General features: G+C 39.2%; 8 protein-coding genes across 11 annotated transcripts in view; 5 read left to right on the top strand and 3 right to left on the bottom strand.

Moving 5' to 3' along the window:
* Positions 1–4,269: 4,269 nt before the first annotated feature.
* On the top strand, positions 4,270–10,912 carry glp2r (glucagon-like peptide 2 receptor). Its single transcript, XM_030775755.1, has 13 exons — positions 4,270–4,323; positions 6,511–6,607; positions 6,792–6,896; positions 7,464–7,585; positions 7,714–7,820; positions 8,218–8,374; positions 8,640–8,799; positions 8,949–9,009; positions 9,161–9,227; positions 9,675–9,763; positions 10,154–10,292; positions 10,376–10,417; positions 10,565–10,912. Exons 2-13 carry the CDS (start codon positions 6,514–6,516, stop codon positions 10,895–10,897), a joined length of 1,476 nt encoding a protein of 491 aa, XP_030631615.1. The 5' UTR covers positions 4,270–4,323; positions 6,511–6,513; the 3' UTR covers positions 10,898–10,912.
* A 1,651-nt stretch (positions 10,913–12,563) lies between these two features.
* Positions 12,564–13,539, bottom strand: rcvrnb (recoverin b). The gene is made up of 3 exons (XM_030775643.1): positions 13,159–13,539; positions 12,786–12,897; positions 12,564–12,682 (listed from the first exon to the last, which is right to left on the bottom strand). Exons 1-3 carry the CDS (start codon positions 13,537–13,539, stop codon positions 12,564–12,566), a joined length of 612 nt encoding a protein of 203 aa, XP_030631503.1.
* Positions 13,540–14,605: 1,066 nt separating this feature from the next.
* On the top strand, positions 14,606–17,457 carry pts (6-pyruvoyltetrahydropterin synthase). Its single transcript, XM_030773937.1, has 6 exons — positions 14,606–14,798; positions 15,284–15,363; positions 15,505–15,527; positions 15,735–15,791; positions 16,020–16,090; positions 16,235–17,457. The coding sequence occupies exons 1-6, from the start codon at positions 14,704–14,706 to the stop codon at positions 16,356–16,358; spliced, it is 450 nt and encodes a 149-aa protein (XP_030629797.1). The 5' UTR covers positions 14,606–14,703; the 3' UTR covers positions 16,359–17,457.
* A 2,882-nt stretch (positions 17,458–20,339) lies between these two features.
* LOC115812612 (myosin-16) lies at positions 20,340–54,606 on the top strand. The gene is made up of 24 exons (XM_030775095.1): positions 20,340–20,423; positions 25,020–25,184; positions 33,540–33,767; positions 35,087–35,195; positions 36,513–36,595; positions 36,885–37,030; positions 37,915–38,005; positions 42,428–42,484; positions 45,789–45,875; positions 45,967–46,212; positions 46,674–46,791; positions 47,214–47,341; positions 47,542–47,738; positions 47,916–48,048; positions 48,393–48,609; positions 48,778–48,914; positions 50,122–50,225; positions 50,584–50,776; positions 51,190–51,393; positions 51,644–51,769; positions 53,008–53,178; positions 53,413–53,613; positions 53,882–54,028; positions 54,454–54,606. The coding sequence occupies exons 1-24, from the start codon at positions 20,340–20,342 to the stop codon at positions 54,604–54,606; spliced, it is 3,525 nt and encodes a 1,174-aa protein (XP_030630955.1).
* A 2,746-nt stretch (positions 54,607–57,352) lies between these two features.
* Positions 57,353–84,165, bottom strand: gas7b (growth arrest-specific 7b). The gene is made up of 14 exons (XM_030775672.1): positions 83,986–84,165; positions 76,661–76,781; positions 73,324–73,401; positions 70,952–71,040; positions 69,853–69,906; positions 65,335–65,424; positions 64,696–64,811; positions 63,712–63,786; positions 61,284–61,362; positions 60,114–60,242; positions 59,419–59,542; positions 58,305–58,384; positions 57,802–57,900; positions 57,353–57,466 (listed from the first exon to the last, which is right to left on the bottom strand). The coding sequence occupies exons 1-14, from the start codon at positions 84,163–84,165 to the stop codon at positions 57,353–57,355; spliced, it is 1,428 nt and encodes a 475-aa protein (XP_030631532.1).
* Positions 84,166–86,568: 2,403 nt separating this feature from the next.
* adprm (ADP-ribose/CDP-alcohol diphosphatase, manganese-dependent) lies at positions 86,569–88,081 on the top strand. Its single transcript, XM_030775604.1, has 3 exons — positions 86,569–87,342; positions 87,531–87,653; positions 87,775–88,081. Exons 1-3 carry the CDS (start codon positions 86,781–86,783, stop codon positions 88,062–88,064), a joined length of 975 nt encoding a protein of 324 aa, XP_030631464.1. The 5' UTR covers positions 86,569–86,780; the 3' UTR covers positions 88,065–88,081.
* An 894-nt stretch (positions 88,082–88,975) lies between these two features.
* Positions 88,976–95,136, top strand: map2k4b (mitogen-activated protein kinase kinase 4b). Of its 4 annotated transcripts, XM_030773679.1 has the most exons (13): positions 88,976–89,187; positions 89,901–89,936; positions 90,689–90,721; positions 91,833–91,935; positions 92,064–92,238; positions 92,483–92,602; positions 92,951–93,070; positions 93,174–93,225; positions 93,333–93,460; positions 94,073–94,150; positions 94,289–94,437; positions 94,669–94,714; positions 94,984–95,136. In XM_030773679.1, exons 1-13 carry the CDS (start codon positions 89,070–89,072, stop codon positions 95,095–95,097), a joined length of 1,272 nt encoding a protein of 423 aa, XP_030629539.1. In that variant the 5' UTR covers positions 88,976–89,069; the 3' UTR covers positions 95,098–95,136. The 4 variants fall into 4 exon arrangements, with proteins under 4 accessions (XP_030629539.1, XP_030629541.1, XP_030629540.1 ...); XM_030773681.1 differs by lacking the exon at positions 89,901–89,936; XM_030773680.1 differs by lacking the exon at positions 90,689–90,721.
* Positions 95,137–100,551: 5,415 nt separating this feature from the next.
* myocd (myocardin) overlaps positions 100,552–115,000 on the bottom strand; it is a 17,866-nt gene continuing 3,417 nt past the window's right edge. Inside the window, exons 2-14 of the mRNA XM_030775764.1 lie at positions 113,787–113,852; positions 110,393–110,448; positions 109,976–110,051; positions 109,333–109,497; positions 106,482–106,657; positions 105,308–105,409; positions 104,838–105,109; positions 104,230–104,386; positions 103,100–104,113; positions 102,779–102,925; positions 101,992–102,120; positions 101,471–101,528; positions 100,552–101,123 (exon numbers count right to left, since the gene is read on the bottom strand). Coding sequence (XP_030631624.1) covers positions 100,552–101,123; positions 101,471–101,528; positions 101,992–102,120; positions 102,779–102,925; positions 103,100–104,113; positions 104,230–104,386; positions 104,838–105,109; positions 105,308–105,409; positions 106,482–106,657; positions 109,333–109,497; positions 109,976–110,051; positions 110,393–110,448; positions 113,787–113,852 — 2,990 coding nt within the window. The remainder of the gene's footprint in view (positions 101,124–101,470; positions 101,529–101,991; positions 102,121–102,778; positions 102,926–103,099; positions 104,114–104,229; positions 104,387–104,837; positions 105,110–105,307; positions 105,410–106,481; positions 106,658–109,332; positions 109,498–109,975; positions 110,052–110,392; positions 110,449–113,786; positions 113,853–115,000) is intronic.

Raw genomic sequence — 115,000 nt, 5'->3', positions numbered from 1 at the left:
GAATGGAAGTCAGTGCATAATCCATCTGCCCTTTAATGGTTACAATCTCACCTTTTTTTTTTTTTACCTTTGACTGTTTCTTTTCAATGCACTCCTCCTTGCATTTACATCTCAATGTGAGATGTTTCCATAGCTCCCTGGTGCAGTCCTTGGACGGGTAAATTAAGATGGACTGCCTTGACCTGCTTCCTACATAGTCTCCTAATTCATTCGGAAAAACTGAATCACGAAGCGGTCATGACAGTGTTGTGGTGTGGGTTAAGACAGCACATAAAAAGACAGCACATAAAACAGCACATAAAATCACCCACTGGAGAGACTCACTTAAGGCTGGTATACACTGTGCGATTTTGGGCTGTCCCAGACGAAAGAAGACAAAATGTGGTGATATCTCTGGTCGTGGCTTCAAAATGGTGGTCCTATGTTGCGCCATGAGAGAGTTTCAAAGATGTCAGTTGTCACTGTCTTCTGACCAAAGATAGCCTGGGACAAAATTCTGACAGTGTCAGAAATTAAGGATGACCATCTCACAATGTGACTGCTGCTATGACATACGTCGACTAACCAACTAACTACTGACGCTATGTCTACTAATGCTTATGACGTTTTATTCTTGTATATTGACTTGCATCGTAGCCTACGATTCAGTAGGTGTTATCATCATACAGTCTACGTACATCAAACTTAATGTTGTACCCAGATTTATAAGATCCATGTTGTTCAGTGTGGTCTGCAATAAACTGAAATCTCACAGTCTGTAGGTGCATTTAGACGAATTATGATGAATTGCAATGATACTTTTCAAATAATACTATTACAAAACATCTATAAATCAATACTGACATACAGAAACATGAGTGTCTTTTAGGAGTGGTGCAGCATTGTTGGAGTGGAGGGGTAGAAAAGGACATTGTGGACTTGGTAGTTGTATTATAATGATTAGCTATGAAAACTGTTAGGAAATTGTTTGGAAATGTATCTTAAATGCTGCATTTAGTCAATAAGTGGACCATCCATGATACTCCAACATCTTCTCAACCTTTTACCTAAACCGATTCTACCAAATGTTTCTATTTGTGTAGTCTGTGTTACAAACACAATTAGCGAAAGTTTAATCCGGACAAGTGTTTTTAATAATCCGAAATTCAATTTCACTGAAATGGCAAATAATAGCCTAGCAAATCCTCTCTTTTTTTTCTCCACTGTTTGCTGTGCTCAGTATCCTATCCCTCCTCTCTGCTAATGCACCCATCTATCTTTGTTATGTCCTGTTGATGAGCTGAGAGCTTATGGACTGTTAGGTAGCTTCAGGCACTCTGAAGAGTACACACAACCACAGTATGTGCATAGCCGTCCTAAATCATGCTCTGTCGAGAAAAACCTAATGTTTAATGCATGGGAAAATAATGACTCTATATTTGGACCATTTTGGCCCTAAACATTTCTTAATGTTAATAATATTATTACTTTGTACATGCAGTAGTATTGGCTAGCTTGTTTTTGTGTGAGATACTTGGGGTTTGTGATTTTTTTGCTTTTTGTTTGTTCTGTGTATCTCTGCTTTGTGTATCTGTTGCACTTCCTGCCCCCAAGTAAAGAGCCTGGGAACTCTTCATTTCAGATACTTCAACTTTGATTTTGTTTACATCTTCAGAATACATGTAATTAACAGTCAATTGGGGGAGAAAGTTTGATTGAGCAACTCGAATCATTTTGGAGGGTCATTGGGCAACCTTCACAAAATTCAAATGAAACGCACATGTTTTGAATACATTTTTTACGTTTATGATGTTTTTTTTAAAACACGTGTTCGTATAAAGGGATATCCAAGCTTTTTTTTTTTTTTTTTCTTTCCTCACATGCTTGGGCAACAGTGTTGAAAATGATTATTAGGTGATTACGTTAATTTCTAGAACTTCACCAAGAGATAAGGCAGAAACCTGAAGGTTTGACTGTAAGAGAGGTCTGGGTATCATGAGACAGACAAAAGTCTTTTGAAATCATAACCACTGCTGAATACAATACGCTCTAGAACACGAACATCAGGATCTCTCAGCTACTCATCTACTGTAACAATAGCTTCTCTCACTGCCAACTCAGTGCAGTGTGTTTATAATAAATGTAATGGTTCCCATTTCATTGACTTGAATTGCTCTCTGACTGAGTTAAATTGGCACCTTCAAATCTGTGTCATCGTAACCAGTGTACTCTATTGAATCACTGGAACGGATGTGTTGCTGGGCTTTATTCTGTGTGCCTTCAGCCCCCCAATCACTTTTTAAATAAAATAACAGCTATTCTGACTGATGAATTACTGAATGTGATGCTCCTTCCCTTGTGCATATCGTTAGATGTAATATGCACAGTGCTCTAAATTCCATATGAAGACTGACTGAATTACTTATCTCTGATGTTGTTTGAAGACCTGATAGCAAAGTAAAAGTGTGGAATGAGTCCTATAGTGTGATATGATTTTCAATGAACATCTGTTGATCAGTGTGTCTTTATTCATTTCTTCACTTCAGTAAAACACTGAACGCATAGATTTGAAAGACAGACGAAAGTTTCCATGCGCTAATTGTGAAAAGCAAATTCAAAAAGAAAACGATAAACAGATAAACATTTTTTTCTTTTTGACGTGATGGTTTGCTTTTCCCGTTCCCGGGTTTGTTCTGTCAAGCTTCCAGTTTAAATTTGTAGTTAATTAATGATTAAGGTGAGGTAATTACCAATTCGACAGAAAAATAATTTAACGTTATTAAACATAGATTTTCAAAATGTTCCCATGATATATTCAGCATAATATCTTTGGAAGTTTATCTTCAATAAATGTCCTAATACAGCACTGAGCTGAAAGACAAACAGTTGTCTCCACTGATGCGGAGAGGAGGCATCTGTTGTTTTCTATTTGTTTTATTTGGAGCGTCGTCTACATCGATACCGATGCAGTCATGCCAGTGTGACTCTGAGTTAAGTACTGAGCAAGTTTACTGAAAGTTCAAATCTTCCATCGCTGTCATCAGTCTATGGAATCTTTTAAGAGACGAGGGGCTCGCTCTTGGAAAGTAACGTAAACTGGAGTCAGGTTACCCAAATGCAATTCCTTTGGCTCTTCAAATTGTTTTAAAACCTCCTTTTGCAAATCAAGTGTCCATTATTGGCCCCTCTTTGGGCTCTTTATTCCTTTCCTTTATACTGACTGATCCATCTCAACAATCTCAATAATACTCTCAAAATATATTTCACTTATGTTATTTACTCTCTTATGCATTTCATTTTTGTTCTCGACCATTGTGTATTCTCATCACTGTGAAATATGAAAAATCTAAACCTAACACTCTCAAACTTGTCTTTTCAGTTTAACTAAGAGGAGTTATTGTAAACATCCAGCAGGGGATGAGAGAGCTATTACTCACAAATCAGTTCTATAGTCATATATATGCAAAGATCTAAAAGTGTTAAAAAGTTCAGTGATGTGTTCTTGTCATATTTCATGAAACTGTTGTTATTACGTTAGTTCAAAATAACATTATTGTTTATGATCATTTCATTAAAATGTGGAAATCAGCGATTCTGTCATAATGTATGCTTATCTATAACGCTATATACTAACTTATAATACTGATGTCATTTAGATATAGAGCGTTCATGTCATTCACCGCATACATTTAAGGCAAGAGTGTTTAACGAGTCACCTTTTAAAAAAAAACAAACAAACAAACAAACAAACAAACAAAAAAACCCTGTGTACAATCATTAAAGTGTCATTTAGATTTTTATACTAGGGCTTCGGGCCAGTTGTACGTTTTATGGTCTGTATCCGCTTTTTTTTTTTTTTCGAGTATACTTTTTCATACACTAGAAAGTACCAGTCAGAGGTTGGCCTCTCGCCTTATCTTGATTGGCTGAGGAGAGTGAGGAAGGGAGCAGACTGGGAGTGAGGCAGTACAGACCTTCTCATTTGTGGACTGAGCTGCTGAGGAGAGCAGAGTTCTTGGACCCCCACCCCCACCCCACCCCACAAGTGTCACCCAAGAGAACCCCTTCAATCAACAACAGTTTAAGAAGAGATTATCCATATCAAGAGCAATTATAGTTCTTTGGCCTAGGACCAAGAGGAAGCACCAAGCGAATTCAAAGGAACCACAATGACAAGGCAACGGGCAGATGGCCCCAGGGATGTGGTGTGAAGTTACAAGGCAGCTTTAGCCTTGCTTACCCATAACCATGTCACCAGGGTTTTGTCCCTGGCATGGGGGAACACTGGCACCTAGTAGTGCCACACAAGCCGTGGTTTTCCTCTTCACAGTTTGTAGTGCACAGGTAAGGGTGTGCCCCTTTTGGACACACAACAACCTCTTTTTTTCTACTGCTGCTTCTGATTTCTAATGTTCTAGCTGCTTTACAAGCTAAAGATTTCTCAAAAATGTTTTTCAAATGTTTTTCACGGTTATAAGTAAACTTTTCAGTGGAAAATCACTTAAGAAATATGGTTACTGTCGGAAAGGAAGCAGTTTTGCGTTGCGGTGTGATACAGAAGTTAAAGGAAACGGAGGAGTAGATTCTCTTGATGTAATAATATTTTCTTTTAGATTCTATCTATTGCGATTAAAATTTAACAAAACATTGTGTCTGACAAAGCATTGTGATGTGACATTTCATTGTACAGTTAATGCTGCTTCAGTGCTGTTGACTTACATTGATTTCTTTTTCCATGTGTCGTATCAGATATTGTAATCGCTTGATTAAAATTTCATGGAAAACTTTCCTCATAGATCCAAAGGACTTCTGTATGGCACATATTGTAGATATGACTACCTGTCTTTTGATTTACGTGTGAAAATACCATGATTCAGAGACTCGTGGCAAAAAAAAAAAAAAAAAAAAGGTTTGAGAGCCTATGTTTCATCTAAAAGAATTGGAGAGAAATCATGAAAACAATTAAATAACTAATTCGGACAGTGTTTTTATTTCTTCATTTAATAAACAAAACCAAAGAAACCAAGTCTAGATGTGATCTTTGAGGGTTTGTTAATCAGTAGACAACATCTGAACTCAAGTGAAATTACTCTTTTCCAACACTGCTTTAATGGAGAACTACAGCCAATATAAGCTAATGTCTGATGCCATATAGAGGATAAGAGGCTTGTTGCATGAACTGCATGTTGAGTTATGTTTTTCCAACAGTGATGTGTACTACTAAAGCAAGCAGAAGTTAAGTTTGGAAAACTGCATCTGCCTATAATTAGTTAACAGACAAAACCAGTAACATCTCTACACATGTCCTGTTTAAGATCTCTCATAATGACTTGATGGTGACTCAGCTGAATCAATGATATATTCCAGAGAGGAAGTTCTGAAAATGAGGAAAAGTCACTTTGAAATAACAGATGTCATAAGTTGATAGAATGTGTGCTGGCTGTTGGAATGATACGAGAGTACAGGTTGCTCTAGGAACATTTCCAAACAGTTTTCGCTATACAGAACAAATGGCATCATTTAGATTTTGTGTAACTAATCAGTCACTTTGTAATTATTGCTCTCTTTGTATGATATATTGAGGATTAATACTCCATCAGTGTTGTGTACAGATAACATGGAATATTTACATGTATGGAAAATGACAAATGACAAATGACTCCATTATCAGTTACTGAAAAAGGAGTATTGTTATTTGAAACAGAAATCCTGCATGTGTAATGTGTATATAAGCTGAGTAATGGTGTATGCCATACTATGACAGCCTAAAATGAAAATTAAAATCAAATGCGCATTAAGCTACAGCCCTGTCTCCCATTAATGGTTAGTTTTCTTAATTTAGCGAGCTAGGGAGAGTAGAACGTTACCTTAAATGACCTTGCTTAAATTCTTTGTTTAATGTTATCAAGATTTTTTTCATCTGTATAGATGTGTTATATGAGATAAATTCACTTCACTTTTTACTTTCAGAAACAAACGCTGATCATTTCAATGTAGCACATATTAATGGTTTCATTTTCAAAAATTATATGCCATTATTTTCATTTTTTTGTTTATAAACATGTGATTTCAATTAAGGATGGGTTCAATATCACCTAATTATTACCTAATTTTCATTTCACCATAAAATAGACGTGTAATTTTTGTTTAGATGCTGTTTGAAGCTGAAACCACAGTACAAAATTTGACTGTTGGAATTACAATTGTATTTTTACCCTGCTTGTAACTTAATCATGATTCATGCTGAATTCATGGAAATTATGTAAGCATCAGTGGAAAAGTTGATAATAACATTGTGCAGTCTCCCTCAGAGAAACCTGTTTGTGGCGTAATAGCAATTTGTATCAACTCCTTGATGACTGCCATCTTGTGGACAAATACAGGATTGTATTTACAGTTCAAAATGCAGAGCTCCATCAGAGTTGTCACAATAATGTCCATGCACAGCTTTTGACAAGATCATTACAAAAGATGCTATTGAAAAAAAAAAAGATTTCTGGATTATGTGATTTTTTAAAATGTATTTGAAAGGTCATGGGCTCCGTTCTTGATGAAGTAATCTATAAGCGTGTTGAATATCAAGAAAATTGCACCAGAATTTCAGAGGCCACTTCCCACACCAGAACTGGTGAGTTTCAGAGTTTTTCGTGAAAAGTTACACGTAACACCATCGTTTATGAGTCGGTTTCTTGCTTCTCTATGCGTCACCAAAATTCTTGTTTTTTTTTCCTTGAATGCCAATTACCCATTTCTGTTTAAATATCTGCCGTGGTAATATGTAATCAAGTACTTTGACACTCCTGTCTTCAAAGGAACATACTGCAATGGGACTTTTGACAATTTTGTCTGTTGGCCTCATTCTTCTCCTGGACTCGTATCTGTGCCTTGCCCCCCATATTTACCGTGGATCAAAGAAGGTAAAGTTTCTACATACCCTATACATTAAGTCATCCCAATAATATTCCATTATAATAAACAAACAAACAAACAAACAAAGATCCATAATCAGATATAACAATCTTTCATTTATCCTTTACCGGGTAGCCATCGTGTTACTGTTTCTCTTGTGTCTCTGCTGGGTGCACTAATATGCTACAGATTTTTGTTTTGTTATTTTGTCCTTGTGGATGGGTGAGGCCATGAGTAATGACTGTTAAACTGGCTCCGGTCTCACAGGCCTGCTAGGGTCAAAGTCAGTCATGTGACCAGGCAACAACCTCAGCTATGTTTGTGCTCTGATATTGCACAGACCATACAACCTCTGCTGGTATGGATGCAGAGACTAATAATGTTTACATGTGCTATACAAAGCTGTTTTATTTTTTAAATAAACTGACAAAAGAAAAAAGGGTTCTCTGTGCAGCGTTTCATAAGATGGGAGACTGATTGACAGACTTATTCTATGGGAGTCAGACGATTAGCTAAAGCTGTTCAAAAGCCAAAGTTCTGGCCATGATTTTTTTTTTCTACCCCTTTCTAATTAGGTGCTGCGAGATATGTATACAGGGAGTGTACAATCAATGGCACGTGGCGCACTGAGGAAAATTCCACGAAGGTGTGGAGGGATCTGTCCGAGTGTGAGGACAATAAGTTTTTCAACAAAGACGTGAGTTCCGCACCGTGCGTCAAACCGCATCTGTCGCCTTTTTTTTTTTCCTTTTCTTTTCTTCTCTTTTTCTTTTTCTTTTTTTTTAAAATCACTTTGCTCATGGTGTAACTTGCTTTGCCATGTAGGAGGAGGAGATATTTCGCCAGTGGGTGTTGAGGGTCATCTCCATTGTGGGATATTCGTTGTCTTTCTTCTCCCTTTCTCTCGCGGTCCTCATTATGGGCCTACTGAGGTGAGAAGACTTCTCCAAAGGGTTATTTCCAAAATTGTCCAACTCGGTGCAGGCACTTACCGTCTCTGGCACTATATTGGCTATTCCAGTCACAGACCAATTATTTAATTATTAAATTTGCCCACTAAGATTTTGGCATAGCTTTGGGCATCATACCCATTGTTCTCTGTTTTCCTCAATGATTACATCTGTTATGCTGTTTATATTTTCCAGCTGCTTCCTAATAAATAATGTTGTGGCTCCTCATTTATCAAATACTAGACACTCATCCAATCAGTTTTTCAGCCTTGGTTCAGCATTGTCTCCAACTAATATTGTTTTCCAGTATAATGATATTGATCAAAGACCTGTGCATGCAAGAGATCCTATCTTTTAATCTTTATTTTCTCATTTTCAGGAAGCTTCACTGTACAAGGAATTACATCCACATGAACCTCTTTGTGTCATTTATATTTAGAGCCATGGCAGTAATTACAAAAGAAATTATACTCAAAGTCATGTACTCTAATCTACCCACTGATGGAAATGGATGGAATGACTACACCAACTCACGGGTATTGCATTGTTCGTTAAATTCATTTATTTATCTGTTCATGACACCTTTATATTACAACTAAAATGATATTGTTCCTCACACATAAAATTGCTGCACAGATAATTGTTGAATTCATCACACTGTACGTGTTCAGTCAGTATAGCATGAGTAATTTTGCTTGCCTCAGAACTGAACATAATATACTGAAACTAACTAACATTATGTAAATTACTAACATTTATTTGGACTGTGGATAATTCATGGCTATTATGACTGCTTCCCAGATGACTGTGATCTGCAGAGCTTCAAAGGTGTCCATGGAATATTTCGTGGGGTGTAGTTATCTGTGGCTTTTAGTGGAGGCAATCTTTCTCCATACTCTCCTATTTACCGCAGTGCTTACCAAGAGGAGTCTACTAAAACAATACATGCTTCTTGGATGGGGTAAGTCTCTTTTATAGACCTTACTGCCCAAAACTCTTCATGCACATCTGTTGATCAATACTCAGCAATAACCTTGGCTTTCTTTGTGAAAATCATATCAATCATAAACTAGTTTTAAAAATGCATTTTTTTGGGGTCATTTCTTTCAGGAACTCCATTGTTGTGGACGGTAACTTGGACAGTAGTTAAAGCTCTTTACGAAAATAAAAGGTAAAACTAAGCATTATACCCCTTTGAATAATTCAGCATTTTCATCAAAGGTCACAACACTTGAGGATAGAAAAGTTGACTGTGATCCGTACTTCTATTTAGCTTTATACAATTAAAATGCTAACTCCAGTCTTCTCCTCTCTTAACAAAGCTGTTGGTCCCATAACAACACGTGGATTTGGTGGATTATTCGAGCTCCAATAACATTAGCAGTGATTGTGAGTACAATATTACACACTGTTGTATGAAAGGACTACAGCAGGAGTACTGCTTACACTCTCACCATTTTTTACACTGATGCGTTTAACCGAATGGACATAAAGAAACAGTGACATTAACGCGTTTGCAGAGAGGAAAAAAAGAGAACTTGTAAAGGTTCTCACATGCATGACAATGATTTCATGGATATTTCTGCTGATTTGTGGAATCCAGCCTCGTGCCATCACATGTCATACACCCTCAGCGTTTGTGAAAGTCACAAGCAGCCATCCAAATCCTCCATAAAATAAACTAGTCATGACCCCTAAGAAAAATGAGGACGTTGAAAAAAAAGAGCACATAGATGCAGTTTAGCAGACTACAGGGATTCCATTAACTTTTAGATGAAACAAGTGTATCTTGGTGAACTTCATTTAATCACTGAAACGGTTGGTTTTTCCTTTCAGATTATTTTCTGCATATTTCTCAAAATCATGAAACTTCTGCTGTCAAAGCTGAAAGCTGATCAGGTGAAATTTAAAGACTACAGATACAGGTATCGTTACAGCTACACTGCATGAATGCTGTGAGGTAAATTGGTTTTGGCTGGTAATAGCCTAGATGCAAGGGAATAGATGTAGGAGCTAGATGATTGTGGGTTTGAATCTAAAGCGTGGTGCTAATCTGTCACTACTGCAAGCACTTTTCACCAAAGTAGCTCCAGATGCACGCAACCTCTGACAAAACAAACAAACAAACAAAAAAACCCAGCTCTGGACAAATGAATTCTAGACAACAATGTTGCCTAAATGAGTGAATGTATGATGGTTCATGGCCAGTATGCCTAGAGTAAAGCATGTAACTCCAAATTTATTCTTGTGGTATGGAACCTGTGAAAGAGAAATACTGGGTTCTCTCATCTGATTAACCTTTCTTCTTCATGCAGTTTAGCCAGAGCAACAGTAGTTTTGATTCCATTACTTGGAATTCATGAAGTGGTGTTCTCCATGATCATAGATGAGTCTGTTGAGGGAAGCAGCCGGTATGTTCGCAACTTCATCCACCTGACAATGAGCTCTTTCCAGGTATGACTAAAATATTTCATTCATCTGTTTTAATGATTTCCTTCAACACCATTCTGATTTAACTGATACTGTGTATTTCTCAGGGCTTTCTGATTGCTGTGTTGTATTGTTTTGCAAATGGAGAGGTGAGTTGCTTAGACTGAAGCTTTTGTAAGTGTCGCTTTTTTTCTGCATTTCGATAAATATATTATAATTATTATGTAGCTAATAATAGCAGTTGTGATTTGTGATACACAAAGGTACACAGTTTTATTTATCTTTCTAATTTCTAGGTTCAAGCTGAGCTGAAGAAGCGATGGCAAGTCTTTCTTTTTGCCAACCATTTTGAGGTTCACAACTGCTTTGCAGACATAAATCCAAAATATTTATGGAAATGCCCAAAGAAGCAACCCAGACACCCCTCAGAACAGAGTGAGTCATTCGAGGAGGGCAGCGCACCCAAACAAACGCAGCTGTTGCAAGTGGCCGTCCAATCAGGGGGAGAAGTTAGACGTGGACGAGCCACAGGGCCGGAGTTTCACCCAAGGAAGAGTCTCTCCAGCAGTGATGGAGAAATGACGATGGGAGAAACTATGGAAGAGATCTTAGAAGAGAGCGAGTTTTAACTTCTTCCACATCTTTCAAATCTTAAAAAGACTCCTGCTTAAGAGTTTTTGTACAAATTTGTAACTCAAGATGTATATTTGTGTATATTTATCACTTTACATCTGTGAAATGAACTGTGTATTCTTCTGCGTTTTTGCTGTACAAAATACATAAATACATGAATTCCAGAATTCTAAAGAGATCTTTACATTTACACTTCACCAGTTGAACTCATGTTTGGTACTTTTCCAAGTTTTTAGATTTCCTATGGATCAAATGTGAATTTTTTTCAGTGTGCATTGTTTTATCTTACGGGGCAAAAGCATTTTCGCACAGTTCTATATTAGCATCGACAGATAACAAGATTTTGCAAGTACAAACTGGAGAGCATGTAGGGAGAAGACAACGGTAGTTACACGTCATGGATGTAGGTTTGAATTAAAAAAAAAATACTCTGTGACTTATTAATCCAAACACATCACATTTTATACAATATCAAATACATTTTGAATGTAAATTGAATAATTTTGTGCTCCAGACTCCTCAAGACTTGTCCTCCACAGACACACTAAACCAGTTGGTTATTTTGTAGAATACAGAGACCATTTACAGGGCATAGTCTTAGTGTGCAATCTTCCAAGCTTAGAGACTACATGCACATTAAAGATCCACTCTCACACTGATACAATATTTCCAGTGCAGTTTCAGACAGTTCTGAGGACAAAGAATCCTTGCTGTGCAGGTGTGCCCTGCCACTGGAATGAGAACACTTACCACAAAAGCATATAAACAATTGACAGGACAATTAAACATTGTGCAGATGTTGGTACTGCAGTCATACGGTTAAAAGAAATGCTAATGTTTACAGAGCATTTAAACTTGGCCTTCCGTTAACTTCCACTCTAAGCTTTTTTGACTTCTCAGTTTTCTTTACTGTGAAATCGGGAAGAGATCTTTTTCTACAAAGTAATAGCATTCCACTAAAAAGCTAACTATAATTTTCGTCTCACAGTTGTACATAGTTGTTTTGTGATGATATTAATGACATTTTCGGAAAGAGTTCCTTTGTAAACTCTTATATCAGTGATTTAGATACATTGATTTACATATATTTGTGAAGTGGTTACTATTTGGGTGATTGAAAAGAATTCAGAATATGCTTTGGAAAGAACTGAATATACTGTATATTAAGTGGACTTTTTCTTCCTGCAGACTGACCAGTAGTAACTGAATGTTGTGTATGTTGTGGACATAAGACTGTTTTCATGAATGAACCTCCAGGAGATGTCCAACTTTGGTAAAATGACCAATGATGCAACTTACATATATATATATAATATATATATATATTTATATTTAATGGTTTAATCATCGTGCATATTGCTAGGGAAACTTTTATAATCTTTTTGCGGATTATTGCTATTAGCAATTGCTATTAGAGGTAAATGAGAATATATGTCTTTCCTGTTTGTGCTGATGGATGGTCATCTGTTCATTTCATTTGTTGTAAATTATTTTACTACTCATTTCAAGCTGTAAAATATTCCAGATGATTTGATTTTTCTTTTCTAACATGTAATCAGATATGATTGTTCTGTGTGGTGTAAAAGTATACACAGAAATGTAAATAACAACAGTTTAAAAGAACCTTATTAAAGCTGATGAAAAAAACTGTAACCTCAAAAGTTACTGCTTCTTCTCTTTTAGCCTCTCTTGGACCTTCTGTGGTTCGTCAAATTGGATCAGTCTGAGAATATTCTTATTGTCCATCACTCCTTGAATGAACTCTCCTTCTGTTATTTTATCTGTAAAAGGAAATGAAGAACAATGCTGAGAATAGACATCAGTAACTGTAGCAGCTTTCAAATAACTTTAAACCTTAGTCAGTGAATTGAAACAAGCTCTTACCATTTTCTTTCTTCCCAAAAAAATTCCAGATTTTATCTGTTCTTTTTTCAGGGGTGTTTTCATCATCAGGGAGATTTTTCTGGTCTTCTTTGGAGATCATGTTGAATATTGACTGCAATATTGACCATACACAAACAGATATAGTACTATTGTTAATACTAGTAAAAAAAAGAAATACTGATACAGTTTACTATAGCAGGTTAGCAAACAATCATTTGCAAAATTAACAGGGTTCAATTTATTTATTTATTTTTTGTGTTGACACCTTAGATCTTTCGAGATGTGACATAAACTGTTGGTAAGTGAGTGGATGATACAGGATTACAAGGTTACCACATTTTAATGAACAGCAATGTTTTTCTTAAAATATCACCTTGACGATTTCGTGAATTTCGTTCTTGGTTATGGTACCGTTCCGGTCGACGTCATACAAGGCGAAGGCCCACTCAAGCTTTTGCATGGTCTTCCCAGATGAAGTGAGATGCAGAGCCACAATGTACTCCTTAAAGTCCAGGGTGCCATCGCTGTCCGTATCAAAGCTTCGGAAAACATGCTGGGCGTATGCTTTTGGGTCAGCGTCTGGGAAGAAACTGGCATAGATGTTCTCAAATTGCTCCTTGCTGATCCGACCGCTTGGGCACTCTCTCAAGAAGGTCTGGTACCAGGTATACAGCTGCTCCTCACTGTATTTTGTGTTTAATTTCAAGTCCTCCAGGAGCTCTTTAGAGAGCGAACCACTTTTACTGTTCCCCATTGTGCACGGTATGGTCTTGGAGGTGAAGGCCTCAGTCACTTCTTCACCGATAGTTCTGTGCAATTAAGTGGTCAGCTATTTAAACGCAAATTCGTATTGTTCTGGATTAAGAGGGATGGATTTCTCACACTGGTTAGGCCATTTTTTGATTTGATTGAAGAGCACAGTTAGACTTTTTCCTGGAACATATCATATTAGATAAGGAGTTAGCCATAAGAGATTAACCTTCTGGGCTTATCTGACAGCAGGAGACCTCCTGATCTTATTTAATACATTTTGATTAAATTGCCATACGGTTCCACACAGTTGCATAACTCACCTCTTGTGGTTGAAACCTATCGCATGCAGCAAAGTACTCCATTTCACATTGCTTCTTTTGTTTATTGGTAATACATATTAAGTCTAACTGAAAGACTTTAAAAGACTGACATAAACTTCTGTGTGTCATACAGGGATAAGACTGTTCACGGTTGGTTAAAGGCCCAAACAAGTATGACTGCATCACGAGCCAGTAAATGAGCAAGAAATAATTTATTATTCACCTGATTTTAATGTGCTGTGTGAAAAGACATCTAATATGGCAAAGTAAGAATATAAGACATGAATAATTCAGACAATATGAATTGAAATATAGAGATATCCTGAAGTTATGAAAATCTCACACAAGATCATAAAAAACAAATACTATCGTGGTATAATAGAATAGTATGTATAAGCTACTACTATGATAGTTGAATTGTTCCTGATTCCGTTCTCGAACATTTGCTCATTAAAAATAAATAAATAAATAAATAAGTGAATGAATGAATGAATGAATAAATAAAGGCTTAAAACTCCGGCAAACAAGATGAAACATGTATTTTAATACGATTAGTAAAATTAAATTGAATGATACACTGCTTATTTATTTAAGCTCTTTTTTTAGTCATTTACCCTCTGTTTTAACATGCTTTGAAAATGTTAATGTCACACTTTAATCGGTTAAATGCTTGCGTATGCTTATACTAACGTTCCCGGATGAAGGCGGCACCCTGTCTGTCCCAATCAGACTGCTGCTTTTTAATAAGTGTAGTTCCATAGTACCCTGCTAGCTTACGATCTTTCAAAAGAAACATTACTAATAAAACAGTGTCACAAACAATAGTGCAGTCTCTTGAGGGTACAATGGAGGGTGAAACAAATAATGGAAGCGGTGTTGCTGAGCGTATATGTTACATTACACGAGTGGAGAGTTTTAGTGCTTGCCATCGCTTGCACAGGTAAATACTGATGCTTTATTTTCCTGTCAAATAATGGGTATTTGCCTGTTTTTAGAGCGTAGAGGTGATCTGAATTAGTATCTTACGTGAGCACAATATATCGCTTAGCTCTGTAAAGGTTGCGTTTTCCGTAACTGCAGGAGTAACCAACATTATATGCATCGAATTGCACGTCATCTATAGTTTTACAGTGCACAGATCTTACGGACATCAGTTCTACAAACGGTGTACAGAACATATGTGTACGTGAAGCTGCATGTGTTGTTAAGCTGTGACAATTTAGAACGAGATTCTTGAACGTTGCTTTGTGTGATCCCTCATAGTCTTAACAGCTTGCTACGACTGAAACCTGTTGCGTTGACCCAAGAGAACTATGGGAGTTGTATTTTTATGCAAATCTGATGTCAACGAGAAAGGTCTTTTTTGTGTGATTTGACGCTGTACGCTTATATGTATTTTTATGTTTGATTTTTATGTCTGTTTAGTAAATCATTAAGTGATGAAGAAAACAAGAAGATATTTGGAAAATGTAACAACCCTCATGGCCATGGCCATAATTACAAAGGTTAGTTCTGTACGGAGTCACTGAATTTTACTGCCAACTTCTCAAGGCCACCATACACAGATCCTCACTCAGATTTGACTGAATTTTCACCATTTTCCACCTGCATTATCTCAGATAATTGTATATGTTCTATCTTTTCAGTTGAGGTGACAGTACGAGGAAAGGTATGCACTACATGGACTATGTATATTTCTGAAATATAATTAATATTTGATCTCTTACAAAGTATGTCATATGAGCTATTGTGATATACAGCATTCAGCAGTGTCATGTGCCAGGTAGTAACAGTGGATTCTCACCAGTGTGTAGTCTATAAATCGTCTTTGTGCATCCAGAGAAACCTAGAATAGCTGTGATTTATCTTTTCACAGATTGACCGGCAGACCGGCATGGTGATGAACCTCACCGACTTGAAACAATACATAGAGGTGAGATCCTTTCTGTGGCTTCAATGAAGTAATAAAGTACTTCAAATATCATAGACCACACCAAGATTTTGGAGCATTTTGTAAGTATATTGTTTTGAAGTAAAAGGTTCAACAACGATACACTGCTTTATTTTAAGTTCTTTTGAGTGTTGAATGAATAGCATGAATAGAATGAATAGAAAAAAGCATGAATAGAATTCACATATACATTTTTCGTTCAATTTACAGCAGGCTATCATGAAACCGCTTGACCATAAAAATCTTGACAAGGACGTGCCATACTTTGCCAATGTTGTTAGGTATGAGTCTAAAACTCTTCCAGTCACAAAATTATGATTCATCTGCTATACATTATGCCCAAATTTCATTACCTTACTTCATTTATTTGTTCTGCTTTCTTAACTCAATTGTGTTAATGCGTTTTTCTTGCTTCTTCTTTGCAGCACGACTGAAAATGTGGCCGTGTATATTTGGGACAGCTTAGTACATTTGCTCCCCCCTAACATGCTCTATGAGATCAAAGTGCACGAAACAGACAAAAATATTGTGGTTTACAGGGGCGAATAATGAATCAGTGCCCTGTGCAGCTTTTCCAGTTGAATACTGTAACTGCAGCTCAGTAGAGTCCCTGTTTTTAAGACTTTGTCTGCATTTAAGTGTATTAAGTTACTCAGTGAAGGTGGCACATACAGGGAGCTGCCAGCTGTAATGATTCGCGGAAATCACCGAGACTTTGTCTCAGCCAATGGGCCACGTGAGGCTGATCCAATTAAACTCAGACTTTACAGCAGTTACTGTGAAGCAACTATTTTCCAAATTAGTAAAGAATTTTACTTTCTTTAGTATTCCACACTGAATAGTTTTATCAAATGTGAAAAATGATATAGCATTCAGTAAAAAAAAAGTTCTAGTATCAGCTATTGTGGTTTTTGTTAAGAAATTAATATAATTGAAAAAATCCTCCTGTTTTATTTAATTCCTGTCAGACAGATGACTTTAATGACACCAACAGGGGGCATTCTAAGAGCTGGTATTTTTTTTTTCTTCACTTTCTTTTTTTGACAGTAGCAAATGCCAGCAAGACATATTTGAACTATTATTTTCCACAGCTGGATTTGTAAGTAACCAATGAAACACACACACACACACACACACACACGCACTTACTTTTATCCACTTGGAAGAAATGGAGGCAGAAATCATTGGGGCATACAAATCACTGTAATTATGCTAACCTGACTACCATGTTGAGCATAGGCAAGCGTTATGTAGAATCTCATCTTTTAATCTCATAATACCACACTTTTTCGTTTTTTTAAAATATAAATTTATACTTGCTTTTTACTGTTTAAATGTGCCTCCAGTACTGGGAAACATTAATCTCAGCAGTCTGTGTTGATTTATGACAATATCTCTGGTTTTCTCTTGAATGTTTGGAAAATTCTCAGCAGAGACTTCAGTTGACAAGAAACAACAAATGTTCCATGATATATTAACCTCTTAAATACATATCTGTGGGATTAATGTAATAATTGCTCTGTCAAATGTATATTTTAAACCTCATAAACCAAAACTGAAATTACACAGACCAACTTAGTAATTTGTAAAGCTGTTGTCCACTTTTGAGTTTTAATAAAATATATCCTACTAATTAGGATACCAAAAATTGTTCCAGTAAATCTTTTACTGTTGTTTTATGTACTCACTGTTGCAAGAACTGTAGTGCTACCAAAATGTAGCCCATTAAACCCTCAATGCAGCAAGTACCATTTTTGTTGTCCATTTTAGTTTTTTTTTTTTTAAACTTTGTGTAAAGATATGCATAAACATTCAAGCAGTTCTACGTGAAATGTCATGCAAGCGTACCGTGATAAAAGATGACACCAGGCCAAAGTTGTAATCAGTGTCAAAGGGGAAAAAAAAAAGCATAATTATGCTTTTCCAGACCGTTAATTTATCAGATTCCACCAAAGTGTCGGAACTGCCAACCTGGAACCATTTTTCTCTCCAATGATGGCATCAAATAATGCTCCGAGAAAACATAAGTTAATAAACCCTATAATTAGATCCAGCTCGAATATAGTGAAATTATAGCAATTAAAGAGTAAAAACCTTTCATTAGAGTAGTACTTCATGAAAAGCTGATAGTGTTAACATGCAGAGGTAGTCTGCAAAGCATTTTAGAAGAATAAGCTTATGAGGACATTTGTTCTCTACAGTAACGATCATGTCCAGTGGTAGACTTTGTTTCTTAGGGGTGACTCATCCATATATAACATCTGGTGTCATAGAACTAACATGCCCAAGCAATGCCTAAAATGTCATATTTGCACATGATCATTCCTTTGAAGTGGAGCATGTTCTAATGTGGGTTAAATAAATGGTCCTTTCTAGATGTATGTGTAAATGGCAGTGGGTATGCTTGAGAGAAACAGTCGCTGTTTATCATTTAACATGGACGATAAACCAAACAAGAGACACCATTCAGTGAGATGTGGCTGGATGCCAGGGAGCAATCTTTGCCTGATGAGCTGGCCTACCTTCAAGGCAGCACACAATAAACTTCCATCAGTGTGTACTCTCACTTGCTTACTCAGATACACTAAAGCATTAAATACTGTTTAAAATGTTAGATTTATGTGGCATATCCAATGTCGTGGACTGTCTTGGATTTGAAAAATATTATTTAATGGAAAAGTTCAAATTTTTGTTTCCCCACAAATTCTTCCCATCCTTAAAGGACTCTGTCTCAGGGCATTTAACAATGTCCTCACATTCCCCTGGTTAGAATCCCTTCCTAGAAATGTATCAGGCCACAGATTGGCTAGTCTGAACCATTGGTCTTCAAATCTTGCACTGTTTCAAGTTAAGGATGCTAATGCTAACATCCTGAAACCCCACAGACACAGCTGTTGGGAACCCATTAAACCCATACCCATGGAGTTATTTTAAGTTTAAAAAAAAAAGAAAAAAAAAAAAACAACGGCAAGAAGCAAATCTGCTTTTAACTTAATTATTTAGTTTGTTAAGTAGCTACCGTTTCAAGATAGGCCAAAGAAATAATAGTGCTTTAATCACGAATCTCTTTGTTTCTGTTTACTTTAGACTGTCTCTTAAGAAAACACTCTGTACTTACGCAGATAACTAAGTACGGAATGGTGAAGCTGTGTTTGCCCGTAAAAGTACTTTGATCATAACGGTGAAATGTAAGGTCAAGTAGAGTTTCAGAGGGACTGCTTGACCTTGAAATGACTCTCCTCTGCCAAATGACATTTGTAACCCAAATAGATCACTCGGCTGGTTGTCGTCTCCGTGTGCCTGTATAGGAAATCATTGTTCAATGGGGTGTACGGAGATGACAGATTTAGAATTCCCACGAGCACTGGTCGGGAGCGGGCTGTATTTTTTTTCTGCTCTCTAATCATATTTTAGGACAGATGGTTTTAACGACATTGCTTTAATGAGAGTAAAGATCATACATAAAATTGAAGGGAATATGTATCATTTTTATGGGTCCTTTCAACAATCCACAGGTGTTATGAAAAAAAAAGAAGAAGAAGAAGAAGAAGGAAGTGAAAAGTGTCCACAGAATATAACGCTGCTGACGCTAAAACTTCAGGTGCCATTCTTCTCTTTTCGTCAGACTTAAAGGAACGGGTAGTTTCTGTTGTTAAGACGACTCAAATTCAAGCTTACGGTGCCTGTCTTTTCTTACATGTTCATCATGTTCTTTATAAATATAATTTCATGCTTTCTAAGTAGCTCTCTGAGAACAGGTTGTCAGACGTGTTAAGTTCAATCTGAGTTGGACAGAGTGAGATGAACGCTGAAGAGCAATGTCAGCACTTGATCCTGAGTCAGACAATCCACACCCTCACAGTAGGAGAACTGTGAACTGCTCTTAAACGTAAATATTTTGCTATGTGCTCAAGTGCATTTCTTTTTGAATAGCCAGCCCTGGCAAGAATACGCTGACTTGGTTTGATTTATATAAACTTAACAAACATTTAAATGTTTATCTGTAAATGTACAAATAAATATCTGTCACATTCATTCCTGTTGATATGACTGTCATGACTGCACGGAGTGCGTGACACCACTTGTTTGGTTTTAATCATTGACAGGATTTTTTATTTCTCTACGGAGCTTTGGATATTATCAGAGAGTGTAATCAAATACTCATTAATAATCTGCAATAGCGAGAAATCCCCTTTAATGCATCCTTGTTAGTATTACTTTTCTTTTTTCAAATGAGACGTTTGGAACAGATTTCAAAGAGATGGTTTGTCCAGCAGGTAGAGGGTTAACCAGCTTGGAATACTGTGCAGGAGACTTTTTAGGCTGTGGAGCTGACAGTGGGTGGTGATGGTTGAGTGGGGAGGTGTTGGGGAGTGTGTTGGAGCTCGTTCAGTGTTCTCCCTTTTGCGCCGGAGTTCCCTCCCCCCTGCGTGTGGGCATGCGGCACCGCTCGGGGTCAGGTAACAGAAACTTCACTTCCTCTGTGAGCGTGGAGGAAAGCAGGATGGGGAGATTCTGCTCCTGCTGAGGATGGAGAAGAGAGTGTGCGTGATCCAAACTGACTTTCATCAGTACCGACCCATCATTGGCCTCCACGGCAAGCCTTTGGCACACGTAAGTCTGCATCTGCTCCTCTATATATAGCTCCTCACTTCTGTTATCAAGGCTCCCCCCGCCCCTGCACACCTGTGGGGAGGTCTGTATACATACCTTTTTATTCACTCCTATTCCTTTCTTTCTTTCTTTGCTTGGAGCGGGGTCTTACACATTCACTCAGGTGAAAGGAAGAATTCATTTTTCCACTTTTTCAGCGGTGAAGAATAGAAGGCCTCCCAGTGTTTACCTTGAGAGTGCCTTTAGGACTGTCAAGTGCTAATGTGCAGACTAGAACCAGACTCACACATGCGCTTCAGGAATGCAAACATTTAAGAGCAGCACATAGGTCAAACAGGGCATGTGAAGCTTCTGATGAGTGACCACAATCCCACCTTCCCACCTAAAGGTTGAAAAACAAGTCTTTGATAAACGATGTGGAGACAGTTGAAAATGTGAAAAAATTAGCAGCGTAATCTATTAAACTGGTGCACTCTCTCCCTCTCTGTACCTGAATCTCTCTGTTCTCTCCCTTTTCATAAAGATTCTTTCTGTATTCTGTACTTTTAGCCTCATAGTGGTGGTTTGAAAGCTGGTATCAGATCCTTGTCTCCCTTGGGGAGATGCTTTTATGGTCTACCTGGTTTTGATGTATGCATGCCTTTATAGTTGACAGTATAGATGATAGCATCAGAAATGCTTTGATGTTTTTTAGATCTAGGTCAAAATATAATTTAGTGGGTAACCATGCATAATTTGTCTTGAAAATTTTCTTGTCTAAATATAGTGTTCAGCATTGCTATTATCTAGTTAGTCAGGGGGAAAATCTTTACTAGCTGGATATGATTTTTAGTGTAGGGGTTTCAGACTAAAAATTACCTCAAGTTACTTATTGTAATATGCCACCAGAAGCAGTACAATGCCCTGAGGAATTGGACAATAATAGCATTAATACATTTGAGAACTCAGGTCTATGATCTAACACACTGTTAAAGTCATAACATGATGATTCAGACAGACACAGATGTGGTGATTCCAGTGGAACAGATTATAGTCATGTCTGAGTCATGGCTTCATACACTTCTGTTGTTACTTGTCAGTTATATACTTAATAAATGTGTCTGTGTGCATGTGTGTATTTTCATAAGTTTCTATGTGATTGGTCAGTTTTTCAGGAATTCAAAGAGTTATAAGTTCAGTTTCAACTTTTGGCTAAGTGATCACAAATGATTGTCAGTGTCATGTCAAGAGTCATGTGTAGACTCTTCCATGCTTACAAAGCCTCTTGATCACAAAACACGGCAAGGTTTGGATGGATATCGACATCCTTGTAACAAAGCTAAAAATCAATCAATGTTCTTGCACTGCACTATAATGTTAAAGTTTATTTGTTCATGGTTACAGCAAGATAGTGAAGAACTGAGGCCTTGTAGAGTGAGAATGAGAAATGTGTATCCAAACAATGGAAATACATTTTTTTTAATTTACAATATGAAGATGTGCCATTCACTCTGTTTATAAGCAAAGAGTGGGCTGTTAGCCTCCAGGAGACTTGCATTGTATAAATGCTGTTCTGTTCGACCTGATTCAGCCAATCAGGTTGCACACAAAACCCTTTGTGTGGCAGATTGAATGACGTCTGATCAGACCAAAAAAAATCTGCAAATGCATGGCTGTCCATGTAGAGGTTTGTCTACCCTAAAATGAGTAAAATTAAGTTATCAGATATGATTGTTGTTTAACTGTCACAAATACGTTGTAATATAATACATACAGATGCACAAGTTGCTGTAATCGTCCAGTGATCTTTTCACACGGCTTTATCCTGCAGGCTCTCCCAACATGTGGTTTGCTTTTTTCCTCTGCAAGCTGATTTGTTTAATCTGTTCATTGGTTTTAAACTCGTTCTGATTTTGATAAAGCTCGTTTGGCAAACAGGCGATATGTAAGGATATTGAATCGGGCTAAATTAATGTACACAAAAGATTTTAATTGCTTAACAGCTGCTCCAGTGCCTGGTATCCTGACCCTCACATCTGTGTCACCTCCTCCGACTTGGAATGCAGTGTAGGGGAACAAATTTATTTGGAAAACTTCTGCTCATGATCTGGGACTTGAACAATTGACTGTGAAGTAAGGAATGTGCTAAGTCTGTTTGCCAGAGGGACAGCATTTAACAACTCTCAAATTAAATGGAAACTTCAGTTATATCTTAACAATGTGATATGAAACAAATAGCTTAATTTAGCTGCTTTGACACATGTGATTCTGATGTGACATGTTTTCCCCCTCAAATCAAGTTGAAACGTGAAAACTTTGCAACACAAACTATCCTATTCATAATGCCTTGAAGGGAATACATTGTAACTACTGGTGAAGTCCAGGAAATGTGTTCTCACAACAATTGTGCAGAAAGCAAAACAAAGTCTCTGATTAGCAAGGACGATACTCAGTGACGCATCATAAAAGTATTCCCCTTTTCTTGTTACTTTGAAAGTCCAAGGAGTAGAGTCAGTGGATAAAAGCTGTTAAAACTTGGACTGTTTTGTAAAATATTAAATATGATGCATGGCACTTCATGTTTGCTCAGGGACAGTCAACTCTCATGTTTTGGTGCAAATATTCAGAGCACATGTATAAGCACAGAAACGCATATGCATACATACACTTTTGACATTTTGCTGTTATGGGAACAAATGGAAAATTGTACTTTTAATTATACCTGAAAGTAAAGCCGTATCCTAACAATGTACTAATTATGGTATGTGTCAACATGAGATGTTTTTCTTTGGAATTAGAGAGTGTTAAGCAAATGACAGACATTTTTCAGTGACACAGATAGCTGGATTCAAGCTGTAACAGGCATTTTTTTTTCCAATCTGTTGTAAGATTTTGTTTTCAAAACTACCTCTGAGTGAGCTTTGGAAAATTAGTGCACATCTGTTTTTCCATGCAATGAAATGCCAAATTTATGCTTTGCAGCTTACCCAGAATTGCTTGTTAGATACAAAGAGAATATTACCAAAGATTGATTGACCTGCAGTAAAAGCAGATGTCTGCCGTGGGACCGAACTCAGAGCTGCTCTAGACTTCCAAGTTCAGCAGGTCCAATAATATGGCAGGGATTCAAGATGCCTCTTTGCATATCTGACTGGCTAAAAAGACAGGGAATTGAGTTTGAAGGTCACTCTTTTCCATGGATGGACAAGGTATTGTTTGTCCAGACAGCAACTTTCAGCATGTAGCTGTACTATAGTTGCTCATATGTGCACAATGACTCCAAGCTTATGTCAGTTGGTAACTATCTGTGAAATATTTTGCCCAAGCAATTAAAAAGAAAAGGGCAACTTTAGGTTTTTTTTTTTTTTTTTTTAAATTTTGCTAATTCTCGCATAGCCTTCTTGCATAGCCTTTTTTTTGCCTCAAAGCTTAAGGACAGAGAAGTGCTTTTGACTTGCCATGAACTTGTTCAGGTTTTTAGCTGTCGATGAAAACAGTGATTTCTTAGTGTTGGAGCACAGATGTGTAAATCTTGCACTCAACCCAATTCGCAATGTTGATATTACTTCAAAAGGTGCACCTCCTGAAGCTGACTGTTGGTCTTCTGTAATGATTTACACACCCACTTGAGACCTGAACCATTCGTATATGTTTGTATTAGTGTTGTATCAGTGAAAGACAGACTGTAGAGCAGGAAATATAATGTGCTGGGATTAAGTGGAGCTTTGAGTACCAGTATCTTGAAGATTGAGAAGTAAATTCACAGTGGAGGCCCTTTTTTCCCCCAGCAAGGCACTGTTAGATTTATAATGGGGTTAATGTTTTAAGTGAAGCTATAACTAGCTCACACAATAGGTTCATACAACTAGTTACACAGAGAAAAGCTTTGGACAATGGCAGTCCATAAACCTGATATAGTATAGTCCATAAAATTATACATCCTACTAACAGCATTACTATTTCATGTTTATTTAGCCTCTATTATTTCAAACCTTCTCAGTGAGACTGCTCAGTCACCCTGGAACTTTTCAGCTCACAAAGAAGGATCAACAGGACTGTGAGGAATTATCGTCCTGCATCGCTGTGCGAAAGAAACCGCTATTCTGAACAGGTCCAGAAAAAGAGAAAGTATTGTGTTTCTTTTATCTTTGTTGGCCTGAATATTTTGGATTGGATTTGTATTTGGAAATGGTATAACTGATTGGTTGGAGGATTTTTTCCCCCTGGAAATTGGGATCACTGAAGGAATATCAGACAAATTCCTTTTTTGCCATACTGTATTTGTACAGTCTATCATCAGGAACAAGGCATGATCACTTCAGCAGATGTCCTCATACCTTTACCCAGCTACTGAGTTCACTGGGGCTCCTAATACGCTTTTCACCTCCTTAACTCACCATAGATTCCCTAATACATTACTAGAAAACGATTGTTTTTTTGTGTTTGATTTTTTTTTGTTTGGAAGGATCCCATTTCTGGAGTGGGAACTGTAACAGTGGAAGAAATTTTATATTGTTTTGAGTTGGCCAAGACGCCCCATGAGCTGGAGGGTGGGAAAGGAGGGGGGGCATCGAGACACAAGTGAGTCTGAAAGAAATGAATTTCTCCACTACTCAGGTTAATCCACTGCAGAAGTGTGCACAAGCAGGGATGAGAGAGAGAGAAGAGCTGAAGAAAGCGATTGAGCAGGCGGACCGACTGCTCTCCAGGGTCCGAGAATTAGAAGAAGAGAACTCGGCACTTTGCAAAGAAAAGAATGAGGCTTTCATTAGGATGCGAGCTGTAAGTCAATCAGCAATCTCATCCACGAATTGTTTACTTTCCTCAGAGTAATGCTTGAGGTCTGGGATACATTCTGTGAGTATTAGCTCTTTTAGTTGATCCTTAGGTTTTAGATGAATAGTGTAGTTCCCACTGTTTTCTGCATGATAAGGAATTTTAGGGTAGCAATTATTTAGCTTGCCTAAGGGATAGTTTACAGTACATAATGATACGCTTCCCAGCAAATGTGGCAGCTCAACTCTCTGTTTCTTCAACTTTATTAGAATGTTGATAGAGGTCCAACAGTTTTATTTCAGAAGTTGCTTAGATTGTTTTATTGTGACAGTCTCGCTCAAGAATAGGCAGGCTTCCGTGTTTTTTTTTGCCCCAGGCGCTTTTGAGATGAAGTGTACACTGGCAAGTTCTTGTTACACTAACTGATAGGCTGGAGTGATTGGTTGGGTGGCAGAATCCACTGTCACATTTTTTGCTTGAACACTGGCATGCTGGGCTGAAATATGACTGACTCTGTCAGGGTGACGGATTTTGTTTTGGGGAGGGAGAGAGGCGAAGCAGCACGTCTGCCAGCGTTAGCTGAAATGCCACTGCATTGAGAGGCCAAGAAATGTGATTATTTTGCTGCTGATTGCATTAGCAGATACCCTGGTCTAGCCACAGCTTGAGTTTTATTCCATTCAGTATGGAACTGCTCTAAGCTTTCAAAAGTTTCCCTTATTTGAATCATTTACTACAAATATTGTGAAGTTTATTTAATTACGTGAAAGTCTCGTAATGATGAGAGATTCTTGATTGTGTTTACTGGGGTGGGAGTCTTTTTCATCTAAAGTTTTTTTTTTAAACTCTATTTTGTCCACTTTGGTCTCTCCAAGAGTCTCAAGGGTTTATTCATCAGATTACCTTCAAGTCCATCTCAGTGGGATAGTGTAAAAATGTGGAACTGAATTCAGTATAACTTCTCCCTCTCACGTTTACTGGGCTTTTTTTTTTTTTTTTTTATAAGAAATCTCCCCATTTTATTTGAAACACCACATGTCAGCTTGCTCTTGGAGCTTCTACATTTGCTGTGTCAGTAAATGGAAAATTTTGTGAATATTAAGCTCAGTATTAAGGGGGAACTTCATCCAAAACAAAATAACCGTCATTAAACGAATCACAGGACAGCTGCTTTGTATACACATCTCAAAAGAACTTTTACAGAATCCTAATGGCATTACATTTATTCACTTTAGGAAGAACTCTCTCTCTCTAGTGCCAGAAGAAAATAAAATGGAAAACACATTAAAGTGGACACATTGTAAGTGAGTTTTGAATTTAACTGTGCTGTAAATAATTTCCATTTGAATAGCCATGAGCAAAATTGTGAACCTTTTTTTTTATGCTACTATTGTCAAGAAGGAGAATGGCTATTTTACATTTGGTGTTTTTTTTGCAATACATTTCATACAGATAAGAAACAAAGTCACGTTTACTCACTCATCAAGATCGATTTCAGATATGCACGTAATGTAGGTGTATTATAGTCATAAAGGGAAATCCACTGGATGGCAAGCCAGCTCCTGCTGGACAGTACTCCACAATGAACAACCAGTACCCATCAACAGTTAAACCATATTCTGAGATGCTGGAAACCAGTAGAGAATAAACAATATCCAAATACCACGTATCAAATCTTTTATGATTCTTATAATAACCATAAAACTCACATTTTCCAGTGTGCTTGGAAAATGTATCCTCTCTCTACTCATTCTTCCCATTCTTTATTCACCACTGTGCTCAGCTGCTGGTGTGTAACCGTGAGGACACTGCTCTTCTCCATACTGTGATGTGGAGGGATTCCTGGTCTTGAATCATCCATGATTCACCAGTGCATTACAAGGTCACCACTGTGTGGCCTACAGAGTGGTTGTCTCTGGTTGCACCTGTTATATTTGTCACAACCATCCTTATCTTCCACAAATTTTTATGAGTTTGGCTGCACAGTGTATCTGAAGAAAAACAGTTTATTCCTTCATAGATGAAATACTGTCCAACAGTCACTGACTCCACAGAGAGCTGTAGTTAGAAAATAAAAGTGCTGTGAGTGGACTACTTAGCCCCTTTCATAAATATTAATATGAAGTAAATGTAAAACACTTTTCTTGAAAATTCCAAGTGTCCAATTTAAGCATGTGGAGGAACTTTAAGGTTTTAAGTAGTTTCAGTGTTTCTGTTCTGGAGCTCATGGCAATGCTGAAAAAGGGTCTGCCATCTCTAACCAAAGAGTGAGAGAGAGAGAGAGAGAGAGAGAGAGAGAGAGAGAGAGAGATGCAAAGCCCATGCATCCAGCTCACATCTATGGCAACTATTTAAAATTTAAATAGACCATTAAATGCTTGTTATTAGTTACTACGTAATCTCTTCCAGTCCAAGTTCCTGTTTGTTATAATTAAAAAACTCAAAGCTGTGTTGGCCCTTGTAACATATTAATTGCTTTCTATTACATCAAAATGAACATTTATTGCTTCTACCTTTGAAAGTACAGCTATTTTTTAAGTTTAAAAGAATAAACACCTAAGGCAAAATGTCCTGTTTGTGAGAGGAACCTCTGATGCTGATGTGTTCATAAACTTTTCAGCATATTGCTCCTCTGGCAGTGTTACGCTGGTGGTGTGGTGCAGGACCCAAGTGCAAAGACACGATGATGTGGGTGAAAAAACGGAAGACTTTACTTAAAACGAAGATCCAAATACAGGTGTAAACTAATAACAAAAGCCATTAACAAAAAGGTGCAGCAAGACAGTGTGCACCAAAACACAAACAACGATAGACAATGGACAAGGCAAACACTAGGACTTAAATAGAGGGAGAACTAAACAGGGCAAAACAGGATTGGATAAAATTAACAAGGTAATAATGAGACAAAACAGGAACAGGTGAGGGGCGGAGACAGACAAAGAACAGGAGCACAAAGACATGGCAAACCAAAAGTCCAAAATGGCGGTGCAGGTTGTGACAGGCAGTCACCTGCTGCAGTTCATTACCAATATCAGCACTGCATTTGTCTGACTGTTCCTCGAAAATAGCTATGTAATGCCTCATAAAATTTGGGCTGTGTGGTCCTTGAAAATATTCCCTGATGACTAAACCTTGATAGTGCACCATATATTATATATTGTGGGATGTGGAACTGAAAAAGTTTGTAATACTGTTTGACAAATTTTGCAATTTTGTGTTTCAAAAGAAATTCATACATATCAAATGATCACAACTCAGAATTACATTATGTTTATGAGTAGACATAAATACAGGTCTCGGGAGTGGTGTCGTTAGGTCTGATCTTTCGGGGCTATGGCCTGGAATATTTTAAGCCTCGCCTCGAATAATTTCACCCCGAAAAAGGAAGTGTTTAGGGCAAAACAACAGACTGACTGTGTAACAGAGCAGAACTTGACTTGCAGCGTCTGAAGGAGGGGGGAGTAATCAAGTGCTGCGCAGTGCAAGCAAAGTTGGAAGACGCACGTACCTAGATGAAAAGCTCCGGTTTTCTTAGCCCCGGACTTAGCCTGGTCTTTTCAATAGCTAGAAACGCCCCTGGGTCTCGAACTGTTTCTAAATGCGGAGTACAGACTTGCTAAGTTCAGCTTGGGAGACCAGACTTTGTGTGAAATGCATTCTGGGAAACTTGACTACCCAAGTCCGCACAAGTCACCTAAGCCATTTCTCAATATGGAGTGCGTCAAGTCTGGACTCCTGTTCTTCTGCATCCTTGATAAAACCCACGAGTCAAGGACACATTTGGGTATTTGACCTGTAATTGGCTAGATGTGAACTTTGAATTGGAACAGTGCTTAGGCTGTGACTGATGATGTTTCACAAGTCCATGAGAATGCAAGTACAGAGAAGAACACATATTGAGAAACCGCTTAGGAAAGTAGCCAAATATTAGACTAATGTCCTGAATGTTTTAATATAGAGGACAACAGTGAAAGTAAGAAAGTGACTAAGGCTTTTCTATCACTAGCAATTGTAATTGCTGATTTTCACACTTGTCATGACCATGTAGTAGCTAACATCAAATCGGTTGAAAGAGACGACTAAATTTTAATTGAAACAAAATAAACAAACATATAATGGCCTATGATTGCTAAGTTAGCTATTAGTATCGCTACTTTTTGTCATCAGCTTCTGTGAATTGAGGACAGAAGTGAGATGTAACAAGCTAGCTAATTTTTTAAAAGTCTTAAGTCTGTAAGTCTTTTGCCACAGACTATTTCACAGGTATCTGTTAGAGCAGTTGATTCTGAGCTGTTTGTAGTAGTTTTGCTTCAACAGAAGTGACAATAATGTTTTATCAACCAACTTATATGTTTAAGTAGCGAGGGGTACCCAATGGTTGCTACCCCTTCCAATTAGCTAGTTGTTTCTTACTTAAATAACCAGAAACTAGCAACTCCTCCTAGAATGTAAATGCTTTTTAGCATGTATTACAGTGTGTTCATGTTATTAAGAAAATCTTTCATACAGAACTTCCAATGTATTTTGAAATTAAACTTATGTTTATGTTTCATTTTAAGGTGCATTTTCAAAATTGTTAGACACTAAAACTAAATATAAAACCAAATAAACTAAGCCCAACCTTAAGATGAAAGATCTGAATAAAAATTTAAAGGACTTATACGTATTGCTATTGTTTCCAGCTATAAGTAAGCCACTGGAGTCAAGAAGTTGTTTTAGGATAACATGATGGTGAAAAGATGAACAACTGATCACCCTATTTTTTTTTTTAACACATTGGCTTGATTCGATACATTCAGTATCCTCACGTTAATTAACATTTATTTTGTTCTTCATGACAAATCACCTTTAGGGAAAGATACTGTGCATATTAAGGCACAGAGACAATGGTTGATATTACCCTCTAAAACCCACTATTTTTCCTCTTCATGGTCGTCTTAAGCAAGATAAAGCATATTTACGACAGTCAACTGGTGAGCCTTAAGGATTTGAGTGGTAGAACCCATGACCCCCAAAACTAAATATAAGTAATTCCTTTGCATATGTGTACTATGCTCTGTCCAGTATTGCACACATTGGTGTTCAAGAGTTCAATAGGTAAGAAAAGGTCCAGAAAGGAAAGGGATTTTTTTCATGGTATAGATAATAAAATCTTAAACCAGTCGTCTTTGATTCTGAAAAACATCTTTGGGCCTTCCGTGAACCTGTAACCTTTTCCTCCTCTGCTCTCTGATGTGTACTTAGGGCCTGAGGGGCCCGTTCTAAATCTAATTCCAGGTTACCTGAGACCTGTGTCATACTTTGAAGGCTCATGGGAGGTTCAGTCAGAACTCAAACAAGGAAATAATTTCATATGGGTGAATATTACCTTTTACTTTAGTACATACATCAGATCTCGGTCATGCAAAGGGACTTCCCATAATGCTTTGATCTCGATTGCCCGTATCCTGAATCTAGCTCGCTTTTGTCTGTGTGGAAAACCCCACTTAGATTCAATTGATAAAACAAACTCTGTGTTTGGCTTTCTACTTCGAAGTTAAACAACGCGGTGCACCAGTGTTGTAGTTGTAATGTCCCAGGAATTCATCACAAATCCTTAAATTTGAACGAAATCCTTTTGACGGCTAACCCATTTTACAGCGTGTTAGGAACAATATTTGTCATTTTAATTTATGGTTTACAGCTCTAATAAAAGTGTCAGGGGTTAAATACCATGAATTTTGTTCCCCGTGAATGGTTGCTTATTGCCGTTAGAGTATGCCTTTGTTGTCTGTGTTGTCTGAGTGGGTGTAATGGCTATTCAGTTTGATGAAGAGGCTTCACTGTGTGGTGAAAGAGGAGAATAAAGTTGTTGGCGTTATTTGGTTTAAAACTCACGATGTTGACGTCTGCAACTGTGCTGTGTAGGTTTTTTGGCCTAGTATGCATGAAATAGCTCGTGCTGAGTAACATGGATTTGTGGTACCTTCTAAAAGACATGTACAGCCATGGATATAGGGTCTTGATGTCGCTTCACCCAATTCAGCTTCAGCCCAATTTCATCAAAATGTTTCTCAGCAGAGCTTGTTCATAATCTTTATGCTCAAATCACAGACATATTCTAGTAACCAATCAGGCCTCGCAATATGTTTGATCTAATAATTCATTCAGAGGATGAATTACTCTTGGATTTGGTGTACAATATCGCTTTTGTCCCTGCACTGGATGATGAATGCTATGGCTTTGTTCAAACTGTGTGGGTGCAGACATACAAGCTCTCTCTGATAATTGCAAAATGGAGAGTGAATGAAAGAAAATCCCTTTGAGTCATTTTTGTTGAGAATACTCAGATTTTTTCTCCTTTATGTTGGTGAATGATTTGATAATACAGTAGCAACAGTTACCAACAGTGAACGACAGAACATAACACCATTTATGTGATCTGTCATCCTACCCCTTGAACTCTTGGAAATCCTTGAGCTCCATGGTCAGTGGGAATAGACACCTGTTTCTGGAAGGGGAGAGGCAGACATAATGGCAAAACTGACTAGACAAATCCTTGGAGCTGTGGGAGGATTGACCCAGTCAAAGAGGAGCCCCCAAGAACCTCAGATCGTTAACCGAAACTTTGGATGGTTTCTTTACGGGTTTGATAGCACGGAGTGAAAAAAGCGGACAGCTGTTCCTTGAGTGGAGTGAGTGAGAAGGCGAGCAAGAGTGGGAGGGTGAGACGAACGGAGGGAGCCAAAACAAAAGGTGTGTTGAGCTTCTGTAGAGGAGGCACCGTTTAGAGTAGGCAAGATAGTGCTAACACTGATGTTGGAGATGGGATGGTAGCGTGCTGTTGCTCTCTGTCAGTACTGCTGTGTCATTTAGACTGAGGCCAGAGAACAAGACGTGGATCTTTATTGATCACCTAGAAGAAGGAAACTGAGTCCGTCGCTGGAGGCTCTTTCAGACAGTTAGTGTCATAGGTTATGTCTTTCAGCAGGAGGTGCCACTCCCTCTCTGATGATTCAGAGGAGGCCAGTGAGGCACAGATAGAACCTGAGCATGATGACCTGGACTGGGATAGCTTTAGTACAACCCTTGAGCATCAGCAGGCAACTGTGGGTAACTCAATGTAGCTGTGTGTGTGTGTGTGTGTGTGTGTGTGTGTGTGTGTGTGTGTGTGTGTGTGTGTGTGTGCATTTGTGTGTTTGTCTCTGGTTGTCAGCATACCTATGTGTCTTATGTTTTCAGTGTGTTTAGCTTTATTTACTTTTTTTTTTAATCTTGTAAATATTTTCATTTTTTTCATGCTTCATTTTGCCTCTATTGAATTTATGTGCAGTATCTGCTGTTTTAACTCAGCTGGTGGAATGGAAGTGTTATGGAAAGAAGGTTCAGTTTAAGGCCAAGCTTTGGCAGAACTTTCATCTGATGAACACATTGTGGGAAACTCACTTCAACGTTCTAGCTTTGTTTTCCTTCACTCACTGCGCTGTGATATTATTTGTGTAAGCTTTGTCAATGAATTACACAATCTGGAAGAAGTCAGTCCTCAGTCTACTCAGGAAATCCTCTAGAATCTTATTCTAAGCTCGTGACCCTTTGTGAATGTTATCATCCATCCTTACTCAATATCCACTCTTAAGGACAGGCTACTTAAAGTCGTGAACATTGCTTTTGTGGGATTTTCCTTAAGTAGAAAAGGTACAGTTTAGGAACACGTTTTAGATGCTTTGGTTCAAACATAAGCATATGAAAAAAGGGCTATGACCGATAAATGAAAAAATGGTGCAAAAGCACTGATAGCGAGAGCGCATTTATGGAAAAATAGTCACTTATGGTTAAATAGGTCAAATGATAATCTCGTGAATGGCCACATATTTGGGTGTTTCGAGCCCGACCCAGATGCTTTCCTGATGATGCCTAGTGCATAAGTACATGTACTCCAAATAGCTGCAGAAAGATTCAAACTTGGCAGTGCAGAGTTAAGAGCTAAGGACTCCTTTTTCTTGTTTCAGTTGCTTTGGTTGATAATCCTCTTCACTGTAGTGAAGTGAAGTTACTCAAGACTTTTTTTGTACTCTTAACATCATTACTCTCCACCTAATCTCAAGAGATTAGGTGAAAAGTAACCCTAATCTAAACGCTTTTTTTTTTATGGGGGGAAGGATTTTGTAGTGCTTCGAAATGGTACGACGTTTTTCCTAAACATACGACTGTCTGGAGTTGTGGCTCTCTTAGCGTTTTTTTTCTTTTCCTCTACTCCAACTTTCCTTTGACTAGACCCTCACTACCATTCAGTCTCCTCATCAGGCTAAGTCTCATCCCTCTCTCTCCACCTCCACCTCCTCTCCTCACAAATGCTCTTCCCTGCTCTCTCCTCACTTGCAGGAGCAGGAGAGCCTGCAGCAAGCAGAGCAGCGTTGTGTGCAGCTGGCCAAGGCCAAGCGGGAGCTGGAGGCCCAGGTGGTGGGATTGACCGACCGTCTGGAAGAGGAGGAGGGAGCGACAGCTCAACTGGCCTCCCATCGCCAGCGTCTGGAGGCCGAGTGCTGCGGTCTCCGCCACGACCTGGAAGAGCTTGAAACCACGCTGAGTGTGGTAGAGAGAGACAAACAGGTAGGGATGTAGTCCACTCTTTTTCTCACTCACTGATTTACTCGCTTACTTTTATAGTTTCTTGCACAGTTCTCAGGCTGTGTTTGGAGCTTTAAATTGGTCCAGCGTAAGCTGAAAACTGAGATGATGTTACAGAGTTGTATCCCTTTGTCACGTCTCTTTGTTAGATTGACTGATGTTACTATGAAGGAAACTTGTATATCATTGTTATCATGCTGACGTGAAATGAATTACCCCTTCTATAGTCTATATGTTGACTCATTGCAGGTCAAGTATGTATTTTGAAATTTTTCTATAAAGCTTGTCAGTGTGAGATATTGTTAAGTTTATCAGGTTAGAGTGCAAAATAAACTTTGTAGGTATGTTTAGATAAGGGTGTTGACTCCTGCAACATCTAATCCATTTGGAAGAGGTAGTCTTTAATATTTGCAAAACTTTGCCTTACAGTGAACTTAATGCAAGATCAGACCTGTAGGGTTGGATGTGCTCTCTCAAATTTTCAGCACGGTCTGTTTGCAATGCTCTTGTTGTTATAGCAAGGATATGATTGAATTTAATACGCCATACTCCAGTGCAAAGTGGGGTTGCAGCCTAAAGGGGCAAGTGTACAGTTACATTTCTGTATGTGTAATGCCCTGGTTTCTTTTACCACAAATTAGCTTCAGTTAAGGATTGTAGTTTTCATTCATTTTTTAAAAATATTTTTGTGCCTAGCCTTATCGTCACCAGCCTATTACTTTTATAATGTTGTGCACCTGGTTTTATAGCTTTTCAGATATTTTTTACCGCACCGTCTCAAACAATTTAATAAAGATGCAGATGGTTTCTAAATATTTGGCAAGTTCAAGACTCCAACATTATGAATTTATGTCTATAAAATTTGTAGGACCCTTTGAGGTCAGGGGGTAGAGAAGTGACACTAGTGATTTTAGGATGAAAGTGCTCATGAAACGGCTCCACCCTACTATATGCACTTCTGGTTTACATCTGCTTCTCAAAGACTCAACAGGTCTAAACACAGTCTTCTCTCTCAGTCCCTAATTTTACTGTTGAACCAAAGCATTGCATGTGAGCTGTTCATTCATGTCAATAATAAGAAAGGAGGAAAGAGAGAGTATGAGACAGAGAGAGATAGGAAGTTTAGAGGGAGATTTGAGAGAGAGAGAGAGAGAGAGAGATGGAGAGCGAGAGGGCAGGGTCTGTATCAGATGTGATTTAAGGATAATGTTTTTGGATACTTTAATCCATCAAATGGATATATATTCCAGAACCACAGACAGCTGGATCTCTCACTGATAAACTCAATGGTGTTCTCTCAGTCTCTAGACTCTAATGTGAGGAAACTCTCTGAGGAACTCTCTCAGAAAGAGGAAATTGTGCAGAAACTGCAGAAAGAGAAAGAGCATCTGGTGGAACTCAGTCAGGTGAGTGACACTCGGTGTCATCGCGTTCGCCTTACCGACGCGCGTGCATGTGTGTGTATTTTCATGTGTGTGTATGTGTGTGTGTGTGTGTGTGTGTGTATGTGTGTGTGTGTGTATGTAGTTAAATGAGGCTTTGCATAACTTATTTATATGTTTACTTTAGTGTATAGCCATATGTTATTGTTATGTGCAGTACAGAAGCATGCCATTTGTCCTCACTGGGGATGTTGAGACACATGTTGGACAGTTTTGGCCTGAGGTTTCCACCGATGCCTTAGTGTCAAGGTCACTCCTGTGGGATGGTAAATATTCTGGTACCACAGGCTGTTGTTTTGTTCTGTGCAAACCCATCTGGAAGACAAGTTTGGGGTCGTTAACAGATCAGAGATCATATCCACCTGGCAGAAAACCAGATTTTCCCCTTTTTTTTTTTTATCTGGAAAGTCATTTAGAGGGTTCAGGTCAATCCCTTGATTAATTCCTTCGTGCAGAAAAGACCAAGAAAAACACAGTCTAGACATAATTTACAATAAATTACAACGTTGTGTTGCTCTGGAGTCTGCTCTGGAGTTGCTCTGGAGCTCACACTTATTCATGATATGATGAGCCATCATATATGATGATGAAATCTAAAGTGTCCAATTTATTTATGCATTTGAGGACAGTTAAGGTTCATTACCAGTTGCGAAATGACCAAAAAAAAAGAGAGAGAAAAAACAACAATGTCCCAGCCACGTTTTTAAGGCCTCGATATGATTAAAAAACAACTCTTAAGAATATAAATGAATTTGCCCTAAACCTGCGGTCCCTCAGGAACACGTACAACTACCACGTACCATAACGCATGTCAGATGTTGAACAGTAGCAGCGAGGTAATCTATTGTTACTCTTTAAAACCTGTAGCTTTTTCCCCCGCTCCTCCACCTGGCTCTACTGACTCATAAAATGATGGAGTGCCGAGCTGCTGCTGTAATCGACGAAAACATTTAAAAACTCTCTCACCGATAAGCAAAGATGCTGACCCAGTATCAGTGCGCTTTCCTTTTATATACATGATGGATGAGATTCTTTTTGTTTCGTTTTTTTTTTTTTTTTTTTTTTTTTTAAAAGCTGAACTTGCCTTGATGTGGGCATGAAAATGATTAAGACATCATGTTGCTTATTCCCTCTGACACTCGTGGAGATGGAGAAGATGAACGTATCACAGCTGTAGATAAATGATTGGCTGAGACTCAGATGTGAGAGAGATTCACAGCTGCAGATTTAACACCACATCTGGATCACAGACTCAGCAAAATGTTTGTTTCATCTTTCCAGCAAGCCTTAGAAGACCTGCAGAGCGAGGAGGAGAAGGTGAATCTCTTGACCAAAGAGAAAGCGAAACTTCAGGTGCAGGCTGAGGATGTGAGTACCGTATGTTAAACATCATGGTTCCACTGTGCGTCTCCACCAAATGGGAACATGTGTATCAATTCTGACTGCTTCTGATGGATGTAGCATGTGTACGAATATATGACGTAACAATTTGTAAGCCGCTAGAATTTCACACCAACATAAAAAAATCGTTATACCAGTGTTAATTATGTTCCTCTTGTGAGTCATCTTATGTTATGCTATATGCCTGGTAGCATTAATTCTGTGTGTGTGTGTATGTGTGTGTGTGTGTGTGTGTGTGTGTGTCCTCCTTTCTCAGCTTGAATACCTCTTGGAGCAGGAGAGGAAGCAGAGGAGTGACCTGGAGAGAAGCCGAAAAAAGCTGGAGGGAGACAGTAAAAACGCTATGGACAGTCTGAATGAGATTGGGAAGATGAGGGCCAGCCTGGAGGAGATCATTAAGAAGTGAGTCACATCAGCAATATAGAGCCATGTCTAACAGATAAAAACTGAAAATGAAAAAAAAAAAAAAGGTAGACACTCAAATCCTGAGAATTCTCAAATACTGAGAACTGGGTTTTTTTTTTTGGTTCATATCACTTTTTCATATACTGTATGCTATGTGTTATGAATTTGTTTCCTCTTCAAGATGTCCTGAAAAGTACAGTGAAATTAAGGCACAGCTTCTCAGTGTCAAAAGGTTTCTGGCTACACTCGTCCATGGGATGGCAATGTGACAGATATTTCACTATTCAAATGACAGTTCGGTGACAGTTTGACTGAATTTGGCCTCAAGTCTTGGAGAGAGTTTTATACATACACATATTTTAGAGGAAACATCCTTGGCTAGCAGCAAAACAGATGCTTGAATGCCCTTTTATAGCCTATAACATGATATCTGTTTTGAGCACCGTTATCTTAGCTTTGATGACTTACAGGCCCTACAGGCTCTAAGAGCTGTTCTGACTTGTTAGTTTACACTCTCTGTTAGGGGACCACAGAAAGGTATATTTTTTTAGTTTAAGAACTGGCTTACCAGACAAATGCAGGAGCTACAATTTATAGACTCAGTTGTCCGTTTTGAAACAAAAACGTCTGTTTATCGTATTGGATTGACTTCCCCAGAAAAGGGAAAGTTTCTTAATAAGTCACTTTCCTATGCCGTGCTGCATTTGACTGACGTTTTTAATAACCTTTGTTCCAGAGTCACGGTGTGACACTGACGTTATTGCACACGTCTTGAGAATCATACCAAACACTCCTGCTAAATGAGCTCTGTCGCCCTGATCCTCATCTTCAATCCTTCACACTCTCTCCCTTTATCCTCCCCTCTCTCTTTCTCCCGTCAGGAAAGATGTAGAGATAAGTGCCACCAACACCAAACTGGAGGCTGAAGAGGTTCTGAGTGCGAGCCTACAGAGAAAGAATAAGGAGCTCCAGGTGAGCACCGTGGGGGTGGGGGAAGCAACATTCCTGTCTTTCAACGCTGCTGGGGTCCTGGGCTCTGATTTGTGAGCCTGTACCTCTCGTGGCTCCCTGCATTTTTAAAGAGATGGCGAAAACATACCCAGGGAACTTCTAAACTGGTATCTTTTCTCAACCTTTTTTTTTTCTTTGGTCCTAAGTGGGAAAAGATTTGAACTCCAAGCCTTTAAATCTCAGATCAAACCTGACAGTCCACGCTCTTACTGTGCCCAAAACCTAATTAAAGATGATAGAGTGAGAGGAGATTAAAGAGCTTAGACTGATTTAATAGACTAGTAAAAGCTGTCAGAGTGTATTGCTTGTTTACCTTCTGTCACTCTCAATATGTCACTTAGCTGTGAAGGACCTTTTAAGGATCTGTCCAGGGGGAACCTCACTGATCTGGAGTTTTCTGTCACTTTTCCATATTATTTCACTGAACGGAAAAGATCATTTGTTTTTTTTTTTCCCTGATACAGGCATCCAAGTTCTGTTATCTTAATGAAATCACTCCTGCCGCTGCTATTTTGAAATGTAACGCCATAAAAGGCATTTGAATAGGTCATTTTGCGTTGGTGCCTGTCAAGCTATACTGTGTAATACGAAAACTGATGCAGTGTTTTCCAAATAAAGCATTATTTTAATATGCGAGTTTGTTTTTCTCAGATATGCAGGTAAGATATACCTCTTAACTAGGTGAATTTGCAATATTTGACGATATTGCATTTCATATTTATTTGAAGAGGACACAGTGCTTACTTTTCTGTATGGATCAGTCACATGCGACCAAAGCCATTTGAGGTGTTATTGACCTCTCATCAGCAGGTAATTTATTCAATATTTATTTCTGTTATCTTTCCTTTCCTTTTTGTGGTACTTTGAGACCAGATAATGTACACAAGGCCAAAAAGAAAGGCAAGGAGAAAGAGAGAGAGAGAGAGAGAGAGAGAGAGAGAGAGAGAGGACGTGACAGCATGGATCAGGTGGTTCTCTGACCCATCGTTTTTGTTTTTTGTTTTTTTTCTCGATGGATCATCTAAAAAGCCTCATGGGGAATATAGAGGCTCTTTGTTTTGGTTGCTTGCTTGGGATGGCCCAGCTGAAAGACGATCTGTGTGTTGGTGAAAGTTGACATGTTTTCACGTTTAGCTCCAGTATTATCCCTTTCCCACAATGTCGGCATTGTGTCAGGCTCTCACCCCACTAATTGAAGTGCAGGTGAATTTGTGGTGAACAAAGGCAGACCTTATTGGACGAGGCTTTTTTAAAACTCCACCGCAATATAGTGTAGTTAAGAGTCCAACCATTAGTTTAATGTCATTAGTCTAATGGTTTCAAGATACTTAGTTTAATCAGTGTTGGCTTTAAGTGTGGAGCAATAATACACTAACTAAGTATTTACTTCATCGTCAAAAATTCTTACTGACAGATCTCCAACTCCCCATCATTCATTTCCTCTGCAGAATTTTATGATACATCTGTCTTTTAGTGTCCAAGTAATAGTAAATACGTCTCTTATATCATTGTACCTCTGTGCAATAGTGTTTTACTATGTCCAGGCCAGTTTAGCTTTATATAGTTTTCCCCATATACAGAGTAGTTGCATGTGCAGAACTTTTCATGGCAAAATTGGTCCTCAAATCTTCCCATGACCACGAGTTAATACAGACAGACTAGCTGCAAATTAACTAACTAGCTGCAAAAGACAAAGTAAGTGCTAATAATTCAGATACATAATAACCCCTTTTTGAAATGAGTCCTTGTCATAGCATTTAAAGAAGTGAAAGGGTGTTTGCAAAAAACACTTCCAGTCAGCAGAAAGCCTTGTCACTGATAAGAGTGTACACATTAAAAGGCTGTTGTCAAATCATAATGGAGAGACTGACTGAGGGCACAAAAGTAAGTTTATTTATTGCAGCCTTAGTTCCAGGTTTGTTTGGCCGGATTTCTGCTGAAAGTTTTGTTTGCTGGATGTTGAAACCCAAGCTATGTAGTATCTTTTGGTTAGTGGAAGAAACAGCTTCCCATATAACTGTAATTTATTGCCCATGATCTTAATTTGACAATCCTTAAGCGTTGAAACCATCTTACACTTGAAAATTATACTACAATTTTCAATTACACTAGAGTCAAGAGAACACTAAAAGGGTGCGCTAGTTCGATGGAGGCCAATGCACTTCGTGGACAGTATTTTGCCTGTAAGCAATACTGGAAAATAAGAGGGCAGCCCGGTCTTTTAAAATTCATACGCTGGCCATGAATTCGTTTAGAAACACAATATGTTAGCTCTCCATTGCAGTCAGGAATTTAAGAGGAATGGTTTAAATTTGAGACCCAGATTTCCTTTTTTCTTTTTTTTTACTGATATGGATACTATTTCAGAAAACATCTTTAAGTGCTGTACATAAAACCAGGGAGGTCTGTATTTTGTGTGTGTACGTGTACGTGTACGTGTGTGTGTGTGTGTGTGTGTGTGTGTGTGTATGTCATTAAGGAGTGTGTCAGTATGTGAGTGTGTTTTCAGGAGGTGGAGGGGGAGGGAGGAGAAAGTAAGGGGGAGTGGAGAGCCTCTGCACAGCGTGGCTAGGTGGGGTGTGTGTGTGTGTGTGTGTCTGTGCGTGTTTGTCAGACTGACTGCTGCTCGGCCATGGCTGTACTCTCTGCTGAGGTCCTGCGCTGGCATGTGAGTTTCTCCTTAATTGTCTCTCTGCATCATTAACATTATTATTCCAAAAGTATGTTAAAAATGTAGTTGTAGTCGTGCATGGATTTGATGTTAATTATAACAGAACATAAGTCATTTAGTGACACATTTTCTCTAGCTTGGGGTGCAGGACAGTAGTCCCTCTTTCAATGAATGTTTCAATGGAATTGTCCTAGATGTGAATATGTGTTTTGTCTCTTATAGTTTCTGCTGTGTATATGTACGTGCATGCATGCATACGTCCCTGAGTGTGTGTGCGTGTGCGTGTGTGTGTGTGTGTGTGTGGATGTGTGTGTGAGTGTATGTATGCGTGTGGCACAGAGTGAATTACACCTTTCCTCTAAGGTTTTGTCAGCTTGTATGTTAAGGGATGCCCTCTAGCTGTAACGGCTTGTCAGACATGTTTCCTGACATAGACACAACAGAGATAAAGCTGTAGATACAGAGAGAGCCACAAGTTATGACATGGAATGACTTATCAAGGTTTATGTGTATAGCCTTAAATTTTGGAGAGACATAGCTTACCCTTTCATTTGACAACAGAGTGGATGTATACGACCCCAAACTTTTTGGAAATACTACCTCTATGCGTCATTTCTTGTTTGTTGTATTTGAAATAAATGAAAAGAGAATAAGAATAAATGAAGACCAGAGACAGAGCAGCTGTGGATCTAGACTGGGAAAAAGAGAATAGAAGTTGGTGTGTATTTTAGGATGTGACCCTGAGTATTTACTTTGTGATATTTTCACAAGAGTTCCAGCGTGTCCCATCTAGCTGGTCTGCTCTGTCTTCCTTTTTGGTTACCCACCGTATGATTACCACCCTTATTGGCAGCCTTATCTTTGAATTGGATCAAATTGCTATGAAAAGGGAACAAAAGAAACCATTTTCTTTTCCCTCAAGAGGTAAAAAAAAAAAAAAAAAAAGGAAAGAGAAGAAGTAAAACTGACCGATGAAAAATTTATGACCTTTGGCCTTTTAAAAAAAATGGAATGAACAATTATAGCTGTTGTCAGGGATTATTATGATTATGTTATTTCATTCAAATAAATGTACATCATTGTAAATAATAATCTCTCCCCTCCCCCTTTTCTCTCCCCCCCCCCCTTTTTTTTGGAAATCGGTCCTACATTTTCAGCAGTGACATTTACAATATCGCCCAGTCAGTAATTTCGAATGACCATGTTCTTCTTGATTTGACTGCAGAAGACAACACTTTGTGTTGTTGGACAGATAATGATAGTTACCATAACAAATTCCTTCTCTAAATTGCTACCTGAAGTAAAAGCCACTGGCATGCAAAGTCAGTTCAACAGCATATAAAGTGCCACACCACAGGGCTGGTGCCTTTAAATAGCCTTAGTACAATGATTCAGTCTTCATATTTGGTCTGGGAAACAAGTGGTAATTTAAAAGTAACATATTTGAATTAAGTTCTACTACTGAAAATTGGAAGACGTACTTGCCACTTTCTGTAAATGAAAATGTTCACATATAATCTGTTAATATTATATGCTCAGTTATTTCTTGAGCATAATTCGAACCGCTGTGCAGCGTTGAATACTTTTTTTTTAAGGAAAGTTTATTGGTGATTACCCAGTAACTGTAGCATTGCAAAACCAATGAGGTGTGATACCTCAGTGTATGAATCAAACATTTGATTTAATATTATTACTCTCTATATCTCCTGTAGGTTCGCATAGAGGAGCTGGAGGAGGAACTGGAAGCAGAGAGAGCCATGAGGGCTAAGGTACAGTAAACCGGATTTGAATGACTATATATATGTATGTGTGTGTATGTGTGTATGTATATATGTATGTGTATATATCGTATTATAATCTTTGTATGTCATCTTGTGTAAGCCATAGGCCACATATATCAGTTCCCTGTATACAATGTGTATAGCACATAGCACTACTGATCAGTAGGTCTGAATCTTAGTTTTTGGAGATACTGTGTAAACAGGACACACAGATATTGGAGTTTTCAAACCACCTACATACTTGAAACACCTGTTGGTAATTAAAGAGTCCTTTTGAACTTTTTCCCTCTCTGAGAATATAGATTACACACAGGATATTTATCAAGAGGAATAAGACCGTAACGGGATTCCGACCGTATATCGAGAGTTTTGTTAAATATTCAAAACACAACCAGAAAATAGTGAAAACAAAAGCATCCCAGAGAGGATGAGCTTCCATCTCTCCTGGATGTTGTGATGTGACCCTCCAGCAAACGTTCTGGATCTGTGGCTTAGTGGGGGGCTATCGGATATCACTCAGACATTTACCCAGGGTACCTCCCGTCAGAGGTTCCTGTGGAATACGTCTGGCATGAGTTTGGGCTCTGTTAGCTCTAAGGTACAGATAGCTATGGTTCAGGGGGAAGAAGAAGAAGAAGAAGGAGAGGGGGAACCATGTAATCCCAAATCATTTGCACCTGGGATAATAATGCAGGAGAAAGCCAAGGTGTTTTCAATCAGCAAAGAGGGTAACCCCAAGGAGAGCCCACCTCGTGTCAGCCTGAATATCCCCTGGAGTCATTTGAATGACATGCATCCCACAGGACTTCAGTGAAGAGAGAGGGATAGAGGTCGTTCCTTTGAGGCCTCTTTCATACCAGTCTTAGGTTGACGTGAACTACCTCTCTATTCTCACGTGAAACCCTGTAAGCAGTCCGTTTTTCCACATGCAAATCCATCAACATATCAAGTTTAGAAAGTTTTTTTTTTTTTTTTTAGTACCAAATTAATCTTTGTATAATTACTCGTCGGTTAAGTCAAAAAGTATGTGTTTTTATTTATCTTTGTTGAGTACGATCCATCTTTAGCCCATTGATTTGATATATAAAACATCTAAACCCCTCAGGGTCTATAAACGTGCTGTCATAAATATGTTGAGAGATGGCATTTATCACTGGCATGACCTCTATGTTAAACTAAGTAGAACACAAATGCCTCATGGGTATACTGCATGTGTATTGGTCTATCGAGTGATACCCCTTTAGGCTGTGTAAGCTGAGTTTCCTGCTGCTGGGTGGCATTCCTAATGGACTTGTGCTCCGCCCAGGTTGGGATAAATCCATAAAGAGTGTACGAGTCAAGCACAGACATGCACGGCATTATCTCCCAGTGCCTGCCGTTAACTCCGCCAAGCTCTCGTAGAGAATTTAACCAGACATACCTGAATAGCAGACAGACCTCTCATTGTTTCCCTCCGTTCGCATAGATAGCATCAGGAAGAACCACAGATCTTCTCCAAAGGAATTCCAGCTCTACATTTTCACACACACTCACACGTAAACTCTTATCCCCTTCCACACACACACACACACACCAACTATCTACCTTCCCAAACTTCTCCATACCTTACCATGTACTTGTATCACCAGACCTGTGGGAGGAGAAGATGATTTATTTCTAATTGATGTGGTTGTTGATACAGGGCGGGCTGGCGGAGTTTGTAAAAGACGAAAACCAGTTTTCAAACCTTTAAGAGGTCAGAGGTCAAAGTATGGTGATAGACAGTGATCTTGCCCAGGCTTGCGTGGTGAACCCCCCCCCCCCCCCTACCCCACGTCAAATAAAATGTGCTCAAGTTGTTTTCACTTTATCAGGCCTGGTGCCCTTCAGTAGCCAGAGCAGTTTAGAGTCACCTCGCCTACCACTGTCCACCTCTGTGACTGTCCGTAATTTGATGCCACAGCCTCACAGAAAGGGGACCCCTAACAAACTCCCACAAATGATGTAGTAAACCAGTACCAAGGCTTTTTTTTCCCCTACAAGTTTACATAGTTTTCTGACATTTACAATCCCTCTAACACAGCCGTAAAATAGTAAAAAAGAAAAAAAAATCTGCTCTAGTTTTTAAGTTTTTTTTTTTTTTTTTTAATGTATTACAGAACAAAAGATTTTCTTGTTTGTTCATTTAATGACCATCTGGTCCAGAGCGCTAAAACTGCTACATGTTTATTGGTCTTTTTAATTACAGCGTTGCATCTAACCTTCAAAACAAATATCGCATAGATGTGTTTTTAGTTATGATCCCTCTTTATTACTGTCTTAAGAATGCAGATTAAGGACTGCTATTGATTGTGTTTTTTTCCCTATTCTTTATCAAGATGAAGTAAACCTTAAGGGGAATTTTAATCAAACTGCTAAACAATTTTAGAGGCTGTGATTAAAAAAAAGGGTAATTTCCATGTTCTTACATTGCATGAATTATAGAGTAGTTGTTAAGATTGCGGATGCTCAGAGTGACAGATTTTGAAGCTCACGAATGGTAAGGCATCACATGCCATCATAATCCTAAAACAGGACGCTGGGGTTTCCCATCTGGAGAGAGAGTACTCTGCAGTGTCTGTGAGCAGGTCTAATGGTTGATCTAATCTTCACAAACAAGACATGTTGTGATTGGCCACTAATCACATCCTTACATCTGTCACCAGCGGCACTTTTACTGTACACATCCTCATCCAGTCTCCTGGAGGGGGATCATATCCTCTTTTTGTCTATCAATAACAGTAATCCTCTTCCTCCGGAATGTTCTCTCTCTCTCTCTCTCTCTCTCTCTCTCTCTCCTTCTCTTTCTCTCTCTCTCTCTTTTGAAGGTGGGCTTATGTCATTGGCATGTCTCTTAAGCTTCACTTAGGTGTTTGTAAAAGACTCCAAAAGCAGCCCAGTCTGGCAGACACATGAGGGAGCCTCCATTGCTCCACACATGGTCGTATTAATCTGCCGCTGACAGCCATGTGCTTTGATCTAATCAGTTTCAGAGCACAGATATTGTCCGTTACCACTTAGAAGAGTCAGTCATTAAGATCAATGGACTTACCACAATGGACTTAGCCCAGCGGTTATGTTATGTTACGTTACGTTACGTTATGCTATGTTATGCTATTTTATATTGTGTTAAGCTATGCTATATTATGTTAAGCTATGATATGCTATGCTATGCTCCACTGCGCTATGCTTTGCATGTCATTTATCTTGGTGCACAGTTCCATGTTCTTTTTCCTATAATGTGAATATGCTTGATGGATTTGACTTCTTCTAGGTGGAAAAGCAACGTGCTGATCTGACCCGAGAACTGGATGACCTGACTGATCGACTGGAAGAGGCGGGTGGTGCCACTGCTTCTCAGGTACACGAAGAATGCCGTTCTGTCTTAACTGACGTGTCTAGCATGTATTTAAACTCTCTCTGGCTCTTGCTCTCCCTCTCGCTGTCTCTAGATTGAGATGAATAAGAAGAGGGAAGCCGAGCTCCAACGTTTGCGGCGGGAACTCGAGGAGTCATCCGTGCAGTCGGAGACATTGGCTGCGGCGCTAAGGAAACGCCATGGCGATGCTCTAGCTGAGCTGGGCGAGCAATGTGAAGGCCTTCAGAGGACTCGCGCCAAACTGGAGAAAGAAAAACAAAACTTGCGACTGGAAGTGGACGACTTGTCTGCATCACTGGACACCCTGCAGAAGGCCAAGGTCTGTGTCCTATAAGACCTTGGTCAATGGTTGATTCTACCTTTCATTCTAACCCCCCCCCCACCCCAAAAAAAGAGTAGAAAATCACAACTGAAAATTTTCACAAGTGAAAATAACTTCTAGTGTTTTTTAAAGGAGAATGACTCTACATTCGGTCATACTCAGGTTGTGCTCAGATGTGCAAATTATAAAGAGAAAAAAAATCACCATAACAATTATAATTATTGTATTGTTACCGAGGTATTTTGTTCTGAAACAACTCAGTGTCAAACAGAGGTCATTTTACGGATTGTGGTCATTTTGCACAATAGGTGTTCTGTTTGATCTGAGTTCAGGTCTCTCATTAAGTTTGTCAGACATACAATTGTTCACATGCATCAGTGAGAAAAAAGACCTGATGGAATGCTATGGCCACTGATCAAAGCTAACACTGCCCTTTTTATTATCATGTGTAATACCAGGCATCCACTGACATGCAGCTGAAAAAACTGGAAGAATTGCTCTCTGAGGCCAACTCCAGGAATGAGGACCTTCAAAAAGCTTTGAATGAGGTCACTGTGACCAAGAACAGGCTGACAGGTGAGAACATTATGATCGGAGAACTTAGCAACGTCATAAACATAATCCTTTATTTGTGCTGAAGTTTGGCCCCCATACAGCACACACATCCCCTTTCAGCATTGTGTTTAAGCCTTGGTCTGTGAGAAGTTGGCGTGTCTGTTTGCAAGTGCTCTTGAATCAGAAATATAAAGCTTAAATCAGGCATATAAAGTTATATTTAGTATATATTTATTGTTATTTATTGTATAGTTATATATTGTTGGCCTCAGGCCAAGAAAGATGTTTTAAGATGTTCTGTAAGGTATTTTATGTTGGTCATGTGGGTAATATCTTGAACACGTAGGTGTAAGTGTGCTGTAACTATCAAAAAAAATCCTAAAACGAAAGGTTTTTTTTCCCCCCGTATTTCCTAACGAGAACTCTTTCTTTACGTCCTGTAGCTGATAATAATGAGTTGAGCCGTCAGCTGGAGGAGGCAGAGAATCGTGCAAATCAGACAAGTCGCTCCAAAACTCTTCTTATAAGCCAAAACGAGGAGTTGAAGAAACAGCTGGATGAGGAAATCAAAGTAGGAACTCAGTCTTGTTTCTGTCTCAGCTCTGTGTGCTGGAGCAATGCAGACGTCCTTAATCTGCCTTTGGATCAAACAGTGACCTCCTGAACTGTGTGTGCTAACTTGTGTGTGTGTGTGTGTGTGTGTGTGTGTGTGTTTATTTATGTGTGTGCGTTCATGCGCGCGCGCGCGCGTGTGTGTGTGTGTGTTGTCAGTGTAAGACAGCAGTGAACAACAGTCTGAGTGCCGCACGTCAGGAGTGTGAGGCCCTAAAAGAGCAGCTGGAGGAAGAGCAGGAGAGTAAACTGGAGCTCCAGCGCCTTGTCTCCAAACTTAACAGTGACGTAACCCACTGGAGAACCCGCTACGAGACCGACGCCATCCAGCACAGCGATGAACTGGAGGACACCAAGTACGATATACAATTGCACATCTACAGACGCCTGTCGTATACATACATATACAAACACATTATCGTTTAAATACTTACGAAGTCATTTATGTCATCACGCATATAATGTAAACTTTTTCGCCCACTTGTGTTTGTATGTTCTGTGTGTGTGTGTGTGTGCGTGTGTGTGTGTTAAAGGAAAAAGCTGTTGTCTCGGCTGCAGGAGGCTGAGGAGGCAGTGGAGGCCACTCAGGCTAAATGTTCCAGCCTGGAGAAAACCAAGCAGAGACTCCAAGGAGAGGTGGAGGAACTCTGTGTGGACCTGGAAAAGGTGGGAGCACTTTACGCTGGATTTTTGTTCATAGTTAATTAAACTGGTCCTTTCAGTGTTGTGTCTGATCTCCAATAGTGCTTGGATGCACTGGGGGATCTTGCAATTAAAAAGAGAACAATTCAATGCATTTAATCTGTATTTTCACAATGACAGTCAAGATTTTAATGGCGCTGCTCTGGGTGTCATGTGTATCGGGTTCAGTATAAATATTTAGAAGTAATCATTTGCATAACGGTTCGTGTGATTGATGGGTTGATGGATTAGGTACATTTCCCTTATCTGCTGGCTGCGTGTCTTTGATTGACTGCCTAGCCACGGAACTCTTGTCTGTATCGCTCTAGGCGAACAATGCTGCAGCAGTTCTGGATAAGAAGCAGCGAATGCTGGAGAAACAGCTCTCTGACTGGAGGCAGAAGTGCGAGGATCTGGTGGTCGAGGTGGAAGGCTGTCAGAAAGAGAGCCGGCAGCATGCCACGGAGCTGTTTAAGCTCAAAACCGCTTACGAAGAGGCTGTGGAACAAGGCGAGGCCCTACGCAGGGAGAACAAGGCCTTCCAGGGTAGGGCCTTCCACAAACAAGCATTTACCTCATTCAAACACAGACACGGTCTTCATAAACAGGCCATCTGTGAATAATCTCGTCTTTTCTCACTATTTGCCTTTATATTCACCACTGTGTGCAGTCTGTTAACCACATATACACTAACGTCCAATGCTGATATCACAGAGGAAATTGCCGATCTCACCGACCAGCTGTCGGACGGGGGGAAGAGCGTCCATGAGCTGCAGAAAATGAAAAAGAAAATTGAGATGGAGAAAGAGGAACTGCAGGCTTCGCTGGAGGAGTCTGAAGCAGCTTTAGAGGTATTAATACTCGTTCAACGTCTCGCATACTAGTCCAACTCCAAAATCCGCAAAGTAGAATCTCTGCGCAAGACGTTTAGGAAAAAAAAAAAAAAACTCACCTCACATCCCACCACAAACATCTTTACATCATCACAATTTAAGTGTTTTTTTTTTTTTCTTAAATGAGATACTGTATGAAATGAGATGAGGCATATCATTCGTTTTAACTCTTGTTCACTGTGACTCTGAGATGGTAGTGCTGTAGTTTAGGTAAAGCAGAAAAGCCCCTCACAGGTGACACACAGAATTAGCGTGGGTCAATTGCTCTTCAAGATCTGAGTTGCTGATAAGGTCAGAGCATTCCTGTCCTCAGGCCCGGTATTTAACTGGATGTATGTCCTGGAAGGCTGCCTGTAGCGCAGGGTGCTTTTAGCAAGTGAGAAAACATTATATCTGCTTATTTAGTCACAACGCTGGAGGGCTTGCTTTTTATCACTGGAGCTTCATCTGACACGTCGTGGTCCAAGAGCACAAACAACAAAAAAAGGCAGAATGTTGTCAAGCTCAGATTTCACCTGCGTTAAGTCAGTTTTGTTTGCTTAAGATTCCAAGGTTGGAAAAGAAGTCTTTTCAATAACAGTGTAAAATGACCCAAATGTCTTAAGTTGATGGAAAATGCGCTTCCTCTAGAATAGTTTATTTAAAAAGATGAAGGTAACGCCTCGTGATAAATCAGTTGACTCGCCTGACCTTGTCTCTATTATGTTTTGTTGAGTGATAGATTTATGGCTATTGAACTAAAAAAACAGATAAGAGTAGCTGATGACAGACATGATGAGTCTGTCCTGAAGATTTGATGAGAATCTACAGCTGGAAAACATGCCATTCAAACTCACGGCGTCTCACGCTATGGCCTCCTTACAACCCAATTCGCAAAATGAATGAACGAATGATAAGATATGAGATTCAGTAGTTTCCAGATTCTTGATAGCCACACTGGTTTAAGCTAAAAGAGGTTAGCCAGATAGTCTATAATTATAGTGCTCTGTTTGACAAGTATAACCATAAGATAACTTGCTTCAAGCATTCCATCTTCCCGCTGCTTTCTTAAGAGAGAACAAATCATTTTCAGATTTATGTTTTGACACATCCATAATTCATTTTGTCCAAAACTGCCAGGTGAACAGACATAATTCTTGAGTCTTTCCCTCACTGTCCATGCTAGGCTGAAGAGACTAAGGTTTTGAGGCTGCAGCTGGAGCTCTCCCAGGCCAAAGCGGACGTGGAGCGTCGCCTTCAGGAAAAGGAGGAGGAGCTCGAGGCTACCAGGTACTCCTCACCTCTATGTTACGTCCATCTCCGTGGCCTCCTCGTGGTTTCTACCTAACGGTTCTAGAAGAAGGACTGAAAAAATGTTCTTCCGCTCTATCCAGAATTTGAAATCAAAAGTTATCTATGCATTTTCTTTTACCTCTTTTTACTTCTATCTGACTCTTCTTCTATTCTATTTCTTTCCTAATTCTCTTCCTTTCTCTGGTTCAAAAGAACTTACTTGGTAAGTGACATGTTAAGTTGACTTTATTCTTTGACCATATGCTTTTGTATGTTAGCGACTCTTTCTATCTGACCTCAAAGGATAGCGGTAGCATTGATTATATCAACAGTTTATTTTCCTGTTGGATTTCAGAAAGAGTCACCAGAGAGCACTAGAGTCTCTACAAGCCAGCCTGGATGTGGAGGTGAAAGGTCGAACAGAAGGAGCCCGTTTGAAGAAGAAGATGGAGGGCGACATTAATGACTTGGAGTTACAAGTGGATCTGCTGAACAAAAATAATGGGGAGCTGATGAAGACTGTCAAGAAAATGCAACAACAAATCAAGGTTAATCTCTTTCTTAGACTTGTACTATGTATGTCATTACACATCATTCATCAGGAGTGATGTCACGTACCTTGTGACCAATTACAGCGGTTGACATTTAAAAATGTGTGTGACGTATGTCATATTGTTATGTCGGACCCACACAGACATTATCTATCTCATATGGAAAGAATGTATTTTCAAAGAATGTATTCTTGACCAAAAATTTTCAGCAAAATTGAAACCCATTTGTGGTTTCTCCACAAATTTTACTGAAAACCTGTGGGTGTGGTGCAACTCTCTTTTCTGTCACGCTGGTCTGCTTTTGTCCCATCACCATGTGTGTCAGCGTGTTCTTATTTAATGGTGCACTGGATCTTAATGTGTACTCAGACAATCTCAACACTTTCCCTGTGTTTCACTCCATCTGGCAGGATATGCAAACCCAGCTTGAGGAGGACGCTCGCCAGCAGGAAGAAGTGAGGGAGGAGCAGGCTCTGCTGGAGCGACGCTGCTCCCTGCTGGTCACCGAGAGAGAGGAGAGCCGCGCTGCATTGGAGACTGCGGAGAGAGCCCGGAAGACTCTGGAAACAGAGCTCCAAGAGACCACTGAGAAGTACAATGAGATGAACAACCAGGTGCAGATCCGACCCAGTTTTCCATTAACCGCATACAGGTTTTTTTTTTCCTCCAGGAATTGCTCCAAACACATAGTTTTTCCAGGGGGATTATCTCACATATCAATCTGTTTCACACTGCATTATGCCTCTCGTCGAAACAGAAATATCAGCTATACTGACATGTAGCTTTCCAGTTTCTGACATGTTGCTGGAGTATTTGACTCCCCCCCCCCCCCCCCCACCCCTCCTCCTCTCTCTTTCTCTGCAGTTTCAAACAGCCTCTAGTGGCAAGAGGAAATTAGAGGTCGATCTACAGCAACTGACCCAGGAACACGAGGAGCTTCAGGCAGAGCTGAGGGGAGCAAATGACAAGGCCAAAAAAGCTGCGTGTGAGGTAGCGTGCAGACAGAGAGCACAGTCCACTCACTCTCATACACCAGTTAGTTTACCAGACTTTCTCAGATGAATGACCGGGGGGATAGGCGACCTCATTTAGGGATGAATGAACAAACTTCAGTAAACATGTTTGTTTACCCAAGCTGATATATGCTTAACACGGAACGTTTTAACTCAGAATGTAAAAACGTCTTGTTGTAATAAGTAAAATCATCAATATACAACTTGGCAAAACACAAGGGTTCCACTCTAAAGCAGATGTTGTATCTATTCTTGAACAAGTCTTTCAGAAAATTCAACCAAGCTGAGCTCCATTAGAACCTTATGCGAACATAATACTTTTGTTATTGAGTTATTAGCCTTCGTAACTCAATAACAAAAACTCTATAACAAAAGATTTACGTGAATCCTATCTTTCTTTGGTAAACTCTCAAAAAAAAAATAAAAAAAATAAATAAGGATCATAATCATTTGAAAACTGCATACAAATTTACAGAGATTGACACATATTTATCAGATCACTAATACTGCTTTTTTTTTTTTTTCATTTGAGGAATATTGGTAAGTTGGATACCTTCTTATGTTGCCACATACTGAAAAGCAGACTCTTTTTTTGTTTTTAGTCACCACGACTACTGCTGTGGTTTGTTCTGTGGTTTTACCTGAGAAAGCCATAAATGGACTACAATACATGCAGAGTGCTAACCAGGCTACCAAACAGAGAAAATATTACACTTCTCATAGCTACAGTACACTGCCTCTTATTTTTAATGCATCTGAGTTATGGAACTTTCTCTCTCTCTCTGCACAAGCATCCACAAGCAAAATTTTTTTGCTTATTAAATCCCCATTCACTTTCCCTTGAAACGTTTTGTCTAAGCTTGTTCATATGTCACGTAATTCCCAATTATTTATAGCCGGTGCTCAATGTTTTATTTAATTGTATGGTTTTATGGTCTCTTTTTTGTTACTGCCTTTGTTGAAGTCCATTATATCTGTTCATGACCTGTCTTTTCATTCTGACTTATGACCTATATTTTTATGTTTCACTTTGTTCTGTGTATTGTGAATGAAAGGTGCCGCATAAATAAAGTTTATAATTTGGCATAGCGTATTCAGATGATCTTTTGTTAGGCCTATAACTATATTAACTGAGCTTAGCCAGTTGCCGCAAAAACTGAACTAACCTCAGTAATTAATTGACTGGTCCGCTATTTGGCCTTTGTCTCACTGCAGACAGCCCGAGTGGCTGAAGAGCTGAGAGTGGAGCAGGAACATACCATGCACCTGGAAAGGGTGAAGAAAGGTTTGGAGGCCCAGATCAAAGATTTGACCACCAGACTGGATGAGGCTGAACAGTTGGCTATGAAAGGAGGGAAGAAGATCATCCAGAAGCTGGAGGGAAAGGTAAACAAGACTGCTCTGCTTTTCTAAACTCACAGCTGTACAATCAGTGTGCGAAGCAACATGTTTCTAAAGTAAACAAAAGCTGTTCCCGCTTCCAAAGCCAAACTATGAACTACAATTACCACATTTATATTTAGAGAATGAGGAATGAATTATTAGCGGTCAGCGAGGTAGCAAATGTCATTTAACTCTGTTGTTGTTTTTTTTTTTTTTTTCTCTGTTTTTTTCGTGTAGGTGAAGGAGCTGGAGCTGGATTTGGACACGGAGCAGAAGAGACATGCTGAGACGGTGAAAACCCTGCGAAAGAACGAGCGACGGCTCAAAGAGCTGCTCTTCCAGTCCGAGGAGGACCAGAAAAACCAGCAGAGGATGCAGGAGCTGGTGGAGAGGCTGCAGATAAAAATGAAAGCCTACAAAAGACAAGTGGAAGAAGCGGTAATTCCGCAGAATCAAATTCTTTAGAAGACGTTTTTCATTGGAATCTGAGATTAACAGTTTGGAACCTGAATTTGGAACTCATTTTGGAAGTTCACTGATGCTTTTTGGTTTTGTTTTGTTTTGGGTTTTTTTGGGGCTCATAATTCTGAATTGTCTGTTTGTCAGTTTTGTAAGATTTGTGAGGTCTACACTAAAACTGCAAATTTTTTTTTTTTATAGTGAACTTAAGTTGAAGGCCAAAATGTGGAAATGTTTTTTGTCTTAGGAGGAGCAGGCCAACGTGAATCTGGCCAAGTACAGGAAGACGGTCCATGAGCTGGATGATGCAGAGGAACGGGCTGACATAGCAGAATCCGCTCTCACCAAGATCCGGACGAAGAACAGGGGCAGCTTTGGCAAGGGATACTCATCAGTAAGTGTCGCAGTCTCAATCCGTCCCTCGGCTAAACAGCCGGGGTTCCTGAAAGCACTGGAAAATCCAAAAGACAAAGGAAGGAAAAGAAAGAAAAAAAAATGGACCAGAAAGTGGACAGAATTTATGTGTAAACAAATTAAACGTTTGGAATCAGAAAAATGCATGAAACGGATTAAAACCAGTATGAACAGAACAAGAAGTATAAAAAAGAATGGTGTGTGTGTGTGTGTGTGTGTGTCTTGGTGACTTTTCACTTTTTCTGTCTTAATGAAAAAATTATTCTTTAACCTTCCGCTGTGTTAGTTTACTTCTATTAGACAAAACATACACAGTCTGTAGCAACTCTAACAGATTTCAGGATTCCATCTGTCTAAATATGTTAATTTATGGGAGGGTCTGATATCTGTTTGTTATCGTTGCAGGGTTACAGCACTCCGTATCCAGGGGTAATGAGGTCTCCTAGCTCTGTAGGCTCTGAAGGCAGAGGAGAGAAGATTATAAATGACGATGAGGAGTCTGTCAGTTCTCTCATCCCTACCTATCTCAACTCACTGAAAAAACTGATGATTGAGTAGAACCATTCGTCACAATACACACATAAAAAATGCATGTGCAAGAGCAACCCTCTGAGTTCAAGATCTATTTTTCTTTTTTACAACTATTTGAGGATTTTTAAAATACTTTGATTACAAAAAAGAAAACAAACAAACAAAAAACCCATCTGTTCTCAGTATTACTATTAATTGGCCAATGTCAACTATTCATCTCAGCGAAGTGTTTGTTTCTTTTTGCCAAACTTTCATGTATCAGGGTCACAGTTTAGTTGAACTACAACTTCTCTGTCGTATTTTTATATTACATTTTTATGTATACACATAAGAAATATATTTATGGTATAGTTTAGAAAAGGAGCAAAGTGCCTTTCTCTAAGCCAAAGAGGCTTTAAGCACACAGTCTTCAAATACATTCCAGCTGCATGTAATCATTTCGCTGAGTGTAATGACTAAGTTATATAAATCTTGGCCACAATGTCTCTGAAAATATGTTAGAATGCTATCCATTATTGCTATCCAAGATACAAAGTGATGCCTAGCTTTACCATCACTATTCAATTTAAACATAAGATTTGTTCTGGTAAAATAAACTGCCTTTAATCAACATGGTTTTTGCAAGTGTGCTTTGTGTGTGTGTAAAAATAATTTAGTTTTAGTGATAAGTGAACAAGAGTGAATTGTGCAGTAGTACATTTAGTGATGTAGTCTAAACATCTTAATGATGCTGTTCAAACATTACAGTTTTCTTCTTTAATATATAATCAAAGAACAATAATGAGTAGAGTAGCATCAAGATATTGTTTTTAATTGTAATCTTCTTAATTTCCAAAGTTATAATCATATTCACACTTTGCACAACACTTTAGCATGGCCATAAAACATTTAAAACAATTTACACCTGTAATACTCACAAGCTGCTAAATTGTAACGATAGATATAAAAAAATATTAGATAGGAATGTAATCCAGTTCAAAAGCCTTTGAGAAAATAAATGAACAAAACAATGTTAATTTTATTTGATATAAAAATAAGCACTGTGCAAATTTATTTCAATATATTATCTGTACCTCTTATTTTATACATCTGTGCTTGGCAGATGTTTTCATCTCTTGTCCTTCATTAAACCCACTAGGGGGGAAAAAATTGGTATTTGTTAAAAAAAAAAAAAAATGTATAACTGATTTGAAAGTTTAACACACGAATGAAAAGACCTGTCCCCTACAAAATAACACTTTCACGCCGTAGCCTTATTTGACTTCCAAAGTTGGTCTCTAGCATAGAGTAACCCATTTACAACCATTTCTCAAATATGCCAAAAACCCTGAGAAGGTTAGGGAGTGGAGTGAAACCTATTCACCTTAGAACATAGTTCACAACATAGAGACGATCATGTGTGAGCGATGACAACAGTTAAATCCAGAGAGACACTGCATGTAATGTTTCCCAAGTTCCCGTGCTTTGAACTTGAAAAGTGTAGCACATATCTATGACAAATAGTCTTTTTCAAATAAATTTGTCTTACATTTGTAATACACATAAAAAAAAACCCCCAAAAAACCCACAGGAACTTAATGAGAAAATTCTGGAATCATGGATTGATCAACGAATCTTTGATATTGGGACAAAGAAATATGAGAGTGCATAACAGCACACAAACTCATTATCAACATAGTCTAGCCTGCTAAAATAGGGTCAATCTTAACAGTGACATTGGACCAACTAATGTGACAAAATTTGATTCGAGTGCTTAAACCATGGTCTTGAATTTCATCTAAATATGTGTAGATGTGTCAGTTTGATTCTCTGTGATCCGGGCCAAAATGACTGGAACACGTCTGTAGGTCACTCTACTGTGGTAAACTGAAAAAAGAAGCCCGCATCTGAAAGCAAAATTACTCTGATTCTAACGGTTATACTCAGAACCCGGCACTGAATTAAAAAGGAGTGCATCTTCCGTAACTTCTACAGCAGCAGATTTTACACTTTAAGACTCAGACAGTGGTCAGCGTATATGGCATATTAATGTGGGAATTAATATATGAGTATGATTTTAACATTTAACTCCAGTACAGAATCAGTATGCATTCCTGTTTCCACTGGTATCAGTTCACCCTACGATGACCTTTGCTCTCCAGTGCCAAAGTAAAAAAACAAAAACAAAAAAGAAAGAAAAAAATCATTCCTTTCTCGGTTTGGAATGTCGTCAGTCTCTTTGAAATCTTTCGTGTGCTCATAGCCTGTGCTGAAGCAGGGTGGCAGTTCCGCGATTAGACGAGGTTTCAAACTTTCAAGAGCAGAGTAAAACCAGGTGCCACACAACCTGCAACAACGGGCGCAGTTTCGGTCTGGTATTTTATAGCTCTGAGCCTCTATCTAGTTGAAGCTGAAGCAATGTTCCTTCACCCTGACCGAATGGTGAGAGATGCCCAGCAGAGGGCAGAGATCTGCAGATGTTTAGTTGAAAATAAAGGCTAGCACCCTTCACCCAAGAACTCGCAGAGTAAGGCTTGGTCAACTGTTTCTTATCAACGCAGCATCTTTCACTTAATTTTTTCCACCCAGATGCTTAGCAAAAAAAAAACTTAAAAAAAAAAGGTAAAAAAAAAAAAAAAAAAGATACTTTCCACTCTGTAGATGACCATCTCTTGCTCTGTGTCTGTTTTTGCTCCTGGGAAATGCTCTTTGAGGATTGGTGTTCTTAAGGTAAGGCCTTGGCTATATGACAGCGGCTCCTAAGGAGCGGTGTGGCCCCAGGGTATCGTCCCTGTTAAATCTCCATGTCCACTGGTCTGACTTCTCCTGTCTTGTGTTCTTTTACCCACAGCTCTCTGTCTCTGGCAGGATCCACACACTGAAGGAGCTTGTCAACTGGCTCCATGGTCTGGACAACCACACACATACACACACACACACACACAAAGAAACAGGTTGAATCTACAAGTAACTTTAGTAATTCTCGTTTGTATATGGTACAAGGATTAATAACATTTCGCCGCCCTCTAGTGGCAGATGGTAGTATAAAACAGCTGGGTCACAGATCTAGACCCTTTTCTGAAGCTCTACGTCCTTTTTGATTTGGATGAACAGCTGCTGTTGTGGATTATCACATGACTTTGGTTACTGGGAACTGTACTGACAAATGATGGGACTGGTAGAAAGAGTCAGGGGGTAAAATATATTTGTTTATGGGTTATAATATTGAGGAGAAGGACTTACACTTTGGTTAAACATGTCTGTCTCATGCCGCAGTGTTGTGTACTGACACAGGTGTTGCCTGATCATCTCCACACGTTCTACCTCCAGTCTCTCCAGCTCCTGTGAGATCAAATTAAGGAATTATATCAGGGGGAATTGATCAATAAGCACCAAAAAAGTACAAATTACACCACTGGCACAAGGAGTTTGAAAATGACCTTTTAATGGGCAGGGCTTTTTAGAGGCAAGGCTGAATCGTGTGCTCAGTGCCTCACTTCATTCATGTTTAATCATTCATATTTAAAATGTATGTTAATAATTCATGACATCATCATTGACACGCCATTCACGCTTCATACATTAACATAAACTCATATCTATTAGTCTTTCAACTCTCACACGTGTTTGTTTTCTCATATGGTCAGGTCACAACCGCTCTCTAAACAGCATCATGCTCATCATTACATTTTAATGCATCTTTTGAAAAAAATGTCGGTGAAGGGTTTTTTTTTTTTTTTTCTTACAAGACTTGTGGTGACCATCTCCTCAAACCATTTGGACTGGGCCTGGTTGTACAGATCCACACACCGCATCAAGTCGTCCCCTAGTGACAAAGAAAATAAACAGTAATTCTAAAGACATAATGTTTCAACCAGTTTGTACCAGCAGTCTATGTGTATGTCAATGATAACACATAATTTAAAGTCATTTGAATACTTTCATTATATAGAAAGCGATTTAAAAATGTCAGTTGTTGATAGTAACAGAGCATTGGTAAACATAGCTTGGGCATAACTTAAGCATTATTGTTATTGCTGTTGCTAGCCAACAGGGAGCACCACAAGCTAGTTTTTCCCCTTAAACAGCTGTTGTGTTTACTGGACTCTAGTTTGACATCATACATGACTCTCACTCTGAGCACTAACAAAAAAAGAAAGAAAGAAAGAAAGAAATTCGCAAAGCTCCAGAATTGAGCTCTTTTTTGTGGTCTTATAAGCATTCATTAAGAAGTCTGGATGTATTTTTCTTTCTCCCTGTCCCTTAATGTCTTTTTCTCTCTCTCTGCGTGTCACTCAAGAAGCAGTATGTTTATACTCACGAGTCACTCTTAACCTCTTACAGCTGTGTGAGCTCATCCATCTGGACTCTACCCATTTTACTTTTCCCTCTTTTTTCCAATCTTAGTCTGTCAGTCTGTCCTCTCTCTCTCTCCCTCTCTCTCTCTCTCTCTCTCTCTCTCTCTGCTCTTTGTCTAAAAATGTCCTTGTATTTCCATCTTTCCTGAGTCCTTTAATGGCTGACCTCCAGAGGACATGGCCTCTGTTTAAACTGATCCTCAACTCCCTCAAAAGATTGGCCTCTGGGGACATAAATGATAGACCACGCCTGCTGATTCTATGAGAACATAGGGATGAGGGTTATGGTGGGGGGTGAGGGGAAGGGTGGGGTCACTCCGTGGAGCAAAAATTCTGAAAGACCTCTAGCTTTTTTTCTTTTTTTTTTTTGGTTTAGCCCATGAATTACTAGGGAGGAAAAGTGGCTTGTTTGGATTGGCTGTGAAATGCTAACGCTATTAGCGTGACTGTTATTGTCTGACTGTTGTTGTGTAATACAGGTTATTGGTTGAGGACCACTGACCAGCTTGTGTAGATTTCCTCCGAGCCTTCTTGATGTCCTCCTCAATTTTACTGCTCAGTTTGATCTCCAGCTGTTGAGTTTTCACCTCTAAGTCTTTCTGCCGATCTGCAAGGGCCTTCCGAGCCTTCAAGTGCACGGGAAATATTAAAGACAAGACTACTCAGATTTGAAAATAAAGCATTCACTACCTACAAACAGAAACTACTACGATTACACCTACATCACATATTATCTCTGGTTAATAACAAACCAATGAATGTTATAGTTTTGTTTCATATGAGCGTTAATTAGTCAAATCAGCTAGCATCTATCATTTACCCAACAGTTTTTTACTCTTCCTCTAACATTTAAGCTTTTCTATTTTATGAACAATATTAGACCAATCTGGCGGTGTTTATTTACAACACCGAGTCTGTGGCCAGTGGCAGACGATTGCATGGTCTATGTGAAAGTCATTTGTGTGAAGGGCACGGCCATCTGATTATTTATAGAATCTGGAAAAGCTCCAGAGACAGGAAATGGTCCACTGCTTTGGAAAACGCTGTGGAATTTTAATAATGCATGAGAAGGATTCCTGAAATTCAAGAAGAGCAAGGAAGAAGGACTGACAGGACCATTTTGCTTGTGGCGCATGTGTGCGCAATCTAGGTACACATGAAAACGCGACAACAGACATACTTTAAATAAAATAATACCTTTTCGACAGCAGCATAACGACTGGCCAGTTGTTTTCTCAGATCAGCAATGTGATGGTCAAACTTCTTCATGTCCTTTTTAAAGTTGTCTCGGAATGTCAGAAACGGTTTCTCTACTTCACTGTGAAGCTGCAAGTTTTAAAACAATAATTCATGAGGATGCTGAGGTAAATACAAAGTCTCTGGAATTTCAGAAGTTTTTGGTCAAAACCAATAAATTTGGACAGACTGTTCTTTCCCGGTTTCCTTTTATTGAATTCTGCCTTAATCTGTGACAGCAGCTTTTGACAAAATAACACTATCTTTCATCTAGAAAGATGGAAAATAAAGTAGGTCAGTCTGTGAGTTTGAATTTATGAGTTCATCTGACATTACTAAATGAATTAAGGAACACTGAGGCACTTTGAAGTGATACTGCAAATTTAACTTTAACCTCAGCTTTATCCTGAGTCAAGACCCACACTCACCCTGAACTTATACATGTCTCATATATCCTTATTAGTGACCATTATATATGGATACAGCTGGTGTGTGTGTGTGTGTGTGTGTGTGTCTGCGTGTGCGCGCGCGAGTGTGAATGTGTTTGCGTCTCTATGTCCGTGCGTCAGCTGAGAATACTCAATGGAATACAGCAGAAAAAAGTGTGACACATCTGCTCTCCTGTTTTTCAGAGCATACAAATACAACACTAACTCTTTTTTTTTCTCTCTAACCAGCTGTGCATCACAACCTCTACCTCAGCCAAGATAAGTCTGTCACGTACTCCCACTCCAATTCACAGATGGATCAGGGAAGTCTGTGAACTTAAACTCTTTGGTTAAGTATAACCCCTACTCTCACATTATCACGTTAAAAAAAAAAAAAATTAAAATCCAGACCTTCCATTAAGGTGAAAATTTGTCTTTAGTATTACACTTTGTAAAGCGCTTGAGAAATGATAACTGTCGTTGTCAAACAGGGATCGCTAATATTGCTGACTAACAGTCAAAAACACTGCTGACCGATGGTAAAAATTCAACAAAAATATCAGAAAAATTAATCTCCAGCCCTCACTTTCCTACTCTGTTGTAGAATTTGTCAAAATTGACAAAATTCAAGTGAAAAAAAAAAAAAAGGCGCAGCAACAATCATGAAAACGGTTTGCCTGTGACGAGTGCAGGAGCGGATTACCTTAGAGGAGAACTTGAGGTGAACTTCTGCTTCATCTGCCAGGCTTTTCTTCAGCTGTGCCCAGGCCTCTCCCAGTGTGCTGGGGGAAGATAAGACCATGGCATGAGATCAGCACACCTAAGACTCTACCAACAGAATGAGCATCCTGAGGAAATTTTCATTCACCTTTGACCCTCATATGCCTGAACAACAGTTCATGGCTACCACCCAACAGCAAAATTTCATTCCAGTAAATAAGTCACGGACAATTTTCTGGGAAATTCTACGGCAGTGAAATGAATGGCAACTTTGTTTTTTTTCGCTAATCACTGAGTTTGAGGAAACAAAGACACGTCGTCTGTTTTTTCTATTTGCCGTGGCACTTTTTTTTTTTTTTTTTATTACGCTTGGAGAGTTGTAGAGCTCACATAAGCTTTCACTATTAGCTTATAGCAAAAATGGATCCAAACTTTTACTGTTAGCTGACAGAGTAACTTCACCACCTCTTTCAGCACTTAGTGAAAACTGTGGCTTATACACGGTTTGGTATTTTACACCTCATTTAAGAGGATCAATTTTTACTGCTTACTCTAAGCGTTTGCAACATATTGACACATAGATGTGGTATACCGAGTCAGTAGTCGACCTGGAGTTCTGGTACATGTGTTATTTTTGTTTGAGGTGTACGGAATTTGCTTGAATTGATGTCTAACATATTCTTTTGTGACTGTAGCTCAACTGTTCATGTAACCAAGCTGTCTCATCTTGGTCTCATGAAGACCGTGTATAGGTATTACAATGCATACAAAATGCTCAACTGTCGATATATCTGTTCGCTCTTGTTTTTATTTATCTGTTGAAATGGATGAATAAGAACAGTGACAGAAAAATATCACTGTGACGATGGTTACGTTGGTGATGGCGATGATGATGATGATGATGATGATGATGATGATGACGACAAGCTGTACTAAACACTATTAAATCACTCTATGTATTCTTATTCATGAGGGCACAAGAATAAAGGCTTATTCTGAGGAAATGCCCAAGGGACAAAAACCTATTTTTTTTACGTGAAATCAGTTTTATTTGGTTTTATGAACAGAATACGACGGGCCAGAAAAAGTGGCGAAAAGTCATCACATGTCACCTCTGCGACAATGATTTCTCCACTGCAACTACACAAATGGTAAATTCAGGAATAAACAAGTGGTTCACGGCATGGAACGTAGGAGCCAGCCGACAATGCACCAGTCCACAACAAAACCCGAGTTGAGAGCCAAAATAATGGTGGTATTGTGCTACCCATCTCTGGGACAGGGTGGGCAGACCCCCATGGCATAATCTAGATTCTATATGAAACAATTAGCCCTCTATGTCAAACTGTCAGGACAGCTAAAAAGATAGCTGCAGTTGTGCTGACTTGTATCTCGATAGTGAACAACAAAGCCTTGATAAAACTGCCTGTAGGCTATATGTTGACTTACTTCACGCAGTCTTAAAATGAGAGCTTTGTAATCAACTAGGTGAAATAGCTTCGGACACAAGGGAAGTTCCAAACATTTGAATGAATGTAAATTATCGTCAGTATGACACACTAAGACCAATATGAATGTTGCAATATCTGTTGTAATATCTTACTCGTCACAGTTTTTCTGAGAAGCAAGCAGATGTCCAAAAATACTAAGCAGTGGTCTACTAGTAGTAGTAGAATGTGAAGTTTTCCTTATTATTTCAAAACTGAAAACTATTCCTCTATCTACTGTGGATTTTTCTTGTACTTCAAAGGATGGCGGAAAAATATCTCATTGACACAGACTTAAAGTTCTGACCTGCTGAAGGATTTCGTTCAAAGGAAAAGATGACTCACAGGTGGGCCGCACTTCCTGTTTCATTATGTCTAACATCTGTGGGGTGTTACTTTGAGGATGGTCTAACAGACTCAGTATATCAGCAACCTGTCACTGACTCTCCACAGTATTCAAAGTGTTCCATTTTCACTTATACACAACAGCCTATATAATACTTTCCAGGGTCATGCTATTGCAAACAATAGCCTTTTTTTTTTTTTAAATGAAATGCAACAATCGGCATTCTCTGGTCTTTTTTTTCTAAGTGGTTTTCAATACCTCATTAACGTTACTTACTTAACAATACAAATGTTAAGTATGCATCCGTACGGCCAAACACGCAGGCACGTAATGTGTTTAACAAGCACTCATTGTTTTAAAATAATATAACATTCTCCTTTGAGCGAGTTGTCTGCTTTCCCAAATCTTTTGTTTAAAACATCTGATGTAACATATGTAATCATAATCCTCCAGAGGATCCTACGTGTTGGGCAGGAGCACACGTTGAACAAACTTGAAGGAAAAAAAGTTGCTGTATTGCCCTGTGGTGGTTCAGTATGATTCAACAAACAGTAAAGAAAAGACCTGCAGAGACTTACCCCTCCTCCTGTGCTGCCAGGGGAATCTGAGAGAGCTTTGAAAGATTCTTGGCATATTCCTCCTCAATCTTGATTCTGAAGGGAAAAAAGTGATAAGTAACAACACTACAGAAGAATACCTTCATATGCAGTGTCACGTCCTAATTATGGTGGGGTATTTCTGTACATTTATATTTCTATACACATTGAAGATGTGTTTTTAATATTTTCGTGCATGGATAAAGGTAGGTAGGCGTATGCCTGTTGTATTTGTAAATAGAGATAAGTTTGCAGAAATGTTGATTATCAAATGAGTTTCACATTAAGTCATTTTCCATCTTTGCCAGACACTAAAAATGTGGCTCTCAGGGGCTGTACAATCCTGTGGCTAACTCCTTATGACGACATATAAATCATTACTGAAAATATTCTTAAACTGCCGTGTAAAGTGTAGAGTCAGAAATAGTGTTCCACAGTCTCTCCGTGAATTCCGTTCAAATAGTTTTCATATTTGCTTTACTCAAGGCTCTGAGACCCTTAATCCATACTGTGAACTAATCATTATCCAGAATCAAGCGGTGGAATCAAAGGGTTAGTTGAAACATAAAGCGAATCCATAAAAAAGGCTGAGGCTACACCAAAAATGAAAATGAATACTTGTGATCTTTGACTAGGCTTCTATAAACATCACAACTACACAGTCATCAAAAGCCACAGTGAGGTGAATGAGATTCATGACATAAGACGGCACTTTCACAGAAGGAAACTTGTTCGTTTCTAAAAAGGAGAAGAATCTTCTTTTTTTGCAGAACAAGAAATGTCCAGCCTCAACGAAATACCAGAAATGATCTCAGAGAAGTGACGCTTGGATTCTCCACGGGCAACAAAAAAAAAAAAAGAAAACAAACATTGTAAAATTCTGTCCATCACCACGTTTGAAAGAACGTCATCTTTCTGAAGATCGTGTTTGAGTGAAAGGGGTGTAGATCTGAATGTTTAGTTTACCTCTCCCGTATAAACTCTGCCATCTCTTTCTGCATCTGCCTTCCCTTCAGTTGCTTCTGAAGTAAAACCTCAAACCCGCTAATGGAAGCGTTTCCCTGAGGATCCTTTTTGTCTGCCTGTAAGTAGGAGCGCACACATGAGCAATACTGCACACGAGAAATACACTGATTCAGCCCCAAATCTTTCCATGAACCTAATGACTTAGATCATACTCGTTCAACATATACGGACTTAGAGCTTATGTTGTTCAAATCCTCAGTAAAAAATGAGGCCCCTCTTTAAAAAAAAACAAAAAAGAAAGCACTGCAAAATGATATAACACAGCTGTGCTTTATCCCGCAGAAAATGTAGATGGTGGGTTTTGGAAAGGGGGAAAAGAAAAGGAGTAATGAATCTGTTTTTGTATTTACATTAAACTTTAACTCAGGCATGGATCCATCATTGTAATACGAACCAGCTAATGTTTTAGAGGCCTGGGCATTTCATTCTGGTTTCTAAATCTAGAATATGTATTCCTTGACTACACCTGCCAAAAAGTAAAGATAATATAAATATATCTACAGTGTAAGCGCTACAGTTGTGTGTCTCTCATCATGGTGTAACCTGGTCTTTCTGTGGTCACCGTGGTTTTCTGCTTACCCAAAAATAATCACAGTAGCTCCACTCATTCGGTTTCAACAGCTGCTGCTCTGGCATGTTCAGTGGAAGGGGGAACGTTACAGAGTTGATCTATCGATGAAATGGGAGAAAAAAGAATCAACCAAGAATAAGAACTCAGTGAAAACCACTCATTTATGTGGAAGAAATAGACCCATTAAAATGAAATCAATGACAGAACAGAGGAACTGATATCTTTGTACAGTATTGATTTAATGTCCTCAAGTGTGTCATTAAGACTAAGTTTATGCGTGTATCTATATATGTATTGACATTATCCTCTCATTTGTTGCAGGACAATAGCGAGTCATTTTCTGTACAGAATCCCAGGTGAGTAACTGTGAGCTGAAAACACAGGATGTTTGGTTTCTTGTAAGAGTTTCTTGTTCCTTCTGGTGGAACAGGCCTATATGAATCACAGCCTATGCACACTTCTGTTTCTACAGTTCAGTTCTGCAGTTCAGTTCACTCAGACAGGAGAACATAAACCTCTCTTCAGTACCAACAAATGGACACAGTGATCTAATGAGGCTATTAAACTCCGGTCATTTTCCACTAAACAAGGGTAACAGCGGAACAGAATGCAGGAAAAGAACATTAAATGAAATCGAATACAAAAACATGATGAATTTATGCACTTATGTTGACATCTATCCTTTAACGCTACGTATTTAAACCCACTCTTCAAGGACATCGTGCCCGGGGCATTTGCCCTATCAGTGCTGTGCTAACACACCTAATTCAGCCGATCATCTATTTACCAAAGGCTGACTCGCTAAGACAAATTACATGTGCTAATTCAAGGTTAAAACACACATGTACATGCAAGCGGGCATGTCAGTGTTAGCCTGTGAAAAACGCTTACTAAAAACAATGGGTTTTTAAATATGCTGATGTAAAGTGTCCAACCATTTAAAGCACAGATGAGCCAAGTAATCCTATGTGTGTGGGAAAACATCTGTGCGATACTGAGTCCAGCGTATGGGGGAGGCCACGCAGCTGACCATAAAGAAAGAGCTTTAGACAGCATAGGGGGCTTACTATATATTGTTCTTACACTCCTTGGGTTACTCAACTTCAAAGCTGTATACTGGGTGTGCTCAATTTTTTAGTTTTGCTAAATGTTTCCTTAGCCATTTCATTTTATTATTTTTTTATAATGGTTCAATGAGGAAATAGGGTACATTTAGAATGAAAACACTTTGTTGAAGTTTTTTTTTTCCTGTTTTCCTTTGCCTATGTGCATGTAGACCACCCTTAAGCCACGCCACACACCATAATATCCACTTCCTTAAGCTGTTTCTGCCTGACACAGAAAACACAGAGGAGCATGGCCACACATCATTTTTACTTTTAATTTGGGTATTTTGGCAAAATGCTATACAGTACAAATAGTAGAACTAGAACCCAGTATCATCGCAAAACAGTTTTTTTTGTATCATGTGGTTTTAACATTACTATAATAATAGTAATTCTGTCATTCTGAAGTCATTCTAAAAATGGGGTTGTTTCTTTGAATCTGAACACGTTTTAGAAGAAAGAGTGAAAGTCTATCTCACAATAAAGGGGTACTCTCTGTAACTTCGAGTTGTAGCGACACCCTTGACCCTTTCCATTATCGTGAGGAAATGAGGATTCATTCAGTGGTTGAGGAGATAAGACGTGACTTAGTGTTGGCTGATAACTCTTGTCTCGGCGGGATGTGTTTGCGCTGTAACGACGATCATCTCCAGTCACTACTATCACTTCAATCTGTGGTGATTAAGAAATCCAGCCAGACTTGGCTGTTTTCCCAGACTCAATACATTCTCTTTTGTTATGGAACATGTTCATTGCACAATAACAGCGAAGCCCATTGTAAGGAGATTCTCATATTAGATACAGCTTAGTCGGCATAACTGTTTTACAGAGTGGTTGAATGGCTATGTCTACGAATGCTAAAAGGTTAGCAGACTCATAGTCTGTGGTTTGTGTTTGCCAGTTGCCCTGAGAGATGTGACATTTTCAGAAACTGTGGACAGAGACAGAGAACTGAGGAGCAAATCACAAATCTGCTCAAGCCACTCAACACTGTGCATTTACGTTCTAGGACGTTAAGCAAACAATGGCTTTGATAGGTGACAAAAAGAGAACAGCATTCTCAAATCAAGCAGCATTCTCAAATCAAGCATTCCTGTGATAGCACGCTGCCTGTGCGTCTGGACAGATGAGAGCTCTTCATGCTAAACACCTTTGATGTCATGATACCAACAATATACGTTCCAAATATATTTCATATAACCCAGCACTAATGTATGCAGAAACAATATAGATGCATGGCTTCAGGCTTTACTGAGTTATTTTTGAGGGTGTCTTTATAATAACCAACTCTTAGTGTCTTTTGGCTCACGTGAATTTGCCATTACGATTTGTGAGTAACAGCTGGACGCTTGAGTGTTTTATAATACGTTGCTGGTTAATGTATGTCTTAGGGACGGAGGGGTTAAACTGAGTTGTTGGGGGACAAACTGGCAGCTCTCCTCTTGAACTTTTTTTTGTTGTTGTTGTTTTGCAGGAGCTCAAAGTCTTTTCGCAATGGTAGCTAATCCTCCGATACCCGGGGAGCAGCACAGAAGTCTGGCTCAGGGTTTACAGCTATCTGTCCATCAATCTTACTCTGAGAGACTCAGATTTGAGTCTCTCTACTCAGACAATAAGACCTTTATCTGCTTTCACACTCACTTTAATTAACTTTGGAGAAGAATAAAAAAACATGTAAAGGAAGATCATGCAAGGAAAAGTAAGTATCATTTATCACTAAAGTATTACCTTCTCTCTCATGTCACATCATTGTTCACGTGGTTAACAGAAATAAATCTTAGTTTTCTTATAAATGACTGCACAAGCTATGCTACTTCAGCCTGGCTTGTGCCCCTAGTGTCTTAGAGCTATCTGAAGTTAATTGTAATCTATTGTGAAGCTGCTGAAAAGCAGTGTGTACCTTTTCAACCAGTTCGCCAATGCCTCTTTTGTGCCCTGCATAAGACTCTGAGACCAACTTCATATCTAATCTCTCAAGGCCTGTTCAACAGGATCTGACACTTGGCACAGACTTGCTAATGTCCCCTTATGTGTATCAGTCTGTCTCTCTTGAAAGGAATGTCGTACTGAAAAGGGCACGAGAAGAAAAAAAAAGCAAATGGTAATCCAGCCGGGTTTTCGGTGAGGAAAAGAACAGTGGTGACGTCTACAGTGCTACAATGAGGAAAGAGAAAGAAATGTTTTATCAGCTCTGTGCATTCCCATAAAACACAGGCTGAACACAAATGAGCTGCCTACATATGCAATCAAACATTTCTTTCACAAAAAGAAAAAAAAAGAAAAAAATGTGCAAACTTTGATCTTGGGGATTAAGACATTTTCCTGTAGCTTAAATGCCCTTATCAGTTTGCGTGAGGCATCCATGCTGTTGTCAAGATGTTTACAGTGATTGTCAAGCAGTCGTCTATGGGAATTGGACAAACCGAAAGACAAACCAGGTAATGCCAAGCAACTGTACTTCTGTTCGCTGGAATAGTTCTCCTGGGTTCTCTGAGTTCTCTCTGAGTTGTTCAGGATAACTTAGTGAACCATAACTTGCTTTTTGAGGACTACAATTTTGCTGCTCTAGACGCACATGTGGTTTTGTAAAAAGATCATAAGAATCATATACATAGATACATACACACACACACACACACACACACACACACATATATATATATATATGTTTATGTGTGTGTGTGTGTGTGTGTGTGTGTGTATATAAATATGTATATATATAATTATAACTCATGGTAAATCAAACCATTAGGGACTCATTGGCAGAGGCTGAGTAATCGGTCTCATTCCTGACCTTGCTGACCTACTTAATGGTACCCAGGCAGGTTCTAAATTTGAACTCAAAGCATTGAGTTTCTCTCTCTTTTTCCCATTTCAACCTTCCTTAATCAATAGTATTGCACCTGTTCCTATGGAAACTAAGCATGCAGCGTCTTTGCTTGTGCTCACCCCTCCTCGGTTCTGGTTTAACAGTGCACAGAGCCATAGACACCTCATCCAGCCATTAAGTGGACACAGATTGCATTGGAAAAGCACATCAAGGTCACTCACTTTCAATAGGCCAGTCTAGACCACTGAAACCCTCTTTTCCTGCCTAAGTGTAGAATTACAAATGCGATTCATGCTCTGGACATTCAATCAATGAGAATATGTATTTCGTTCCAGTATTCAGATTATTCCATCTGCATCCTGTGTAATTTTGACCGACGATCTAATTTTAACACAAGATACCATCCACAACTTTTTAAATTCTCCAAACTGTACGTTTCTGTCACCGTTCATACTACATTACAAGACAAATCAAATATCACCATATATTTTGTTTGTTTGTTTTAGTCCACAAAACTTTTGTTTGACACAGATACACTTTTGTCCCATTTTGCATGGAGCGGTCCGTGCTGTTTACACTGGCGTACTCACAGTAATCGAGGTCTCTTGCTCTTGCTTTCTGGTAGGTGAAGAAGAAACCGGGCTCTGTGGGAAGACAGAGAACGCATCATCAAAACTTCCCTCCGTGTCAGACATTGCCTGTGGTTTAAACTGCTGTTGTTGTTGTTGTTGTTTTTTTTTTTTTTTTTTTCTCTTCTCTGTTATGATCTTGTTGCTGCTGCTACTGCTGCTGCTGCTGCTGCTGCTGCTGTTGCCTTGGAGAGTGGGATTGGGAAAGGGGGGGGAGGGGGGGCTGCACAACACAGTGCAGCGTATGATCGCGTGTGCTCTGGAGTCACTCCCCTCTCCAAGTTGTTATTCCCAGCCCAGGGTAATGAAGAGAGAGGGAGAGGGAGAGGGAGAGGGAGAGAGAGAAAGAGAGGGAGGCACAGAAAGGAAGACAGAGATATAGCGACGGGGGAGAGAGGGAGGGATAGAGAGGGAGAGAGAGAGGAGGGGAGAAAAGGAGAGCGCTAAAAGAACACCCCCTACTCCCTCCGCCCCCCTCCCCAGCCCTCATCATTGCATGCTGTGCCCTGAGAAGCCAACAGACTCTTAACGTGTAATTCATTAACACAGTGCTCATCAGGTATTCTCGCATGCCTCTTCACATGCTGGAAGGCAGACAGGAACGCAAAGGGGATGGCAAAGAGGAGCTGTGAGTTTGTATTTACACTTGATCTAATCGCTACGTTTTTCTATTTTTATGATGAGCAGACAATTTTGGAACTTTAACGAGCTAGCCGCATACTTTGGTTTAATATTGTGGACAGCGCTCTAAAAAACAAGAGTGTTTGTGCAGTGAACTACGCCCGCAGGAAATTTCCCTCGGATCGCCCTCATATTTTTAGTTTTAATTCATTATTATTAGTTATTCCCAACGCTACAGTATACAGCTTCATTAAGAAATGAATTAAGATTGAGTTCAGATTGGTGTCCATATATAAAATCAAATACACAAACACAAAAACTAATGAATAGGCTTGACTTTCATAACCCACACTTCAATCCAGGTGGGCACTTAATAGGTAGCTCAGTGTTGAAGAGAGTTCCACATGTTCACTCATGACAACTCTAAGGTCAGCCTTACCTGCTGATCTGTGCTTGCCTTCCGTGTGAGCAGGTGATGTTGGTCCATCTGATGCAATGGACTTCCACTATTGTGAAATCCATTCACGGCTATGGGAAAAAGTGGAGAGCTCATAAATGGATATGACATCATATTCTGACTGAAGATGTGCAAATATATGTTAATATGTTATAACAGGCTTTCAGATAATGACATCATCAGCTATTGTCTTGTCTCTGTCTGTCTTGCTGTGATGTCTGATGATATGACAAATGTTAAAACAAGAACAAAAGTAAAAAGCAAGTAAATAAATACATAAAATCATTTCAGGGAACTTTGTAGATTTCCCAGTTATGTTTTGGGAGTGGCACTTTGGCACTTTTCCTTTAAGAACCATTTGTTATGCATTCTTTTGTTTCGTCTAATATAAGCCTCTCCTTTAGGCTATTGAGACACCAAAAGAGCTCCCATTGTGTTTGCTTAATATAATGTGCTGCGCCATTCTATTTTAATTTAAGTTCAGGAAACCAAAATGTCAACCACATCACAAACATTACGAAAGAGAAGGTGGTTGTTACACAACAGAGGACTCACGCACGTGTAAAGAGAATGCTAATTTTTACATTAGCTGACAAAACAAGAACTTAGGTTAACTCAAAATTGTGAGGCCGAAAGTGATTTCAAAGTTTTTTGGGGGTTTTTTTCTGAGTAAACTACAGGTATATATAGGTACCATTATGTGCCCTAAAGGTACCTGCATGTGCCCAAAAGACAAGTGTGGAAACGAGAGACACTTATACCTTTGGGAAATCATTTCATCTTCAAAAAAAAAAAGAAAGAAAAAAGGAGATTCATATGTTCACACTCTCTCAGACAGCAACCATATTTCAGTCCTGTCATTTTGCAGTTTTCAGTAGCACTCAAAGCAAGAGCAGTCAGTGTCTGGTGTGGCCCTCTCTTTGGCGCATCATCATCAGACGTTTAACTCAGACTCTTGAGTGATGAGGCGTTTAATGAGACTGAGCTTCAAGTTAAGATGTGCACATCCTGCCCACATCTACTGTTTCCTTCCCCAGTGCTCATGTAATGACGACAAATTTCTCTTGGCTTCCATCTTAATTTCATTTCTTTTACTGTGCCAGACTTTGAAGTTGAAACATTTTCAGTCACTGGTTAATTTGATTATATTTGATCCCTGTCAAGGGAATGGTTTCCTTCTTGTGCTTTGAGTCTATTAAGAATCCTTACAGGGCTCGTACACAGGAAATCAAATATAGCGTGAAGATGAGACGGGAGTGTTTTGTGGAAACTGATCGCCATTTTAGACTGCAGGTGGCTGAGCCCAGGAATGGGGGCGGTAACAGGAATCCTGTGTGAAGGCTGTTAAAGCATTTGTGCCATGGGAATATTTTATAAAAACGTGCAGATATAAATAAATAAATCGATAAAAATTGCTACCCTCTCCAAAGACTGAAACCATCTCCGTCCTATATTGTGGTGATATCAGGAGCAGGTTTTACTGAGGCAATAAGAACCTAAAGAAACTGTGGAAACTAATTGCCAGACATTTGGGCCGGTAATGCTGAAATTATTGTTTGGCACAGCCAGAAAAAAAAAAAAAATCCCCTAAAAGTTTAAGCACAGTCAAACACGGAAAGGTCAAATTATTTGTTGACATTTTAAGATAGCTTTCTCGTTAAAAGAAACAGCGAGATACATCTATGTGTCTTCCTAATTTCGTTGTTTTTGTGTTAAGGGTGGCCGCTACAATAGAGTCACACGGACTGGAAAAGTGGTTCCACGGCTCCAAACCACAGATAAAATTGAAACACAGGAAATCTGTAATGAGAGGCGTCTGTGGAATTTGCTGCACCCTGTTGTGCAGATAGTGAGCGTCCTTTTTTTTTTCTTTTCTTTTTTTTGGGATTAGGATGACTCTTTAATGAGCCAGAAACTACAGTTTTCACCTTATTCACAAGTCTAGGAGAATATCATCCTCTTACTTTACTATGTCTTTCACTTTTTTGTGACAGTTTCTAACAGGCTTAGAAAAACACATTGCACTTTGGTGAGCTTTTCTATTGGCTTATCATGACCTACAGTAAAAGAATTCCTCATTTCATGAATCAGTGCAAAATGATGTTGAGTGTTTATGATGTCAAATGTACCATGACAAGATGATTCGGGTTTTATAGAAGCTTTCTTACGATTTGGAACCATCTTTAAAATGACTTTGCATTGTATATAAATGAAATAGTGAGTTCAGTCATTTGCTTGGTGCCTCAAAATAAATCCATTGATGTGAAGAAATTCACTATAATATACAACATTTAACCATATGTTTAATAAATCACACGTCTCTTCCCTTATACCTGCCACAAATGTAGAATTACCTGTGGGTAGGGAATTCTTATGTTTTAATGAGGTTTTGGGGGTCCCGGGAGCGCTGGATGGTTTTTCCCACGTTGTCTCTGGAAATGGAAACGCAAAACCATTACTCATGAGTTGCACCATAAAACCAAATCCCCTCATGACGAGTTTGGAATGAAAAAGATGTGTGCATTCAAGGACACAGCCCCTGGGAATCTACACACGTGAGACCCTCCCCGAACATCCCATAATCAAATTTTATTTTTACTTTAGAGTCTATAGTTCTCAACAATTGAGTATGCCGGTACGTGCTACCCAGCAGACTGGACTTGGGGCCCTGAATGTTTTATTAGATTCTACAGAGGACAAAAAATACAAACAGCAGGACAAAAAAAAGGGACTCGGTCTAAGTAATGAGACTCCAGTGTACTCCTACGAATTCATTTTAGGTTGATTCTGTGTGTTTTATTAGACTTCGGTTATAAAGACTACCCAATGTAACACAGGAACCTTCATCTTCTTTCTGTTTATTGCTTTGGCCAGAACAGATGCCCTGGCTTAAAGACAGCCGAAGGCAATCAGTTAAGCTCAAATGACAAGAAGGGAGAAAAGATTAGCTAGACAGATACTGGTACCCTATCAGATCGCATGAGATATGATGTAATCAGAGACTTTACTATTTGTTGAAACGTGCAAGCTCTCCGCAAGTCTGTCATGAGGCAATCAGTGTTATGACAGAAATAAATTAAGACGGCGAAAGTAATACACTTAAATTTATTTGATTACTGTGCTTTGGATAATACACAGCTGATTACTAAACGGCGAATATGTTGTGTTATTACATTTAAATTAAATTTTGAAATCAAAATTAATATTGAAGCGAAGCACTTATCGTTTGTTTAGCTGAAATAGGCCAAACTCCAACCCTCCCTTTCATTTTCATATCTTATTTAATATGTTCATAGCCTTGTCCTCACTTTACTTTTTTATCACTTTGCTTTCCAATATGAAACCTCTTATAAAAGCCTATCAATGCCTCTGGTAGAGCACAAAGAGGTAGTCTGAAACATATCTGCGTCTGTAATAGGATAATACATGAAACCATGACGATGAAATGGAACAACTTGGTTACTAAGCAACTGGCACCTGAGATACAGATTAGTTTAATCATCTCCTTCAAATAAATCTGTACAGTACAGCAGCCATGCTTTGGCAGAAACATCCTTGTTATTGTTTTTCTGTATATTTGACTGTAGATAGAGCATCTCGCCAAACAGGGGGTGTAAAACAGTGCTCTTATTATTATTATTTTTTTTAATCTGTAATGAATATCAACATTACAGGTCCATAACTGGTGAATAATGGCCTAGTTATGTCCCAGCCAACTCATTTTTTATTTATCGCCATCTGTAATATTGCAAGTGTATCCCTTATCCTGCATGTGTCACTTAGACAAAGTCGAACTTGTATTATTAAAATGCTGTTCATTCCACAACAGACTTGATCATATTTATTTCATCCAAAATAATGGATTAGACAGAAGCAATATATACATATTCATGCAACTGCTAACACCATGTGCATATTATCAGCTCAGAGGTGTCACTCTGATAAAGTTATAAATATCTTTTAGTTGCGAACCTTGTGATGATGCCGTATTTTTTCAGCTGAGACAACTACGGCTCTTTAAGTTTTAAGGTCCTTGACAGTGAGATGACAAGAGTAAGTTGGTGAGGTTTCTCATGAAAGTGCTTACCATGTTATTGTGTATAATCATTTGCATTAGATGTTTGAAACCCTAATTGATCTAATTGAAATATATTTTTTGTCTTTGTTGTGGTCAAATTCTCATCACTTATCCCAAACAAAAGGGTGGTGCATAAAAGCTGCTCATTCAAAATGGTTATTAAGTCTCTGTAAGGGAAAGCTCTGCTCTCCTGCTGAACCTTACATGTTGTGATTCATTTGAGATTGGTTTGTCACTACCTCTGCTCTCTGCTAGGTGTTCATTACAACATCATGGATACCCCCAGTAACGGACTGACCCACTCATGTGCAGCATGACTGTGTGGTTGTGCAGGAAGGAAACCATGGACAGGACTCACCCATGCAACACTGGGGTAACCATGGTGACCACAAAACAGAACATAACTGTTTAATCTGGGTGAACTTTGGCACACAAAAGTTTCATTATAAATAGGTACAAAGTTGTTTTTTTTTGTTTTGTTTTGTTTTTTTTTTTAAATTATGTCACATACTAGTAACAACATGTCAGGTTTGAGAGCTTTCTGGTAAATTTACTTTTATACAGATTTTTTTTTTTACTGTCTTTTTAATTTATTTTCTTACTCCTACATTGGAAATTAAAACAAGAGCCTCTTAAATTCACTCTGAAAGAAGCAAAAATTGTATTATTGTCCTATTTTGGGGTGGAATGTCCCCAGATGTCACGACCACTAAAATCAAGACCTTGATTTATGGTTATAATAATATTTTGAGGAAATTTAAAATCTGTGTTTTTGATACAGAGAAATATCATTATTAGGTATCCATTTAAGACAATTACTTCATGTGTTTTAGTCAGGAAGACTACAGAATTAATTTTTAGCTGAAAAAAAATCTGTAAAGTGTATCTAAAAGACTGTTCTATTAAAAAAGCAATTAGGACTGCATTAAGTTTCCAGACATATGAAGCCTCATTATACCACGCCGTGTACGAAATTTGCTATAAAACACAGCATGTGGTTTTCGAAGGGTGTTTGCAATTTTAGGTCTACTGGCACTTTAAATAAGGTGACATCTAACTATGGGAGCTGTCAAGAGCAGACAGCAAAAGTGAAAATGATATCTGTGGAAAGTGTGTTCTCACCCATTGCATCTTCACTCACTCAGTTATGGAACGCAAAGACAGATGGGTGAACTGCGGGTCACAGAGGACACTGCACTGTCAGTTGAGCGAGAGCTTGGGACAGACACAATGCTAACTGTTCTGTCACAATGTATAGAGAAAGGGAGATATCTATTCCAAGTCTCTGATCCATTCAGACCCTGTGGTACCAGCCAGACATAGCCACACTGCACTGCAGCACATTCACAATTGGAGCAGATCTATTCTTAAATCTACACTCCAACTGGTGCAGGCTTTTCTCTTGAAAAATATAATTTAATGAAGAAATAATGCATTGTAAGAGAAGGCTACAGCGAAAGCCATAACAATATATCATTTAAATGAACACTGGCATAAAGACCGCCAGTGTTCTATGTACCGAACAAAAGCATTTTAAGGGTTATATAATGATCCAAGAGAAGGAGCTGAAATATTAAAACTCAGTCCTAAACTGAATCTTTCGATGTACTCACCATTGCTCACCGTGTTGACATAGTACTTGCGTCCTTGTGGGGTCAGATAACATTTCCAGTCTTTGGGCAGTGGGCTTCTGTTCAGGTCCTCACAAGGTAGTGCGGTCATGGATACAGACCTCTGTCACACAAGAAAAAATGTCTTATTAATCCCTTTGTACAGAGCATATTCTATGTCAAAGGCATGGATTTAGGATTCCCCTTGCATTCCACACACCACAGAAGAACAGCCAAAAATAATGAATAGTAAATGCAGTCACCCATTTCTCAGGACCTAACAATGGGATTTTAAATGTCTGACGATGGGTGATGTTGAGAAGAAAAGTATACACTCATTCAGCTACTTATGTGAAATGTAATCCTAGCGTTTAGCTGAGCAAACAAAAACTAGAGACGGCGCACTATCAGACAGCTGGTTTTTATCATGAAACACATGAGACCAAAACCATTGTGACACATTATGTGCTGGTGCACGGGAAAATTGCCACAAAGTTTGCTGCTCTTTGCTCAAGTTTTCTCACTCATAGTGATGACAGTTCAAAGGGAGAATTTATAGAATATGGGATTTCACTTAAGTTCAAGAATTTAAAAAAAAAAATAACACTTTCTTCACTTGCCACCGAAACCTATAAATGAATAGCTGAGCCTGGAGTTCTCAATATGAAGTAACGTATTACCTGTTAAAGAATACCCTGGAAACACACTGGACAGTACATATACCCTTTATTTCTATGTCTTTTTTTTATTTAGGACAGTTGGCGACATTTTCCTAGAGGTCCTAGAGGTTTTCCCACTCGTAATTTTATCCAGTTGAGAATGCTGAAAATGTGTGGCTATGAAAGAAATGTGTTATCAATTTCATTAAGTTAAAACACACATTTCCCAATAATGTTATGCCTTTTTGCAATATATTAAGTCAATTCACACAAACATGTATTGTATGGATAATGAGATAATAATAATAATTAAATTAAAGACTTTAATTTTCAATTTAGTCCCAATGAACAAAGTATTTCCATGTTGTGGGTTCATTCGGTTCTGGAGCTCAGCAGAAAGAGGTTACATCATATTTTCATGCACAATATTTGTAAGTACTTGTGGCATTACTTTACTGAATTTCCTTTGATGAGGCTGAAACACTCCTCAGTGGTTTCTGAATAAATAAATCCGACTTAAATATGTCTAACCATAATGTATTTTTAGTGCGGCCAAAAGTATTTTCTATTTCACTCAATAGACAGTTAGGATACACAATACAGGATCTATAACTAATACAACTGAACCATACACACTAAGCACACACAACAAAAGCACAAACTGATTTAAGAGGCTTAACTGACATTCTGTATACTAAATGAAAGACAATTTTGTGGTGAGTGGGAGAGATGCTGGCCTGATTCCTATTTTGAACAGATGCCTTGCAGAACATGTCTAAGCCTCCCCTGCTCTTTGAGGCCTCAGAGATTTAGTCTTGAGGCAAAAGAAAGAGAGCAGAGAAAGTCTTTCTCTGTTTAGGCCAAAGTCACAGTGGTTGGGCATTAGAACTGGGCCCATTTCCTTTGGCAATTCTCTGACAATAACACGATTGTCTGAGTTAGGCAAAAGGTGTCAGATTCAACATGGTCAGTGATGGACCACGCTTGTGCTAGCATGACACAGGAAGACAAACTTCTTCAACACTGGTAAATAAAATCGACCTAAGTGACCTAAGAAATAACTCAAACTGATGATTTGATTAAGAAAGTTACGTGTTATTGAGTCAGGTCACTTGTGGTGCTGACCTAATCTGATATCCTGTGTTAAAATTTAGCATGAGGATGAGGAGAATATGATGAAACTGGGTAAACTAATGACAAAATTACTTTACCAGCCTGTCCTGGCATATGCACCATTAAATAATGCATCGTTCCAGATGGTTAACCTTATAAACCCCAGACTGCCTCTGGGTGCCAACACAGGCATCTAATCAGTAGATTCCAGAATTGCCCCTGGCTGGCTACATATGTTTGCAGCACACACTGCCTGGGCCTTCAAAGTCCCATGGATAACAGCCTTAACATGCCAATTATTTACATCCTTTTAAATGTTAGGTCATTTAATCATATGGGCCAAAACCTGTACTGAAAGGTTTTAATTGAAAAAGGATTATGTCTTTTATTCGTTCTTTTTATAGTGCAGTTTAATCCTTTGAAACTTTGTTTAAATAATACATCTAAATTGTGACTACTGTATCTTAATCTGGTAGGATTTATCACATGAACATAACATACAGTGTAAAATGTTGGGTCAAAATGATGTTTTGTGTTGGTATGATATGTAAGGAGATGTAAAGAGGTCTTATTTTAGAAAACTAAGTAATGGCGGCCTATTTCTACGTCACTGGCTTAGTGCCTGGAAAATCAAGAAAAACCTGACAAATTCCCTGGGAAAGAATGCTTTAAATATCTAAGCATATGGAGGAGGCCAATGAAACTATTTAATGCCCTCGGTCCAGAACCCTTGATCTCTGACCATTCTGTTCTCAGTAGATATCTATATCCAACGTGACCTTGTAGTTTTGAACAGTGAGAGTGCAAGATTTTAGATCTTGTTATTGCCCAAAAATGTTAATTCTGTTCTAGTAAATACATAGTTTCCATAACAACCTAAAAGCCCAAACATCCTTTTGAGCAGAAATGTCAGAGTCGGCTCTATAGCTTGCATGTGACAATGAATCATTATTACCTCACTCGTTCTAAAGTACCAAGGGGCCCAAGTTTTGAAAAAAAAAAAGAAGGACTGATTGAAGGTCTTTACTTGAAAAGCTGTCCGTAGTTTTGCCTCTGTGACTCAGTCCCTCCTGACTCATCTTAATCTCATCTAAAATGATCCATCTAGGCTCAAACGCAGCATTTCCTCCCATGACCCCGACTCTTACATCTGGAGTGCAGAAGGCTGGGGTCCCCAAGTTTCGGGGTCCAAGTAACATGCTGTTTTACAGTATGTAACTAAATATGGAATGTATCCTATTTTCAAGTCACAACAATCTCTAGTTGTTAAATCAGCCCATCATCATAGCACTTTTTAGTCTGTCAACTACTGAAGAGCTCTTCATAATACAAGAATTAGGTTAAATACAAGAATTAGGATAAAATTTTTCTCTCAGCCTTGCAAATAGAAATAAATGGGGTGTGCTTGTGTTGCTTTTGAGGTGTGGTACTAATATGTATCCATAAAGACGCAGTTGCTCAAATATGAACAAACTATATCTCTTCTGCTCCAAAAGGAAATTTTTATGTGTTTGTTTCACCTGTTATACACTGTCAGCAAAATTCACATTAGCAGAGGTGTCACAGGGGAAGTGTCTGTTTCCTATTATTCACTCATGTATTTCACCATCCTCTCACTTGATAACATTTTTCCCTTTCACTTTTCTGACACAGAATTGTATTTTCCACCTCAAGTTTCCACTTCACGACCACACTTAATTCGAAGTTCTAGTTAAGATTCTTGTTCCTAAAGTGACTGCTTTCTACGCTAACCCCCCCGACTTGTCTTGTTTTCTAATGTCATACTGAACCTCAAAGGTTTCTCCACGTGGACGTGTGATGCCTTTCACCCAACTGTCTGAGTAAAGAGTCAGGGTAACACTTGTCGCACTCTCTCCAGTTGCTTCGTACGCAAGTGATGAATTAAAAATGAAATTTTACCCGGCCTGTCAGCACCCACAGAAATATATTAAAGACACTATTCACTGGCATGGAGGGAATTACCGAACCGCTGCTATCAATCAGTGAGTGTGAAGATTTGTAGGCCAGTGAGAAACGCAGCACAGGGGAAATTTCTCACACGTGTTTGGGAAGTAATTACCTCCAGACCCATGACTCAAGTTTAAGGAGAGAATGAGATGAGAGACTTTTCCACCCAGGCCCAAAACAAAGTATATTTATTAAAAAAAAAAGGAAGGAAGAAAAGAAAAAAAAAAAAAGAAGAAAAAAAATTAGATAAACATTCCTAGGTGACTGAAGGGCTTTATTTGGTGTACTTTGTTTTGGTTCAACCAGATGCGAAACTTAGAGCCTCATTCCCAGATACACAGAAACTGTGACTCAGACAATGGCTAACACTGTGAGTTCAGTTGAGTGCTTTGCTCAAAGGCCTGTTTTGTGCTACCTCTGCCTCATTCTATTTGAGCTCATCGGTCTGTATTGTGTCCGTCTCCGACGACTGTCCGTAAGATCAATAGCATAATTCACAAAGAATATAAATGTATTCAGTTAACTTTTTCTAACAGGTATTCTCTGAATTTGAATATAACTTTGATTCTATACTGTGTGGAGCTAATATACAAATGCTTCATTTGTTACAAAGTAAATTTATGACAGTGACAATGCCACCTTTGTATCCTCTGGAAATTTCTCTGCGTTTTCTTGATATTTCATGGGAAATAGTGATCCCTGGACAAGCACCTTGACCTGACTGCAACGAACTGTCCTTGATTCTGTCCAAAGGACTGAAGTCAAATCAATTTTAAAACTGTATCCATTCGCAGTAAGTGGAGTAATTACATATTTCGCCTCTTTAAATATCTCTTTAAACTCCAGAACCCTCAGTTGCAGGGGAGCATCTTGAGCATAACAGCCATGAAGTGATATTGGTTAATAAGCATTACTGTAGTACGTACTAAACTGGTCATCAAACAAAGTCACCTGCACTTAAACATGAGTGGCATGTTTGGAAAAAAAAAGTCAAACAAATTGAGTGTTAGGCATTACCTAACACTTGTAGTTTGGCCTAAATGTAATTGCAGTTACGTTGAGATGCTACTGACAAGGAAACACATTGAACATGTTTATGATACACTGCACTGTCACTAATGTGGGCAGTGTAATGTATCATAAAGCCACCACCACATTAATGCTTAAAGAGGCCTCCTATGGTATCTGTAAATGTGATCTCACTGTATATTTTCACTCTCCACCACTGGCAGAACACTGGGCTATGTTTCACTGTGATAACATGACAATGAGCAAAGAATATAAGTGTACGAACAGTCAGGAAAGTAAAGATCAAAAAGCACTGGCAGAAGTGTATAAACAATGAAAGTTAAAGGCTTTTTCTCTTTATGGTATTGTGAGACATTTGACGAACAACTTTAGCTGTAAAGGTAGACCGCGTCCCTAAAAAATCTGACGCGTGATTGTAACTTCCATCAAACCTTTAAATCTGTTTTACTCTGATGAGACAAAAGAGTTTGTGTCAACTTCTTAATAACGAATAGCTTTTGCTGTTGTTTCATTTCCCTCACAGCGCTCACTTTGTGTTCAGGATCACTCAAGATCCATAATGCTATCCTAATCATTTTCAGTTTCATCACCAGCCCATTTTAAAATAGACCTTTGACTCAGAAAACTTGTTGACAGTCTGGTTGATACTCTTATATCGCCTCTTAGACCAACAGTTCACACCAAAATCTCTCATTTCTGTCGAATTCAGACCTAATGTTCCACTTTGGAATTGTGGGTGGGAGAGATTTCCATACTCTATGATGGATTCACATGCCTGTGAATTTCTGACATGATTTTCTTGCAGCTACAGGATATGAATTACTCCCACAAAAAGCTAGAGGATGTCATGTGGGCTGGATGTAGTTAGGCCAAATGACAGGTCTTCAGCAGTGTGGCAAAGTAACATTTAACTTCCTGCTTCTCCTTTTGTGTTTGAAATAATATGGAATTTTCCTGTAAAACAACTGTCAGCTGAAAAATGCATTGAAGAGGAACAGACTTCTTTAAGATGTAGAAACACTTCCTCAACAGAACTGAGCTGGCACTCCTCAGCATTTGAGCAATACTTTTCCGCTTTACTGCTCTTCATTGACTGTGTCACGTGCACAATTTCAAGGCAGACTTCTTGATCCAGGTCACGACTCAGACACACACTGACCCCTGATCCTGAGACTGCAACTGAAACCTTATTACCTTGTCAGTCAAGGGCACTTGAATGTGAAGTATGGCGCAAATACCTTCCATTCTTACTTAACACCAATGATGCATGGTCAGCATGGCCATTCAGTCTAATGAAAAGGTAAGTCACTGCCCCACGGTTATGGCGCTGTGTGCTTGTCATGGAGAACATGACACAATGACTACAGTCAGACAAATACACACAGCGTCCACTGAAAGACCTAATTCCTTACTTTGAATTGAAACTTTGACTCAAACTCATTGTGTTGACTAAATCAACCAAATGTGACTAATCTAATGCATGTTACGATTGAATTTGCTTGTTAAGACTGTAAAATTTCAAGTGAATATAGTAGTTAAAATTTAAAGTTAACAATCAGATTTGGGATTTGAGATATACACTTCACTAATGGCTGAGCAATGAGGATAAATCCAATACCTGCTTTATCAATATTACAGTCCTTATATGGGCATAAGGTGTGCTCCAAACTAATCAACTCGTTTGGTTAGGTAAGCACACCACTGAAACACCCTGTGATTTAAAAAAAAAGAATAGCTTCATTCTGTTCTCAGTTTAGCGGTCAAACCGGTTTGAGCCTTTGTATTGCATCGTAAACTACAGGTTTTACAATAGTCTGTAGATTATTTGATAATCTGCCAATTGGAGCATCCACCTGTTACAACTCAGAGTGAACCTGAACAAAAATGTGTCATTCACTTTTCTTCACTCTTCAGGCAAAAACAAACTCCTCAGGAGCCTAACTCTTTAAGATGTTTCCCCTTGGTTTCTACGGTCTGTCACACATCACTAAAATTTGCAGTTATGGGACCTGGTCAGACTGGAGGAATGTTTTAGGAATGAGGAAGTCCTGACGTGTGTGTGGAAAGGTTGGCTTTATCTGATACGAGCAAACCCACACTACAATTTAGTATGTTTTCAGGAACCTAGAGGTCCTCTGGTATGCTTGAATGGATGGCTGATTTGGCATGGAAGAATCAATACTTTCTTGTCTTTGTTCCTTTTTTAAATTAGGCTTTCTTTTGTGAAGTGTTTAAATACCATTCTGAAATTGGACATGATTTGTAAATGGGGAGAAAAAACAATAAATGTATTTGATAACCATTCAAAGCTGACTTTTTTTTAAAGCATGGCATTAATCCTCTGGAATTTGGAATTTGGTTTCCGCTCAAGTAGACAGATATTCAGCCCAGGATAGGTAGAACGTTGAGAGCAAATGCCATTTCAGCTAGGCATCTTATGTATCGTTATTTAGGTTATTATCCCTGGACATTCTCCTCGTGGAATCACTGAAACATCACCCTTGTTGTCATAAAAAAAATGCCTTGGAATTTCACGGCACATGTTTCGAGCAGGCTTACCTCTACTACCTGAACGTAACTTGAAGGAAACCATCCCCTGAGTCCATCCTTTTCTCCTTCCCACCATCCGCCAGGCAACGCTTGTGTTATTTTAATAACTTCTCCAGCTTCGAATGTTAACCCCTGCTGATGTTGATCTCCGTTGAAAGGATATAAACTTTTACAGAAAGATCCAGACATCGCAAACTTTAAACTGCTCCGCTGTTTGTTGCTTTCTTTGTGTGATGTTCAAAATAAAATAAACGACTTGATCTTTGCGGCCCCTTTACATCCAGGAAAAATGGACTTTGAGAAGGAAGTATGAAAAACCCATGTTTCAGAATTAGTTCAAATAATCACAGATTTCATCACAGCACTACTGACCAACGTGCGAGTTGCCACTGCTCTGTCTCGGCACTGAAACCACCCTTACAAGAGTGAACTCCCCCTCACGATGTCATCAGCACTTCAATTTGGCATGCGCGTTTATATGATACAAGACGGTAGGGTACGAATTTACGCCTACTACTTCGAAAACGCATGGGTACCACAACAAGCGTGTGAGGAAAAAAGTTCTCTTTAAAGACTAACTGATGTTCTTGGATGAGTCACAGTCTTTACGCTTGATATGTTCAAGTTTACATAACGTAATTTAACGAACAGCGCATGTACAGTAATCATGTGGTTTATGTTTATTAATATTAATTTGTTTTACGCCCTTTTCCAGTCAAATCAAGTAAATGATTAAACATTTGATTTCACTCTGGATCTTTTTCAGTGGAAAAGGGTAAAAAGTAATGCAGTTGGGATAAATTAAACCTATCTGATCGAATCTTTTGTTGCGTAATTCTTTTCGATTTTACGGCGTTTTCCCCTCTTTTTCAACATTCTTCACATATAAGTACGTATGTACATATGGTCTCGACTCGCGCGCGTTCTACAAAGCTTCAGCAGTATTACTAATGCTTGTAGGAGAAATACTGTCTTATCCATACTCCGTAGAAGTTAGATCACAAGATGGCATCAACAGACCAATCGAAAAAGTGCAAAACTGCCCCCTAACTGTCATTTGCTCAGAAGCCTTAATATTCTTAGCCACAGTTTATCAGATATTACTACTGATCATTCAGAAAGGTAAAGTCAGTTTGCAGAGATTTTTTGTGCGTTTTTCCTGCAATTATGCGTTCGTGTTGCTTCTATCACTACTGCAGATAATGGAGCATAATGCTCCCTCGTCAGAGGGTACCTTGGTGTCTCCCCCTGTTTGTGGTGCAGGGATATATAACTTTGAGTTGTTTGTCCACACACAGTTTCGAACTGCTCTGGCAGAGATGCTTACAGATTCTTCTACAACCTCTCCTAACGAGCACTAGTGATCTTTTTTCATTTCAGCACATCTTCTTGGACTGTAATTGCAATGTAATAATTAAAATTTATTCTCAACACTCCTCTTACAGACTTATAATATGAAAAGAAACTCTGTAAATAATGAGGTATTGTTTTAACCCTTATTCAGTGACTGTGTGGATACTCTCTGACAACTGCACAGTAGCACCTAGCTCCTCAGTGTGTCAATGAATATCTTCTCTCTGCTCATATTTCTAAAGTTCCCTAGTCCTCATAATGGTCCATGTAAGACCGAGTTCTTTAATAATATCTATTATTTCAAAGTATTGGAACATTGCTCTTATTACCACAACGTCATGCTTAAATATCAGGAACATATACTGGATAATGTGTGGCTGTTTTGGGAGGCTGTTATGCAAAATAATTATGTTTGTTAAACTGCATTGTTTAATTGCTGTTAAAGTTTAGTCTGCTTTGTGTCTTGTTATTGTTTTGTTTTGTTTTTTATCTCGGCATCATATATCTCCAAATGGGCCACCTGAAGGGTTTTTTCCACCCGTTTGGACACAACTCAGGTCATGTGTAATTGCACTTTTCAGTCGTAGCCTACATTAAGCTTGCAACCTTCACTGAATTACTGGAAAACCAGGACTTTTCGTCTGAATTGAAAGTAAACCAATATGTCACCTACTGTCATCTTCAAGGAGCGAAAATATGCTCCGTAGAGTTCCACAAGCTTTAAATCTTAAGGCGAGGTTTAGCACAATCTAGCATTTTGCTGCAGTGCCATCTAGCGGGACTGCTGCAAACATCAGCAAGAGTCTACTGGGTGCAATAGTACGATTTCTTTCACCTGACCCTTCTACTTGAATACCATCGGGTATCTTAACTATGTAATTGGGAATTAAATATTCATGATACTGTAGAATCTGCTTTAGTGGATTGTTAAAATCTTACATAAGCGAACAATAAAAATTGTAATGTATTGGTAGACCATGTTAAATTTGAGGTTTGATCAATTTGAGGCTGTATTTCCCAATTCCCCTCTGATATAGTTTCCGGGATTTGAGGCTTTATTGCTTGTGCATTTCACCCAAGGTCTTTGATTACTCAACACTTTCCCTTCTCGTTCTGCGCAGGTAGAGCGGAGTTTGACGTTCCTGAATCATACCAAACGCCGGACTGTCAGGTTTGAAAGGTCCAGCAACCGCAGTCTGATGTTCAATGGTAACTACAGTGTGAGTTATGCACTTCGCATTTGTGGAGGTGGCATAATACATTTAAGGTAGAATTTAATAAAGCTACTTCAAAGGAAAGACTTGCCATTTAAGACACTCCACCAAACTCTGGCTGCCATTCAAAACTGTAAGCGGCATGTCGTCAGGCTAGCAGGCTATCAAGCTATTACGAGTTCTTCAATTTTCAGGTGGGCCAGTGGGACGTTTAAGAACGGATCTTTGAAGAACGCAATGGATAATAGTGAAAAACCCCTGTTCACCTTTGGGGTAATTGCCGACATACAATATGCCGACATAGACGACGGCTACAATTTCAAACGAACTAGGAAACGATATTACAGAAACAGCCTACAACTCTTGCATAAAGCAACTAAGGAATGGAGTGCGGAGAGATTCAAGCCTAACTTCATTCTACAGCTTGGAGACATAATTGACGGGTTTAATAAAAAGTACGAAGCTTCCGAACGAGCTCTGGAAACCGTTATCAAAGAATTCAACGACTATCCGGCCGTGGTTCATCACGTGTGGGGTAACCATGAGTTTTATAATTTTAGCAGAACGACACTGCTTTCTTCTGTGCTTAACAGCACAGCCAACACTGACGCAGCCAACATCATCAATACGGACCAGATTTACGCATACCATTTCAGCCCCTCCCCTAAGTTCCGATTTATCACACTAGATGCCTACGACGTGAGTCTAATTGGAAGAGAGGAATCAAATTCGAAGTATAATCAAGCAATGAAACTCCTCCGGGAACACAACAGCAATGATGACCTTAACCACCCCCCAGGTAACAAGGCACAGCAAACTGACCTTTGTTCACAGGTTACTCACTATTACGTGCAGTATAGCTCCGTGAAGTACAACTGAGTTTTTAGGAAATTGTAGGAGGAGTGTCATTTCAGATACGCCAGGATCACGGTCTTTTTATATGTTCACCACAACACAATATATTCATGTATTGTCCTTTCAACATAGCACCTGCTGGTATGGAACAGAGGTTTGTAAAATTCAATGGAGGATTCAGTCAGAGCCAACTGGACTGGCTGGAGAAAGTGTTATGTCTGGCTGATGAGAGACAGGAAAAAGTGATAATCATCAGTAAGTGAAAACAGAGCATTTGCCAACACATAAAAGCTTTATTCTGTAGTTGGTATACACTGTGGTAAAGCAACATTATCTTATTCTTGTGTTTTCATTAATGTGTCTCATGTGTTTGCAGGTCACCTGCCTGTGCATCCAGAGTCTACTGATCCCATATGTCTTGCCTGGAACTATGATGAAGTGCTTTCCATTCTACATTCACACAAGTGTGTGGTATGTTTCATGGCTGGACATGACCATGATGGTGGCTATCATAGGGATGCCTCTGGTGTACACCACCTCACACTGGAGGGAGTTATTGAGACCCCTCCTGACAGTGATGCCTTTGGTACTGTGTATGTCTATGAGGACAGGATGGTCTTGAAGGGAAATGGAAGGACACATAATAGAACACTTATGTATCCATGAGTACATTTGTCATAAAAATGAATGTATAATGACATGTCTGTCTCTGGATGAAACATGCATATTCTATATACATAATAAATATTAATGAAGTTTTAACAGAGCACTTTGTTTGATGTCTGTCCTTGAACCATATCTGCAACTGTTTTTTTTTTGTTGTCATTTTTGTAAATAGTTCTGGTTCCCTGTAATAACAGAAGGCACTGATAATTGAAGCACAACAAAACTGGATGTTTCAATTGGTTGGACAACATAAGGAATGCCCCAACCTCTTCTCCTATTTTGGTTTAATGTTATTCTACCCAACTGAAATCCCGCTTCATTGTATGCTCCCATGTCTACCGGTAGGCTTGAAAAGGAATAAGTAACAATGGATAAGTGTGGTATTTGAACCCCCCCCCCCCCCAATGTTTTCTCAGAATGCTCTCAGGTTAGTTTACTAAAATTGGTTCTTTTCTGAGGTATGGTCAAAATAATTTTCGCGCAGTGGTTATCGTGTTTGTTTAAGAATCCATCCGAGTGTGGTCATAAATCGTGCAAGTTGTGGTTGCCAGATTACCGTACCTAAACATGATTTACACAGCAGGCACGAATTGTTTTATTCTTTCGTCTGTTGTACACAAGCCCGTATTCTAAGCGCAGACTCTCTTAATTCTCTCTTAATAAAAATTTCTCGGTCTTAACTGGTAAGATTAGTTGGCAAGGCGTTTGCTGTTTGGTCATAGGCCAAGGTAAAACAATGGGGATTGTCTTGATCTGGCAACCTCCGCAGACCTTTTAAGTTGGGTAGATAGCTAGGCTAGTTTGTGCAGTACTCAGCTCTGTTGCTGGGTGTCCCGCAGTCGTCAATTGTTTAACTCCCTCCCATTTAAATTAAGCTAATGATATGCTGAATCCTCCATGACCCAATAGTCGTTACCGTATATAGTATTGCGTTTTATCCTGTCTGTGTAGGGTGAATTTACTCCCTGCATTGCAGCCACTGTGCTGCTGAAATCAAACACAACAATGGCGACTCCCAGTCCCAGCACCAATTCAACTTCTTGCAATCAGAGCACTAACGCAGGATCCATTCTACACCACAACCAAACGAGTCAACACCTAACAACAATGAGTGGCATGCAGGGTAAGCACATAATTATTTACCTTTGTGTCAGTATTGTTTACGCGTATACAATTCTGGAAACTATGACTAGCCTAAGCTGTCACTGCTGCACCATACTGATGCTGCATTACCAGCTAAGTTACGCACCGTGATACTTTGGTCAGCTAGGCCTTAATAGAATTCGCTTGCGTTTTTTCAATAACATAAGCGAACATGTAAAAGTGTTTAACCAAAATCAATCACGAGTATGATGACATTGTAAAGTGACGTCATTATCAAGTTTGTAATGCTTCATTTTTGCTAAAATAGCCACTTGCTCCAGAGGCCCACAGATAGCGAACTTGTTGGTTCATCAACGCAGTTAATTTCGGCAGTGGCATTTCATTATTACAACACAAATGATTATAAGCATCCCAGATTTTCTACCGGGTGATTTTGGTCGGTGAAATTATGCCACATAGCCATACTAGTTGTTCCCAGTGCCCCATTATTAACATTGTATAGCCAGTATGCTATCCGCAAATAAATGAAAGATTGTTAATAGTAGCTGTCATGTACTGTGACAAAGGGTCCAGTGTAAGGTGGTTTCAGGCTGGTTTTAATTGTTTAAGTTAACCCTGATCAGTAGCATCGGTTAAAAATAATCACTTCCCAGGATTTGTTCCATATCTAATGTATATCGACTGAGATGCCTTTTTTTGTCGTTCATACATCATCTTATTTTAAATTTACAGAATCTAACAGTTGCTGGAGGTGTCAAAATGAAACAGGTAGGCTATTCCTTGGCTGCTAATGGCGACACATTGCAAACAGTCACTGTCATTTACATACTGACCTGTTCTTTCATATCCTTAGACCTTATTCAAAAGATTTCAAGAACTCAGATAGCTCTATTCAGTGCATTTTTCATTTTTTATTTCCCTCTAGCAGCTACGTAAATATAAAGATAGATAATTTACATATATATATATGTACGCATATTTATATGTATGAATATGAATGTTGATGTGCTGTTATAATTATAGATTTGTCCTTGTAAGAGAAGAGGAAGCATCCACAGCTAGATAAGTAGTATAGCCAAGGTCCCCACTGAAGGTTTATTTTGTGCTAGACCAGGTGTGCACCTGTGCCCCACATTAGTTAAGGATGGCAAACCTACAGTGGACTTGTGGATTCTATGACTGGAAAGTCTGTATTTTAGATGTCTGCTTTCGGCCTGTAATGTTTTGCAAGTTGATGATTGATCTGCATTGGAGTTTGCTGTAGAAACCAGCATCTCCTGACCAACATCTACTCACATACTCTATCACATTGTCCAAATGCATTGTGTCTTACTGTGCAATCTCACATAACATTGGATATATGTGTGTATGTGTGTGTGTGTGTGTGTGTGTGTGTGTGTTTCATTTTCCAAACCTGTTGTCAGTGAAATAGCTACATTGCTCATCTCTGATTAATTCAGAGGTTGGAGGGCAAAAATGCATTGGATTAGATGTGAAGTAAATGTTTCTCTCTGCCTCAGGGTTTCAGATAAACCTGTCAGGAGTTCCCCAAAGTAAGCTCCTTTGTTTTATATGACAATACAAACATTTTCTCTTTTGAACTGTGTGGGTGGGGGAATTCTAACCCATTCTGTTCTCAACTAATCCACAGTGGACATGGTGAGCTTCCAGTTGCACAATAGTACAAGACAGGCAGTGTTTCTTCATTAACTACCTGTGTGCTCAGAGAGAGCAGAACCTGTATGTTATCAACATTGTGTTCTGTAAGACTAGAACATTTTGTAGATGCAAACTGCAGTGGAAGCTCTACCACATTGTTTGTGCTTTTGCTTGTAGAAGGAATAACCACAGAGTCTGTATTTACACGCTTTCACTTCTATAGCTTTTCTGTTTCTGTTTTCTGTATCTTAAATTTAAATCTTTCTAAAATGTATCATTAACAATGTACAAGTTTATGTATAGTGAGAACTGGAGTCCTTATAACTTGTGTCACCCTATACATTTAATGAGCTAGATTTACTGGTGATGTTTCCCAATGATTTGTCATTCAGGTAAACACAGTATGCATAACTTTTAACCAAGTACAGTTCTTAGCGTTGTTAATATTTGTACTTAATGTAATCTTAGGTTTAGGTACTTTTAACAAAGAAGTCTTGTATGGTATGTTTATATTTAGTTTTATTGTGTGTATTTAAGCACGTGGTTGGAAGAGGTTGCTTGATAAACTCGTGCATACTGGGCAAATGGTAGCCTAGGGTTTTGTTGCCGTTATCTATGATGACTGGGTGCTTTCCATAGTTGGGTTTAGCTCACAGATATCTTGTACAGTTCTCGCTGAATGTTGAGTTGGCTTTGCTGGTCTTTATCTAAAATTGTCTGTCAAGTCTGTCGCACGGTATTTAACATTATACTAACATCCCTTAGATTGTATTGCTTTTATCTCATGATAGAAATGGGAATGGGCCAATGGCACTGTCTTCATGTCCTTTACTGCGCATTTCTCATACCCAAACATTAAACTTTTAAACCGATTCACTAATTTTGATCTACAGTTCTCTCCATTTCCCTTCCTTTTTTTGTATCTCCTGAGCAAATTTTGTGTTAATTTGATCTGTTCCCCTCTCTCTCTCTCTCTCTCTCTCTCTCTCTCTCTCTCTCTCTCAGGTAAACGCAAAGCACTGAAGCTAAACTTTGCTAGCCCTCCAGTCAAACCAACCTCGAGACTCCCTCTCTCCTCTGCTACTCCCCCGTTTCAGAACCCTCACATGTAAGCAGTCGGGTTCACTCTAAACTGGCCAACTATGTTCCTTTTACATTTCGTGTTTGTCTTTTACTTTAGTCTCTTCAAATTAGTACTCTGATAATAAAAAAAAAAATGTGCTTGTCGAACTGCAGTGAGAGGCTGCGGACACACAGCATTGAGTCGTCAGGGAAACTAAAGATCTCTCCTGGACAGCATTGTGACTTCACCGCTGAGGACCTGAAAGACCTGGGAGAGATAGGAAGGGGAGCCTACGGCTCCGTCAACCAAATGGAGCATAAACCCACTGGTCAAATTATGGCTGTTAAGGTGATCTCTAGTTCTGTGTGCTACATTTTTATCATTTCAAAGATATTAAAGAAACCTTTTGTAAAACTGTAGAAACAAAAATAACCAGTTAAAACTAATCTATTTCATATGATCAAAATCGTTTGTACTCGTTGATTGTTCCCCCCTGCTCAGTTTAAAGCGATGTGCATGCTGTATGTTGTGTTTGGAAAAAAGTCAAAAACATACAAATTTATATTGACTTTAGTTTCTGTTTACATTGCAGAGGATTCGCTCCACTGTTGATGAGAGGGAGCAGAAGCAGCTCCTCATGGATTTAGATGTAGTTATGAGGAGTAGCGACTGTCCATATATAGTCCAGTTTTACGGTGCCCTGTTCAGAGAGGTGAGCTGACCCCATTCTGCCTCCGTTCGCTCCAGTTTAACAACGAGTGAATCCTACATGTAATCCTACACGTAATCCACATGAATCCTACATGTAATATGGCATTTTGCCTTATTTTCTGCTTCTTATACAGCCAGGTATTTTTTCAAGCCCAAAATGTGCAGTAAATGATATATTATTGTGATTATGCAGTAATATAAACTGTAAGGAGCCACAGTGATGAACAAGGTGGTTTTCAACAAATCAGATGTGTGTTGAAAGTTTATGTACAGCCAGAAAGTAGATTAACCCAATTTATCAGATTCAGTCTGCCTAAACACATTTTTCCTCTCCTTGTCTCTGTTTCAGGGTGACTGCTGGATATGTATGGAACTTATGTCTACCTCGTTTGACAAATTCTACAAATATGTATACTGTACATTAGATGATGTCATTCCAGAGGAAATTTTAGGCAAAATTACATTAGCAGTAAGTGACAAATCACATTTTATGTTTATGTAAGCAATTTCTATGTGTTGGTTGGTTGGGTATTTATTGAAAGAATCTTTCAAACCTCTTTTTTTTTTTGTAGACTGTGAAAGCACTGAACCACTTGAAAGAAAACTTGAAAATAATTCACAGAGGTAAATGTTTGCACCCAAGATTACAGAAATGAACAAGATTATGACGCATTTGTTAAAATGTATTTATAAATGCTTATCACTGACATTTATTTGTTTTTGAATTTTAGACATAAAACCTTCCAACATTCTCCTTGATAGAAATGGCAATATCAAGCTCTGTGATTTTGGCATCAGTGGGCAGCTGGTTGACTCTATAGCCAAGACCAGAGATGCTGGGTGTAGACCTTACATGGCAGTAAGTAACTGGAAAGTGTGTGCAAAATCCACATGCATTAGTGATTCCCTTTCATTTCACCAGAATTTGTTATGTCGCTTTATTTCATTTTGAATAATTTTTTTTCAGGGATGTTTTTATCTCTTGGTTTACAAAAGCCAGAACTTTTCTTTTGTTTAGTTTCTAGTTTTATCCATTTAATCTGATATGACTGTGCATTTGAAACATGCTCGGATCAATTTCTTATGCAGTAGTACAACAGTGTTAGAGCTGAGAGCTTCCATCACCTCTGGGGGCTATAGGTTATGCCTCTCTTTTCTCTGGTGGCTTCACTACGGCTCAAAGAGGATTCTTTTAACCCTAAAATTCATGGCCTAGCTGTTTGTGTTTCTTCTGTCACTACATGATCCCTCGTAACTCCTTCCTGATTTCTCTCTCCATCTTTATCGCATATATCCTGAGTATTTGAGGCTAAATTGCTTCGCTATAAAGTATTAAAACAGTAAATTATTAATAAAGAATTAAAAAATGATGATGAAAATCATCCTGTTCCTAAGAGAGATGTTGTTACGCAAGTTTGGTTGGCCAAAGTGAAATGTTTCGTGTCATTGATGGCTTCCGCTGCATTTTCAGCCTGAGCGGATAGACCCCAGTGCTTCCAGGCAAGGTTACGACGTCCGCTCTGATGTTTGGAGTTTGGGAATCACTCTGGTAGGCCACACAGTCCGTCAATCATCTATATATTACCATTTTATGTATACTACAAAGTTATGTTGTTTAGTTGATGTATATGGAAATAATGATGAATGGTAGATTTTCTGATTGCTGTATAACGTGTTTTGTTTTTAGTATGAGTTGGCCACAGGGCGTTTCCCCTACCCCAAGTGGAATAGTGTGTTTGACCAGCTGACTCAGGTGGTAAAGGGTGATCCACCGCAACTTAGCAACTCAGAAGAGAGGCAGTTTTCCCCCAAATTTATCAACTTTGTCAATCTATGGTGAGTTTCTGACCTAAAGCCAATTATTTGGCGATTGTTTCCCATCTCTTGCCATGCTCCGTTTAACTGTAACCAGCTGGAATAACTGTTGTGGTTCTATGAACATAAATGATTAAATAATCTGTTCTGCTGTGCTGCACCCCAAAAGTCCTGAGAGCTTATATTTTCAGTAATTATATCTTTTGGACTATTAACTTTCCTATCGCCGTTGTCTTTTTTTTTTCCCCCCAGCCTTACGAAGGATGAGTCAAAAAGGCCAAAGTACAGGGAGCTTCTGGTAAATATCCCAGTATTTTGACGTACAGGGGACGCTGGTTATTGAGTCTAGCTACACAATCATAACAATCAACTTAATCTTAACAACAATCGTAATGTTTGGTATCGTAGCATAAATCATGCTCAAGTTTATTTTCATATACAGATATGCCTAGATACATGCCATGGTTTATTTATTGAATTAGAAAGAAACATTGCATGTTAACCATGTGAACCAACTTGCTTTGTATTTGCTAATGTGCTTGTGCTGCACTTTTGTTTGTTCTTCAGAAGCACCCATTCATTCTGATGTATGAGGAGCGAGTGGTTGACGTTGCCAGTTATGTGTGCAAAATTCTGGATCAGATCCCTGCCTCTCCTAGTTCTCCCATGTATGTTGACTGATGATATGTGGGTAATGAGAATATGGTATGACCTGGCAACCATTGGTGCACCACATTGTTTCATCACATGGTTACAAAACTGTATTTATAATGCCATGAATAGAAAATCCCAAATCATCTTGTGCAATAAAATATTCATCTCCAAGTCTATGGAAAAAAAAAACTATAAAACTCACCTGAGGACAAAAATAGGGTATTTTGTTGTATATATGTCCTCATATTTATTTTCCTCCCACAAATGATTGCTAACCACACGTCACATATTATAAAGCATATTTAAACTTTAGAAAACAGAACTCGGAAGTCTCATCTCAGTCATACCCTGTTGAAAACAAATAAGTTTTATGGAAATAGAATAGAACAAGACACAAACTAAAGAATTAAAAAAAAAAAAAAAAAAAAAAAACAATTTCTGAGTTCACCAAAATCATGTCATGTTAAAATATTGATGGGGAAAGAAAGTCACTTACCTAAATATTTCCATAGCAGTATGTGTTTATATTTAAGCAAATATTTGTACAGATATACTACAATTCACACACCAGAATGTGAGTCATGTTCACTTTCACTATGTGTAATGAATGAATATGCAAAAGTAATGTTCTACTTCAAAGAGATTTATTATTGTGGCTTTATTTTTCTTAATATGCAATTTTTAATATTTTACGTTTATGCAGACTCCACTAAGATCCAAATGTATTAAAAGACATCTCTCTAAAGTGGCGCACACTAAGAGTAACAGTACACTTCGAATGTATTTTTTTTTTTCCTTTAACTTACTTTTGTTTATTCAGTCTACAGTTATATACTGTACTAAAGCCTCACTCCCCAGTAGTCTAGTATAGCAGAGACTGATCCTTCATAAAATCACACAGGCTGTTAAATATATGGACAACAGGCATAGCATTACAGTTCAAGCTTGTGTTGACAGAATCTGTCAGCTGTCCTGACATTCTGCTGCAATCAGATCATTGTTCAGGTGCGTTACTTCAAACATTACTGCACAGACATTCTTTGGCTGTTGTTGGTATTAAAAAGACCAAACCATTCAGAAGGATCTGGAAGATATTAAAAGCTGCGAGGGGGTAGTCAGCGTTGACTGACGTTATGTGCCAGCACGTCCTTTATCCAACGCACGACCGTGATTATTAACAATCACCAGTTTATTATTTTAACGTGGGGTACAACAATACGAAAAGATGTCTTATGATCAAAATGCAATCTATGGTTGGATGAACAAGCTGTGTAAAATTGCAATTTATTAGAATGTTAATATTATAGGGTAAAATAATAATGTGGGCAATGTGTATTATTATGTTATTATTACTATTATTACATCATCATCATCAAGGGTTTGAAATATGTACAGTATAATGTTCACACTGTGAAAATATTGTAAGTGTATGTTGTGAACCTGCATTTACCATAGAAATCTGTAAAAAAAATTGTAACAAGTAAAGATGTGCAGGGATGTTGCCTTATGTCTTTGAGGAGGAGCACTGGTTGTGGGAGGGGGCGGGTGACGGAGGGAGGGTGTGTGTGTTTGGGGGAGGGGGTGGGGGGGGTATACCTTTGATAGCTCCGGGGTATTTCATCGTATTCACTTTCACATATTTAAGAAGATATTCATGAAATCTTAGTGTTCACATAGTAAGGATATGATCTAAAAATATCTGCCTGCCGGTCAGTTGTAAAGAAAATTAGAATGTGACTGTGACCTTGTCATGTTTTGTGAGGTCTGGAAACACAAAGTGGCAAAATGCTAATGAATAAAATCCAATTAATCAGCCATTAGAGGTGTATATGAATTTCTGTGTATCTACATAAACGATTTTCCCATCGCAACAGGAGGTAGCCAATATGAATTACATAAATACAGCTTACTGTACCACACATTTGGGTTGTGTTCAACATTCACAATGCACCTTCTCTCTTTAAACGCATATGAAACTAATAGCATTTAACCATAGCTGAGTCATATGTCTGTGATTGCATGATTACAAATATGCATTTGTTTGCCACTGTACTCAAGATGTTCATCTTGAACTCGCCTTGTGGTTTAATGTCAGTTCTCCTGTTTCAGCCTGCTCACTAGTATAGTTCAAGTCAGCCTCTGTTTCCATAGCTACTATAACAGACGGTACCATATAGAGGATTCAGCTCAACGTGTCAATAAAGAAAGCAGAAGAAGCTTCTTGTTGTGGGGAGATTTCATCTGTGTTAATATTTATTGTTGTCTTTTTTTTAAAAACAGTAATACAGTGGTGTAGACAAATACTGACATGGTTAACATTATAAAGCTGTTCAGTGGCCAAGCAATAAGAAAGCTTTTTGTCGTTACTTTTTTTCATAAGAAAAAAAAAAACAAAACAAAAAAAAAAACACATGCCTTTTCTCTTCACAAAGATGAGCATAAGGTCATGCTGAGCAGATGTGCATCAACGATAAATGCCTTTAATCCAAAAACTCCCAGCATCTTCCTCTGTTAGGGCTAAGGCCAGGAATTGTGCATAGTGTGAGTGTACTGACATTCCACCAGTAAATAAACAATCATTAGAAAGTTAAAATGACAATGTGAGCTCCACTGGGCCTATACATACATACATACATACATACATACATATATATATATATATATATATATAATTATTCCAACCTTCATATTACTTGCTTCATAAACGAAATGATTTGTTCACACATCAATCTCTCACTGAAATGTTTGCTTGTTATTTGCTTGTCATGACTTTACAGCTTTGCAATATTTGCATTTGTAAGCATTTGGTCCTGTATGGATGGACACAAATGGTAACTGAAAAAAACAAAACAAAACAAAACAAAACGTTGTAGCTGTCTCTCTGAAGTCAACACAAATTCAAGTCGATTCACATTTCAACTCTGAGTATCCCACATTTTTGAGCATGAAAATATTGAATACTGACAAAGGCCAATAACAATGTCAATGATTATACAAAGGAAAAATTATCATATTGCTTCTTTAACACCATCCATGAAGAAAAATAGCATTAAAATGCTATGGTTGACTTAAGTAAACTTGGTAGGTAAGTATACTGCTAATCCAAATATAAATCAGGATTGAGTCAATAATCAGCTAATAACATATTTCCTGAAATACTATGCACATGAAAAAATACATTCTTTGCTGTACAATTACATATGCTGTTTATGGCCACTGAAATCTCTAGCAGGAGCATGGGCTGACAGCATTTTAGAGACCTGTTTCCAATCATCTTATGTTAGAATCATTTGGTTTGAACATGTCACCACAAATAATTTAAACTTATTTAAAGTCAGAGCTGTAGGCATGATATAAAATAAAAATCAGGTTGCCTTAACTGCTAACGCTGGTTTAATTCTTGCTTTCTGAAAATATTACTAACAAATAGGAGTTTTATGATATCCCAGTCAGTCAAAGTCATCTACAGCCTATAGCATGTATATCAAATTTATATACTGCTGTTATTCACAGTTTGAACTTTTTCACGTCAGTCAACCATTTTGTTTTCTTCTTGAGCAATGAATAGTATTTCTTGCAAATCAGTTTATTCACAAGCAGGCACTTTTGTTAGGCAGTTTGTCTAAAACATAAAATACAAGACGTATCCTACCTGTACATAAATTATGTATTTCATACGTGCGCTACCAAAAAGTTGTTGAGTTTTAAGAAAGTAGAGCTTCAAAGGTGAGGACAAGAGTCCTCATACCTGTCACAGATTTGATCAGCAATCTTTTTGTGGGTGCCTGTATTCACAGTTCAAATTTGTGTCAAAAATATACTATTATATATTACATTTAGTTATGCACAAGTGCTGGTAAGGATGGGGCATTTCCCCTTTTTAAGTGATATCTTTCGTCATTTTCTTTCAATGTTTGTCTTGAAGGCAGTGATTTAGCAGTAGATACCTCCTGTACCCTATAATACTCTATTACGCCTCTTGAAAGAGACAATCAAGGAGGTTAAATATGGTGTAAATGGCAAAGATGAAAATCCTTTTGACATGAAGAGTGATCTAACACTACGAAAAAGTAAAGCGAGGGTGAATGTAATTTTGTCTGGACTTAACAGCAACCTCGACCGCCCGCTCGGGGGGTGGGGGTGGGGGGGGGGGTGGGGGTGGACTCCCTGCTCTGCAAGCTGGTCTGATCTCTTGGGGCTTCACTGAAGAAAATGACTTCTGTTCTCTCACAAAGGAATGTCTGTATAAATATATCTGTATAAATATGCAAATCAAATGAAAAATATAAATACATCTGAGAGGTGAGACTCAAAAAATAGAAAAGGGCTGATGGTCACAATAGTACAAAAAAAATTCATTTAGGCAAAATGTTTTAGAGGAAACAAAGTTTAGCATTTAGGTTCACTTTGGTATACTTGGCTACATTAAAAACAAAACTTGTTTCATCAGATTTTGACATGTTGACCAAAATGTTTTGGGTTCAAAAGGTCCCAAAAGTAAACAAAATTTAAATCATTCATAGTCTGTGTTAAATACTATTTTGTGAACTCCCAAAAGAATACACTCTTTCAAATACTCTGAGCTCTGAGTAATGTAGATGCTGTTTGAATTTGGAGATTCCCCGCTGGTTCTAATTAAAGGCACAATAAAGATGAGATGTCTAGTTTTGCAATCTATATATTTTACACTCCATGGAATGACTTCTTTCAGTTTGTATAAGTAAACAGTCTTGGCTTAAAGAAGTCTATAAATTTTCATCTGACTAAATAAATATGATTGATTAAATGGGGAGTTAAAACTTGACAAAAATCTATGTATAAAAACGCAAAATAAAAAGCTTTCTCAATTAAAATCTATGCAAAAGCAAAGTGTGTCAAATTCTGCTATACTAGTCAAGGTGCAAGGTGAGCATTCTTGTATTTACAGTAGCATATTAGAGTACATGTTAGGATAATATGATTTTGTGAACACTTCTGGCTTGTTTCCCCACACCATTATGTGCAGACCAAAACTTGAATTTCAATACTTTTTTTTAAAAATAATGCAGTATTTACAAATTGATTTTTCTTACGAGTTTGTCATAGATTAGTTGCTAATATCCAATTTATTGTGTAGTGTCTTCCTGTTTCCAGTAAATAAAATGTAAATTCTGTCCCAGAATTCAATGTCAATAAAGATTTTCAAGTTTTGATGGAGTTATACTTGTACTGGTATAAAACTGTTGGAAAAAATGATATTTGGAAAGGCAACTCTGTGTTTTTAACCTCATTATTCACTGAAAAAAAAATCAGACCGTTGTAAATTGTACATGTACAAAGATGTAAATTGTAAATTGTCCAAAGAGACAAATATGACAACAGAGAAGCACCGTGTTATGCCAAAAGAGAGAGAGAAACTTCAGTGTGAATCAGTTTGGCTTGACTCTGTTTTGGGGGGGGCAGTGGGATGATTTCCTGTGGTTTTTAGTTCTCTGGCTAACTTCACCAGTGCTCCAGGTGCAGGTCCATTGCGGAGTTTAAGTTGATGTCAGTCACGTCCAGAAATTCTGTGTTGAAGATACTGGGCCCTGCTGGAGGCATTGAGTTGAATGCAGTTGCTGAGCTAGGTGGTGTAAGATCTAACCACTCCATAGTCTCCCACGGCGACTCTGTGAATGTCATTCCGAGCCCTTGGCCGTCGGCGGCGATGGGGGACACTTTGTTGGGCATGGGAGACAATGGCGTGTCTATCATGTCGCGGTTGGTAAGGAGCTTGTCGTCATGGTGAGGTCCAGAAAAGTTTTCCCCCACTTCATCCAGCTGTCCTTCCTCTGCACCCAGCTTCATCAGAACGATGTCTCCCTGCCGGTTCATGGGGCTGCTCAACAGCGCCTCCAGGTGGCAATCCCCATGATTTGCAGCATGCTCGAATGGAAGCTGAGGGGGAGACACGTGACTGTAGTGTCTGTGGAACTTGGGGATGGCCATTCCACCGGTGCTGCCTGGAGAAACTGCAAGGTGAGGCACAACTTTGGTTACAGAGGACCTCTCTTCTTTGATGTTAGCTGGCATTTCTTTGGAAAAGAGGGGAAGGACATCACAGCACAGACATTGATTTAATATTCAAGATGGGATAAAGGAGTGAAGGCTTCACTTGTTTAGTGGGGTGAAATATGGCACAGCATCCACACACAGCTGGATGACCTGCATCCACAGTTCCGACTTAGATGCGAAATTTATACATGTGCTTCAGTCAGAAACCTCTACATATACAAGTGATCAGAAGAATACATTTACTTAAGCCACGAGGTATACATATAATATCGACCACTATCCAAGAGAATATCGACCATAAAAATACCATTATCAGATTTTTTTTTTATCCTACATGCACTTCTTGTGCCCAATATCATATGCTTACCTCCACTTTCAATAAGCACATCAAGAAGTTCGTCCATCTGCTGGCTTCTGGTCATTTGCTGAAATAACATTACAGACATTATATTAGGCATTATACTGTTAAACATAATAAGCAACTTCAGTTATATGGAAACGTGTTTAATGAACAAGTTGTCTCAACAGTTTCTTGTTTTCTTATCATGACCAGCATGACAATAAAGACAGACTCCAAGACAAGCAAACCGATGCAAAATATGCAATGTTCATTAATTCACTAGTTGTTGGCATCTTTAAGCAACCTTATTTTAAATTTCCATAAGATCACATGTCATTCATTGTCCTCTATCAATTTGTCCCGTGGGCCCTGCATCAAATACCAGCCAGGGTTTAGCCTGAGGATGCGTGAGTGTGCTATGGGAAAGCAGATAGGTATTCTACAAAGGGAGGTGCAAGAAGAGGAGAAAGTGAATGATGGCTGAAAGCTGGGGTGTGTGGGGGGGGGGGAGTGGGGGAGAGGGCTGGGCTGCTGCTGTTCTGCTTTACCTGCTTCACTGCATCCTCATAGCATGGGGGCCGTTTACTCTCAGAAGCAGGAGAATCTGAGCTACAGAGGGCAGTGGTGGAAGTGGGACACTTTTGGTCAACGTGCCTGGGAGAGTGCAATATTGCCATCTATATGAGGAGATAGGGTGAGACGTTACACCTCTGAGAAAGAAGAGGGAATCAGAAAGAAATTTGAGTAGGTTTTGGAAGGGGAGGGGGGGGGGGTAGTTCAGTGCTTGACAGCAGTTTAGAAAAGTTCATATTTTCCTGCGTTTGTGTTCCTCGCATGTTGCAGGTACGTTTGCATTATTCTACGTGAGCACTTGGAATGACAGGGCCTTTCCTGTTTCTGAATGTCTGTTTATTAAAAGACGATTCATGTACGTTGGGAGTGGTAGGACGTTTGTTAACATTAAAGAGAACACTACTCACACTCCTTGGCAAAGATTTGTGTCTGCCTGTGACTAAACACTAAAGTCAATCTTGGGGCAAGCTGAAAGGGGCAGGGAATCGGTGCAAAAGAATTCAGTGATAATCTATTTGAAGTCAAACAAAATAACAAGTGATTTTCTCTTGCATAAGTAGTGACAAGGTAATTATAGATGTGCTTAAATTTATGTTGATAGGCAAAGAGAAAAAAAGCATTAAATTACTAAGAAGCAGAGAATGGTTCAGTGATAATGTGATACGTGACAACTTTTTCTTGTGTGGTTTTGCACATCAACAATGTTTGGAGCATCAGATGACTTGACATGATTGTTTGCATTGAGATCACTTGTTTACATACCTTTTGTTGTATGTTAGGAGTTTTGGTCTTTGTTGATCCTCTGGGATTCAGATTATTCTCTGCAGGGCTTGAGTATACGGACTGCAAGCTCCTTTGGTCGGATGGGTAAGAACAGCTCATAGACTGACCAACAGTCTTTTGCTGCAGCTATAAAGCAGAAGCAACATCTTGTAAGCAAAACACTGCCAGACTCATATTTTACCCTATTGACTTGGTTTAATTCACTGTAAACAATGATCTCTCTACGCTTTTTTCTGTTAACTTATTTGAAGTGTTCGCATCAGTCATGTCTGGGGCTCTAAACAGTCTGCTGTGTTGTACCTGCATTGTGCGTGGCCTGGTGCTGTTCTGAGGCATTTGGTGACTGCACCCATCTCTGCCCAGAGGTGGGCTCAGCATGTAAGGGTGACTTGGGGAGGAAGGCAGGCTGCTGGGCTGGGGACTACTGGAGGTCTTAGTAACTGGTGAGTCCTGAGGGGAGCACTGGGGGCTCAGAAAGGCTGACAGGCCTGAAGGGCTTCCTGAAGCAGGAACCTCCAGGCAGCGAGGACCACCAGCCAAGCCACAGTGGGACATGTTCTCCATGCAACTGCTCGGTGGGCCGTTCTTCAGCTGCTTCGAGGAGAGGGGGCAGCTGGAGGTCATGTGCTCCTGTTTGACAGTCACATTGTAGAAGTTCTGCATCTGTGAAGGGGGCTGCAGGTGCAGGAGGTGCTGCGGAGGAGAAGGACCTGGAGGTGGAGCAGGAGCTTGTGGGTCTTGCATGCCGTGAGCACGCTTCCTTTTGTGCAGTTGCATACGGAGCTCCTCCACCTGTCTCTGTTCCTGGTGCAACTTCCAGGTGAGCTCTTCGATCACCTTCTGCTTTTCCACCAGCATCTTGTCCTTCTCCGCATCGAGACCGTCTGATGCTGGGGTCTCACCACGCATACAGCCACCTCCCAAACTGCCTGTCAGCCCTTCATCAGCACTGTGCTGAGCTGGTGAAGCTTGCAAGCCAAACTGAGGAGAGGACATGGTGACATCACTGAAACTGTCAGGCAGAGAGCCACTCACCGATAGTTCGGAGGAGGCAGGAGAGATGGGTGGAGTGGAGCTGGTGCTGCAAAAGGGATAGTAGCCGCCATGAGACATGGCGCTGGAGGAGCTTGGGGACTGGTAGGATGACAGGGAACCCGTGGGAGTCACCGGGAAGGTCACGGTGGTGATGTCACCAGAGCTGGATGGAGAGCTGGAGTTGGGGTCTTTAAAGGGCTTCAGTCTCTCTATGAGGGCCGTCTTCGTGCCTGACACAGGCAGGCCTCGTATCCTTAGTTGCTGCCTCAGCTCGGACACCTTACGCAACAAGAGCGAGATCAGAAGAGAACCCTGAAATTCTCTTAAACCGGTTAATTTCTACAATAAAAGACTAACATAGAACAGAATGGAAGTCTTCTAAATGCAGGACATACCTTAAGGTCATCCAGGTTAGAGGGCAGAGGACCTGGTCTCACTGGAGTGACACTGGTTGGGCTGCAGTATGATGTCTTCACTGGAGATGAGGAGATGCTGCTCACTGTACTGGTAGGAGCACTTGAGCTACATGTTGAATTCTGTTCACTTGATTGCCTGTCACACACAGGAACAAACATACAGACATGCACATTATATAACTGTTATGAATGTAAGACCTCTTGCTTGTCTATATGATAAGATATAGAAAAGTCAGTGTGTTACTTGTATAAAACTCTCCAGACTGTCTGCATCATAAACATCTGCAGATGTCAGTTATCAAAGATCTCTGATACAACTTCTTTAAACGTGTGAGGAATGTATAATCTCTTTGGTTAAATATAACTATGTCTAAGATGCATGGAGATTCAGCTTGCGTCTAGGAATCTGACCTTTTCAAAATATCTTTCCGAAGCCTTATTAATCTCTTACATAATCTCCTGTAAGACTACTGCAATCCATCAGTTGTTGACTGCTGGTTTTAGTAACACATGTCCATAACCACTACACGATGTATAGTGTGTCGTCTCTGGGTCATTAGATGTCTGTGAGTGATGGCGAGGCTCACTTGGTTGGAGTGTGTTGGTTTAATGGCTGGTAGCTGAAGCTCTGAGTCTGCTGACACTGCTGCTGTTGCTGGTGGTGTTTCTGTTGACTGAGGATCTGGAGCTGCAGGAAGAGCTGTTGCTGCTGCAGGAGCCGGGCGTAGGCTGAATCCATGGGCGGAGGAGATTTCTCCGCCTTCTGGTCAGGAGGAATGTATTGATGATACTTGAGCTTCTTCACTTTGGGCTTGATGTCTTTGGGTTTCTTGTGGCGGTTTTTGTCTGAGGTTTTTGACTGCTTTTCATTTGACAAGAATAGGAACAAAACAGTATGAGTGTTTTATTTCATTAGTAAAGGGGATAAATTATAATATATAAGATATATGACATCAGAAACATTGTGACAATTTATAAATGAAATCTAGTGTGACAATTTATAAATGAAATCTAGTGTGACAATATACTTGTAGTGATGACAAGTATATTGTTCTACCTTGACGATTGCTGGCACTGGTATGGGTGGTGTTGCTTGGCTGTTTGAGGGAGGGATGCTCTCCTCTTGGCTTTGACTGGCACCATCTCTGTTCTGAGATCCCTTATGGATTGAGTTAATGATAGTGTAGAGTTAGTTAGAGATGATGGACATCAGTTCACCTATTAAAATGAACAGTGAAATCTCACAGCTCACGCTAAAATCTACATACAAGAGTACAGAGTAAATGGTGTTAAAAAAAATCATTAGATGGGTGTGTTTCTGATAAAAGGTTATAAACCATTTTTTTTTTACATTTTTACTGAAAATATAAAACATATATTTGTATGAGCCAGTCTACCGATGAATAAAATTCGTTCTTTCTGTGCGGAGTTTTAATTTGCTCTCCGTCTTGAGATAAAGCGTTCAAGCGCTCGCACGCTTTCACTGCACGTGACTCCAGAAACAGCTCTCATTCTCATGCCAGGGCCCTTGAGAATGCACTGCTGTTTTTTTTAAGGCCTGGTTCCTGAGAATGGCAGTTCGTTTGCATTTTGAGAAAACAAAGACCACAGTACCCTTTTCCACTTCGTAAGAAAGACACTGGTGCGCTGGCTCGGGCCGCGCGCCAGAGATCTGTCACACCCTGTGCAACGGTCTCTGAGGAGCCTAAGCAGTGTACTGCACTTACTGCAGTACTGTGCGTAGCCACCGGGGGCAGACTTCCCTTAAGGATCTCTGACATTTGCCAGTACAGTTCTACATCATGCTCCGGGACAGACAAGACAAAAAGAAGAAAGACTCTGGTCTGGGGTATGGCAGGGAAGAATTATTTATGAACGCTATTTTTTTTTTTTTAAATAAATGTAAAAAGATCACAGTGGGATTAGCTGTCGCTTAAAGCTGTTACTATTGATTAAGTCTAGTTTTTTAAAACTCATACTGCAGTTGATCTATGAACTAGTTCTGAGTTTAGAGACAGAAGTCCTTGATAATTGTACATTTGAGTCATTTTTAACACCCATGACTACTACAGTAGCTGATTTGTCCAAGACTTCAAAAAGAGAAGCGTTTGAACATATCAAGACGGTATAGTATACACAGCATTTTTCTGTGTCAGGCGGACTGTATTCCGTACACACAGTCAGTGGGGCTGTCTGTTATTGATGCAGTGTGTGTCAGGGTAATGTCTCACCTCTGCAGGGCTGGTCATGGCTGGAGATGGGGAGGCACGGCCCTTGGTCTCTGTGAGGAGTCCTGCAGAGCTCTGTGACTCATCGCTGAGCGGCTGCTCCGGGGACAGGCTCTCACTGCTGCTATCTTCTTCAAAAGCGTACGAGTCCTCCTGCTTGGGGAACTTCCCGTGGTTCACTGGAAAGATGAAAAGGGAAAAGAGAATATTGAGAAAACACTCAAAACACATTAAGATAAGATTCTGGGAGACACTAACCAAACTAAACAAAACCAAACCACACCGAAACAAATCGCATCATGATAGAAGCTCACGGACCACATTTTAGCAAAATTGTAAAAAAGTGATTTTAAGTTAGAAAAATGTGGGCTTTTGCGTATGGCTCTGGGTGTCAGTTGTTCTTAGGCTTCGGTGTACGTGTTCTGCTGTCACTGTATCTCTACGTTATTCCGTACGTCTGGCATGTGCTCACAACGGCACTTGAGAATGTGACTGTTCTGTGCACATTCCAGAGTACTGCTGTGTCTTGTGTGTGTGACACAGACTTGATCCTGGTTGCTGCTGAACAGCATGATTTGTTTGTCACTTGCACCTAGTTAAGCACTTGGCCCAGAGGTGCCATGATGCAGGGGGAAAACTGACAAGACCACTTCACTGTGGAGGGAGCCCTGATAATGCCAGCAGTGCAAGGACTGCCCTATCAGCAGAGGTCAGTCCAGGGGTTACAAGAGGGACACTGAGTTCGGGAAGTGGGGAAGGGGAAGGAGCGTGCGTGAGTATGTGATTGTGTGTGTGTGTGTGTGTGTGTGTGTGTGAGTGTATGGGTGCCAGTGTGTGAGTATGCGCATGTGTGTGAGAACCATACACGTGTGTGTATATGAGTGTGTGTGCGTGTGTGTGTGTGTGTTTGTGTGTGCATGTGCATTTGCACCTTTGTGCACGTGTGAATGCGAGTGTGTGTGTGTGGAACTTGTTTAGTATCAGGGCATGTGACCTGCCAAGAGCAAAGCCCCTGGTTTCAATCACAGCAGGCGCTCTCTTCGTCACTGCGCTGGGCACACACCGAGCTCCCAGCCCGCTGCTCCATCAGAGGAGTGAAAAGCGTGAGTGTTATTTCCTCCACCTGTTGATTTTGGCCTGCTGTGCACCCTATAACAACCCCCATAGGACACCTTACCACTGCCTGTCTACTTCTGTCAACCTAAGTCATATAGAACAGACTTGTTTGAACTGCAGATAAAGAAAAAAGTAATTAAAAAGAAAAATTAAAGCTACAACTTTCGATCGCTTGGCTAAATTCCCCATTTGTACGACGAAACGTATAAAATGATCATAACCTGAAGTATGTCAAAACAAAAGGAGACTAAACGGAGCCAATCATTACTCTTCAAAGAAATCTATAAAATAGCAGGATCTCTTTACTCGCGTACAATTACGGAGGTTTAGTAATCAAAACACCAGGACCAGGTCAACAGGGCACCATAGGCTAGGGGTCTCCAGAGCAATCAACAGCTGGGGAACAGCCATGTCCCCTCATCCACCTTTGTAGGTGGTTCAGCGGAGCCACATAAATCACGCAGAGTCAAAACAGAGCAGCGAGGGGACATTCATTTGATCTTGAAAAAAAAAAAAAGGGTGGACCCAAATACAGCTGCTGTTTGTCTCAATAAAACATACTCCTCTTCAAATGGAGGTAATGTAAACTAACATTCTCAGCCTTATGGCTGGCTTATGCAATACGCTAAAAGACAACTCTAGAGGAAAACACTGACTGTTTACTTTGAGGATGTATGAAAACATTGGCTTAAAGGAATCTTAAGGGAAAACACTGTGTGGTTACAGGGCATAGTAAACATGTTGCAATTTAGTTCCCAGTGAATGAGAGCTGATGGCCTCTTAAATCAAACTCTGTTTGTTGAGACAGGTTGTGAAGATTCACAAGAATCTTACTAAACATCACTGGCTGAGAACATTTGGGTGGACAGTTTATGACGAGCAAGTAGTTACCTTCAGGTGACCAACACAGAAAAATATTCATACCTTAAATTATGATTAAATAGAGGACCTACTTCAAAGCAGTAAGGAAAAGCAATAGTCTAAAACAATCCACGTAAAGTTTGAATCATCCACACTTCAATGTGGTTTGCACAAAAATATGACAAATGTTTATTTATTTAGTTCTTTAAACAGGCTGATTCAATGTCTTTTTGGACTGGTTAAATGTTTTATGCATGGGGAAAAAAAAAATTCCATACAAGTGTTTAAGTTATTTCACTGAATGGTTGTATCATTTGCCTTAACCTTTATTTCACCACAGTTGGCCTGCTGAGTGATCATACTGGGATGAGGAAGAGAGAGGGAAGATGTTGCAGTGCCCCTGGAGTAAGATGTCTTGCTCAAGTGCACAAGTGCAGCAGACAGAGTCAGGGGAGGTACATTCGGAGCAGGCTCCCTGAACTAATTCAACATCCCTGGGAATTCAAACCAGCAACCTTCTGGTTGCCGGTGTAGAGCCCTAATCCACCGGATCACTGCTTTCCATGATCTAAAATCCTAAGAGAAAATCCTTTTGAACTTCTGCACAAATTGAGCACATTTCCGTCGCTTATGAAAACGGACATGAAAAATGGTGTATCGTGTTTACAGCATCGCAGTTTTAATTGTTAGGGACAATATGTCAAAATGAACTTGACTCCTAGCGGATCTAATGGATTTCTAATCCTAAGGCTTTGAAGCTTAAGGGGTGTGTTTTTTGCACATTAACAACTTTCCCTTCGTGCGTATGAGTGCATTCACAAACAAGTGACTGACAGGCACACATAAAGTTCCAAGCACTTCCTATTGTGACTGATACCTTTCATGGCAGCCTCTTTAACGGTCGAATCGACAGGAATGATATTCTTTTCTACCAGTTCCAAAGGACCTGGTCTTAGAGCGATTTTCTCGTTAAGATCGTCGGCAAGCCTGGCTCGCTTTAGTTTCGTCTGAGTGTCTTGTGCGGAGCCCTCGCTGGCTGCGTCTGCGCAGTAAACAAAACGATGATAAGCACTTTTTAATCCACCATCTCAGCCTTCCACTCAGTCACATACATGATGAACCAACAAAGTCAATTGTAAGGTAAACAGTTAGTGCATGTGGTTCCAAAACCAGGCAGATCCAGAGTTCTCATCACAACGGCTAATGCTGCTTGATTCTCTGGCCCATATCACTCAAGCACATTGGGCTTAATCTGAATTATCAGAAGGTTTGTCGTGTTATTCCTTGCTGCAATTACTTCTGCCAAGAACCATGCAGTTTGTTTCCTTTTCAGAAAATATGTCTCTGAATCATTTTCATAAACAATTTACCTGTGAGATTTTCAGAAATTTATATGGAAATTTCTGTATATTTATCCTGTCGTTGAACACTGCATGCACAAAACATGATGTTATTTTCATTAACTAAATATTTGATGTCACCAGTAGATTCTAATGTCTGGCAAGCACCATAGGTCTTACCTTGTAATATACGCATGTTGACAAGCTCTGACTTCTCTGGTCTACTTCTGATTTTATGTTTTAAGTAATCACCAGTCTGCAAAAATATTACAATAACCCATTAATACACAGGTATGGTATGATATTCTAAAACTCTGAGTGACTCTTTCATCAACAAAAAAACATACAATATTTAGATCAATTTGAATATTTATCGGAGGTGAGCTAAAATGTTTCAGAAATGTTATTTGTCGTATTTTATAGAGTAATTGTGTATATGCAAGTGATTTTGAAATGATTTTCATCATCATCATCATCATCATGTATGATTTTGTAATCTTTTTTTTTTTTTGCCCTTTTCATGGGCAGTCCTATTTCCACGATAATACGATTGTGTTTTGTCAGACTTTTAATGATTATGTTGCATATGCTTCTAACCTTGGATCGTTCAAGACTTTTCCTCTGCTCATGGAATGCAGCTGGACTCTTCAGGGCTGGAAAAATAAATGGAAGCGGGCTAAATAAATCCGATCCACTGATATCAATAAGGCTTTCTACGCTCAAGTTGTCAATAAATCCTACATAAATAATCACTGGCAGTACCTGTGCTGGTCCTTTCTATTTCTCTTCAGGCTGATTAAACACCACTGAACTGTAGCACTGATTCAATTGTTAACTTGATTGCTACGCTAAACGTAAGGCAACGCAGCACTTATTTGGTCACATATTTTAGCCATTGCTGAAATCTTGGGTAATATGAAACAATGTTGTTTCAGCTATTCCCAAAATTGGCTTGACATTAAACATTTGAAATCAATAGGCAACATCATCAAGGTCGTGTTGATATGTACTACAGAATAATGTTACTTAAACCTGATGTCGAAACCCAATGTAAGCAAACTTTTCTTGAGAGGAAAAGAATGAATAACGTCTTTCTTTTCACTTTGCAAATGTAGAGTTGTAATTAAATTTCCATTAAAGTCACTCAGGCAAATGAACACAAAAAGGTTTTGCAGCACGCATGACATTAGGCCTCGAAGCCTTTTGCCATTGAAGTATGGCACCGTCTAAAAAATCTTATAGACAATGTCCCAGGATTGTAAACCATAAAAAAAAAAACAGAAACCTTCATTTCGACCCACACTCAGCTCCCAGCCAACATTATTTTCCAGATTATTTTTCTTTTTTTCTTTTTTTTTTCAGTGTTGTGTTGTTTTAATGAGAATGAATAAGCTTCCATCCACTGCAGCTAATGCATGCTATCCGTAAAATCTCCGCAAATAACTGCCCTACGTTACAACCAATTGCATAAAACTATTTCTGGGGAGGAACCTGATTAAGAAGCCCTAACAATGGTGATTAGATTAGAAAGCATGGAGACCTGTGTGTTCTGAGTACAGACGTCATCCAAAAGAAAGACTGCTTGTCTATGTCACGTATTGTATCGCCATTTGTAGAGGGATTATGTGCCCTTTAAAAAAAAAAAAAAAAAAAATCCTTATCAGAGGACCCAGTGATGACAGAGAAGCCCTCTTTCTGGGTTCCTATTATCACCTCCTCGTCTTGTGCAAGATAGTTAAATGAGAGTAGGAGATACAGAAAGCAAAAAAAAAACATCCAAATTGGTGTTGGGCCCAACTGCTGGGGCTTGTCACCGGTTGCTCACTGAAACTGTCTCCGTACACATATCACAGACCTCTGCTAGCTCCTCGCGAACGCTTCTGTAAAATGTAAAAGAGACTGAGTGTGGTGTTTATATAATATTTCCAATATTTCCATTGCTGCTACTGTGTCTACAGAAGCATTTCGATGGCAAAAGCTAAAGAAGAAAAAAATTGCTTTCAGATGAAAGCGCTTTGATAGCGCTTTAATTCAACAGCCAGTTCAATTTAGCAAAGGTGAGACGTTCTTGTACCAAGCATGACTAGTGTCAATTTCTGGTAAAAGTTTGGAATTTGTCCCAAGCATAGGTCAGGGTGGAGTTTTTGCTTCTAAGAAAGCCAGACACATGCTAACATGTCCATCCTGCTCGCTCCTCCCCGGCCACACGCCAAACCAGTCTGAGAAGCCAGACTGCCTCTTTCAAGAGTCTAATAAACACCAGATGTTCCTGGAGAAATGTATACACAGTGCATTCACGCCGTCCATCCTGTCAAAATCCAGAAACCCAGCAAAGATTGAAATATCATAACCATTACAAAATTCAGTGGACTGCATACTTCAAACTGTGTTTTATCTAATATTCCCTAAGTGCATGCAGATTAATAGTCCTTATGGTCTTCAGCTGTGGATTCATTGAGTAATGTGAAGCCTTAGAGAGAGCTATCATTATAAACAGTGTAAATATATAGTTTTTTTCCAGCTAATTTTGGAGGTAAATTTATACTGAAGCTAAACTAAGGACCCCCCCCCCCCCCAAAAAAAAACAAAAACAACAACAAAATATAAAAAATAAAATAGGTTATCCAATTGCGACAGTTTAGTTCCTTACAAACGCATTTATCCGGCTTCAGCGACTTCTTGTCTGCAATCAAGAGATAAACAGCCAATTGAAAATTCTTTTTAAAGCGCTGTAGACCGGCCAATCACAGTTTTCAGGTTTTTATCTACGGCAGACTCCTAGAAATTGATAGGGCTAGGCTGGCCTCTGGATTCCTTTCCTGCGCACACTTAGCCCGCGACCAAGTTATCTTAATGCTTGTGCCTTTCTGCAAAAAGGCTAACAGTGCCAGCGATATCATTCAACAGCCCATTTAAAAATACCCAATCAAGTGCTCAAATATACCCCTGGCAACCTACCGTACACTTCCCGTTATTGAAATTTAATGGCTACGTCATTGTATTCACAAGAAAAGGAAACATGTCTCTGACAATCACTAGACAACAGTATAGTAAGAATTTGTTTTTGTTGTTGGTGTATGTGGTGAAGGTTATGGAAGTTTTAGTGTTTATTGTTTTCACCAAACTTATAATGTACTCAGTTTTTAATGCTGTTTTTGGAAAACATGCATAAAATATAATTTCTCTGAAAAGGATCACTAGAAATTTGCAACCTTAGCGTTCCATCTAGACACAGACTGACTAAGAAGGCCATATTCACTTATACTGAGTTAATTTTGCTATTACAGAACTCATTCAAATTACCATTTAGTTTTTTTTCCAGCCATTTCTGCTGTTTAATTCAATAATCATCTTGTAAATTCCACACAAGGGACACTCTGACAAAAGTAAACGGTAAACCAAAGTTTATAAAAGCATTTGGCTGTTCTAACACCAGTCTATTTAGATATCAGACAGGTGCTATCCGTGTAATTGTGTCCTGCAGTAGAGTTGGCTCACATTGGGCTTGCAGCACCTCTTCAGCACAAGAGCATTCCAGTGAGGTCAGCTCGTGGGCTGCCTGATACTCGCATCGCTGACAGTGAAATATAATGTGCATCAAGTGCGCTGATTTAAAGCACAACCACATGGATCGACTTTCAGGGGGGCTCTCGTCTCGCTGTTTCAACACGAGGCTGGAGCGTTGTTTTTTTTTTGCGAGAGAGCCGACGCATTACGGCGTGTCGTGTCTGCGTTGCATTGACTAACATTAATGAGCAGCCAAGCTCTCTCGCTGTCTCTCTGTCTCTCTCACTTTCTTTTGTTTCTCTCTCTTTCTCTCTCTCGCTCTCCCTCTCTATCCTTGTCTCTCTCTCTCTCTCTCTCTTTCTTTGCCTCTCTCTCTCTTGCCTCTTTCTTTGGCAGAACAACATATCTTGGCCCTGCCCACATGTCCCAGTGCTGGCTGGAGCAGGGAGTGTGAGGGGGACGACGTGAAAGAGAAGTTACTCACGAGGCATGATGCCCTGGTCTGCTAGCTGCTCTCGTGTCCTCCTCTGCTGGAGCCTCAACTGCAGGACTGTGAGCGTAGGGAGGGTGGGGGGGGGGAGCAAGGAAAAAAGGGATGGAGAGAGAAGAGATAGAGAGGAAGAGATATTGACTCATCATAGACGAAACTGGAGAACTCACTATGTATCTGTGTCCAGAGAGGGAACGCATCATTCCTTGACAGCACATAAGACTGTTCTCCATAAAGCAGAGCCACATTACACACACACACACACACACACACACACACACACACACATACACACACACACTCACCACACACTCAGTGGCCACTAACCATCCAGCTCTTACATTTATGATGTCCCCCCCCACACACACACCCACGAGGACCACACACCGGGGGGAGATTTGTTTAAAAGCCAGGAGCTGTGTTTATCATAGACCTACATCCTGTTTTAAGAAATATTTGTGGGCCTGTTGCTTCATTTTTTTTTTCTTTGTGTTGTGTGGTGTGCCTCTCATCAGGATAGTCATTCCCCAATACTAAATGTGTTTTCCTTCATCAGAGATCATCCTCAGGTCAATGCATGAAATGCAATGCCAAACGAGATAAAAACGAGACTCATTTCCTACAGCAATATACGGCACTACGGCCCAAATATCATGACTTACTAAAACCACTCCAATCTGTACCGATTCCTCCTGCAATCTGACATTTTCATTTGTTTTCCTTATGTCTTATATTCTTACGGATCTTACAAACGTCTGTTGTCTGTTTTGGCCTCGCCAGTGAGATGCTCCTAATATTCATAATTATATGCATGTACTGAAATACACCTGCTTCAAGCCAAATAAACATGAACACTGCTGCAAGTCCTTCAGAGTAAGATTTAATCAGACATAACGAGGGTTAATGTCCTCACTATACACACAGACACACACTTTGTATACTTTTGTAATCAAACATCTGTTAGAATACTTTTCTAACATAAATACATTCATATGTACATCAAATGTGCCATTTGCAACTCAGTTTTTTTTTTGTTATTTAGAAGAAAGAACCATTTGACACATCTGCTGTAGTTTGGAGAATGCTGCGCATTAGTTTAACCATCACATCATATGGCAACAACACAAGGTGGACTTTAAATGGACAGATAGGAGGAGGTAGGAGGTAGTTAGGGGGTTGATAGGAACACTGTTCAGCTTTGGCTCACA

Source organism: Chanos chanos, chromosome 5 (genome assembly GCF_902362185.1).
Source record: "Chanos chanos chromosome 5, fChaCha1.1, whole genome shotgun sequence".
NCBI classification, from domain to species: domain Eukaryota; kingdom Metazoa; phylum Chordata; class Actinopteri; order Gonorynchiformes; family Chanidae; genus Chanos; species Chanos chanos.
Note: the sequence above shows the minus strand (reverse complement) of the source record. Positions and strands in the feature narration are given on the sequence as shown.

What these genes read in the sequence shown, in the direction of transcription:
- pts (XM_030773937.1), top strand. Translation starts at nt 14,704, where the DNA reads ATGGAGGGTGAAACAAATAATGGAAGCGGTGTTGCTGAGCGTATATGT. An exon ending in CCATGGCCATAATTACAAAG is followed by an intron (nt 15,364 to 15,504) that starts GTTAGTTCTGTA and finishes CTATCTTTTCAG; the next exon opens with TTGAGGTGACAGTACGAGGA. An exon ending in TACTTTGCCAATGTTGTTAG is followed by an intron (nt 16,091 to 16,234) that starts GTATGAGTCTAA and finishes TCTTCTTTGCAG; the next exon opens with CACGACTGAAAATGTGGCCG.
- LOC115812612 (XM_030775095.1), top strand. Translation starts at nt 20,340, where the DNA reads ATGGAGAAGAGAGTGTGCGTGATCCAAACTGACTTTCATCAGTACCGA. An exon ending in AGAGAGCCATGAGGGCTAAG is followed by an intron (nt 42,485 to 45,788) that starts GTACAGTAAACC and finishes GACTTCTTCTAG; the next exon opens with GTGGAAAAGCAACGTGCTGA. An exon ending in AGCTGGATGAGGAAATCAAA is followed by an intron (nt 47,342 to 47,541) that starts GTAGGAACTCAG and finishes GTGTGTTGTCAG; the next exon opens with TGTAAGACAGCAGTGAACAA.
- glp2r (XM_030775755.1), top strand. Translation starts at nt 6,514, where the DNA reads ATGGGCTCCGTTCTTGATGAAGTAATCTATAAGCGTGTTGAATATCAA. An exon ending in ATGACTACACCAACTCACGG is followed by an intron (nt 8,375 to 8,639) that starts GTATTGCATTGT and finishes ACTGCTTCCCAG; the next exon opens with ATGACTGTGATCTGCAGAGC. An exon ending in TTTAAAGACTACAGATACAG is followed by an intron (nt 9,764 to 10,153) that starts GTATCGTTACAG and finishes TTCTTCATGCAG; the next exon opens with TTTAGCCAGAGCAACAGTAG.
- adprm (XM_030775604.1), top strand. Translation starts at nt 86,781, where the DNA reads ATGGATAATAGTGAAAAACCCCTGTTCACCTTTGGGGTAATTGCCGAC. An exon ending in TGACCTTAACCACCCCCCAG is followed by an intron (nt 87,343 to 87,530) that starts GTAACAAGGCAC and finishes CTTTCAACATAG; the next exon opens with CACCTGCTGGTATGGAACAG. An exon ending in GGAAAAAGTGATAATCATCA is followed by an intron (nt 87,654 to 87,774) that starts GTAAGTGAAAAC and finishes ATGTGTTTGCAG; the next exon opens with GTCACCTGCCTGTGCATCCA.
- rcvrnb (XM_030775643.1), bottom strand. Translation starts at nt 13,539, where the DNA reads ATGGGGAACAGTAAAAGTGGTTCGCTCTCTAAAGAGCTCCTGGAGGAC. An exon ending in AAATTCACGAAATCGTCAAG is followed by an intron (nt 12,898 to 13,158) that starts GTGATATTTTAA and finishes TCAATATTGCAG; the next exon opens with TCAATATTCAACATGATCTC. An exon ending in TTTTGGGAAGAAAGAAAATG is followed by an intron (nt 12,683 to 12,785) that starts GTAAGAGCTTGT and finishes TTCCTTTTACAG; the next exon opens with ATAAAATAACAGAAGGAGAG.
- map2k4b (XM_030773679.1), top strand. Translation starts at nt 89,070, where the DNA reads ATGGCGACTCCCAGTCCCAGCACCAATTCAACTTCTTGCAATCAGAGC. An exon ending in AACAATGAGTGGCATGCAGG is followed by an intron (nt 89,188 to 89,900) that starts GTAAGCACATAA and finishes TTAAATTTACAG; the next exon opens with AATCTAACAGTTGCTGGAGG. An exon ending in CCGTTTCAGAACCCTCACAT is followed by an intron (nt 91,936 to 92,063) that starts GTAAGCAGTCGG and finishes GTCGAACTGCAG; the next exon opens with TGAGAGGCTGCGGACACACA.
- gas7b (XM_030775672.1), bottom strand. Translation starts at nt 84,165, where the DNA reads ATGTCTGGATCTTTCTGTAAAAGTTTATATCCTTTCAACGGAGATCAA. An exon ending in AGCAAGAGACCTCGATTACT is followed by an intron (nt 65,425 to 69,852) that starts GTGAGTACGCCA and finishes TTTCATCGATAG; the next exon opens with ATCAACTCTGTAACGTTCCC. An exon ending in GAGGAAATCTACACAAGCTG is followed by an intron (nt 58,385 to 59,418) that starts GTCAGTGGTCCT and finishes CTTTGTCACTAG; the next exon opens with GGGACGACTTGATGCGGTGT.